This window comes from Manis pentadactyla, chromosome 5 (assembly GCF_030020395.1).
Source record: "Manis pentadactyla isolate mManPen7 chromosome 5, mManPen7.hap1, whole genome shotgun sequence".
In the NCBI taxonomy this organism is placed as follows: domain Eukaryota; kingdom Metazoa; phylum Chordata; class Mammalia; order Pholidota; family Manidae; genus Manis; species Manis pentadactyla.
In genome coordinates this window covers 30,220,169-30,364,347 of record NC_080023.1, presented here as the reverse complement: position 1 = coordinate 30,364,347, position 144,179 = coordinate 30,220,169, and the positions used below count along the sequence as shown (strand labels likewise).

The 144,179-nt window shown below is 37.0% G+C and overlaps 1 protein-coding gene across 1 annotated transcript; it reads right to left on the bottom strand.

Annotated features, from left to right (window-relative positions):
- Positions 1-75,074: 75,074 nt before the first annotated feature.
- On the bottom strand, positions 75,075-140,348 carry DTHD1 (death domain containing 1). The gene is made up of 10 exons (XM_036908441.2): positions 139,956-140,348; positions 137,502-138,114; positions 133,752-134,082; positions 131,060-131,239; positions 129,741-129,985; positions 115,913-116,077; positions 113,928-114,217; positions 107,592-107,836; positions 83,289-83,346; positions 75,075-79,280 (listed from the first exon to the last, which is right to left on the bottom strand). Exons 1-10 carry the CDS (start codon positions 140,224-140,226, stop codon positions 78,961-78,963), a joined length of 2,718 nt encoding a protein of 905 aa, XP_036764336.2. The 5' UTR covers positions 140,227-140,348; the 3' UTR covers positions 75,075-78,960.
- Positions 140,349-144,179: the final 3,831 nt, after the last annotated feature.

The window sequence follows — 144,179 nt, the reverse complement described above, 5'->3', positions numbered from 1 at the left end:
CATCAATGGACACTTAGGTTGTTTCCATACCTTGGCTATTTTATATAGTGCTGCAATGAACATTGGGTACATATATCATTTCAAGTTAGTGTTTTCATTTTCATCAGATAAATATCCAGAAGTGGAATTGCTGGTTCATATTACAGTTCTATTTTTAGTTTTCTGAGGAACCTCCATACTGTCTTCCATAGTGGCTGCATCAATTTATATTCCCACCAAAAGTGCCCAAGGGTTCCCTTTTCTCCATGTCCTTACCAACACGTATTATTTATCTTTATGATAATAGCTATTCTAACAGGTATGAGGTGATATCTCATTGTGGTTTGATTTGCATTTTCCTGATGATCAGTGATGTTGAGCATCTTCCATGTACCTATTGGCCATCTGTATGTCTTCTTTAAAAAAATGTTTATGCAGATCCTCTGCCCATTTCCTGGTTGGACTGTTAGTTTTTTGCTCTTGAGTTGTAAAAGTTCTTTGTACATTTTTGATAATCCTTTACCAGATTATATGATTTGTGAATATTTTCTCCCATTCAGCCTTTAATTGTGTTGGTGGATTCCTTTGCCGTGCAGAAGCTTTTTAGTTTGATATAGTCCCACTTAATTTTGTTTTTGTTAGCTTGCTTTTGTTTATCAAATCCAAATAACTCATCACCAAGATGGATGTCCAAGATTTTGCTACCTATGTTTTCTTCTAGGAGTTTTATGGTTTCATGTATGTTCAAGTCTTTAATCCATTTTGAGTTAATTTTTGTGTATATTCTAAGAGAGTGTGTCAATTTTATTCTTTTGCATGTTTCTGTCCAGTTTTCCCATTACCATTTGTTGAAGAGACTGTCATTTTCCCATTATATTTTTGTTGTAAATTAATTGACCGTGTATGAATGGGTTTATTTCTGTACTGTTCCATTGATCTATATCTATTTTTATGCCAATATCATACTGTTTTAATTACTATAGCTTCATAATAGAGTTTGAAATCAAGGAGCATGACACCTCTAGCTTTGTTTTTTCTCAAAACTGCTTTGGCTATTCAGGGTCTTTATGGTTCTGTACATATTTAAAGATTGTTCTATTTCTGTGAAAAATGTCATTGGAATTTTGATAGGGGTTGCATTGAATCTGTAGATTGCTTTGGGTAGTATGAACCTTTTAACAATATTCTTTCAACCCATGAGCATGGAATTTCCCTTTATTTGTGTATTCACTTTCCTTCCTTAACATCTTGTAGTTTTCAGTATAAGGGTATTTTACCTCCATAGTTATATTGATTCCTAGGTATTTTGTTCTTATGGATGCAATTGTAAATGGGATAGCTTTCTTAATTTCTCTTTTTAAAAGTTTGTCTTTAGTATGTAGAAACAACTGGTTTTTATGTATTGATATTGTTTTCTGCAACTTTACTGAACTTATATTAGTCCTAACAATATTTTGAAGGAGTCTTTAAGGTTTTCGATATATAATATCATGTCATCTGTAAATAGTGATATATTTACATCTTCTTTCCCAATTTTGATGACGTTTATTTCTTTTTCTTGACTAATTGCTCTGGCTAAGACTTTCCAATACTATATTGAATAAAAGTTTGAGTGTGGGCATTCTTGTTCCTGATCTTAGGGGAAAAGTTCTCAGCTCTTCACCGTTGAGTATATAATATTAAGTGTGGACTGTCATATATGGCTTTTATTAGGTTGAGGTGCATTACCTTTCTGTCTGCTTTGTTGAGAGTTTTATCATAATGGATGTTGAATTTTGTCAAATGCTTTTTCTGCAACTATGGACATGATCATATGATTTTTACTCTTCATTTTGCTAGTGTGGTGTATCACTTTGATATGAAACCATCCTTACATCCCTGGAATAAATCCCACTTAATCATAATATATGATCCTTTTAATGTAGTATTGAATTTGGTTTGCCAATATTTTGTTAAGGACCTAATTTTAAACATCAAGAATTAGAAAAAGATCAAAGGAAGCCCAAAGTTAGTAGAAAGAAAGAAGTAACAAAGATTCAAGCAAAGATAAAAAAAAAATAGAGACTGAAGAGACAATAGAAAAGTGATGAAAGTGAGCTGGTTCTTTGAAAAGATAAACAAAATTGACAAGCCTTTAGCCAAACTCACCAAGAAAAAAAGAGAGAGGACTCAAAATCAGAAATGAAAGAGGAGGTATTACAACTGATACCACAAAATACAAAGAGTTATGAGGATAATATGAACAATTATATGCCTAAAAATTGGACAACCTAGTAGAAATGAATAACTTCCTAGAAACATACAAGTTAGCCAGACTATATCACAAAGAAATTGAACATCAGAACAGACTGATTGCTAGTGAGGAGATTGAATCAGTAACCAAAAATCTCCCAATAAACAAAACCCAGAACTAGATGGCTTCCTGGTGAATTCTACCAAACATTCAAAGAAAAATTAATTCCAATCCTTCTCAAACTCTTCCAAAAAAAGTCAGAGAGAAGGGAACTCTTACAAACTAATTTTACAAAGCCAGCATTACCCTGATATTAAGACAAGAACAGCACCAGAAAGAAAAATATAAGCCGATATCTCTGATGAACATAGATGTGAAAATCCTCACTGTGTTTTTAAAAATGATAATGATTTGAAGTTTATTGGTTTGACTCTTTAAATATGCTTGTTTATCTAAACCTTGATTTTTAGGATAAACTTCATTTTAGGAGACTTAAAAACAGAACATGACCAAATAAAGCCATAAAAGCAACATTTAAATTCCCTAAAATCCCATCATACAATCTATTCACAATCAACATTTTAGTGACTGGTTTTGCAGAAAAACATACACATATAGAAAAATAGAAATATATCCATTATTTTACCAATAAAAGATTCTACTATATCTGTTCTTGCAATTTTTTCTTTATTCAAAAATATAGGTATCTTATGTAAACATACATTATTCTTTTTAATTATATGTATACATAATTCTTTTAAATTAATTTTTAATTTATTATGTAGATGCAGTTTTTCTTATATTCCAAATGCTTTAGAAAATATATTTTTCTGGTCACAAGTAGCATTTTCATCAATTCCAGGTAACTACATACAGAGGAATGAAACAAATGAAAACTCGGTTTCAAACTGTTAAAATTGTTAAGTCACTGTATATTTTTATTCTTTAACATTATTTTATTACTAGCATATGTTTATGAGAACTCAAGAGAACTTAATTTTACTTATAGGCTGGTAACACTTATGTTTATTATTAAAGTCACTTTACTGACTTGAAAATGTTAATAAAAATTTTTTCTTAAGTGCCAAACTTCTGGGAATAAATACTTACTAAATCGCATCAAACTGTAAAATTAGGAAACCACTTAGGCTGAAACAAATTGAGTAATTTTCTGCTGCACTAACATTGGTACTTTATGTTTATAATGAAAAAGAAAACAAGTTTTTATAATCAAAGGTTTTACAAGCTATTGCCCTGTCATTACTGTAGAGTCAAGAAAGTAACTCATTATTTAAATCCCTTTTTGGAAAAAAGGAAGATAGTGTTTGCTTCAATTTTGTAGACATCCAAAATTTATAGCAACCTACTTGAGTTTTAAGTTACTTGTGACTTACCTTTTCTGCAACCCATTTTTCCTCATTATAAATTAGTAAATAACTCTACTTAAATAAACTGGAGTCTTAGCATGAGGCTGCTTTCATCAAAAGTTTTAAGATACACCTGTACAGTTTTACAGCTTTTAACTGACACTTGTAAGTCAACCCCAGATTCTCTATTACTGATTGGCTTACCTGCATCTTCTGTGAGAGAAACAACTTATTAGCTTGCTAGCCAAGCAGAAGGAACCAAGAATTTGAATTCATGACACATTCACCTTTTAATTCTAGCCCAGGGTATCCATTGAGTACACTTTGAGAAACGTTCGGTAGCTTTTGCAATTAGTGTTGTAGTTAATTCCCCTACCATGCCAGGAATGCTCTTTGGATAGCATGGAGTCTTCAAATTGTCACATTTCCTGTCATCTCCCTTTGCCTTCCTATCCCTGCCTGATAGAATTTCTCACTGACACTTGATATCTGACTTGGACACCTGTCCTGCTTTGCATCTGTGGACATGAAGCCCTGACACACAGCCTAACTGTTAATGATTTTTTGAAACCCACAACTGCTGCACCCCATTCCCTGGCTGTGAAATAAAGACCTGAAGCTATGGTGATGACATCGGCCTGACCTGGTATGTCACCACCTGCCGTCTGTGACTGCCCGCATCCATGCCTTTTAGATGAGTTGTGTGCCCACACTGTGCTGAACACTGTCACCAGTCTTACCACACCAAATACTAACCTGAGCTCTGCTTGAGTTTGCCTCATTCCCTGTCCATTATCACACTTTTCATTCAGCTCAAGTGAGAGTAGAGTGTTCTTCCTACAGTTTTTTCTTCTGCTGAGTCTTTATTGGCAAATGTTGCTGAATTTCTGTATCCTTATACCTAATTTTCTCATGTTATGAACAAGAATTAAGCAATGATAAGCATAATGCATAAAATGAAGTAGCTTATTAAATTCAGTAATTAGCTAAGAATGGGACCCTGGAATAAAAGGAACCATGTGTTTCTTTGCTTGTTTTTGTTGTTGTCACTGTTGTTTTGAGGAAGAACAGTTTCCTGGGACTCTTCCCAGAATGAGAAATATGGGTAACTCAGTAAAATTGGTTGCTTGGGTGATCTCACTGAGGCATGAGGGTCAGAGTGTGAAAAAGAACAGGTACAGATGTCCTGATGGGAAAAGAGTGATAAAATATCCAATACTGGGTATCTATCCTTGAACCCTTCCCCACTGTTTCCTGGGACTCTGGTCAAAGTCCTGAATAAATCTGTTTAAAAATCAACTGTATCCCTGTAAGAAGTCTTCCACTCTCTGAAACTGGGTGACTGTTGATCCACTTTTAGAAGGCTGGAATTTTATTCCATAGAGAAGGCAAAGCAAAGATACTATGAACTGAAAGGCAGCAGTTACAGGTACAGACAGGATTCCCATATTGAAAGGGAAGAGGAAGAACTAAGTTCATATTGAATACTGATATCCTTAGTTGTCTTGTACAACTAGGTACTAGCACCCTGCCAGCCCATCTCTCCCAAGACCTGGAAGGTTCTTCTCTGAATTCTTTGACCAACCGAAGGCAAAAGTAATTATTCACGAGTGTAGATTACTGATGCATGGTAATCTTTGGATTGGATAGTGCTTCTCTCCTTTATACTTTTCTGTATCCCTCCCATTTTATAAAATCATATATTTATTCATCTGGAATCATAAAAGTTAACATCGAGATTCAAGATGGTGGCATGAGAGGTGAGACAGAGAATTTCTCCCAAAACCACATATAGTGTGAAAATATAGTTAATACAACAAGCCCTAAAACAACAACAGGAAAGAAGGCTGCATCAGACTGCATACAGGCCTCATGAACAGAGCAGACCTCAAAACAGGGAAACGTGTGAAAACCTTGATCTGGCAGGATACGGGCCCTTCCCCCACCCCAGCTCGCCAGTGGGAGGAAGAGAAACAGAGCAGGGAGGGGGTGGAAGCCTAGAACTACTGAACACCCAGCCCTGGAGGTCTGCTTTGGACCACAGACCTACATTGTGTGGTGGTCTGGAGGTTGCTAGGGTTGGGGAGCTGGGACAGGTGGAGTGCTTGAAAGACTGAGATTCCAGCTCATTGTGGAGGACAGGGATCCACATCTGGCCACTCTGGGACAAAGGAAAGGCAGTTGCTCTGAAAGGCTTCCTAGCAGCAAGAGGGCTGCTGAAGGGGCAGGGTTTGCACAGAGCTTGCTATGGGGGAGAAGGGATAGGTGGACAGGGTTCTCTGGGCACAGACTTTCCAGCAGTTTGGGAACTTTGAGGAGCTTCAGGTGCCCCATCCCCCTGGCTGCCTACTCAGCTCCAAGGCTCCCCCCCTGTGACACGCAGCCTGCTGTACCTTCCTCCTGGCCTGGCCGGCTGGCACCTACTCACAAACTGGCAATCACTGCGCTGGCATCAGGCCAGCCAGAGGTCCCGCCTACAACAGCTAGAGATGCCAAGCACAGAGGCTTACACTTGTGTGCTCAGCCCACTGGCTCTGACACTGGAGACAGGGACTGAATCTGGGAATCAGGAAATGTCTCTTTCCTCCCCAAGGCACCAGCGCCACTCCCCTATGACCCCCAACCTCACCCTGGGGGCTGAAACAGCTTCCGAGACTGGAACTTCTGGACACTAGAGGATACCACATAAAATTATGAAACATCAAAGGAACCTGGTTCAGACCAAAATATCACAAACCCCAGAAAAAGGGCCAAATAAAACTGAACTCACCAATCTTCCTGAAAGAGAGTTTAAAATAAAAATAATAAACATGCTCATGGAGGCACAAGAAAATATTCAAGAACTCAGGGATGAATTTAAGATGGAGATTCAATAATTAAGAAATTCCATACTGAAATGAAACATACAATGGAGGGATTTAAAAGCACATAAGATGTAGTAGAAGAGATGATAAATGAGATAGAAATTAGAGAAGAGGAATCCAAAGAAACAGGCACAGAGAGAAAAAAGGATCTCTAGAATGAAAGAATATTGAGAGAACTCTGTGACCAATCCAAACAGAACAATATCTGCATTATAGGGGTGCCAGAAGAAGAGAGAGAGAGAAAAAGGGATAGAAAGTGTTATTATGGAGGTAATTGCTGAAAACTTCCCTAATCTGGGGAAGGAGATAGTCTCTCAAGCCATGGAGGTGGACAGATCTACCAACACAACGGACCCAAGGAAGACAACAGCAAGACACATAGTAATTAAAAATGGGAAAGATCAAGGATAAGGACAGACTGTTAAAAGCAGCCAGAGACAGAAATAAGATCACATACAAAGGAAAGCCCATCAGGCTAACATCAGACTTCTCAGCAGAAACCATACAGACCATAAGGGAGTGGCATGATGTATTTAATGCCATGAAGCAGAAGGGCCTGGAACCAAGATTATTTTATCCAGCAAGATTATCATTTAAATTTGAAGGAGGGATTAAACACTTTCCAGATAAGCAAAAGCTGAGAGAATTTACCTCCCACAAACCACCTCTACAGTGCATTTTGGAGGGACTGCTATAGATGGAAATATTCCTAAGGCTAAATAGATGTCACCAGGGGAAATAAAACCACAGCAAAGTAGAAAAATTAATTACTAAGCAGATGCAAAATCAAATCAACTACCCCCAAAGTCAATCAAGGGATAGACAAAGAGTACAGAATATGATACCTAAAATATAAAGAATTGAGGAGGAAGAAAAAGGAGGAAAAAAAAAGAACCTTTAGGTTGTGTTTGTAATAGCATATGAAGTGAGTTAAATTAGACTGTTAGACAGTAAGGGAATTACCCTTGAACCTTTGGTAAGCACGAATCTAAACCCTGCAATGGCAATAAGTACATATGTATCAATAATCACCCTAAATGTAAATGGTCTGAATGCACCAAACCAAAAACATAGAGTCATTAAATGGATTAAAAAAACAAGACCCATCTATATGCTGCCTACAGGAGACTTACTTCAAACACAAAGACATACACAGACTGAAAGTGAAGGGATGGAAAAAGATATTTCATGCAGCTAACAGGGAGAAAAAAGCAGGAGTTGCTGTACTTGTATCAGACAAAATAGACTTCAAAACAAAGAACATAACAAGAGGCAAAGGAGGACATTACATAATGATAAAAGGGTCAGTCCAACAAGAGGATATAGCTATTATAAATATCCATGCACCCAACACAGAAGCACCTACATATGTGAAGCAAATACTAACAGAATTAAAGGGGGAAATAGAATGCAATGCATTCATTTTAGGAGACTTCAACACACCACTCACTCCGAAGGACAGATAAACAAGACAGAAAATAAGTAAGGAGACAGAGGCACTGAACAACGTATTAGAACAAATGGTCCTAATGTACATCTACAGGACACTTCATCCAAAAGCAACAGGATACACTTTCTTCCCAAGTGCACATGGAACATTTTCAAGAACAGATCATATACTAGACCACAAAAAGAGCCTCAATAAATTAAAAAAGATTGCAATTGTATCAATCAGCTTCTCAGATCACAAAGGTATGAAACTAGAAATCAATTACACAAAGAAAATGAAAAAGCCCACATACACATGGAGGCTTAATAACATGCTCCTAAATAATCAATGGATCAATAACCAAATAAAAACAGAGATCAAGCAATATATGGAGACAAATGACAACAATAATTCAATACTGCAAAGGCCGTTCTAAGGGAAGTATATTGCAATATGGGGCTACCTCAGGAAAGAAGAACAATCCCAAATAAACAGTCTAAACTCACAATTAATGAAACTAGAAAAGGAAGAACAAATGAGGCCCAAAGTAAGTAGGAGGAACATAATAAAGATTAAAGCAGAAATAAATACATCAAGGAAAAAAAAACAGTAGAAAGAATCAATGAAAGCAAGAGTTGGTTCTTTGAGAAAATAAACAAAAACTGATAAACCCCTAGCCAGACTTATCAAGAAAAAAAGAGAGTGTACACACATAAACAGAACCAGAAATGAGAAAGGAAAAATCACTATGGACATCACAGAAATACAAAGAATTATGAGAAATACTATGAAAAATTACATGGTAACAAACTGGATAACCTAGAAGAAATGGACAACTTTCTAGAAAAATACTACCTTCCAAGGCTGACCCAGGAAGAAACAGAAAATATGAACAGACCAATTACTGGTAATGAAATTGAACCAGTAATCAAAAAACTACCTAAGAACAAAACACCCATACCAGATGGTTTCACTACTGAATTTTATCAAACATTTAGTGAAGACCTAATACCATACTCATTAAAGTTTTCCAAAAAGTAGAAGAGGAGGGAATACTCCCAAACTTATTCTACTAGGCCAACATCAGTCTAATACCAAAACCATGCAAAGACACCACAAAAAAAGAAAATTACAGACCAATATCCCTGATGAATATAGATGCAAAAATACTCAACAAAATATTAGCAAACCAAATTCAAAAATACATCAAAAAGATCACCCATCATGATCAAGTGGGATTCATCCCAGGAATGCAAGGATAGTACAACATTTGAAAATCCATCAACATCATCTACCACATCAACAAAAAGAAGGACAAATCCACATGATCATCTCCATAGATGCTGAAAAAGCATTTGACAAAATTCAACATCCATTCATGATAAAAACTCTCAGCAAAATGGGTATAGAGGGCAAGTACCTCATCATAATAAAGGCCATATATGACAAACCCACAGCCAACATTATACTTAACAGCGAGAAGCTGAAAGCTTTTCCTTTAACATCAGGAACAAGACAAGGATGCCCACTCTCCTCACGTCTATTCAACATAGTACTGGAGGTTCTAGTCATGGCAATTAGACAACACAAAGAAATAAAAGGCATCCAGATTGGTAAGGAAGAAGTCAAACTGTCCCTCTTTGTAGATGACATGATATTGTATATAAAAAACCCTAAAGAATCCACTCCAAAACTACTAGATCTAGTATCTAAATTCACAAAGTTGCAGGATACAAAATTAGTACACAGAAATCTGTTGCCTTCTTATACACTAATGATAAACTAGCAGAAAGAGAAATCAGGAAAACAATGGCATCATAAAGAATAAAATACCTATGAATAAACCTAACCAAGGAACCTAACCAGATATTAACCCAAGCATATATGGTCAATTTATATACAATAAAGGGGCCATGGATATACAATGGGGAAATGACAGCCTCTTTAACAGCTGGTGTTGGCAAAACTGGACAGCTACATGTAAGAGAATGAAACTGGATTACTGTCTAACCCCATACACAAAAGTAAACTCAAAATGGATCAAAGACCTGAATATAAGTCATGAAACCATAAAATTCTTAGAAAAAAACATAGGAAAAATCTCTTGGACATAAAATGAATAACTTCTTCATGAACATATCTCCCCAGGCAAGGGAAACAAAACCAAAAATGAACACGTGGGACTATATCAAACTAAAAAGCTTCTGTACAACAAAGGACACCATCAGTAGAACAAAAAGACATTCTGCAGTATGGGAGAATATATTCATAAATGACATATCCAATAAGGGGTTGTCATCCAAATTATATAAAGAGCTCATGCACCTCAACAAACAAAAAGCAAATAAGTCAATCAAAAAATGGCAGAGGAGTTGAACAGACACTTCTCCAAAGAAGAAATTCACATGACCAACAGGCACATGAAAAGATGCTCCACATCCCTAATCATCAGTGAAATGCAAATTAAAACCACAAAGAGATATCACCTTACACCAGTTAGGATGGCCAACATCCAAAAGACAAACAACAACAAATCTTGGCGAGGTTGTGGAGAAAGGGGAACCCTCCTACACTGTTGGTGGGAATGTAAAATAGTTCAACCATTGTGGAAAGCAGTATGGAGGTTCCTCAAAAAACTCAAAATAGAAGTACCATTTGACCCAGGAATTCCACTCCTAGGAAGTTACCCTAAGAATACAACTTCTCAGATTTAAAAAGGCATATGCACCCCTATGTTTATCACAGCACTATTTACAGTAGCCAAGAAATGGAAACAACTTAAGTGTCCATCAGTAGATGAATGGATAAAGAAGAAGTGGTACATATACACAACGGAATACTATTCAGCCATAAGAAGAAAACAAATCCTACCATTTGCAACAACATGGATGGAGCTAGAGGGTATTATGCTCAGTGAAATAAGCCAGGCAGAGAAAGAAAAGTACCAAATGATTTCACTCATCTGTGGAGTATAAGAACAAAGCAAAAACTGAAGGAACAAAACAGCAGCAGACTCACAGAACCCAAGAATGGACTAACACTTACCAAGGGGAAAGGGACTGGGGAGGATGGGTGGGAAGGGAGGGATAAGGGGAAAAGGGAAAGGGGGCATCACATTCAACACGTATAATGTAGCGGGGAGGGGGACACAGGGAAGGCAGCATAACAGAGCGAAGACAAGTAGTGACTCTATAGCATTTTGCTACACTGATGGACAGTGACTGTAATGGAGTATGTGGTGGGGACTTGATAATAGGGGGAGTCTAGTAACCATAATGTTGTTTATGTAACTGTACATTACTGATAGCAAAATTAAAAAATAAAATATATTATTTAAAAAAAATTAACATTGAGTAAATGTGTTGGACACTTTGCTAAGCAGCTTAAATTCATTATCTCTTTTAATTTTCACAATAATCTTTTAAATTAAGTATGATTTAATTTTCACTTAGTAACAGAAAACAGAGTTTTAGAGGTTAAGTAAATTCTTCAACATCATGCAACTCATAAGTTGCAGAGTCAGATTTGAACGCAGTCTGTCTGGCTCCAAGCCTTTCTTACTCCAAACCCTAAAATACCTTAAATAATTTTAAAACTTATTTTTTAAAAATAGGTTTTCTAAACCCCTCAAATTATTTATTTTCATTCCTCACCCTAATAGGCTTCAAATTATATTTCATAATTGTTTATCCAATTTCTGGTCTCATAATTTATTTTTGGTGTTTGTTTATGCCCTGGTACACTTTGGTGCTTGATACCTGATTTGATTTGGTCAAGTCATACAGGTAGCAGGGCTGTGGGATGTTGGTGACATCACTCAAGCAATGTCTGGAGAAAATATTGTTAGAACATAGACAAAATATAGTCAGAGAAGTGAGAGCTCAAAGGATGCTACAGGTGGTTGTCCCTCTCTGTACCTGATCCACCTATTAAAATACATATATTCAGTTCATATTGTAAAATACTGTGGAGGTAGTAACATATTTCCAAACAGTACATGAATAATGTTACAAACTTCTCATAAAATAATGTTACTGTAATACAAGATCCAAAAGCATATATTCTGATTTTTAAATAATAGCATATATGTCATGAATGAATATGCATGTATGTGTTTTACAACTTTGTCAAATTAACATTTGTTAAGTGAAGAACAGGGTGCCAGATGGTGAGCCATGGTTCAACAACAGACCACAAAAGAAACTGAAATACAGAAATTTACTACTTACAGGTCCGGAGGACAGTACCTCCTATGCCTCAAGGGGCCTCAGGTGGAGGGAAAGGCAGAGCACAGAGACCAAGACAGGACCTGGGGCACATGCTTTTTTAGGGTCTGTGGGTGGAGTGCTTTAGGCTTTCCAGGCTAGAGTTGAATTGGTCAGTAGTTCAAACCAAAAGAGTGGGGCTTTGGAAAGTCCCACAGAGATCTATCTAAGGGGAAGGCATTGGGAGGCAGGGGAGAGTGTTGATCACAAGGGTTGTTGGGAAAGTCACATCAGGAACTTGTATTCACTGTGAGTCTGAGGGCTTATGCTTTCTAGGGCATGGGTTAGCATGAGGGGCTAGTGTCAGTTTAAGATTCTTGCAGGCTGCTTGCTCAGACACACTGGATGGTAAGCTAGCAGTACCTAGGAGTAGCTTAGCTAAGCTCTCGACAGGGTGTAAAACTATTGACAATATTGTTTGTATAATAACCGCCCAGGCAGATTGCTTTCAAGTAAATGCAAAAAGCAATAAACTCCCTACATGCTCAAAATTTACAACCAGATTTTAGATGCCCTTCCCTTAAAGATAAATAGGCCAGCAAGAATCATTGAATATACAAGGAAATTTTTTAATATGATAGATACAACAAACAGCAAAAAGCTATTTGAAGGGAAAAAGCAGATAGATACTAACCTTGAAAAAAAGAATTTCAAAAATGGGAAAAGAAACAACAGAACTACCATTAATATCCTGGGAGAAATAAGAGAAGGTATTATATCCATAAAAAAAGAACAGAATGCCATGAAAGTGGTAGATTAAAAGTAAAAAGGAAACCCTAAATATTAAAAATATAATGGCAGAAAAGGAATACTCAATCTGAAGCTGAAGAGATAAAGTTGGAGAAAATAGCCAGAAAGTAGAGAAAAAGATGAAAAGGGATTTTTAAGAGTATCACAGAAAAGAAAAGGTAATTAGAGAACAAATCTAGAGGATCCCTTATAGGGTATCAGAAATAAGAATAGAAAAAAAAATAGCAGAAGATCATCACAAGTTTTAGTAATATTTCTAAGAACTGAAGAATATGAGCTTAAAGAGCCCATAAACTGTCCATAAGCATGGAAGGAAAACAAATCTAACTGAAAGCACTCTAACACTGTAAAATAAAATGAGTGTCAAGAGAAGATTCTATAAGCTTTGATAGAAGAAAAGAGTTAGATTCAAATCAAGACAAACAGAAGCTAAAAACAAAAACAGAAAGCAAGAAACCTTAAACATCCTCTGGACAAAGTAAAAACATTTTTAAGACATGCAAGTTCTAGAAAGGTTACCTCCCAGGTACCCTTTTTGGTAAGCTCCTTGAGAAAGCCCTACAAAAATGAAAGAGAAAATTGAGTACAAGTGGAGATGAAAGGAAGAGGGGATGCACCAGAGAAGCAAAGGGTATTTTCAGGATGATGGTAATGGACAGGAGGTCACATGTTAACAGCTGTACTTCATGTAAGGAGAGCGATCTGTCCAGATAAATGCAAGTCAATAAACAATCTCCAAGAGTATTTTCTAAATTACATAAAATCTAAAGAGTAGCTGATACATCTGAATGTACTAGCCATGTTGAGGCAATCCCCTCACTCTGGTCAGAATGATTATCAAAAAGACAAAAAGTACCCAGTGCTGGTGAGGATGTGGAGCAAAGAGACCCCCTCAGGCACTGTTGGTGGGAATGTAAACTGGCCCAGCCACTATGGGAAAAGTATGGATTTTTCTCAAAATATTAAAAATAGAACTATCACACAATCTAGCAATTCCACTGCTGGGTATTTATTTGAAGAAAGAGAAACACTAATTTGAAGAGATGTATGCATCCCTATGTTCATTGCAGCATTATTTACAACAGCCAAGATATGGAAACCACCTAAGTGCCCATCAATAGGCAAGTGGATTGAAGACTTGGTGTGTGTGTGGCTCCACATTATGGCTAGAAATTAGTATATAAATACATTTAATGAAAAGCTATTTAATGACCATTTGTTTTTAAAGAGACTGCCTGTGGTTTGCAAAAGCCCAAAGATAGTTTTCCTTTTATCCAACTTAGAATTCAAGGCTAGAGAGTTCCTTTTATCTGCTGAGAAAGCACTCAAATGTTGCACATTTTCCTCAAAGTTGTCTGCTACAACTATTCAGGTCTATAAACTGCAAACCACATTTTAGATCATGGGAAAATCAGGCTCTTACACGAATTCCAGCTCTCAGTTATCTTGTAGATTCTGTAAATAATTGAAGAACAAATAGAAAAGGGAAAAGTGAACACAGGACAAATTTCTTATTTGTGTAAGGCTTCTAAAGTCATATGAAGAAAAATAGAGGGAGAGGCTATGTATTTTGAAAAGATAGCATTTCTGTCAATGAATTTAAGGAAAAGGTGTTTATTCTGTTTTATTTTTCAAGAAGACATTTAAGAATACTGTAGATTAATGCAAACATCCACAATCATTTTGTTCTCAAATAACATCAAGTTTTGGACAAGTGCATAGAACTAACAGTTTCTGAGTTTAAAAGTGCCCCCGTGTGGAAATAAGCAATCATTACTATCTCTTAGAATTTTGTTCCATTTGCTTATTTATACCTAGTACATTGAAAATTATAAAGATTTCTGTTGAAAAGCTGAGCAATGGATTATGTCAACAGAATAATTGTGTTTATCAGCCTCTCCATTTTAACTGATGTTAGCACTGATAGGTAGTAGCTGAAGATACAGACAGCATCATTTTGTTAACCACTGTACTCCTAATGATTAGCATGGTGCCTGGCATAAAGCAGAAAACAGATAAATATTTTGTTATAAACAAAATGATAATTTTGTAGCCACATAAGCCAGCAATTGGAAGGCAACCTTCATTCTTCTCTTCTTCACATCCAATATCCAGTAACACAGTACCACTGATGGTACTTCCAAAACTCACGGAATCCAGACCTATTGCATTTTGCTGCTTGAGGTTAGACCCAATAAGCTCTCCATTGGTCATTAGCTATAGCCCTACGTGGTCCAGTCTGACCCAGCATTCACTGCTAGCAGAGGCATCCTAAACAGAAAACTGATAAACTGTCTTCTAAGCTTTAACAAAAAAATTTTTGGAGAGATGCAGCTTTAAACATGGTAGAATGAGGAGGCTGGCAATTATTCTCCCCAGAAAACAACTATAACACTGGATAAAATGTTTAAAAGCAAATATTTCAGTAATCTAGAAAGCGATGAATAGTAATGAAATTAAATAATATCATTTCAGTAGCTGTCATTACTTAATATTCTAGGTATTAATTTTGGTGGGCATTATTTGAAAAACTGAGAGAATTACACATGATTGAATTAAAATTTCAGATTCCTAGTTACAGTATTAAAAAGCTTGCTATTAATATATTTGCCCATGTTTTCATCAGATACTACTTTGGTTTTTCTTAAAGATGTACTTTTAAAAAAGTATTTCTCAGAAACCAGGCTAGCAAGAATGCATGAAAAAATTAAGTTCTTTGTTGGTAAACTAATATTATTTCCAATAATAAAAATTAAAGGTATATATTTTTTAGAAAATTACTACTATTATGTCCCTTTTCATAGTTCATTGTCATTGAAATAAGTAGAAGGAAAATTTTGAGCTAGAATGTTATGAGTATTAATTAAATTTATTCAGATTATATTATTAAAAGGAGGTTGTCTAGGTTTTTTTAACTGAGAATTTGGAGTATATGTAGTTTGAAAGATACTGTTTTAAAACTTCACATGTTATCAAAATCTTGAAACTTAGTTTTAAATATATATGGTGAGGCTTGAGAAGCAACAAAGATGAAAGAGATGTTTTCTGTTACAATTATATAAAAATTAAATTCATATCATTATTTATTTCTTTTCTGCTCTCTGTTTCTGGTGCATTTATAATTATCAGACAAAGGTTGAAACAAAATGATATTCAGCAAACTGGAGCCAGCTATGCATTTACTAAGTATGAGTTTCAGCAAAAATGAGTTTCAAGAGTTCTTATATTAATTTGCCAACAGGGCATTAGAGACACGCCTGCCGTACGGTGGCAGCCAGCTGCTAACTGGTAATAGCCCCCCGCCCCATTTCAGTAGATATTCAAAAGCTAGGTTGACTCTGAATGTGCTTTCTACCTTCTAAATATAGGAATAATTATCATCCAGTAAACTGAGTTGTTCTTTGTTTTTATGTGAATAAAAAAGTTAAGAACTTTTTGCTCTAAGCAAAAAGTTTAATAAGTATGTTCAAAATGTACATTCAGTAAGTCTCAAGGTATTTTTTTATTTCTCTTTTGATTTGTTTGTTGACCCCTTGACTGTTCAGCAGCATGTCGTTCAGTCTTCACATATGTTTGACGGCAATTAATTGTAGCCATCAATACAGAAATCTAATTCCCTGTTCTGTAATGTATCCCCCCAAATACTGATGTGAACAAGAATCACATATGTTGAAGTCTTAAAGAACTGTTTATTGTTGCAACTCTGATCAAAGATATGACTTCAGTGAAAATAAGTCTTATAATTTGATGCCATCCTTTGTTGTGCAATGATTCCACTGCAGAGGCCCAAATCATCTTTTCTTGTTTCATCAGCATGACCTTGGATAAGTACAAATATGATGATGTCACTTCTCTGCCTAAAATCCATTAGGGATTGTCTGTTGACTATGGAGAAGAGTCAGAGATCTTTGTATTCCTTCGTGACCTCACTCCTGCTTGTCTCTCTAACCAGATTATCTTGCTATTCTCTCTGCTCAATTATTATATCAGTGATAATTGACTCTTTCCAGTTTCCCAGCCAAACCCTGATGCTTCATGCCTCTTTGCATTTACTCAAGGTTTTTTCTCTCTCAGGAATTCCTTCTCTCTCATTTTAGACCCTCTCTACCTTCCTTCTGCCATAACTGGCAAATTCTTGTTTATTTATTCATATCCGGATTCCCCAAGAAACTTTTCATAACTTCCCACCCCAAGAGAAAGTTAATCACTCCAATACTGTGCTATTGCTGTTTCTTGTCCATGATTATATTGTTGTACCTTTTGACCCTAGTGCAATTTGCTCATTTTTCTCTCTTTAGGCAGGCTGTGAGGACCCTGAGTTCAGGTACCACATCATCAGGATTATATAACATCCTGAGACACCTAGTAGACTCTAAGTAAATGTTTGTTGAAAGAGTAAAAGCAAAACTGGAACTGCACCTGGACTTAGGCACAGGAACTAAGCAGTAACTCAGTTTTTATGGAAATTGAGTATATGAACAGAGATTCTACCAAGGAGGATGACTTAAGGTTAAGGGAGGTAGTCATCTCTGGATACCAGAAATTTGGAAGGCACTGTACTATTCATTTAATACATAGTATTTCATTTTTGTCTTTACCAGACTTCAATCACCGGCATATTTTTTAATGCCTTTGTGATATTTGCCTGACATCTATGCATACTATTTACTTGATATTTTTATTTAAAGTGACTCACATTTTACTCACTAACTTTATTTTTATGGAAACTTTATATCATTACTATAAATAGAAATTTTAGCATTGTGTTCCAAATACACAAATTGCACTTAAAAATAAACTAATGGGTGTTTGGCTTTAGCTAAAGTCCCAGTAGGTAATTAGGACAAAACCTCCCCCTGAGAATGACAGGAAAAGCTAAACAAGATATTTTTAAGTGTGTTCAATGCTTTGGAGATCTACCAACGACAGTTTCAAAGAGAAGATATGTGAAGATATAGAAACCAGAGAGCTGATTCTCACATTTACAGCCACTTCTTTTTTTTTTTTAGAATAATTGTTCCAAAATAATTAGGAGCCAAGCAGGGTTTTCAAATAGTTCCTTATCTAAAGAAGGGGGGGAATGAATTTTAAGACTTGACGAAGAAGGAGGCTCGTAAAAATTCAGGCTTTTATTTGGGACCCAAAGAGCTACACTACAATGCAAAAGTGAACTAGAAGAGAAACCTGCTAGACCTCACAAGGACAAAAGTCCAGTTCTCAGTCTCAACTCTGATTGGATTAAGGTAGTTTCTCTAACCTGGCTGATTTCCAGAAACAAACCTAAATCCTTTCCAGAACAAGATAGTATCATCCAGGTCTCCCTAATTCTCTCTAACTTTTCCATACAAGATATAGGTCGTGGATTGATAATGAAAAGAAAAAAAATTAGCAAAAGAACCGTAGTTATTGTGGGTAAAATTGTAATATTTCCCGAATCTCTCTCCTGGCCTTAGTGCATCTCCATATCAATAGGTGTTTCCAAGGAGTGGAGAGAAGTAGTCCGTCTCCATATCAACAGGTGATTACAAGGGTGGAGGGAGTGAGGGCATATCTGGACCAGAGAGATTTGGCCGACTCTCTTTTTATAGCTGGGTTGCCAGAGACACAGGCAAGCAGAAGTGGACGACTGCTGTAAGCAATAAATGGGTTTATCCCCATTTATTGTCTCTCTTGGAAAGAACACCTTTTCCAGTGTTCTTTATACCTTTCTGCATTATCTGAGCTTCAGGCTATGATACTTTCTGTCTCTCTTTAACTGATTTCAGCTTCGAAGATAATTTGCCCCACGTTGGGAATTTATTTTCTCCCCAGAATTACAGTTACCAAGTATAAACTTTAAAATAATTATAGTTATTTTAAAAAATATTTGAAATTATGCTTAAACAACTGTGAAACACAACTGAGATTTTGGCTGAGAATTGGGACATACATATAAGGAAATAACTATACTGAAGCAAGATGACAAAAAAGGATGAAAAATAGATATTTTGAATAGAAGCCTTATCAGATTAATGGAGTTCGTTTTTGTTCCCAATTTCCCCAATTCTTTGCTATGAGTACTTATTGCCTTGAATCAAATGCTTCTTATTCTGTGATTTTCCATTTTAAATTATTGGGATTTTCATATTTGCACTCCATCAGTTTTAGGAAGTTTTTTTTCTAGGAGTTTGTCCTAAATTTTCAAATTTTATGGCATTTAAATGTCTGTAGGTATCTCATTTGTAAATTCTGATTTTAGTTATTTGTACCCTCACATTTTTTCTTTAAAATTTCCTTGGGTTTAACTACTATTCTTTTTTTTCTTGTTTTTAATACAAATTTGTTCTTTTATCACTTTCTGGAAAATGCAAGAAACTTTACATATTTAACTACCTTTTAACTTCTTCCAACTGGTATTACATAGATGTTAAGTATTTTAATTTTCTATAAATTTTAAACCTCAAAAGACAATTTTCCTGTTGTTTTGTATTTATATTTGTGGCTCAAAGTATGATATTTCCAGAATATCTCACCTGGCTTTAGTGCATCCTCACAGGTGGAGAGAAGTATGGCTTCAGTGCACCTGCATATCAGTAGGCGTTCCTCAAGGGTGGAGAGCATTCGTCTCCATATCAGTGGATAATTACCTGGGCAACCAAAGGCTTATCTGAACCTGAGCAGTTAAGGGGAGTGCTGGCTTGCTTCTGCCTGAGCAGGAAAGAGAGGTGGACCTGGACTGCGGTTTGTAAGCAATAAATGAATTTTAAACTTTATTTCTCCCTTTGCTTTCGGTTTTAGAGGTATTTTGCCTCGGGATTTCCTCTCCCAGGACTTACAATATTCTACTTTCTAAATTGGTATTTATTTAGATTCCCACGCATAGTCACCTTTTCCAGTGTTTTTTATACCTTTCTGCATTATCTGAGCCTCAGGCTATGATCCTTTTCCTTCTAAAGTTCTCATTTAGTTATTTTCTGCTGGTGATGAATAAGGGTTTTGTTTTTCTAAAAAGGCCATTATGTCATATCTTTTTTGGAGTGAAATAATTTGTGCTGAGTATATAATTTGATTTAGGTATCTTTATTTTTGTATGAGCCTTCTGAGAATTGGGGGAAGGGGAAAAGAAGGCAGGGGGCATATGCCACGATCTGCATGCAGGACCGTGCTTGGAGAACCCAAGATCAGCAAGGAGTTCTATGTGAGTGGAGAGGGCAAGCATGGCAGAGAACAGCAGGAAATCTAGGACTAAATCATGTAAGGTTTTAAGGATTTTTTTGCTTTAAGGATTTTATTCTAAACAAAGTAGAAAGTCGCTAGTTTTGAACAAAAGACTAGCATGAATTTCCTTATATTTTTAGCCAAATTATATTCCCTCTTCTGTGCTCAGAATTGATAGTTAGGTGGGTTGAACACAGAGATTCAATTTAGGAGTCCATTGTAATAATCCTTGCATAATATGAAGAAGGCTTGGATGAAGGTGATAGCCCCACAAGTGGAGAAAATTAGTTAATGAATATATTGTAAAGACATACTTAAGAGGTTTCACTGATGGATTGAAATGTTTGGCATGAGTGAAAGAGAAAAGTGAAAAATACTCTAAGTTTTTTACCTGAAAAATAGGAAGAAGAGGATTTTTTGATTACTTGGATGGTAAAGGATTGGTCATTAGAGGGAAAAATTCGAAGTTCAGTTTACTTATAGAGAAGATAGAATAAGGCTCTACTCTCAACCTAACAGGTACTAAAACAGTGTTCATTCACACTATAACCAAAAGATTGAGGCTGAAAATGAAAGCCTATTTAACCAAATTCATTTATAATAACGAATATTTTTTTATTAAGGTATCATCGATATATACTCTTATGAAAGTTTCACATGAAAAACATTGTGGTCACTACATTTACCCATATTATCAAGTCCCCCCATATCCCACTGAAGTCACTATCCATCAGTGTAGTAAGATGCCACAGAGTCAATACTTGTCTTCTCTGTGCTACACTGTCTTCCCTGTGACCCACCACCAGACCATGTGTACCAATCATAACACCCCTCAATCCCCTTCTCCCTTCCTCCCCATGTACCATCCCCCACACTCCCCTTTGGTAACCGCTAGTCCCTTCTTGGAGTTTGTGAGTCTGCTTCTGTTTTGTTCCTTCAGTTTTGCTTTGCTGTTACACTCCACAAATGAGTTAAATCATTTGGTACTTGTCTTTTTCTGCCTGGCTTATTTTACTGAGCATAATACCCTCTAGCTCCATCCATACTGTTGCAAATGGTAGGATTTATTTTCTTCTTATGGCTGAATAAATATTCCATTGTGTATATACACCACATCTTCTTTATCCATTCATCTACTGATGGACACTTAGGTTGCTTCCATATCTTGGCTATTGTAAATAGTGCTGCAATAAACATAGGGGTGCATATGTCTTTTTCAAGTTAGGCTGCTGTATTTTTAGGGTAAATTCCTAGAAGTGGGATTCCTGGGTGAAATGGTATTTCTATTTTGAGTTTTTTGAGGAACCTCCATATTGCTTTCCACAATGGTTGAATTAGCTTACATTCCCACCAGCAGTGTAGGAGGGTTCCCCTTTCTACCCATCCTCACCAGCATTTGTTGTTCCTAGTCTTTTCAATGTTGACCATCCTAACTGGTGTGAGATGATATCATATTGTGGTTTTAATTTGCATTTCCCTGATAATTAGCAATGTGGAGCATCTTTCCATGGGCCTGTTGACCATCTGAATTTCTTCTTTGGGGAAGTGTCCATTCATATCCTCCACCCATTTTTTAATAGGTTATTTACTTTTTGGGTGTTGAGGCATGGGAGTTCTTTATATATTTTGGATGTTAACTCCTTGTCAGATACGTCACTTATAAATATATTCTCCCATACTGTAGGATGCCTTATTGTTCTGCTGATGGTGTCCTTTGCTGTACAGAAGCTTTTTAGCTTGATGTCATCCCATTTGTACATTTTTGCTTTTGTTTCCCTTGCGTGAGGAGAGGCATTCAGGAAAAAGTTGCTCATGTTTATATTCAAGATATTTTTGCCTATGTTTTCTTCTAAGAGTTTTATGGTTTCATGAGTTACATTCCGGTCTTTGATCCATTTATAGTTTACTTTTGTGTATGGAGTTAGAAAGTAATCTAGTTTAATTCTCTTACATGTAGCTGTCCAGTTTTGCCAACACCAGTTGTTGAAGAGGCTGTAATTTCCCCACTGTATATCCATGGCTCCTTTAATGTATATTAATTGGCCATATATGTGTGGGTTTATATCTGGGCTCTCTACTCTGTTCCATTGGTGTATGGGTCTGTTCTTATGCCAGTACCAAATTGTCTTGATTACTGTGACTTTGCAGTAGAGCTTGAAGTTGAGAGCATAATCCCCCCAACTTTATTCTTCATTCTCAGGATTACTTTAGAGTTTTTGTAGTTCCTCAAGAATTTTAGAACTATTTGTTCTAGTTCATTGAAGAATGCTCTCAGTATTTTGATAGGAATTGCATTGCATCTGTAGATTGCTTTAGGCAGGATGGCCATTTTGACAATATTGATTCTTCCTATCCATGAGCACAGGATGTATTTCCATTTATTGGAATCTTCTTTAATTTCTCCCAAGAGTGTCTTGTAGTTTTTAGGGTATAGGTCTTTCACTTCTTTGGTTAGGTTTATTACTAGGTATTTTATTCTTTTTGATGCAATTGTGAATGGAATTATTTTCCTGAATTCTCTTTCTGCTAGTTTATCATTAGTATATAGGAATGCAATAGATTTCTGTGTATTGATTTTGTATCCTGCAACTTTGCTGAATTCAGTTATTAGTTCTAGTAATTTGTGGGTGGATTCTTTAGGGTTTTTTTTATGTACAATATCATGTCATCTTCAAACAGAGACAGTTTAACTACTTCCTTGCCAATCTGGATTCTTTTTATTTCTTTGTGTTGTCTGATTGCCCTGGCTAGGATCTCCAGTACTATGTTGAATAAAATTGGTAAGAGTGGGCATCCTTGTCTCGTTCCTGATCTTAGAGGAAAAGCTTTCAGTTTTTCACTGTGAAGTATAATGTTGGGTGTGGGTTTGTCATATATGGCCTTTATATGTTGAGGTACTTGCCCTGTATACCCATTTTGTTGAGAGTTTTTATCATGAATGGGTGTTGTTGAATTTTGTCAAATGCTTTTTCAGCATTTATTGAGATGACCAATGAATTTTGTCCTTTTTTTGATGTGGTATATGATATCCATTGATTTACAAATATTGTACCAACCTTGCATCCCTGGAATAAATCCTGCTTGATCATGACGGATGATCTTTTTGATGTATTTTTAAATTCAGTTTGATAATATTTTGTTGAGTATTTTTGCATCTATGCTCATCAGGGATATTGTTCTGTAATTTTCTTTTTCGGTGGCATCTTTGCCTGGTTTTGTTATTTAAGTGTTGCTGGCCTCATAGAATGAGTTTAGAGGTATTCCCTCCTCTTCTGCTTTTTGGAAAACTTCAAGTAGGATGGGTATTAGATCTTCATTACATGTTTGATAAAATTCAGCGGTGAATAATAACGAACATTTTTATAAAACATTGATTCTTACAACTTCAGATAGAGCTACAAATTATATGAATCTAGAGAGCTATGTGACTCAAATCACTAACATGAATTCTAAAAGATGTCTTATTTTTATGGCACCTTTTAATATCATCAATGACTTTATTCTTTAAAGAATTGTCTACTCTCTAAAGCCTCTGGCTGACTTTGAACGTTTGTTTCATTAGTGGTAATTTTTTATTATAAAAATAATTATTCATATGCAAATCAGGTTTCCTACAACTTAGAAGTTATACACAGTTGTCATATAGTAGTTTTTACTTATATTCACTATATATAATATTCTTGTATATATATATATATATATGCATTTTTCTTATAAAGATTAAATCAGAATGCTAAAATCAATCTTCTAATACATTGTTCTTAATTTAAATAAGTTTATTGTATTTTAAGGCAAAAAATTAAAACTTTAACTAATATTGTCATCTAACATTAGTCACTGTAACTATGTCCTGTGTTTAAATATACTGTATCAAAAAGAAAAAAATGTCTTAAATACAATAGAAAGGAGAGAACTGATAGGTAAATGAAAACTGTGACCTTAGATTCTACAATTAATTTTCCATATGAGAGGAAAAAAAGAATTATTGTTTGGCATCTATATATTTTACTCAGAAAATCAAAGCTTATTTTTTCCTTATTTGTGTAGACTTTCAGTTCTCATGAGTTTATTTTTGTGCTTTCATGCTGTCCTTTTCCATCCTCCTAGTTTGTTTTAAATAGAGTAAGAATCCTTCACACCAAGAAAAACTAGAATTTTCAGTGGGTATTATGTTAGACTCTTCATATTTATTTTAAATTTTGTATTCTGACTAGTGAAGGAGCTAACTCACCAAACATTTTTTTTGTGTTTTGACCTATGTGTTCTGACAATACTTTTTAATAATGCTTTTCCTAACTCTGACCCCAGATTCAAAAATATGGAATTGTTATGATGTCTTTTAAAACTAAAGTGTTATTGGTGTTATTGGTGTTTCTCAGGTGGCCACTGAGTAACCGTAAAGATTAGTTCGTAAAAGGAAGGAAAGAGGAGTTCATAAGTAAGACATTCTTCAGATTTTATTGGTTATTGTTTTGTTAACTCAAAACAATTTGAAATCTCTTTAGGTTACCAAATAAAGGATATTAAAAATTTTTAAATATAAAGCAATATCACCCTTTCAGAGTTAACGATATCATTGGTTCAAAAGCTGGCCCCCATACACAGAGGGCAAAGAGAAATCGAAGAAAGAGGCAGACAACTCCAGATTGGGAGGTGGCAGGTTTAATAAACAAAGGAACTTACATATGAGGCTTGTCTTGGACAGCCACAAGAAAGTAGATCTCTGTTCCACCTTCCAGAATCTCAAAAGTTTATATAGAGGCCTTAACTGGGTTCAGTGATACACAGTCCAGAAGGTCTTAACAACACATTGTTCTCTCCAGGTTGCATCCTTGTAAAAACTCTCAGTGTGGGAACAGTGAGCAAAATGTACATTCCAAGGACAGGGGTTGGGGTGAGGAGCCTCTGGTTGCCTGGGTGGAGATTGTAGGTCAACCGGCAGTCACGTCATCTTGATGACCTCCTCCAATAGTTGTATAAGAAATGTGTTACTAATATATAAGGGTTTAGTGGCTATATACTTTTCACACTGAAAAGAGGCATTCTCATGGTCACATACAAAGACTGATACTATGTCTATAATTTGATTTTTTTATTGTGTTTCTCATATTTAATTAACTTACAATAATAACATGATGTATATTAGGAAAGAAAAGCAAGTTGTTACACTTAGAGCACTAAGTGGTGCCAAAACCAGGGACTTACATGATTAAAACATTCCAGTCTGCCTAAGCCTTCAGATACCTTCCTCATATATATCAAGACAGTTCTGGAATTTCAATTTCCTTTAGTATAAGCCATTCCCCAGTCCATGTGTGAGTCAAACAACCAAACTGTTAGAGCTTTTTCCAGGCCCGAAAACTTTGAATTTAGACTCTCTCATAATTGGCTCCATGTCAATAAATTATCCTGATGTAATTATATGTTCTTCCACCATGATCCCAAGCCCTTAATATCCATTCTCCTACACACTCCCAAGATTTCTGTCTGTATGAATTGGTAAAATCAGACTATTCTTCCAGTGTATAGTGAACCTCCTTTTAGGTTAAAACCTCTACCCCAATCATTGGGACCTTTTGTGAAATGAGTCTAATGACACATTTAGATTCAACAAGGGGATAGTAGGTGGTGTGTCCTGAGGAGAATCAGCAGTGCCCTGTCAGGTAACTGCCTCAGGAAGGCCATTTTGGTTTATTTGGGTAAAGATGGAAGGACTGCTTTTCCTGGCAAAGAAGACTTGGCAGAATGTAGGGGTTTGATATCCCTGGCTTTGTTAGGAGCTACATATATGTCCCCATTCCAATTTTTAGGATTTCATTGCTTCCCAACCAGTGCCCCCACTTTAACAGAAAATACCTCTGGTGGTTGGGAATTCAATTTGCACTGTAATTCAGTCAGTTAAAAGATGAGACCCTGGGTTTGGTTTTCAGAAATAGCTCTGTAACTGCAATAGACAAGAGTTTTTTCAGGGAAGATGTAGAAGGAAGCTTCAAGGTAATTTATGCAGAGTTTGTGCTGGTCATTTGAAGCCCTGAGGTCATCCTTTTCTCTCTCTGCTTTTTCCAGCATATTAGGGGCAATTCAATCAATCCCATTACACTACATAGTTTCACTAAAATGTTATAAGATAGCAAATATATGATCACTCAGAACCTCACCTTTTATAGGTACTTGATTAAGAATATCCACTGACACTATTTTGCATATCTCTGTTGCTACATCAAGCCATGGTCTGTCAAACCCAGAACCAATTCGGAAAACTCATCTCAGATTCTGTTCCTCTAACCTTACCAAAATTTATATTGGTCAGTGTTCAACCAAAGAAGCAGAATCAGAAGGAGGTATGTAATACTAAATTTATTGTAAGGAAATGGTTTATGTGATTGGGCTGATAAAACAAATCTAAAATCTGCTGGACATGATGTCAAGAAGGGCACCCTGGAACTCATAGGCACGTGCTGAATTTGCAGTCCAGAGGTGGGATTTCTTCTTCAAGGGCAGCCTGAGTTCTGTTTTTAAGGCCTTTCAACAGATTGAATTAAACCCACTCATGTTACCTGTAATAATCTCCTTTTCTTAAAGTTGACTGATTATGGACTTTAATCACATCTATAAAATTCCTTTGAAGCAACACCTAGATTAGTGTTTGGATAACTGGGGACTGTGGCCTAGCCAAATTGAGATATCAAAAGACCATCATATGCTTCTTAATATAGAGTATATACTACTTTTATAACTAAAAATAGTAAGTATGTGACTGAAAGCTTCTATTTAAATGACAGAAGATATATCTAGACTAAAAGTGTCTACTTCCTGTACTTTATTTAGGCAATAACATTTTCCTTCTCTTATTGACCTTATTTCACATTTGTCCAGATCTCCCTATATTCAAGGACTGGTGGGGTAGCACACAGAATAGTGGTTGAATGGTGATTCTTAATTAATACAGCCTTCAGATATCATTTTATTTCCCTAAAATGATAGGTTACACCTTGAGAGAATTTTATTTTCAAGCCCCAGTAGCTCCATCATCTTCTATTACATCAAAACCACTAGTCATTATCATATTCTGATTTCTGAACTCTAAGTGAATAAAAAGTAGACAATGTCTATTGATTAATGGAATAAATGACACATTCATTTAAAAAGTAAAGGGAAACACTTTGCCCTAGGTTTTGTAACAGCACAGAGATAACCCAATTCTACAGTCTACTCATTGGCATAGGCTATTTCTGTGTCAAATACGATTGTGTTTAAGGCATAATGTGAGGACTTTTAACACATTCTATATCAATTCATTTAGTTCTGTAATCTTGTTTGGTCTCTGTCATGTTCTGAATAGTTCAACAGAAAGATTTTAAACCACTATTCCCATTCCCACTGATTCATTTTCCAGGAAATTTTTATACTGTCCCTTTTTGCTAGAAAAGAAATGACTAACCAGTCAACTGGCAATTTTATTGTCCTTGGCAACAAAACAGGGTGACTTCTTTTCAGTAAAGACCCTAAGAGAAAGTCATCTGTGCTCTGAAAATACATTTATCTCAATTAATTTTTTAAAAGGGAAAAAAAGCCAGTTTCCTAACTGAATCACTCTGAACAGAAATCTGTTAAAAGAATAATGAAAACCAAATCACATTTAAAATAACACACAATTTTAAAATAGGAGGGAGATGTTGCATAGGAATTAACACAAAGGACTCACATATTTATTATTCTTAAACTAACTTTTTAGGTGATTCCTGTGTCTTTCCCTTTACCATTGTCATCAAAAACTGAAAATAAGTTCTAAGGCTCCAATAAACAGTATGGTAACTATAGCTATTAATATGGTATTGTATACCTGAAAGTTGTTGAGAGTGGATTTTAAGAATTCTCACCACACAAACATACACACACTCAAGTTAATTATATGAGGTGACAGATATATTAAATATCTTGCTCTTGGTAATCATCCCACAGTGTGTGTGTCTGTGTGTGTATAAAATTATCATATTATAGACTTTAAATATATGCAATTATATTTGTTAATTATTCCTCAAAATGTTGAGGAAAAATAAAGAATGGGAAAGTTGTCCTATACAGAATTTATTCTTTAGAATTATTGGTTTTAAAGGAAAGTCTCTCGTATACTTGACTTCGGAGCAGTTGTGGGAAAAAATGTATTGGAGTATTTTTCTCAGTCTGAAAGACTTGGGTGGAGCTTCCTGCCCAAGAATGTGCTGATGAGATCTGAGCCAGTCTCTGTAAGGAGATAGTATTTTTGTCTCTCTAAAACAGACAATTCCCAGGCTGGGTGGGGTGAACCAGGGTATTTATGTAATTCTTTACAGTTTACAAAGAATTTTCTTAAACCATCTTATTTAATCATTTAATCCTTATAATAATCCAATAAATTAGGTACTATTGCCTCTGTTTTTAAAACAAATATTTTGACCTACAAAAAAATTGAGTTCCATGCCCAATTTCACACAGCATTTAGTTACATTTCTGATTCTGAATCTCGTAGATTTTTCTGTTAGAATGACCTTATCTCCCAGAAGATATATTTGTACAATTCTCTGTGTTAAGTCAGCTAGGGCTGCCTTAACAAAGTAACACAGACTGGATGGCTTAACAAGAAAAATTTATTTTTACACGGTTCTGGAAACTAGAAGTCCAATCAAGATTGGCCCTCTCTTCCTGGTTTTTAGAGGGCCAACTTCTCACTGCGTCCTCAATGGAATTTCTTCTCTGTGCACTTGTGGAGAGAGAGCTCTCTTGTCTCTTCTTATAAAGACACTAGTCCTTTAGGATTAAGGCCCTAGATTACCTCATTCATTTAACCTTTATTACCTCCTTATAGACCCTATCTCCGAAACAGTCACAAGGTTAGGATTTCAGTATATGAATTCTGGGGAAAACACAATTCAATCTGTAAAAACTACCTTCCAGAGAGAGAAGAATCTATGTGTTTCATATAGACTCAAAGATTTTCACAGTCTGAAGGAAATTCATTTTACAGAAAAGTAAAGAGAGGCCCAGAGAGATAAATTAACCTATTAATATAAGTAATCAGGTAATGATAGAATTGGGACTAGAATTCGGTCATCTGATTTTCATAGCAGTGCTCTTCCTATTAAACAATCCATGTCTTATGATGTTATTGTTCATACACAGTTCCACTATGGTACTCAAAAAGCAAAGGATAGATTTAAAATCATCAATTTGGAAGGGACTTTTTCCAAAGAAGCCAGGGAAATTGGTCTAAGTTGTAAATTGATCTAAGACAATATGGGTCTTCATAATTGTTGGCTTCGTTTTGCTATAGTATCCAATCTTGGCAGGTAGGTGAGTCCTAAGAGCTTTCTTCAGACAAGTGCCAGATATCAAAAGAATCACTAGAATAAATTCAGTACACAGAAAAAGGTTCATTAGCAAACAGGAACTAAGACATTCATGTAACCTGTTCTCTCATGCTAAATGAAATGTCCTTTTTAAATGCTTTGACCATATTTAGCATGAAAGCTTCTCTAGAAGAGCATGTGCTAGAGACTGGAGTCTTCTTATCTAGTTGTAAACAATGGACGAGATTCTTTCAAATTAGTGACTGAATACCAGATTCATTGGGAATAAAATCCAAGAGCCCTCAGAACCACACAAACTGCTGGGTTTACTATTTGTGTGAGGGCCAGTGTCTCTGTAGTGTTCCTAACTAATTCACAAGTTTTGACCACTACTCACTTCATTAATGAAGTCATTTTTGCAACATCTGTAATACTAGGTACATATCCTCTAGTGTGGATTAGAGAAAAATGAATCTCAAGTCTCCTGATAATATCTCTAGCCTCAACTATCTTTCTTCATTATTCATTCTGTTCCTAGCCTCAGTAGCTTTCTTACTCTTCCTTGAATATACTAATGACATCCTAATATATATATATACACATATACATACATATATATGTGCATATACATTTAGTTCTGTTTCTCTGGAGAACCCTAATACACCTACATGTGCCCTAAGATTTTAGGAAGCTGTAATGGGATATACATATAACATTTTTTTATACTGCTAGGATTGTTAGGATTTCTTAAATTACTAGGTTTTTTGAAGGCTATTTCTTTGGGACAACCCAGAGTTACAGAAGTGCTAAGCATGGAAGAGGAGTCCAAAGACCAGCTGCAGTGATAACTTTGGTCACTAGAGGGCAAAACTGGCTCAGCAACTCGTTCTTTAACGCTAAGATACTTTATTACTTGATGCATATTTAAGATTCTTCACTTATTTTTTTTTAAAACATTTACTGAGCACATAGTGTGACCTGTGGGTTATAGCAGTGAACACCATAAATAAGCTCTTTATCACTAAGCTTGCTTAGGTTTCACTCAAAATGCTGTTTTGAAACAGCCTAAATCTTGTTAGTATTAAGACACAAATGGAAAGAAATCCCATGTTCATGGATAAGAAGATTTAAAATTGTTAAAATGTCCATACTACCGGAAGCAATGTGCAGATTTAATGCAATCCCTAATTTTTACAGAAATAGAAAAAAAAGCAATTCTAAATTTCATATGTAATCACAAAAGACTAAGCATAGCCAAATCAATCTGGAGAAAGTTGAACAAATCCACAACTGATCTTCAATCATGGTGTCAAGAATACACAATAGGAAAGGGATAGTCTTTTCAAGAAATGGTGCTGGGAAAACAATATCCACAATCAAAAGACTAAAACTGAATCTCTTATTGTACACCATTCACAAAAATCAACTCAAAATAGATTTAAAACTTAAATGTAAGATCTCAAACTTTAAAACTAGAAGAAAACATAAGGGAAAACTTCATGAATGTTGGCAATGACATCTTCAAAATATATAAAGAACTCCTACAAGAAATAATGATAAATTATTATAGTAATAAATAATAGTGAAAAATAATAATAGTAGTAGTAAAAAATAATAATAATACAAGCCAATTTAAAAATGGGCTAAGAGCTTGAACAGACATTTCTCCAAAGAAGACACACAAATGCCAACAGGTATATGAAAAAGGGGCTCAACATCACTAATCATCAGGGAAATGCAAACCAAAACCAGTTTTATTTCACACCTGTCAGGAATGCTGCCATCAAGAAATAAAAGACAACAAATGTTGTCAAGGATGCAGAGAAATTGCAACATGTTCACACTGTGGTGATGCAAAGTGGTACAGCTCTTATGGAAAACAGTATGGAGGTTCCTCAGAACTTAAAAATATGATCTAGCAATTCACTTTTGGGTATTTATCCAAAACAATTATTATCAGAATCTAATATAGATATTAACACTCCAATGTCACTGCAACACTCTTCACAATATCCAAGAAGTGGTAATAACCTAAATGTCCATCAATAGATGAATGGATAAAGAAAATGTGGTATATACATACAATAGACTACTATGCAGCCTTAAAAAAGAAGGGAATTCTACAATATGTAACAACATAGATGACCTTGAGGACATTATGATGAGTGAAATAAGCTAGGTGACAGAAATTCAAATACTGTATGATTCCACTTGCATAAAGAATTTAAATAGTCAAATTCATAGAATCAAAGAGTGCAATGTTGGTTACCAGGGGTCTGAGGGAGGGAGAAATGGGGAGGTACTAATCAATAAGGATAAAGTGTTAGTTAAGCAAGAGGAATAGGCTCTAGACATCTACTGCACAACCTTGAACCTATAGTCAACAATAATATATTCAACATTTTTCATTAAAATGGTAAATCTCATATTAAGTATTCTTACCACAGTGAAATAAAATAAACAAATATAATAAAATACTGGGGGGGAAACCCTATAGTATGCCATGTATGGGCTGAGTATTCAGTAAATAGGACAAAGTGGTCTTAGCTTTCATTTAATTTATATTATAGTAAGGAACACAAAAATTAATTTTTAAAATGTCCAATTTGACCAGTGGTAAAATGGTAAATAAATTACAAGGTGATATCATAGTACAAAATAGGGTGACCCAATTATTTTTTAGCATTATGGGAAGTTTTCTGAAGAAGGTGAATGTAAGAATAAGTAGATATATTGCCTGGGAAAAAATTTCCAGAAAGACATTTTGAAGAGAAGTAATGAAAAAACTCAGTTAAATATGACTTGATGCAGGAATGAAGGAAGAACTGTCTAATCATGAAGAGGATTTGGTGTAGAAAAGTGGCTGCACATTAAGTTACTCATTTTCCTTTCTTCATGGTGTTCTGGTATATATATGCTAATCTGACACCTGATTCAGGATAATCTCAGCCTTATAACAACCCCAGGATCAATCAAGAGTCATAAGACATTGGGACAAGACTTAGAATGTTGCTTTCCAGAACAAAGTATATCTTACTGGGTTTAATTAGAATGAGATTAGCTTTGGGTCTGTTATAAATTAAATAATGGTACATGTGACTCATAAACAGCCAATAAAATAGAAAATATGCCAAAATTCCAGAACAAAGAATGCCTCACAACACTACACCATCAAAATTAGTTCTATTTTACATAAGAATAATTAGTGATCTCAAAGGTACTGAAGATAAGGGGTAAGGCAAGAAGGAACAGTCATTCACATGAACCTGAGGGAATGAGGGATCAGACTTTAGTTAGCTTCATTAATGAAACAATTAAATTTGTTATATTTTTGCATCTTTTTTTAATAGACCCATGAGAATCCCTTCCCTCAAATGTGAACGTCTTTGCTATAAATAAAACATATTATGAAGCGTATATATATTTTCTCATTTGGTTTCCCAGGAGAGTGATTTGAGAACTGGATGAATGAAAAGAACAATTAAACAGAAATATAAGAAGAAAGGAGTTTTAAGGGCTGAATAAAAAGATAAAAGAATGCTAACACAGAGGGGGAATAGTAGTACATGTAATTACTTAGTATAATTAGTAATCATCTATTGAAGAGCTACTAAGTGTCAAATACTGTATTAGAGTCAAAATGAAAAAATGGCAATAATTTTTGAAGTAATAATATTGATATCTTTAAGATGTTCTGGGTTTGATGAGACCAAGAAATATAAAAATAATTACAATGCAACATGACCAATTCTCTAATTCAGGACAATACAATCTAAGTTCAGGTGTGAGGAAAGGCTGAAACAGAGAACAGTAAACAGAGTAAATAGTAAATAATAAATAGAATAGTAACTACCATTATTTTTGTCTTTTCAATGTTTCTTCCCCCACCCCTAGTCTCTGATAATGAAATTTCTCTTTCCTAGGAAAAACTATTACATGTGATTCTGCAGAGTCCTAGGTATATTGCTGTGATCCGGGACTAGTCCCAGAGCTCTGTGGAACCCTGATCCGTGATTAGTTCAGTAATGATCATGTGATCCCAGCCAAACAAATATGCATTTTGTGGACTTTTTAAACGAACTATTTGTAAAGATTATCCATCCACTAAGGTCAGTAATCTTGATGAGTGTGTTGCACTCCTCTGATAGAGATTTTATTTGTAAATCACTGGAACAGAAGAGATGACAAGAAATAAAGAATGTGAAGGAGCCCCCCGGATTAACCAAGCCTAAAACTAGCTATTGTTCACCATACCCAGAAAATTTAGTATGAGGTTTTTTTCCCTCCCACTTGCCAGTAAAAATAATTCTGACTTACACACAGCATATCATTGTATTACAGTCAATTGGTGTATATGTTTTTTTTTAAAAGTTACTTAGAGAGTGCAGGCAACCTCAGAGAGAGGAGCGCCCTGAAAAGTTGGAGAGAGTTTAAGATCAAAATGTTACACACTTGCAAAGTGTGGGCGACCTCAGAGAGAGAGCGCAGGGAAAGGTTGGTAGTTTCTCCTTTTAAGGATTTTTCAGGAATGTGACAAAGGACTAGGGTGTGGACTTGTTAAGTGGTCCCAAATATCTTTAATGAGACAATAAGTTTCTTATCAGTCCTCTTGGTAATTCCGCAAAATCAGCTTAGCAAGAAATTTACTGCTCTGGTCCCCTCCCAGGATAGCAGCTTCCTGGTTTGGGAGCATATCAATCAAGACTGTCTGCCCTTCCTCCAATGTGGGCAGAGTTGTTTGTTTGCTAAAGAGTATGTTAAGAATCTTTCTTAAACTTCCTGGGTTTTTTTTTCAAGATGCAATTTTGGCTTTAAGGTGGAATCTCCCTGTCTTTATTAAGCTGTTTATAGGTGGGCCTTTTAGCAGGCTAGAACAAATCTTACAATGATCTAGTTGACACAATGAAGACATGGGCTGTGCTCAGATACTTTTCTTTATCTGGGGAATATTTAAACCTTCAAGGCCAAGTTGCTTTTGACCTTTTGAGGTTTAACTGATTAACTTTAACTCTTGAGTCTTTTCTGGCTTTCTAGTTTTAACTGGATAACCGAGTCTTTTCTAGGGGGATTTACTGACCTTGTTCTCTTTCCAACCCGCTCATACCTATTTTCCTGCCTAACAATACTAGACTACAGGACTTCTAAGATGGTTCAAACAACACAATGACTTGTATTGGATTCTGAGATCATGAATCTGGCATGAAGATAAAAATACACATAGGAGATTAGGGGGATTAGTGAGTGAATGGTGAGAGACTCCTTTAAAACTCACTATAAAATTTACCTATTAACAATTTAAGGCACTGCACATTCACTTGTAAGTGTATCTTAATAGACAACAAAATGAAAGAGAATTTATGAAGTGTTTAGCTTCCAGCATAAAGCTGCTGGAGTTGACAAGTTCATTTTTAATATTTGATTTGAAAATCTTGGGCACAGCAGTAGCAAGTTAAGATGCAAATTAAAATTTTCAGAGATGCACATTTTAATTGAATTTTACATGAATAAAAGGTTATAAAGTCCCCACTGGAGGAAAGCATCAGTTTCACAGCCTGAATTCTACTTTGGATGGTTTGGAAAGAAGTGTTAATGTTCTCTTCGTTTTTCTTGTTTTCTTCTTCATTTTGCATTAAGAATCTCCCCTGCCATCTCAGGGTATTGTCAGAAAGATTAGCAGGATATAAACTTTTTTTTTTTTTTTAAAGCAGTAAATTAGTTTAAAAGGAGACCAAGGGAATGAGTTCCATGTGACTTGGAATCAGAAGTGAATGCCTAGCTAAAGGCAGGTCCCTCAAGTACAACTACCGAAATAGTATCAGGCTTGTGTTTACATTTAAATGCACTCTGGAAATATTTCCCTTTGAGAGATCTCAGTGAACTTACACTAAAAATTAAATCCCTTGACCCTTGACCCACCAGGGGTAACCAGCCTTTTCTCCTGATGCACATATATCTCTTCACAGCTTCATTTTCAGCTCTTAAGACAAAAAAAAAAGGAAGTGAAAAATAAAATGCTGCTAACCAGCTCTATTAATGTTGTAATAAATCACCATATTCTCTCCCTAAGAGATCCAGACTCACACGTGTTAGGCTTCCACTGGTGTCTGATGCTTTCTCCACAACACAATAAACCTATTGCGCATAAGAGTTTGCTAAGAATAGAGCAGTAGAAGGAAAAATGGCATCAGAGATTAAATTTGGAAGGGAAAAGATGATCATGTTCCTTTATTGAAGACAGTGATGAGATTTCAGGATGAGGTTCCAAAGCAGTCTCAGAAGAGTTACCACGGGTTGGGAGGTGAGTGTGGTTTGGGCCCAGGGCACAGGCTGTCAGGTGAAGCTAAGTCCATGCTAAGCTGGTCACCACACTGGCAGTTGTGACAAGAGAAAAGTGAGGCTAAGAGACTCAAGCAATGCAAAAGAGGTGTCCGGCACATGGTGACTGAAGGAATACTTAGATCCAAATTTGCAGACAAGCAGTGCTGAAAATTTATGCCATGAATTAACTCCATTTGTTTTCAATTTAATTTTTTGGACCTTTCCCCATATTCACTCACTTTTTTTCTTTCTCTTGAAGCACATAGGAATATGGACTTATAGCCAAATTTATAACCCCCCAAAAAAGAAAAACACTATTGGTAAATACTATACTATATACAGTTTATAAAGGACAGGCAAAATTCAGTGTTTCATATGATGAACAAAGAAAACTTTTTGTATTTTGATATGTTTGAGATAGTTGGAATTCTACCAATACAAACCTCTGGCATCAGGAGTTTCCTTCCAAAAATGCCTTTTGGCTTTTACCCTTCTATCTCATTTCTACTTTACAAACTCAATAATTCTCATTATTTCTGAAATGTTCATAGTGGAGTTTTTATTATATGTGTGTAAGGATATGTAGAATATATCTACATAAAATTTATGAATATAAATGTAAAAAGAGGGGGCTGAGATTACATAAAGTTTATTATTGACTACTCTGTTGAAATGTGAAGTTAATATTTGCATCAATTATTCTAATTGGTCTAATGCATATTTTAGCATATTACATTAAACAGAATGTCAGTTACACTTCAGTAATGGCACTATCCTCATTAACAATAATCCAGAAAAGAAATTACATTTCATCAATTTAGTCTGCAGCTATTCCTAGGAAATGTAAGCTTATTACTGTATGGAATTTTTGCATACTTAAATATTTATAATTGGTTTATACATATTTATACTTTAATAATTATGTAGATTAAAAGTAAATGAAAACCTGTTATAAATGTATAGGCACACCTCATTTTATTGCATTTTATTTCATTGTACTTCTTAGATGTTGCATTTTTTACAAATTGAAGGTTTGTGGCAACTTTGAATGAAGCATGTCTATTGGCACTACTTTTTCAACAGCATTTGCTCGTTTCATGTAGTACCACATTTTGGTAATTCTTGCTACATTTCAAACTTTTTCATTATTATTATGTTTGCTATGGTGATCTGTCATCAGTGCTATTTGATATTACTATTATTATTGTTTGGGGGCACCATGAACTCTACTCATATAAGATGGTGAATTTAGTTGATAAATGTGTGTGTGTTCTGACTGCTCCACTGACCAGCTGTTTCCCAATCTCTCTCCCTCTCCTTGGCCTCCCTAGGCCACGAGATACAACATGAGGTACAATAATACTGAAGTTAGGCCAATAAATTCCCCTACAGTGGCCTCTGAATACTCACGTAAAAGAATGAGTCATACATCTCTCACTTTATATCAAAAGCCAGAAATGATTAAGCTTGGAGAGGAGAGCATGGGGAAGGCTGAGACAGACCAAAAGCTAAGCCTCTTGCTCCAAAGAGTTAGCCAGGTTGTGAATCAAAGGGAAAATTCTTGAAGGAAATGGAAAGTATTCCTCCAGTGAACACATGAATGAAAAGAAAGGAAAACAGCCCTATTGCTTATTCTGAGAAAGTCTTAGAGGTCTGGATATAAGATGAAGTCAGCCACAACATTCCCTTACACCAAAGCCTAATCCAAAGCAAGGGCCAACTCTCTCCTATTGCATGGAGGCTGAGAGAGGTGAAGAAGTTGCGGAAGAAAAGTTTGAAGTTAGCAGAGGTTGGTTCATGAGGTTTAAGGAAAGAAGCTGTTTCCATAACATAAAAGTGCAGGTGAAGCAGCAAGTGCTGATGTGGAAGCTGCAGGTTACCCAGAAGATCCAGCTGATATAACTAATGAAGACGGCGACACTAAACAGACTTTCAGTGTAGATGAAATGAACTTATGTTGCAAGAAGATGCCCTCTAAGACCTTCATATCTAGGGCAGAGGAGTCAATGCCTAGCTTCAAAGCTCCAAAGGACAGGTGGACTGTCTTCTTATGGATTAATGCAGCTGGTGACTTAAGTTGAAACCAATTCTTATTTACCATTCCAAAAATTGTAGGTCTCTTAAGAATTATGCTAAATCTAGTCTGCTTGTGCTCTGTAAATGGAAGAGCAAAGCCTGGATGACAGCAACGGGACTTACTGAATATTTTACTGAATATTTTAAGCCCACTGTTGGGGCAGAAAAGAAGATTCCTTTCAAAATATTACTGTTCTTTGCAATGTACCTGGTCACCCAAGATGTCTGGTGGAGATGCACAGCATGATTAATGTTGTTTCCATGCCTACTAACACAACACCCCTCTGCAGCCCATGGATCAAAGTGTAATTTTGACCTTTAAGTTTTTTGTTTTTTTTTTAAGGGCATATCTTATATTTATTGATCAAATGGTTGTTAACAACAATAAAATTCTGTATAGGGGACTCAATGCACAATCATTAATCAACCCCATGCCTACTTCTCAACAGTCTCCAATCTTCTAAAGTATAATGAACAAGTTCTTACATGGTGAACAAATTCTTACATAGTGAATAAGTTCTTACATGGTGAAGAGTGCAAGGGCAGTCATCACAGAAACTTTCGGTTTTGATCATGCATTATGAACTATAAACAATCAGGTCAAATATGAATATTCATTTGATTTTTATACTTGATTTATATGTGGATTCCACATTTCTCCCTTTATTATTATTATTATTATTTTTTTTTTAATAAAATGCTGAAGCGGTAGGTAGATGTAAGATAAAGGTAGAAAACTTAGTTTAGTGTTGTAAGAGAGCAAATGTAGATGATCAGGTGTGTGCCTGTACACTATGTGTTAATCCAAGCTATAAAGGGCAATAAAACATCCATGGATGCAGAAGATTTCTCTCAAAACGGGGGGGGAGGTTCTAAGCCTCACCTCTGTTGATCCCCAATTTCTCACCTGATGGCCCCCCTGTGACTGTGCCTGTCTTAGGTTGTTCCTCCCTTGAGGAATCTTACCCGTCTCTGGCTAACCAGTCATCTTCCGGGGCCATACAGGGAGATGTAAAGTTGGTAAGTGAGAGAGAAGCCATATTGTTTGAAAAGGTTAGCTTTTCACTTCTTTGCAGATTTATGCCCTGTGGCTTCTATGCCCAGCATTTGTCTTGAGGTATCTTTAGCACTTGGAGGAATTATGATACTTGGTAAATTTGATATGAGGCACGAATTCTATTTAAGGGTTGTAATTAGGAAGGAAGAAGAAAAACTATAGAGGTAGAAGACAGAAGAAAACATGGGAAGATTGATTATTTCTTTGATATATCTTCTTGTAGAGTAATTTAAGCATGTATAGTTTTTAAACTACTAATTAAATTGCACACACACATTAACATAATAGGAATACAGTTACATAACCAAAGCAGATCTATAATTACCAGCCATCTCCAGTGAGGCCAAGAAAACCAGTTAGGCACCCTAGGCATTTGTGAAAATTTGTCTATGATATGATGGATATTGTCCAACTGTACTTGAACAATCTGAGAGAAATCAGACAAATTAAAACAACACAATCCTGGGAACTGTTCACATCCCATATGTTCTTTTAACAGTAGATAGTCTGTAGTTGTAAGATTTTGTAGAGCTACAATTTGCACTTCTCCTAATTCTTGGTTGAGTTCCAACAGTATAGATCCAGTCAAATTTGTTGTTTTACTGTATTCACAGGCCAGCTTAGATATCTCCTTCTTCATTCCAATGGCAAGTCCAGGAACTGGTGGGGTGAATGCAGCTACAACTGCAGCATCGCCTGGATCTTTGTTGAGGTTTTTTGATGATCATCTTCTGGTATGACTCTTCCAGAGAGTGCTTATGTTGGAAGTTCTTCTTCATATCACATCTTAGTTCATTTTCGGGGTAGCCAAATTAGGCTTTGATCCTCTGTATAAACACAAACAGACCCTTTGCCTACACTTTGATCTGCCCTTTATACCATTGTGTAGAACTCATTGGAGGTCACCACACAGGAACTGCTTTTTTTTTTTTTTTTTTTGAGAGAAAGGAATATTATCAGAAAAGTGTACCTTCATAGCCGATCATCTGACACCCTTTAGGTGATCAAAGTTAAGGATATTTATTTAAAGCATGCATTAATTGTTGATCTACAGTTAGTTTTATCCTATCGTGGAGTAATCCCCCTTTTCTTTCTTTCTTTATTTTTTTTTTGTTATCTTTAATCTACACTTACATGAAGAATATTATGTTTACTAGGCTCTCCCCTATACCAGGTCTCCGCTATAAACCCCTTTAGAGTCACTGTCCATCAGCATAGCTAAATGTTGTAGAATCACTACTTGTCTTCTCTGTGTTGTACAGCCCTCCCCTTTCTCCCACCCCCTCATGCATGCTGATCTTAATACCCCCCTTATTCCTCCCCCCCTTATCCCTCCCTACCCATCCATTTCCCCAGTCCCTTTCCCTTTGGTACCTCTTAGTCCATCCATTCTTGGGTTCTGTGATTCCGCTGCTGTTTTGTTCCTTCAGTTTTTCCTATGTTCTTATACTCCACAGATGAGTGAAATCATTTGGTATTTCTCTTTCTCCGCTTGGCTTATTTCACTGAGCATAATACCCTCCAGCTCCATCCATGTTGCTGCAAATGGTTGGATTTTCCCTCTTCTTATGGCTGAGTAGTATTCCATTGTGTATATGTACCACTTCTTCTTTATCCATTCATCTACAGATGGACATTTAGGTTGTTTCCAATTCTTGGCTATTGTAGATAGTGCTGCGATAAACATAGGGGTGCATTGGTCTTTCTCAAACTTGATTGCTGCATTCTTAGGGTAAATTCCTAGGAGTGCAATTCCTGGGTCAAATGGTAAGTCTGTTTTGAGCATTTTGATGAACTTCCATACTGCTTTCCACAATGGTTGAACTAGTTTACGTTCCCACCAGCAGTGTAGGAGGGATCCCCTTTCTCCACAGCCTCGCCAACATTTGCTGTTGTTTGTCCTTTGGATGGCAGCCATCCTTACTGGTGTGAGGTGATACCTCATTGTAGTTTTGATTTGCATTTCTCTGATAATTAGCGATGTGGAGCATCTTTTCATGTGTCTGTTGGCCATCTGTATTTCTTTTTTGGAGAACTGTCTGTTCAGTTCCTCTGCCCATTTTTTAATTGGATTATTTGACTTTTGTTTGTTGAGGTGTGTGAGCTCTTTATATATTTTGGATGTCAAGCCTTTATCGGATGTGTCATTTTCAAATATATTCTCCCATACTGTAGGGTTCCTTTTTGTTCTATTGATGGTGTCTTTTGCTGTACAGAAGCTTTTCAGCTTAATATAGGCCCACTTGTTCATTCTTGCCTGGGGAGATATGTTCAAGAAGAGGTCACTCATGTTTATGTCTAGGAGGTTTTTGCCTATGTTTTCTTCCATGAGTTTAATGGTTTCATGGCTTACATTCAGGTCGTTTATCCATTTTGAATTTACTTTTGTATATGGGGTTAGACAATGGTCCAGTTTCATTCTCCTACATGTAGATGTCCAGTTTTGCCAGCACCATCTGTTGAAGAGACTGTCATTTCGCCATTGTATGTCCATGGTTCCTTTATCAAATATTAATTGACCATATATGTTTGGGTTAATGTCTGGAGTCTCTAGTCTGTTCCACTGGTCTGTGGCTCTGCTCGTGTGCCAGTACCAGACTATCTTGATTACTATGGCTTTATAGTAGAGCTTGAAGTTGGGGAGTGAGATCCCCCCTACTTTATTCTTCTTTCTCAGGATTGCTTTGGCTATTCGGGGTCTTTTGTGTTTCCATATGAATTTTTGAATTATTTGGTCCAGTTCATTGAAGAATGTTGCTGGTAGTTTCATAGGGATTGCATCAAATCTGTATATTGCTTTGGGCAGGATGGCCATTTTCACTATATTAATTCTTCCTAGCCACGAGCATGGGATGAGTTTCCATTTGTTAGTGTCCCCTTTAATTTCTCTTAAGAGTGACTTGTAGTTTTCAGAGTATAGGTCTTTCACTTCTTTGGTTAGATTTATTCATCGGTATTTTATTCTTTTTGATGCAATTGTGAATGGAATTGTTTTCCTGATTTCTCTTTCTGTTGGTTCATTGTTAGTGTATAGGAAAGCTACAGATTTCTGTGTGTTAATTTTGTATCCTGCAACCTTGCTGTATTCCGATATCAGTTCTAGTAGTTTTGGGGTGGAGTCTTTAGGGTTTTTTATGTACAATATCATGTCATCTGCAAATAGTGACAGTTTAACTTCTTCTTTACCAATCAGGATTCCTTGTATTTCTTTGTTTTGTCTGATTGCCATGGCTAGGACCTCCAGTACTATGTTAAATAGCGGTGGGGAGAGTGGGCATCCCTGTCTAGTTCCCGATCTCAGAGGAAAAGCTTTCAGCTTCTCGCTGTTCAGTATAATGTTGGCTGTGGGTTTATCATATATGGCCTTTATTATGTTGAGGTACTTGCCCTCTATTCCCATTTTGCTAAGAGTTTTTATCATGAATGGATGTTGAATTTTGTTAAATGGTTTTTCAGCATCTATCTAGATGATCATTTGGTTTTTGTCTTTCTTTTTGTTGATGTGGTGGATGATGTTGATGGATTTTCGAATGTTGTACCATCCTTGCATCCCTGGGATGAATCCCACTTGGTCATGGTGTATGATAATTTTGATATACTTTTGAATTCGGTTTGCTAATATTTTATTAAGTATTTTTGCATCTACATTCATCAGGGATATTGGTCTGTAATTTTCTTTTTTGGCAGGGTCTTTGCCTGGTTTTGGTATTAGGGTGATGTTGGCTTCATAGAATGAGTTTAGGAGTATTCCCTCCTCTTCTATTTTTTGGAAAACTTTAAGGAGAATGGGTATTATGTCTTCTCTGTGTGTCTGATAAAATTCTGAGGAAAATCCGTCCGGCCCGGGGGTTTTGTTCTTGGGTAGTTTTTTGATTACCGTTTCAATTTCTTTGCTCATAATTGGTTTGTTTAACTTTTGTGTTTCTTCCTTGGTCAGTCTTGGAAGGTTGTATTTTTCTAGGAAGTTGTCCATTTCTTCTAGGTTTTCCAGCTTGTTGGCATATAGGTTTTCATAGTAGTCTTTAATAATTCTTTGTATTTCTGTGGAGTCTGTCGTGATTTTTCCGTTCTCATTTGTGATTCTGTTGATTTGTGTTGATTCTCTTTTTCTCTTAATAAGTTTGGCTAGAGGCTTATCTGTTTTTTTTTTCTCAAAGAACCAGCTCTTGGTTTCATTGATTTTTGCTATTGTTTTATTCTTTTCAATTTTGTTTATTTCTTCTCTGATCTTTATTATGTCCCTCCCTCTGCTTACTTTAGGCCTCATTTGTTCTTCTTTTTCCAATTTCTATAATTGAGATGTTAGACTATTCATTTGGGATTGTTCTTGCTTCTTCAAGTGTGCCTCGATCGCTATATACTTTCCTCTTAAGACTGCTTTAGCTGCATCCCGCAGAAGTTGGGGCTTTGTGTTATTGTTGTCATTTGTTTCTATATATTCCCTGATCTCTATTTTAATTTGTTCATTGAGCCATTGATTATTTAGGAGCATGTTATTAAGCCTCCATGTTTTTGTGAGCCTTTTTGTTTTCTTTGTAGAATTTACTTCTAGTTTTGTATTTGTGGTCTGAAAAGTTGGTTGGTAGAATTTCAGTATTTTGGATTTTGCTGAGGCTCTTTTTGTGGGCTAGTATGTGGTCTATTCTGGAGAATGTTCCATGTGCACTTGAGAAGAATGTATATCCTGTTGCTTTTGGATGTAGAGTTCTATAGATGTCTATTAGGTCCATCTGCTCTACTGCGTTGTTCAGTGCTTCCGTGTTCTTACTTATTTTCTGCCTGGTGGATCTATCCTTTGGGATGAGTGGTGTGTTGAAGTCTCCCAGAATGAATGCATTGCAGTCTATTTCACCCTTTAGTTCTGTTAGTATTTGTTTCACATATGCTGGTGCTCCTGTGTTGGGTGCATATATATTTAGAATGGTTATATCCTCTTGTTGGACTAAGCCCTTTATCATTATGTAGTGTCCTTCTTTATCTCTTGTTACTTTCTTTGTTTTGAAGTCTATTTTGTCTGATATTAGTACTGCAACCCCTGCTTTCTTCTCACTGTTCTTTGCCTGAAATATCTTTTTCCATTCCTTGACTTTTAGTCTGTACATGTCTTCGGGTTTGAGGTGAGTTTCTTGTAAGCAGCATATAGTTGGGTCTTGCTTTTTTATCCATTCTATTACTCTGTGTCTTTTGATTGGTGCATTCATTCCATTTACATTTAGGGTGACTATTGAAAGATATGTACTTATTGCCATTGCAGGGTTTAGCTTTGTGGTTACCAAAGGTTCAAGGTTAGCCTCTTTAGTAACTTACTGCCTAACTTAGCTTGCTTATTGAGCTGCTATATACACTGTCTGGAGATTCTTTTCTTCTCTCCCTTCTTATTTCTCCTCCTCCATTCTTCGTATGTTGGGTGTTTTGTTCTGTGCTCTTTCTAGGAGTGCTCCCATCTAGAGCAATCCCTGTAAGATGTCCTGTAGAGGTGGTTTGTGGGAAGCAAATTCCCTCAGCTTTTGCTTGTCTGGGAATTGTTTAATCCGGCCATCATATTTAAATGATAGTTGTGCTGGATACAGTATCCTTGGTTCAAGGCCCTTCTGTTTCATTGCATTAAATATATCATGCCATTCTCTTCTGGCCTGTAGGGTTTCTGTCAAGAAGTCTGATGATAGCCTGATGGGTTTTCCTCTATAGGTGACCTTTTTCTCTCTAGCTGCCTTTAAAACTCTTTCCTTGTCCTTGATCTTTTCCATTTTAATTACTATGTGTCTTGGTGTTGTCCTCCTTGGATCCTTTCTGTTGGGGGTTCTGTGTATTTCCGTGGTCTGTTCAATTATTTCCTCCCCCAGTTTGGGGAAGTTTTCAGCAATTATTTCTTCCAAGATACTTTCCATCCCTTTTCCTCTCTCTTCTTCTTCTGGTACCCCTAAATATGGATATTGTTCCTTTTGGATTGGTCACACAGTTCTCTTAATATTGTTTCATTCCTGGAGATCCTTTTATCTCTCTCTATGTCAGCTTCTATGCGTTCCTGTTCTCTGGTTTCAATTTCATCAAAGGCCTCTTGAATCTTATCCATTCTGCTTATAAACCCTTCCAGAGTTTGTTTCATTTCTGTAATCTCCTTTCTGGCATCTGTGATCTCCCTCCGGACTTCATCCCATTTCTCTTGCATATTTCTCTGCATCTCTGTCAGCATGTTTATAATTTTTATTTTGAATTCCTTGTCAGGAAGACTGGTTAGGTCTGTCTCCTTCTCTGGAGTCTCTGTTATCTTGGTTTGCCTGTAATTTTGTCTTTTCATGGTGAGAGGAATAGTTTGCAGAGCTGGGACAAGTGACAGCTGGAAGAACTTCCCCTCTTTTTGGTTTGTGGCCCTCCTCTCCTGGGGGAAGAGCGACCTCTAGTGCCCTGTGCTGGGTATCTGCACACAGACAGGGCTTCTGCTTCCTGCCCTGCTGCTATGGAGTTTGTCTCTGCTGTTGCTGTGGGCATGGCCTGGCTCAGGCAGCTGCTACAATGTGGTGGAGTCATGTTGGAGGGGGAGTGGCCGGGCGGCTATTTATCTCCGTGAGGGGCCTCCCTGCTCCCTGCAGCCCAGGGGATTAGGGTGCCCAGAGATCCCTGGATTCCCTACCTCTGGATTAAGTGTCCTGCCCTGCCCCTTTAAGACTTCCAAAAAGCACCTGCCAAAACACAACAACAACCGGAAAAAAAAAAATTTTTTTTTAATAAAAAAAATTAATAAATAAAAAATGGCCGCTCGTTTTTCTTTATTCTCCGGTGCCAGCCTCAGGCATCTGCTCACCAGTCTAGCTGCCCTGTTTCCCTAGTATTGGGGTCCCTATCCCTTTAAGACTTCCAAAAAGTGCTCGCCAAAAAAAAAAAAAAAAATTGACCGCTCACTTTTCTTCTGTTCTCCGGCACCAGCCTCTGATACCCGCTCACCAGTCTAGCTGCCCTGTTTCCCTAGTATTGGGTTCCCTGTCCCTTTAAGACTTCCAAAAAGCACTCGCCAAAACAAAACCACAAAACAAAACAAAAAATGGCCCGTCGCTTTTCTTATGTCCTCCGGCACCAAGCCTCCGTTACCTGCTCACCGTTCTTGCTGCCCTGTTCCCCCAGTATCCAGGGCCCCCTGGGCACGTACTGTGTCTGCGCTCTGGCCCGGATGGCGGGGGCTGGATGTTCGGCAGCCCTGGGCTCCGTCTCCCTCCCGCTCTGCCTGCTCTTCTCCCGCCGGGAGCTGGGGGGAGGGGCGCTCGGGTCCCGCCGGGCCGGAGCTTGTGTCTTACCCCCTTCGAGAGGCGCTGGGTTCTCTCAGGTGTGGATGTGGTCTGGCTGTTATCCTGTGTCCTCTGGTCTCTATTCTAGGAAGAGTTGTCTTTGTTATATTTTCATAGATAGATGTGGTTTTCGGAGGAGATTTCTGCTGCTCTACTCACGCCGCCATCTTGGCTCCACCTCCGACCTTTAAGTTTTATTATTTAAGAAATTTATTTCATAAGGCTGTGGCTGCCAGAGAGAGTGATTCCTCTGATGGATAGGAGCAAAGTAAATTGAAAACCTTCTGGAAAGGATTCACCATTCTAGATGCCATTAAGAACATTCGTGATTCATGGGAAGAGGTTAAATATCAGTACAAACAGGAGATTGGAGGGAGCTGATTGAAAATTTCATGGATGACTTTGAGGGGTTAAGACTTCACTAGAGGAAGCCATTGTTGATGTGGTGGAAATATCAAAAGAATAGAACTAGAAGTGAGTCTGAAGATGTGACTGAATACTGCAATCTCATGGTAAAACTTGAACACTTGAGGAATTGCTCCTTATGGATGAGCAAAGAAAGTGGTTTCTTGAGATGGAGACTAACTCCTAGTAAGATGCTCTGAAGATTGTTGAAATGACATCGGATTTAGAATATGACATAAACTTAGTTGATAAAGTAGCAGCTGGGTTTAAGAGGACTGACTCCAATTTTAAAAGAAGTTCTACTATGGGTAAAATGCTATCAAATGGCATCACACACTATAGAGAAATTTTTCATGAAAGGAAGAGTCAGTCAATGTGGCAAACTTCATTATTTTCTTATTTTAAGAAATTTTCATAGTCATCTCAACATTCAGCAACCACACCCTGGTCAGGCAGTGGCCATCAGCATCAAGGCAAGACGCTGCACCAGCAAAAGGGTCATGACTCGCTGAAAGCTTGGATGATGGTTGGCATTGTTAGCAACAGAGTCTTTAATTAATGTCTGTATGTTGTTTTAGACATTATGCTCTTACACACTTCATAGAGTAAAATACAGTGTAAACAACTTTTATATACATGGGGGAAAATGTTTCAGTTGACTTATTTTATTGTGATATTCATTTTTATTAAAGTTTTATGGAACCAAACCTGCAAAATCTCCAGGGTGCACCTGTATACTAGAATTCAACAAGTAAATCGAATGTGGGTGGTAGGTGCCAGCATTCTCACTGTTTGGGTGAGAGATTACATTTAAGCAAGGCAAAAAGTCTAGAAAGTTTCACATGGTAATAGATAAAAGAGTTGGAGACATTAGTATGAACTCATTTGGCATAATGATTCAAATGCTTAGATACAAAATATATATATAGATATGTGAATATATATAGGATAGTATATACACATATATCCCATAGCTTTGTCAGCTGGGAGGACCTAGGAACAGCTCAGTAGCAATGAGCACATCTAGTGCCCTGATCTTGGTGGCTAATACCATTCTCCAATAAAAAACCAGGGCTCCTTGGGTCCTTGGAGAAAAATTTGACACTAATACTGGGGCAGGAAATATAGAAGAGGAGGCTGGAATATTCTGTGGTGCTCATAAGCAAGAAAGTGCTAAAATAATTTAAAAAATAAATAAAACCTATCGATGGGAGTATGTTAAAGGGACACAGGAATAAATGAAAGAGCTCCAAATGGCCAAAGCTGATCAGTAAAATAAAGTAGCATTGAATTATAACCCCAAATATGAAGTAATCATCAATGAGCCCATATTAATATATATAAATGAAGTAGACTCTAACTCCAAACCCTTTAAGTGTGTATTGCACATGGCAATTGGCATGGATGAATAGTGTCCCCCCAGACTTCATGTTGAAGTCCTAGATCTCAGTACTCCAAAATTTGACTTTACATGGGATTAGGATCACTGCAGGTATCATTAGGTAATATGAGGCCATAATGGAGTAGGGTGAGCCCCTAACCCAATAAGGTTAGTGTCCTTATAACATGGGGGAATTTGGATGGAGCTATGTGTACAGAGGAATGCCAAGCAAACATGAAGGTAAAGATCCAGGTGATGTGTATACCAACCAGAGAACTCCAAAGATATCAGCAAACCCCAGAAGCGAAGAGAAAACCATGAAGCAGATTCTCCCTCGTTGCCCTCCAAAGGAGCAAACGCTGCTGACACCTTGATCTCAGACTTCCGTGCCTCCAGAACTGTGAGACAGTACATTTCTGACATTTACACCAGCCAGTTACTGGTGCTTTATTTTGGCAGCCCCAGCAAAGTATTACAACCTTTCAAAGAGTAGAATATGGAAAGAGAAAAAAAAAATGACTTTACAGTGGAGATTTCTACCTGGCACATGCTGTCTCAACCAGGTGAGTAGGGGTAAGATTAATAGTGTTGAGTCACATGGATAGTATTTATTCTTAATATGATGCGAGGAAAAGGGCACTGTACCTCTATAGTGTTCCTAACAAAAACCCATAACGTCCGTTGAGTCATAAGAAAAATATCAGACCAATTTCATTTGAGGGACATTCTACAAAATACCTGACCAGTACTCCCCAAAACTGTCAAGGTCATCAAAACAGGGGATGTCCGAGGAACTCCCAACCAAGAGGGACCTAAGGAGACATAGCCGCCAAATGTAAGGTGGCATTCTGAATGACACCAGGAACAGAAAAAACACATTAGGTTAAAAGTAAGGAAATATGAATAAATTATAGACTTTAGTTAACAATATGTCAATATTGGTTAATTGATTTTAACATATATCATAATAGAACACAAGGTGTTAATAATAGGAGAAAATGGGGTTATGTAGGAAAGCTTTGTATTCTCAATTTTTATGTAAATCCAAAACTGTTCAAAAATGAAAAGTTTATTTAAAAAATTAAATGAAAAAATTGGATCAGCTACATATCTGGAACTGTACTGAAAATGCATAAAGCAAAGTACTGTGAATTGCAGGTATATTTTAATTGAAATTCAGTTTGCAATAATTCCCAAGATGCTCATAAAAGCTAATGTACACATTAAATTAAAAATTCTATAATCATAAATTATTGATATAAATTATGCAGTTCAGTGAGGCAGAATAAATATTTCAAACATGATCACCAACTGCTTTTTTCTATCCATTCACAACTGTAATTAATAAGTCATTTTTTCCTGTCAGTTTACTAGGAATCATAATATATCTTTGACATATTATCCTGAGACAGTTATATAAACAACTTGTAGTTCATTTAATTTCAGTTGAACAATTTTTTATGTTCTACAGTAATGACCTGAAATAAAGGAGCAAAGAAAATGATTTATCAGTAAGTTTTTATCCTGTATATTATGTACAAAACCAAACTTGTCAGGGGGTTTGGGGCAGATTTGTTCTTTCATTCTTTGTCTTGTTAGTTTCAGGATATTGCTTCTTAAAGTCATCAGAAGACAAGGTAGACCATTTAAAGAGCATTTGCAGCATTAAAATGCCAAGTTATGTGTGGTACTTTAACTTTCCCAATAAGGCAACACTTCTTTTTTTTCATAATTACCTTTTTTGGGGTGTAATGACAATATTCAAAGTGTACTCTCTTAGCTACTTTCAAGTATTTCATACAGTGTTGTTAACTATAGCCGCTATGCTGTATGTTAGAGTCCTAGAACTTACTCATCTTATAACTAGAAGTGCATACCCTTTGACCAACATCTCTCTATTTTCTCCACCTGCTGGACCCTGGCAACCACCATTCAACGTTCTGTTTCTATGAATTCTACCTTTTTAGATTCGAAATACAGGTATTCCCCCACCTTTCCAAAAGTTTACTTTATGTCTCTTTGATTTTACCAAAGACCTACATTAGCACCTGTTTTTGCTAACTGAAAGAAATCCGAAGAGGATTTTCACTTTTATGAAAAAAGTGAAAAGCGAAAGCAGCAGCAGTGTTTGTTTAGCAGCAAGCCGTTCTAGTGGCAGCTCACACCCTGAGCACCGAGGGTGGCCTCACCAAGCTCCTTCCCCAGGAACTACACTCAGTATCTCAGCCTCAGGCCACCTCCTCGGCTTTGACCTGTGTCTGTGAGCATCTGCGCTTTACCTTGATTTATCTTGTGCATCCATTAGCAAGCAGTTTCCCAGGTATCAGAAAGGCCCAGTAGAGGTTATTTTTGGGGCTTAGGAACACTTAAAAATGTTTCCATATAAATTAATGGTAATTGCTTCTTTACACCATTTCAGCTTGTGAAAACCTTCATGAGAATGCTATATTTCAACACAGCAGGGGAAACCTGTGTTAGTGAGATCATATGACTTTGGCCCATTTCATTTACCATAATGCCTCAAGGTCTATCTGAGTTCTCACAAATGGCAGGATTTTCTTTTTTTTTTTTTTTTTAACTGGTGAATATTATTGCATTGTATATATACCACATTTTCTTTATCCATTCATCCATTGATATACGTAGGTTGTTTCCATGCCTTGTCTGTTATGAATAACAGTGTGCTAAGCATTGGTTCAGATATTTGTTCAAGATAAGGACAACACTCCTTAAGAAGAGATTAGAAATATTTTTACCAAGAGTTATATATCTGGAAATAAACAGTTGCCATCTTGCTCTCCATTTCACTAAAAATAAGTATTCATCTTTTGTCAGTAAATCAACCCAGGTTCAATAAGTGGAGAAAGACTGCTAATTGGTATCTATGTTTTTGTTTGTGTCCCCCTAAGTATATTCTGAATATAACAGCCACAGTGAGACATTTCAAACAAAATTCTTATCAAATCACTCTTTTCCTTAAAGGAGAGGGGCTTTACTGGTTGCCATGGCTTCCCTCAGCCCTCAAAATAATGGCCAAAAAAAATTTCTTTTCCTATAACTTACAAGGCCATACATAATCTGGCCTGTTTTGACGTCTCTAAATACTTGGTTTTCATTCAGTTTGCTCCAACAGCAGTGAGTTCCTTGATGTTCTCAAATATTCCAGGCATGTTTCTGCTTTAAGGGCTTTGCATCTGCTCTTTATATAGCCCAGACAATTCTTCACATAGACATTCACACGGATAGTTCACTCTCTTGCTGCAGATAGTTCTCAGGAAGCACAAACTGAATTAAGTCTTTCATCAGAGAAGATTTGATGTGGAATTTGAAGCAGGGTTGAAGGTCAGGAAGAGCCACATTAAGGTTAACACTCGCTATTAAAGGCACCTGTACAACCAGGAGAAAAAAAAGCAAGGGTTTGGAGTTATCAGAACCTAGCATCTCAGGGGAGTGGCCATGAGCTGGGGCTCAGACATCTGAGGAAAGTGCTCTTATGATCCGATGTTGGAACCTTAGGAGCTCAGAGAAGGTGTCCCAAAAGGTTTGGTCTCTCATTTCAGAGGAAGGACCATTGCCCACCCTCACCGACGCATCCAAAGATCCACTGAGGGGCCTGGAGAACTGGGACCTGAAAGTCTGAGGCTCTCAGGAGTCAGAATGAGACTGGTTCTGAAAGTGCCAACAGAAACTGAAAACTAAAGTCACCTATTTCTTCCTGATGAAAGGGTCATTTCTGAAGTGATGCTAAGGGAACAGAAAGCAAAGAAGAATGAAGAAATCCCATCTCTACTCCTCCTGCATTCCAGTCTTCTAATGAACTTTACTAGAAGAAATGGTGGGAAACCAACTGATGATGGGGAAATACAGTCTGCAGAGTCCCAACCATCAGTGTGCAGAATATAGAATCAGAATGACTTCACTCCTGGGCTTGCTTAATAGAAAGGAAGTCTGATCAGTAGATCTTAAATAAGCACCAAAATTGTGAATTTTTAAGATACCCAGTTGATTCTGAGTTCAGGGAGATTTGGAAACCACTGATCTAGAACAAACCCTGAATTCTGTAGAGAGGAAACTGAGCAAAGGGAAATGAAGTGTCTTACGGTTTGTCATGGTTCATTTGTCGTGTCAACTTGACTGGGCCATGGGCTGCCCATGTATCGGGTGAAACGTGCTCTGAGATGAGTGTAATATTGAAATTGGTCGAATGAGTGAAGCAGGTTGCCTTCAGTAATGTGGAAGTGCCTCATCGAATCAGTTTTTCAGGCCTGAATAGAATAACAAGGTTGACTGCATCCTTGCATGAGAGGAAATTCCTCCTGCCTGTCTGCCTTCAAACACGGTCATCAGCTTTCTCCTGCTTTCAAACTGGACCTGAAACAGCTTTTCCTGAATCTCAAGCTGGAAGACCCTGGGACTAAGTCCACATCATTGGCTCTCCTGGGTCCCCAGCTTGCTGAATGCAGATACTGGGATTTGGCAGCCCCCATAAATGCATGATCCAATTCTTACAAAAGTCTTTCAGTATATATGTCTTTCTGGAGAATCCTAAGAAATGGTGTGCAACTCTGAAGTTCTGACTGAATGTAAGGAAGAATTAAAACTTAACATCCTAAACATTTGCCATCAACAGTCGCTGCTTACTTTGCATGGATTTTCCAAATTCGGTTTATTGACCCCTGGATATAAACAGTGTGCTTCGTATTAGCTTGAATGGAAACATAATCCCCTGTGTTACAGTGATGCACTGTATTTTCCCCAGATAATTAGGAGATGACCTGTAGGGCACCACAAAACTCAGTATTCAGCCCAATAGTGTCTAACAAACTGTTAGGGATTGAAAAGAGAAAGATAAGAGTAAATCGATAAAGCAGGCGGGCAGTGCAAAGCCTGTAAGTGATGCAGCTGACAGCAAAGGGAAAAACTGACTGAACATATCTATGGGGGCATTTATTTATTCAGAATGAAGAAAATAGGATTCAGTGTGGAAAAGTTCCCATATCAGTGCAGTATGAAATGGAAAAAAAAAAAGTCTAGTAAGATACGATGAATTTTAGGCCAGGGTGTAGATGTCCTTTAGTGGGGATAATAGCATTTCTTCAGTCTAGAGCATTGTGTCATAAATCTATCTAATTTAGTTTTTTAAAAAACCCCCAGATCATTGATCAAAGGAATAAAATCCATGCCCGTGGAAGGCTCCCTAAATTTCCCCTGTCCTTCCTCCATTTTGCACAATCACTAAACTGTGAGGCCTAGAATGCCAATGGGGAAAAATTAGAATAATTGTATTTTAAGGTCCAGATACAAATCTAGGAAGATGTGATCTTTCTCTTCCGGATCCCTTCTCTTTTCCCTAAATGTATTAAATATCTGATTGCTTCTCTTCCTCTCAAATATGTTAAAGTCTAAAATATTTTCATTAAACTTGCTATTTTTTTCTCAAAGAAAACAGAGTAGTTCTTGGTGTTACAAGCCTGTGAGAGTTTTCCCTTTAATTTCACACTGTTGTTCAGCCGCCAATGACAATAAACAGCGAGCCCTAAGCATAGGGCTTTGCATGACATCTGCTGGTTGACGGCGTGCATGCGCCTAAAGTTCTTTTTTCTTGTCTTGGATGTATCAGGAGAGAGCTTCCCCAAGGCTACCCATGTAAGGACAATGCCCCCAGGACTGTAAGGCTGCCTTTCACGCAGAATTCCATAGATCCATCCATTAAACCCCAGGGTTTCATTTTATAACAATAAACACTAGTAAATCAGAGGATAAGAGACAGTCTGGTTGTGCCATCCTAACTTGCTCATCTCCTCTACGTGAGTATTTTCTTGAGTGCTGTGGCATTTCCTCTGAAACGTGTTAACTTACTGAACGAGCAAATGGAGCTGACTTGAAAGTTAGTGAATTACTGAAAACAGCAGTGAAGTAATACAAAAGGCCTGTGGTAGGGTTGGCAACGTTTAAGAGACGGATAATGATCTGAGGGTCAAGATACCTTCTCAGCCCAAGATGTTTCTTAACATTACCTTAAATTTTACTATTAGAAGATTATATCTTTAGTTTAAGCTATATTTGCTTATGAATATGTAAATGATGTAGTTTATCCATTTGCAACAAAATTTAAATTATTCTTTTGTTCTGATCACTCTATCTGCCTCCCAACCAGAATGAACAAAATAGGATTCAGTGTGGAAAAGTTCCCATATCAGTGCAGTATGAAATTCTAATCTCTGACCTCTGCAGCCCCAGCTATTCACTGCAGCACTCCACCGGCTCTCTTGCTGGCTGGCTTCTGGTGGAGCAACTGGCTGGCTTCTAGCTGGTGACCAGCTGGCTCCTGGTTTGACGAGCTGGTAGGAGGCCTCGGCACAAGAGCAGGTGGCAGGATGTGTGAGAGATGGTGTGTTTTTCCTTAGCCCCTGCCTGGTTCTGTGTCTTTAGCAGGAGCTGTGTCTCTCCAGGAGCAGAGCTCCCATCTGGGGGCTCTCCCTGGAAGGTTCAGGAACTGGCTGCTGTTAACTTCTGTGTGCCCCCACCATCTTTTGTCATTCTCAGCTTTAATCATTCCTCTTTAAGTAGTGGCTTCAGTAATGGCTCTTTACTTGAACCCTTTCTTTATGTGCCAAGACCTTTGATGATACCTTTCAAAGAAGACCCACTTTATGCAAAGGGGAAGAAAAAAAAGAAGGGGAGGCTTAGCATAAAAAGGGAGAAGGGCAGTGGAAGGCCAGGAGGCTACAAGGGTGGAAACCATCGTATTTGGCCATGGACTTTCCCAAAATTGCAACACCTAGCTATGTGAAGGTCCCTTCCCTCCAAATTAATATTCTGTATCTGGGGTAGTTTTTGTGTATTTTTCCACTAGAACCTAAGCTCTATAAAAGCACGGTAGTTTTTGCTTCCTTGTTATTAGTTTTTGACTGTTCTGTCTACTAGTAACCAAATATTTAAAACTGAACTTATAGTAGCTCATCAATAAGCATTTGTTAAGTTGAAAAAGAATTATTGACTCGATTATTTTTTGAGTACATAAATTAATAGACAGATGGATCATTATTGACTGATTCTCTGTTTTCTTTAAGTGGCCTACACATCCTAGGATTCTATTCTGATTATTTCTCAGAGACACAGTGGCATGCACTACGGTGCACTCGGAAAATAGGGGAACTGAAAGACATGCTATGATAGAGAAGGAGTGAACTTGAATCTAAGCTAACATTGTACAGTAAGAAAGAAAGAAATTAAACTTCCTGGTTATTGCAAAGAATAAACATGCTTATATAGTACAACAAAGTTTCTTATGTGCTCAAATCTCTATTCTGTCTTTTAGATTAGTTACTTAACCTCTCTGTTTCTATTTCTTCATCTGTTTAATAGGATACAGCATAATATGATGGTTAAGGCAATGATGTGCCGGTAAGCATGTAAAACTGCCTCTCCAGAAATAAAACATAAAAACTAATGTATACCCTTTGTGGATTTTGGTGGCATAAATACTCCCACTAAACTCCTTAGTTCTGTATTGCTGCCAGAGCAACTTCTCACGCTGCATCTCTCAGATCCTGCTTCAGTTTTTACATCACTCTCTGACTACAGCTGGGGAAGATTATTCACTTTCAAGGATTCATTTGATTAGATTGTCCTACCTGGATAATCCAGAAAACTCTCTCCAGGGTCCTTAACCTTAATCACATCTTCAAAGTCCCTTTTGCCATGTAAAGTAACATGTTTATAGGTTCCAGGTGTTAGAACGTGGACACCTTCGAAAGGCCACTGTTCGGCCTATTATACTCACTGTAGCCAATTTCAAGCCACCAATATGATATCAACTGGCTCACAAAATTCTTGAAAATTTAGCAATTGGCTCTCATAAACCAGATGGAACCTGATCCTCCTACCGGAACTTAAAGCATGAGTTTCAGAGTCAGAATGCCTGGATTTGAATCTTACTCTGCAATACGCAAACTATGTAACTGAGCAAGTTAACTTCTTACATCTTAACTTCTTTATCACTCACTCCTTATCTATATAATAGCAATGAAAAAGGAGTTTTTCATTGGGTATTTGTGAGAATTTGCAATAGAGTTAATACATATAAATAGAAAACACAAGTACTTGATATATGTTAACAATTTTTGATTTGTATCATCTTTTCAATTTATAATAGAAGAATAAATGTATATAATCCCAGTGAACTCAAGTATTAAATCCCTATGCATACAGTAGTCAAGTAAATAGAAAGCTCAAAACAGTTGTTTTCTTCCCAAGATACATGTAATTTATGTTCATAATAATTATTCTAAAATGTGTCAGTGGGATCATGGGCATTCTGAAATTTTAAAGAAATATGCAATCAATTTGGCAGTGTTTGTGTTATTTCTACTATTTCTAGAATTTTTATTAGAATTTTATAGTAACTAATAGTAAGACTTAAGAAAAGGACCCTAAAGTAGACAGTAAATTTGGAGTAAAAATGCTCATGCAGTATAGCCTTGTAGGAGAGAAAAACCTAATTTATTCAGAGTATACTCCTCACAGTAAAGGCATGGGTGAAACATGTGGTGGGGTCTAAAGGAACCAGAAAAGATACTCTTCTAGAGGCTACAAAATTCTGATAAGGGATTACCTTGAGGGAAGGCTAAGTCACAACATTTTGCAAATTTGACAAGAGGTTGGAGAGATTGCCCTATGTCTGTCTCAAGGCATCTGAGCAAATAAAGGTTCCCCAAAGGTTTTCTCTCATCTGACAAAATATTCCATATCTTTGGAGCTATAACACAACTGCCAGATGGGACACAGTTCGCTCACTCATATATTTAATTGTTTAACAAATATTTATTATGAAGATTCAGAACTTACTCAGAAAAGAAGCCAAAACAGGACAAAGGATGCATGAGGCCCAGAGGGTATCTGCAAGTTTGGTTGCTGCTCCAGCTGGTTCCTGTATCCACCTGATCCAAATGCGGAGAGTAGCTCTGAGTTCCCTGAGGTCATGGGGTACTTTGGCTATTGATTCTCTGCCTAATCCAGGCGACAGATATCAAAGTATGTGGAAGTGGCCTAAAAGTTCCTGACTGAGATAAGAAAATACATGAGATATGTACACCTGACAGAGCTAAGTAATGTTAAAGGAAAAGACCAAACATCATAAAATTTGAAAAGATCTGGTTGGCTTTATTCAACAATTCATAAATTGGAAAGCATCCAGTCTAGAAAACAGAAAAGAGCTCAAAGAGTTATACCAAGCAAGAGAATTTTATAGACCAAAATGAGCAGGAACAAGCAAGTTATGCTGGGCATTTGCTGTTTGGTGAAAGCAGGGTCACCCTCCCTGTACGAAGCGGGAGGTCTCGGAGCCGCTCGGTGACCCGTGCTGAGCAGGCATGTGCTGACTGCTTAGCCTGAGCCTTACTTTTCTGGGAGAGCCACACTTAGATATTTAGTTAAGTTCTGTTCTGCTAATGTGAGGCATTAGTCTAAGACTCTAATAGGCCTAGTCTGGACACTTTTAACAGTGATAACAAACGAGTGATCTAAAAACAAAAAAAAACAAAAACATGCAAGGCAGCATATGGTTACACAGAGAAATGGGTGATAGAATTAAGAGCACTGGGTTCAGAGGAAATCAGTTCATTTCCTTCTTGCAAAAGCCAGGAAGAGGGAAGATTTGAGAAGTATTTCATTTGGCTAGAGGTCTGAAGGAGGAAGTTTACTCCAGGTAGAGATACTTAGCGTGTGCAACATAAAGCACTTAGTGTTGTATGTGATGAGTTTGTGGGGGCAGTGAGGAGAGCAAGTGGATGGGCCACTCCTCTTACTTAGAATTTTCCCCTTTCAACCCCACATAATAGATTTTCATTTTGGTAATTTCACATCACACTTTCCAGCTTTTCTTATGAAAAAAAATATCAGAAGTAGCCATAAAAATCCATCATCGTTTTTATTTTCCTTCTCTCTTTCTTGGTGTGGCCTCTACTTAAAACCTTATTAAGGCTTATTTGTTCATTACATTTCAAAAATCTCTAATAAAGGAAATAAAGGAAACCTAAAATCTAACCTCTTGCCCATATTTTTAGAGATACCAAATGTCAGAGCATAAAATAGTCTGCTGGAAGGAGGTCTCTGTATCAAAAAACCCAGCTGTATCACTGTTCTGTTTCTTTTAGATTGTTTTGTTACTCTTCCATGTCATTTCCATGTGAATAACAGTGTCTTGAAAACAATATACTGGGTAAAAAAAATTTACCTTCTCTAAGTTTGTTCATTTTATGTCTGTAATTGTATTTTCCAAAATTCATTCCACACTGAACCTAATATATGTTTCAGCATAATATATTGATATGGTAAATATAGACCAGGTTAATCAATTTATTTAACAACCTTCATTTTCAAGGTAAAGATCAACTGTGACTCCCCTCCCTTGTAGTAAAGAAGCTTCTTTCTCGCCCTGATTCTTCAGTGCAAAAAGGATAGGTTGCCAGCTGGGAGCAGTAAGCCTGCTCCTCCACCCAATGCAGGCAGAAAACCCAATGGATTTTATTAGTATTGTCAGTGACGTATTAAGTGGAACACTCCAAGATAATAAAGACAGAGACCTTGCTATGTCTGGGTCTGGTTTTGTTTACCATTGCATCCTCAGAACTTAACACAAAGCAGACATTCAAATAATATATGTTGAATGAAAGAGTAATGAATGAAAGTATCTCAAGAAACTTCAAAAGAAAGGCACGTTGTCAAGTTGAGGTCTCAGTTTCAAGTACTCTATCTGACTCTGAGCTGGTTGGGATTCAATAACTGATTAAATGAAAAATCATCACTAATGACTGACTGAAATGCTCTCCATTGACAAAATACATAGCTGTTCAAAAGGGATGGCTACTGCCTCATAATTTCTACTGAGCTTTTCTCTAATACAAAAATATCCCAAAATGTTAATCTATCCACTGACTCTATCATCCTAATATACCCAAATGAATATCATCCCAGTTTGCCTGGTGAGCAGAGTACAATGGATGTCCTAGGCTGCAAGCTGATGAATAAAGAAGTAGTTTCCCATTGACACTTGCAAACTGTGCATGGCAGGCTTGGCTCTGCATCTGTTACTGTTGCTCATGGTGCCAGTGTCACCACAGGTACACTTGCTGACTTTTCAGCTGCCAAATAATCTTTGCAGAGTCCAGGGAGAGATGGATATGTTTTCAAGCATGTCTCTGGTGTTCAATTTCAGATTAATGAACGGTGCAGATATTTTTACTAAGCCAAAAGAAAAGATAGAGTGAGTGTCCATCTCCAAAGCAGGGGTCACATCCATCAATCCTATGCTCTGCCAGAGCTCAGGGCAAAGTGCAAATCTGTCCTTATCTACCTGGTCTCAGCTTTGATCCAGGTGCTTCCTACTGAATAGGAATCATTCAATTCTGGTGCTCTTTATAGTCAGCAGTAAGTTCCCTGTATTTTGACTCCCAATTTAGAGGAAATGTCTGCCCAGAAATCACGTTTCTTATAAAACCACTGACGTTTAGATTTTTTACTATTCAAAAAAAATTTTTCCCTGAACTCTGAGCAGACACTGTGCTTTTCTGATCTATCTACAGAAAACTGAAGTAGAGGTATTGTATTATAATTTTCCCACAATAGAGTGTGATCTTGAAAACAAAAACTGTGGTAGGGGGCCCTCCCCTCTTCATACCTGGACCATGAAGGAAGCTTTGTCTCTTTATTCCCACAAGCCCCTGACCTTTCTGTGAGCACCTGGTGGAAAGCGATAGAGAAGAACCTCTGGGTGGATGCAAATTCCCCTTTCTTCTTAAGTTCCTCGTAGTTCTACAGTCTCACACTTGCCCACACTCCATTTTTAGCAACATTTCATTCAAATTTTTTGCTGAGTTTTTCTGACTAACTTGCATGGAAGCCCCATCTTCCACCTGTGATATTTCACTTGGGTCAGTGCATGTGACCAGTATTTCCTTGAAGGTACTTGTCATTCCATTGGTTTCAGGTTACTTGGTGGACCTGCAACCTTATCTCTCTGATGGAGTCAAGAAAACTTGTGATTTTGTAGATTATCTTGCATTTTCTAGTTGTTGAGGTATAAGCAGTGCTTCTCCCAGGTTTTTATATCTTAAGCAGAAGCCAGGAGTCCCTAGTACATTTTAAAGTGAATGCATAGTAATTTTTTAATGTTCATCCTATCCATGTGGAATCATATAGTTTCCCATCAGCATTATAAATAGCAGACTTTGAAAGATGCTACTATACTGGAAGATAAATGGATGGATATCAAGAAACCTGGGTTCTATTCCTGCCGTGGCAATATAGGTGGCCAGGCTATGGAAAGTTGTTTAAACCCTCTTAACAGTCTTTTGTTATATGCAAAATAAAGGTGTCATGTCACATTCATCTCTAAGATCCTTTCCAGTTCCAGTTTTTGTTATATTTCATATACTTGGTAAGGAAACATATATTTTTACTTGCTTTTAATTGTGTGTATATTGTTTATTAAAAAGAGAGTTGAATTTAGAACTCAGAAAGACAAATTTTCCCTCTAAGCAAACTACTGCTGGCAGCAAGTTAGGTACTTGATAAATTGCACTGAATGATAAGTGTTACTTTAGAAAGTGAAGATATTAAGCAGACCACAAAGAATGCCTGGGCTTTAGCAGCTGAGGAGCCCATTAGTTTCAACAATTGATCAGATTTTTGGCAAAATGTATACGATGGTAACTGCACAAATAGAAAAAAATTTTTGAGTTTTCCAGAAATAATACCCATAGAATTCACCTTAAATTCCAAGAAGAAGGTGAATTTATTGTTCATACAGAAAGATTAGATTATCCAGAATATCAATTTTTCATAAGGTTTATGCATGTATGTCTTCACTTTATTATTTATTTCTTATATTAAAGGGAGTATTCAGATAAATACATTTATTTAAGTGTTAATGTTAATCTTTTCAAGATTTCAACTCAAATATTTATTTAAGACATTAAAAATTACTTGAATTTTTTTACTATGATAACAAAACACAAGATTTAATGTAATTATAATCATGGAAAATATGTGCTAGCATATTTATTTGTTGGCTTGTCATCTCATTGGCAGTCTCTAGAAACAATACTGAATTTTAAATTTATATTGAATCTCTTCTTATTCACTAAGTTTACTTGATAAATGTTGACATTGAATTTGTGAGTGTCAAATATTACGTGTTAGAAATATTTTCATTTATGTAGGTAAAGTACAGGCTTTGTACTGACCATACAGCTAACCTATCATACTGACTGTTCCCTAGTTATTTGAAAGAGCAGTGCTACTGATTGAGCCACAGGGCAGTTTCTAGGTGAAAGGTGAGGCCCAGATTCCTCAGTTTCCAAAAGCAGATTTTAACCCCAGGTGCACCTTCCAGATGTGCTGGTTCTAAATCCCTACCCCTTTCCTTTGTGGTGATGTGTCAAATCCAATCAAATTTGTTGAATGCACACTATTTATGATCAAGTATGATGATACAGTATGATGATCAAGTATGATATATACAAATATAAATAAGACAGTTTTTGCTTTCAATGTGTTAATAATCACAGAGAAAACAATGACAAGTACATACCCAACATTACAAGGATGACTGTCAAACCCAATGCAAACAAGTTCTGCATTTTCAAATATTGTACAGTACATTTTTGCAATCCTTTATAGCAATGATTCTGAAATCTGACTGTCAGAATTACCTGAGGGACCTGCTGAATCATCATCACCAGCTTTGGTCCAGGAACCTGAATTTTCAAAAAAACACAACCATGACTGATGATCAGCAAGATTTGGTAGCCACTGTTTTAGGGTTTAACAAGGCAGAGAATGTTTTGTTTCATCTACTCTTATCTTCTAGTAAAATAACCATAATGGTATGGAGAAAAATGCCTTAAATAATGCTTAAGTGTAGAGAAAAGTGAGTCTCTCACTCAAGGATGGAGGCCTGATGGTACCAGAACTTTGCGGAAGAAACGGTGGTGATCAGCATTAGCATGGATTGGGGTATTGATTGCTTTTCCCTTGTTACCATGAGTGTTCTAGATCCTGGCACTCCCTGATTATGAGGATATGTTCAGGATGGCTCTAGTACTGTGGTTTTGGATGATATTCTTTCCCTTTAAATGTATGTGAAAGAAGCTAGTATCCTACAGCCATGGGCAAAGCCAACCTGTGGACAAAGACAACTCATTGACAAAAGTGGGTTTGAAAACTCACTGCGAATCAGCTTTCAAAAGCCCTCCGTGTATAGGGGAGGATCTCTAAATCTCTCTACCTATCTGCTTATCAGAATGTGAAATAATACCAATTCACTCTATTATCTAATATAGTTTGAGTTAAATTTTGTCTTCCTTGCAACTTAAGCCACATTTATCAATGTAGTCATTAAATATTTATTGAGCACAAACTATCAGTTACACCGTGTTCTCAGCACTTGGGAAATACAAATGAAAAAAAGTAAAGAACCTCTCTGTATTTTGATGACCAGTTGACCACAGCTGTACCACAGGTTACTAACCATTGGAGAAACTGCATAGTTGCTCTTAGGGGGATGGGGCTGCTATAGTGTTTGCAACTGGCTGATAAGTCTAGGCATTTGTTTAACATGCTTATTCATTAATAATAATTTATGAACTAGTCATGTTGATTAATCCATATTAGTATACTTTTGGGAAAATGTGGTCCTTTTTCCAGATAACAGATTATTGTAACACAGTTCAAATGCCTTTGCTTCTAGCAGGAACTTAGATGAGGATGAAGAGTTTTACATGTTTCAACTTCCTATAGAAAATTGCCTGCTGCGAGTATAAAAGGAGAGACATCATTTTTACCCTTAGTCATGATTGAGATTTACCAGGGTTTAGAGAGAACGTTACTCTGAAGTGGATAAAGGTTGTACTGGACTCTACTCTTTTCTCTTTGGCAGGTTTTTCCTTCGGGCCATTAGGTCATCCTCAACACTACTATCAAAACTTCCTCTAAGTGGGGGATTATAAACATGGTTTGCCCTGTGGCAAGACGGTAGCAAGGGTCTCTTTCACTTAGTTATCTGAATGAAAGCCAGTCTAGCTCACAATCCCATACTTCCAACACACTGGGGCTTTGTACTTCTCTATTCCTGCCTGGCTCCTCAAATGTGTGAATTTCCCCTGCCCCAAGAAAGGGATCAAATAGCTGTTACTTATATGTTACTTATATGTTACTTATATGTTAGTGAGAATTTTACTCATTGCATTTCTACTCTGAAGTATGTGTACTTTGTCTTATTTCTTCTTGTAGTAAAAATGGCAAGCAGGTAAATAAGGAGAGCATCCTGGCATGCTGTCACATGCTGTGGGTGTGGCCACCAACTCAACCTGTATATTGCAACATGCTTCCATTTAAGCCTGTCATGCTATAAAGATATTGGACTCTTTTTTTTTTCACCTTCTTTAAATCACTCATCTCCCTGTTTGATCTATTCTCTTTGGTTTTGATGTTAGTCCCTGTCAATGTAGAAGGTCTTAGTAAATTCCCCAAAAAAGCCAGTGTTTATGTATTTGGCTCAAGACCTGGCAAGAGCACACAGTCACAAACAGACTTTCTGATATTTTAATAATTATATTCTTTGGACTATAAATTATCTAAGGAAAAACCTTTTGGTTCAAAACCCCTTTCCACTCATAAAAGTGGAAGTCCTCAAAATGCTTTTTTTATATTGGTTATATTTAGTTATATTTACTGTATTGTAAATTTAAAAAGTTCTTTGAAATATTTATTAATTCATTTAAAAGTAACAACTATAAACACATTATATGTTAATATAAACAATATTTTAATTAAAGATGATATTTTCCAAAACAAAATAAAATAGAGAATATTTAGCTTGATTAAAAAAAGAATAGCTGGAGTCTCATATCTACTTGTACATTCAGTCATCAGCCATCAGGTAGTCTCTGGAGAATTCCACTGCATACTAATGAGAGAATAAGAATGTAAAGGGCATGACATGTTTATTATATTACAAAGAGTTTTTACCTCATCTTCTCAGATTCCCTCAAAGAGTTTCAGGGACCCCACCACTATCACCACATTTTGAGAACTGTTGCCCGAAATAATAGTTATATTAAAAGAAATATCAGCAGCATTTCACTACAGCAAAAATGACATGGGAAAGGTAAAATTAAATGTAGATTTTAATTTATCCAATATAAATTCTATTCAGAACAATGTTTTCTGTGTTTTAAATAGAACATTTAAAATTAATTTAAATTGGTTTAAAATGACAAAGGAGAAATTATATTTAAATGTAAGCATCAATGTATTTAAATATACAATATTTTAATGGAAATGTAATAGTATCTAGTCTTTTAACAACTCATAAAGTAATCTTAGAGGGAAATAACCAATATCATGTCAAAGTAGTGAAGTACATAAACTGTACTTCAAAAGATCTGAAACATCGTGCCTCAGATCGAATTTACTGAGTATCATAATTCTTCCAAGTGGTAAAGATACCTCAAGACAAATGCTGGGCATAAAAGCCACAGGGCATAAATCTGCAAAGAAGTAAAAAGCTAACCTTTTCAAACAATATGGCTTCTCTCTCACTTACCAACTTTACATTTCCCTGTATGGCTCTGGAAGATGACCAGTTAGCCAGAGACAGGTAAGATTCCTCAAGGGAGGAACAACCTAAGACAGGCACAGTCGCAGGGGGGCCATCAGGTGAGAAATTGGGGATCAACAGAGGTGAGGCTTAGAACCTCACCCCCCGTTTTGAGAGAAAACTTCTGCATCCGTGGATGTTTTGTTGCCCTTGTCTAGCTTGGATTAACACATAGTCTACAGGCACACACCTGATCATCTACATTTGCTCTCTTACAACACTAAACTATGTTTTCTACCTTTATCTTGCATCTACCTACCACTTCAGCATTTTATTAAAAAAATAATAATAATAATAATAAGGGAGAAATGTGGGATTCACATATAAATCAAGTATAAAATCAAATGAATATTCATATTTGAACTGATTGTTTATAGTTCATGGTGCGTGATCAAAACCGAAAGTTTCTGTGATGACTGCCCTTGTACTGTTCACCATGTAAGAAGTTATTCACTATGTAAGAATTTGTTCACCATGTAAGAACTTGTTCGTTATGCTTCAGAAGATCGGAGACTGATGAGAATTAGGCTTGGGGTAGATTAATGATTGTGCATTGAGTCCCCTATACAGAATTTTATTGTTGTTAACCATTTGATCAATAAATATGAGAGATGCCCTCTCAAAAAAAAAAAAAAAGATCTGAAACAATGGTAAAATGATATGAAAATATCTCTGATTTCTATTGTAACAAAGTCAGGCACTACAACTATTTCTGTGATTTGTTGCCTACATTCAGAGTTGGTTAGTAAAAAAAAAAATGTATACAAAGGGCAAGGAGAGACCCAGGAAACAGGCAGGCCTCCAGTTTGGTGGGTGGCAGATGTAGTAAGCCAGGGAACTTATATATGACAGTTGTCTTGATGCAAGACTTGAGTAGATCTCCACACCTGCCCCCCAGAATCTTAAACTTTATGTAAGGCCTTAATGGGGTCCAGTCCCATATACTGTCCAGATGGTCTCAACACCACCACCATCTCACAGCTGTGTCCTTGGGTTGGCTTCTAGCTTGCAGACAGCAAGCCCAGAGCACATTCCAAGGATGATGGAAGGGGTGAGGAACCTCCAGCTGCCTGGGTCCAGCTCGTGGGTCGACTGGAGGTCACATCCTCTCAATGACCTCCTTCAAGCAAGGTTTTATAGACTAGGTAAGTAACTCCTTTAGAGTTGACTCCATTATTCTATTCATGAACAGTAATGGCTTACAGGAATGTAATTTCTTTACATGCTATTCAAAATAGTACAAGCTACAAACAAAATGTGAACAATTCTTATCTAGAAAGACAACTTGAGACATTAGTTGAAACAATATTACTGAATCCAAAGATAGTTACAGTCCCATTCCCCAAAACAAAAGAAGAACAAAGAAAAAGACAGTTTTCTTGAATGGAGATGTGTAATGTAACAAGTTAGAATGAAAGAAAAGGAAATTAAATCTGATGGAGGGCATCCTGACAGTACATACTAATGGATAATGGAGCACACCTCAAGAGAGACACTAGAAACAGATCCACTACTTAGGAAGCTTATTTAGTATTACTTAGAATAATTTCTCATGGCAAGATTTCATTATATAAAGCTGTAGGTTTCATGACCAGTTTGCTGCTTTTGCGTTTTATTTTTGTGGACTTCCAAGATCATGTTGCCCTTTCATATAGCATGTTGTCCAAAATCCTCTAATAATAGCATGTAACATTTCATACATATCTTGAGAGAGGGAAAGACCTGTCTTGAAATAAAGATTATTTATTTTACATGTATTTTTTCAAATGACATTTTGTTATAGATATTGTAAGCAGGATAATTAACCATATTCAATCCTTTGCCACACAAGAATAGTAAGGTTAAATAAAAAAAGATCTTGTACAAAACTATTGGGACTTATCAAAAATATTTCAGATGATTAAAGAATATTTAACCTATGCTATATAAATAAGAACAAAGGAAAAGTATAAGTGTGGAGAGGTCAAGGTTATTGCAGGAAATGAGTGCACTGAAATAAAAGACTATAATAATGGAAGTGCCCTTATATTTGTTCATACTACTCTCAGGGGGAAAGCTTTGAATAGACTACTCAGTCTCACATAAAGGAAAGAATTAAGAAGTCTAGTCCAATTGCTGCAGACTTGTGTGGTCATAACAATTCTTATTTAATGGAAATACCTAAATTAAATGACTCATGACCCTGAAAAATATCTCATGTTCCAAGTCATTGATGACTGAGAAAAGAGGCAGAACTAAAATAAAACAAAAGCATTTCTTTGGGGTCTCCGAATTGCAATTCAGGGAGCACAGATTTCACTAGAAACCCAAATTGTGTCCATCGTGCTAGGGAACAAAAGGCAGAAATTTTTAAAGATGAACGGGGATGTTTGTATACCTTGTTTCCAAAGAATTTTGATTGGTGTTGGGGGAAGACAGCTTATCTTTACTAAATATAATTGGTTGCTAAGGCTGTTACTAAGCAAATTCCTGTACCTTAGCAGGTTGCAGGTCTCCGGGAATATTTGCGGTTGGGACCAGTTCAAACGTTCATGGTTCCACCAGAGAGGATGTGCATAAGACTCATCTCCTTAATGGCCTCCTGGCTCTCTTTTAAAACCCCTTGACTCCATTTTATTTCACCTTTCACACTTTATATATGGGTGGACCACTACTGCCACAAACCTTCACTCAGAGTCAACAAATATCTGGCAAAATTAGTAAATTCCATAGAATAACTTTGAGAAGAAGGGTCTTGAAAATCATGAAATCATAGAAAATATGATGATAAGCTCTGTACTGAGAAGGAAACTTAGAGATCCTGTATTGCATTCTCATTGCTTTTTATTCCCTTTTTTTTGCCTTAGTTTTTATTGACTGAACGTATTTCTAAACTCTACCATCTTACTTCCCTACCTTCTCAAGTGAACAATTCTGAACATAAATTATACTCTTGTTAATGACTCAAAGGTGACAGCCTAAAGGAGAGTGCATTAATTTTCTATTGCTGTGTAACAGATTGTTACATACATAAGAGACGGGAAATACACCTGTTTATAGGCTCATAGTTTCTATGAGTCAGGAGTCTGTCACATTTTAGTGAGTCCTTTGCTCAAGCTCAGTCTCAGAAAGCTGAATTCAAGGTGTTGGCCAGCTGTGTCCTCATCAGGAAGGATGATGAGGGATATTCTCCCAAGCCCCGTCAGGCTGTTGGCCGAATTAATTTCTTTGTGGTTGTAGGACTGATACACCCAGTGGTCACCACAGACTGCTTTTTTCTGGAGACTACACTTACATCCTTGCCCTGTGGTCCTGGCTGTCTGTCTCAGGATCTGATCACATTTCTCATGTCAAATGTCTTTTATGCTTCATTTCTCTCTAATTTATTCTTCTGAGACCAGATTATGAGGTTAGATCAGGTCCAATTGAATTATCTCCTTATTTTTACTTATTAAAGTATAGATAATCTCCTTAAAGTCAACTGTGACATGAAGCATAACTTAGTCCTGGAAGTTAAATCTATTATATTCATAGTGCTGGGGATTATTCAGAGTGTGTATGATAGGACAGTGGGAAATCTTGGGAGGCATTTTAGGATTCCGTCTACCATATTCCAACCTTCGCAGATTTGCTATGCTTCTAATCGCTGTTTCCTCTTTTTGCCTTGATTATAGAGCCCATACTTCTACTCTTTTATTAAAATCTGGAAGCCTTGATAGCCACAGTGTTTTCTTCTTTATGCTTGAAAATTAATTGTATCAATCAGGAAAATAGAGTTAAACCAAAAAAATATATTTTTCACATTTATCTTTCGTGCTCTGTCTTCACAAGTAGGCTGTGGATCTCATCCATGCTCCAGAATGTGGGCTGATGGAACAGCCTTCACAAGGCAGAGAGACAAGAAACATGGTGGGTCCTCTCAGTGGCTCTGAAAGCTTCTGCTCAAACATGCATTCATATTGCCTCGGGCACTCCTTAGTCCTTATTATTGTGCTTTCAGAGTGCTGGCTAGTTTTTGCTTTGTGTTCAGGGGCTGGTCTAGTGTCATCACAACACAACGTTGTTGATTTGTTTGCTTGCCATGCTTTGTGGAAGGGGTGATATTCAGTGTGTTTTTTTAGAATTTATTTCAGGAAATATGTTATTTTAATAAAATCACAACTAAAAATAACATTCTGAAAAATATCACTTGATAATTTTTACCTGTTAATTCAGAGATCCATTTTCAGTGTGTTCACCATTTTTATTTACTGACAACCCACAGCAACACTCCATTTAGAACCTTTCAACAATTAGAAGGTAATTCCATCCATTTACTGGAAAGTGAACTGAGCCAAAAGTACATTAATTCCATAGGACTTTCAATAGTTTATACTATCGATTTCTATTTCCAGCTAATGTCAAATAAATTATGTACATCAGTTCCAATAATCAATAACAGATTGCCTTATTATTTTATGGCTTCAACTGAAGAAACAGAAGGTACAGTGTAACATAAAGACCTAGAGAAATGCAAGTTTCTATATTTTGTTTCTTCATATCAAATGGGGATCAGACATTTCACAATATTAGAGCAGAAAGCCCCTAAAGGATGCACTATAACATTAACAGTGTATTGACAATAGGTCAAATTATGCTCTCAGGCCTAAAAGAACTGCATGATTTTTTTAAAACGAATCACGCAAAATAGCTCTTTGACAACATACAGGAATTCTGTGTAGTCTTCAGGTTTTCCTTAGTTTTATCTAAGACGCAGAGGCCCTCTTGTGGTGGCATCTACACATTTGCAGTAACTTTTGTAAAGTTTCAATTTGTCACAGGCAAGGCCTTTCAGGTGGATGGAGCAGAGCCTGTCACTTTCAATTTCTGAGGTTCTCAGCATATGTAAAACTGACCAAAAAGAACTGTAGGAAGAATAGAATATAGTGCATTTTAAATGTTTTTAGCACAGAAAATACAATGGAATATACTTTTGCTCTTTAAAATGATAGAAAAGATTAAAAAATATTACTTCATAGTGTATGACCAGGTATGCAGTCTATTAATGGGACCAGATTTAAAAATGTATAATAATCAGCTCCAGGGAGGTCAGCTCATCTTTGTGACTGTTGCATGGCTGTGCTCTCACTAAGAGAGATTAGTAAAACTCTCTGAGTTCCTCTGTTACTAGGAGGCCTGAGTTATGTTCCTCATTCCCAACGATCCCAATTTCCTGCCTCGGCTCTTGATCCCACCCTGATTATTCTTGGGAACAGATAAATTGTCTCAAAAGATGACAATACACTAATAGAAAAAGTCATTTATATTCAGCACAGCACAGAGCCTGCTCTGTTTTCTTCACTTTCCCTCCTGTTACTGTTGGTTCTGAGCAAACCATGAAAAAGAAAAAGAAAAACTGAAAGAGTACTTTGGACAGGCAGCAAGTACAGTAGGCAATGTCGTTAAGCTTCCATGGGCATAAACATCTCTGAAGGTATTTGCTAAGAAACCAGATTCCTCAGGTCTATGGCCAAAGATACTGATGTAAAGTGCTGAGCTGTGGTCCTACAAAACTGAACTTTAACACCCCTTCCAAGTTCTTCTGGATCCATTTGGCGAGAAAAATTATTCCTACTCTGGCTGCAGAATCAACTGGGAAGCTTTGAAATTCTGATTCCCAGGACTCCACCCCCATCCCCCACCCCAGAGGACTTCACTCAGAATTTCTCAGGATGGGCAGGCACCCCTACTGATCCTACTGTGCAGCCCATTTGAGGATTACTGGGCTAGGGCACAGAAGCATTAAGTGTCAGAGCCCAATCAGCCTGCAACCACCAGAGACACCCCCAAAATACAACAAAGTCAGACTTATCGATTCACTGCAGTGAAGGAGATTGTATGCCACAAGAACAGTCGTGTCCAACTAAACAAAAGCAAAGACAGAGTTATTTTAGGATGTAGAAGCAGAGTGGAGTCGAGTGTTTTGATGGGCTCAAAGCAAACCAGAGCTTATGTAAAGAGATGAACGTCACGTCTACACTGCAAAGTGGACCCCCGAGTCCTGCTTTCTTGGAAGCACTAATGTTGACATAGATGTGGCATGTAATAGCCAGAAACTCTTTATCTGAAGCTCTGCTCCTGGACTGTCAATCAAGACTGCTTTTCTGCTCCAAAATGACTTAGATCCTCCAAGAAACAGAGGGATATTTCTTTCTTACTGATACAATTTCAAAGAGCAAAGTTTGTGATAGTCTGTGATAGTGGAGAACAGTTTCTCAGTGTGTAAAAAGGCAGCAGTCACTCAAAGAAGCAGACACCTAACAGCTGTACTGTGTTCTTGGGAGAAATATTGAAGCCTGTTAACTTTGCAGCTGGTTTCGTTTGTGTCTGTTCTTACAACCTGATAAACAGCAGGGTAGATATTTATAGTCCGAGAACATTTTTACATGGCATCTGCCCCCACAGGGATGCTTCCAGAAGGAAGATGGAACAAGAAAACAGAGTCCTACAATGTCAGCATGTAGATGTTATTCACATATTAATTCAACAAAGACTTTGTAACTATGGAGAGAGGAAATCTCAGGGAAAAATACCTCTAAAACCAAAATCAGTCAAAGGGAGAAATAAACTTAAGAAAGACGTTTATTTCTTACAAGCAGTCGTCCTGTCACTCTGTAGATCCGGCTGCAGCAGAAGAGAGCTCCACCCAACCTCTCCAGTCCAGATAAGCCCCCACATGCCCCTGTATTTACCTATTGATATGGAGATGGACTGAACTCTCCACCCCTTGGAAACACCTATTGATATGCAGATGCACTAAAGACAGGTAAGAGATTCTGGAAATACTGCAATTTTACCCACAGACTTACTGAGTAATTACTATGTGTTGGGATGTGTGCAGGGCACTGGAAATCCAGTGATGAACAAAACTCAGTCTCTGCCCTCAAAAAATTTGCAAACTGGTTGGAGAACAATACAAATAAGCATTTACAACACAGTATATAAGTGCTATAACTAAACTTCAGATTAGGGTGCCATGGACAATGAACCCAGCCTCAGGTATTCAGGAAACTGGGGGAAAAAAATAAGGTTATGGAGGAGAGAGGACTAGGCTGAGGTAGGGGAAGGCAGGTGGAAGGTTGGCAGGGGAAGAAGGCTGAAAGCAGAGGGAAAATGACACTGCAAACAGAATCCAGACTCTGCCACTGCCTGTGTGTCACGTAACTCTGAGGTACAGTTTTCTCATATGTTAAGTAAGAAAAACAAAACAGAAATGTTTCTTGATTGCCACACAGTGTTCTAAGTAATAGGATTACAACAATGAACAAAAGAGACAAACTTTCCCACACTTGCGTGCATGCACTGAGGTGAGGTTTTCAAAAAATAATAACTATAATTGAAATAAAATTAGTTAGCAAGTTAGGTAATAAATGCAGAGTGGGGGAAACTGGAAGTGCCAGTGGAGGAAACCTGGGAGAAGGAACAAGTTGAGGGTTAAATGAAATGACATCTCTCAAAATGCCTAGACATAGCACTGGGGCATTCTGATGAGGTTAAATATCAGTAGCCAGACTTGGCTAAGCCACGGGGAAAACCCAGCACCTGGGTCAGCCACTATTTTGACTCACTCAGTATTTCCCTTGTATTCTGAACTGTTCTTCTAACTTCAGAGAGCCTGATTCGGTACTGCAGGCAAATGTCTTATTCTGTAGTACACCTGTGGATTATAGCTCAGAGGGAATTTCATTGAGAATATTTTGGGCAAGTCATCAGACAAGGTTTGCAAGAATCTTCTTGCAGTTGGAGAGTTTAAGTTTATGATCTCTTCCTTATAATGTTCTAAATTTCCCTCAGCTTATTCTTTCCACTTTGTTTTATATCCTACTTCAAGCCAAAAGTTGATTAAAACAGTGGTTTTAACCCCCTCCCTTAAGGTCAATGGCACCCTATTAAGTGCAGCTATGGGACCTCTCCATCACCTGCCCTTGGCTGAAACTATGTGGAAGGAACTTTGCTTCTTACATTTACTAGGATTTTTAGGCAAGAAAATAGATATGAGTGGGGTGGAGAGAGAATTAAGGCCAGTAAAGCCCACTAAAAGGGTCTCAAAATGTTAACCAGTTAAAACTAGAAACCCAGAAAAGACTCCGAGTTAATGAGTTAATCAGTTGAAGCTCAAAAAGGCCAGGAGCAACTTGGCTTGGAATGTTTGAATATTCCCCAAATAAAGAAAAGTATCAGAGCACAGCCCATGTCTTCATTGTGTCCATTAGATCATGCCATTGTAAGATTTACTTTTGCCTGAGAAAAGGCCTAGCTATAAACTGCATAAAAAAGACAGGAAGATTCCACCTTAAAGCTAAAATTACATTTTAAAACCCAAGAAATTAAGAAGTTAGATTCTTAATATACTCTTCAGCAAACAGACAATAACTCATCCCACCTTGGAGGCAGGGCAGGCAGTCTTGACTGGTATGCTCTTAAACCAGTAAACTGCTATTCTGGGAAGGAATCAGAGCAGTAATTTCTTGTGTTAAGCTAATTTTGCAGAATTACCTGGAGGACTGATAAGAAAAGAAACTTAATGTCTCATCAAAGATAAACATCTTAAGACCACTTAACAAGTCCACACCCCTAGCCCTTTGTCACTTTTCTGAAAAATCCTTAAAAGGGGGAACCTCCAACCTTTCAGTGAGCCTTTCTCTCTGAGGCAGCCCACATTCCCGTTTCTGAGTGTGTACTTTCTCTCTTCAGCCTTTCAGGGTGCTCCTCTCTCTGAGGTCACCCACACCTTGTAAGTGCATAGCCTTAAACTTTCTCTAACCTTCAGGGCACCTCTCCTGCTCCCTGAGGTTTCCTGCACTTTTTCTCTCTTTAAGTAACTTTAAATAAAACTTTTACTCTGCTTCCCTACTGTGTGTCTCCCTTTAATTCTTTATTGCCGTGAGGACAAGAACTGAGGAAAATAAACAATGCCATCCTAACAGGATGGGAGCATGTGCTCTGTTCATTTGGTGGGAGGAGGTCAGGAATGCTGAATGGCCTCTAGTGTATGAGCCAGCTCAGGTTACTTAAAAAATATATTCCATTCAAAATTCCAATAACACCCTCACTGGGAAACAATGGGGTAAGGGAACTAGAACTTTAACCACATGTAAGTCTGGGAAAGGATATCCCAGGGCAAAATACCTCCAAAACTGAAATCAGTCAAAGGAAGAAAATAAAGTTTAAAACCTGTTTATTGCTTACAAACTGCGTCCCAGGGCTGTTTCTCTTTTCTGCTCTGGCAGAAGCAAACCAGCACTCCCCCTAACCTCTCAGGTTCAGATAAGCCCTCGATTGCCCAGGTAATAACCCACTGATAAAGAGATGAAATCTATCCACCCCTGAGTAATGCCTGTTGATATGCAGATGCACTAAAGCCAGGCAAGATATTCTGGAAATATTACAATTTTACCCACATGACAAAATTTAGCTATTTTGGAAATTGGATTATGATACCCTCAAAGCCTTACTTATGAATATGTTTCAATTTTACCGTAAAATACTTCAGAATATAAAATGTGATATCATATATGTGTTTATTTAAGCTAAATGCTTCAGGAATAATCTATTGCTCTAAATATGAACTTATACTACAGATGGATAAAGTATTTGATCAAGAAAGCTATGGTTTAACAATTTGTTTTTTGTTAATTAAAATAATAACTGTTATAACTAATTCGTAAAATGAGGTGCTTAATAGTAAGCAAAATGATGGTTGTAATGGGTTTTTATTAGTGAAATTGATTTTACTAAGATATATAGATTGGCTCTACATGGTAGAAACATTTTACTCCTCTTTAGTTTAAAAGAGGCACCTTAGCAGTCATGCCCAAGGCTTAATTGCTAAATGGTCCTGTTTTGCAGGCACGATTTTGAAGTGTTCTTGATGAGCTGGAAACTGAGTAGTCAAGTTGTAGCAAAGTAGCTCTTAATATTGGTGGCTACTGATATCTGCTGCAAATAACCCAATACTTATGCATCACCAATGTGTGTTAGGTCAAAATGCAGTGTTATCCTAACCTGTCAGTTTCTTAAACAAGTCCAAGGGAGAATTTAAATAAGTGAGCTGAGACAAATATCAATGACCTCAACATCATATTCATTTCCTACCTCTTTCCCTCCTGCCATTCCCATCCTTAAAACTAATATCTATCTGAACCAATAGCATGAAGTAGAGATTCGTTTTGTAAAGTGAGAAATAGGAATAGAGAAAGTTTAAGATTTGGAAAAAATAGATATGTGCAGTAGCCTTCTTTCTTCTCAGCATGGTGACAATAAGATATAGTGGAATCCAAACCAACAAGCCACACTTGAATCCTGGCTATGTCACTCATTTGTGACCTTAGGCAAGGCACTTGATCTTTCTAGTCCCCAGTTTGCTCTCTTGTAAAATGGGAGAGTGTGCCTGTTACAGGTTGAGTTAGTTCTCCTTGGTTCTTGTCCCCACCTCAACAAAGAATTGAAAGGCAGAGACACAACAGTGAAGCAGAGGGAGTTTTATTTGAATACACTCCAAGAGAAGAGCAGGCCAGAGTCAAGGTACACAAAGTCCTAAATCCATTGGGCGGGATGCTATATATTACATTCTGGCTAGGAGGCGCCTCTTTGATTGACAAGGTGGGGTTATGTGATTGACATGTCCTCCTGTATAACCATCTTTCTCAGTGCGCATGTCCTTCCCTATGATGAGGCGTGGTTTGGGCAGTCCTTGTTTTGTTCGGTCGTGCCCACATTGGGATCAGGTTGGGAGCAGTTTGGTCTGGTCCCGATGGGCAAAGAAGTTATTTTCCTGCAAAGACTTTGTTGTCTTCACGTGGGACCCCCTACCTAGACAGACTTTGGCCAGTTTTTCCTTGAAACTTATCTTCCCCTTCCCCTGCTGCTCACATCTATCTTCCTACCTAACATACCTACCCCACAGGGCAGCCAGGAGGATTAAATAAGTGAATGCCTAATAAAGATCTAAGTTGAAAGAGCTCAGATCATTATAGGCAATAAACAATATGTTGATCTCATTCATTCACTCTTTCTTTAAACAGAAATCATAATACCAAAGGACTGTCACTGACTCATTTTTGTGCTCTTGGCATTGAACAGATTGCCTGATCCAGTTTGTATTCAGTATATATCCATTGAGTAAATGAATTTAGCATCCCTTTCTTTGGAATTTGGATATATTTTGATATCACAGGACCTCTGACATCCTGGAATCTGTTCACATGTCTGCTGCATTATTTCTCCTAATGGTTTTAAAATAGGAATGTCAATGGAATATATTCTTTATTAGAGAGAATGCTACAAAAATCTTTAACCAGTATCTTTTATTTTTACTCAACAGAGCAATTGAAGACAATCTAGGCTTACTGTAACTAGGATGTAGAATTTCATGTTATATGCCTCAAGTTAATTCATTTTCACATATACTTAAAAACATTGTTTTCCTAAGAATGTTCATTGCCTGATGATTAGAATATAAAGTGACAATTTTGGTAAAAATTTATAAAGATTTATCCTAATGAAATAATTATTCACATACTAGAAAAATCACCACCACAGTATTATTTTTATGGAAAGAAGGAGGTCACCTGAATATACAGTAAAAAGGGAAAGTTTAACTTAATTACAGTAACCAGTTATCATATTTTTATGTATGTACCCAGAAGAAATCAATTATATGTTCACTAAAAAGTATGTACAAAGTGTTCAGAAAATACTCTTCATGAGAGCTCTAAACTGGAATCTACTGAAGTGCCTATCTACAGTGAAATAGATAAGTAATGTGTAGTATATGTATATAATGGAATATTATACATTAATAAGAAGGAATGAACTATTGCCACACCAACAACATGGATGATTCCAACAACATAAATTGAATAGAAGAATATATACTGCATCATTCCATTTAAACATTTTTCAAAAATAGGTAGTACTAAAATTATGGTACAACCATTAAATGGGATATTATACAGCTATTCAAATATTTAAAGATGTTGGAAATGTTCTTAATTTAATAAAAGACAATAAAATATTTATAACTATATGCATAATATATGACCCCCATGCTGAGAAAATATATGTTTAAGTTGCCATAAGAAGCATCAGTCAGGGTCTCAATACAAAACATATGATACACTCACATTAGAATAATTAAAGGAGGTTTTATCTTAAAAGGATAGGCAGGGTATAGGGAAACCATGAGGTTAGGGCAACAATAGAGCTGGTACTTCCCCTGGACCTCAAAAGACATGAGGAGGTGCAGTTCCCCAAATCCAGGAGATAGTCACCTTGAAAGGAGAGGAGCAGTGGCCTTTGGGAGAGGGGCAGAGCCTGTCCAGGTGAATTCAAGGGTGGAAACGTCTAATCACTCTCCTCCCTACTCCCAGGCTCCTGCTGAGGCTCCCCATTCCCCAAACCCAACACAAAGCCAGAGGCATCAATGCGTGCTCCATACAGGTCAGCCCACCAGCATGCAGGGGGTGTGTGGCATGCTAAACACACCAGGCACACGTCACACATTGGACTGATTGCTTTGATTACCCAAGGGAGAGGCCGCATCCAAAAGGCAATCCACTTTTTTCTTCATATACCTCAATATTGTTTTACAGTTGCAATGATATATACAATTTATTTTTAATTGTGGGAAAAAGTGTGGCAGATGGTGTATGAAGAGATGTGTTCCTGTGAGGGTATGTATGAAAAGTACATGAATGAGTGTGTGTGTGTGTGAAAGACTGAGCAAGGTAGAGTGAGGTGGGAAGATGTGTATTTGTGACAGTATATGCATGCACATGAGGATGTACAAGTGGATGTAAGACTGTGTAAGGGACAGGTATTCAAGGTGTATTTGGAGAGGTGTGTGGGAGAGGATGTGTGTGTCTGCATGAGTGGGAAGCCATGGAGAGTGGGCGCAAGGAGATAAGTGAGTGAAGCAATGTATGTGCAGGGATTTATATATTTGTGTGTGCATATGGGCACATAGTATGTTTACATACATCTATACACAAAGAAATAGAAACATTTCCTCCCAGGAAAACTAGAAGAAAATATGCCAAAATGTTTGTAATAGTGATCTTCAGTGTTGGAATAATAGGTGAACTTTATTTTCTTTACGTGTTTGTTATTTGTAGTAAGAAAAACAATGACCATTTCAGTCTGTTTTCTATATTCAAGAACACATGAAAAATATTGGACCTTCTTGGAAAAATAATACAAATCTTGACTAACAAAATGTTTCTTAATAGGAAAATATTTGAACACTAGAGTTCTCTCTTTCAATATATAACCAAAGATACATAGGTTCTTGGTTAAACTCTAGAAGGAAATTGTGTCTTTAAATTTCAGAACCATATAAATGTTTAATTTTTCATGTGATTTCATTAATTTTCAGGTTCTCAGTTATCAAAACTAATCACTACTGATGTTTGCAATCAAAGGCCCTGATGGTTTTGCACCAATGAACTGGTAATATTAATGTAATGCCCCAATCATATCCCACTGTTTCAGGGTTGCTTTAAGATTTCCAAAGCCTCAAAGCTTATATATTGGACATTAATAGGGATGATCAATGATAGAGGGACTTTGGTAGTTATTATTTTTTCTTTTTGTTTTGTGTTTTTTTAAATGATGAGTACATAGGGCATATGTAATAAGGCTTCTGTCAAACCGATTTACAAGCAGGTTGTTCTCCAAAGTAGGTGAAAATGCCCTGAATTTTTTCACATGATACTTCATTTTCTCTGTACTGCTTTATTTTACTAATGATAAAATATGAGGTTTTACTTATTCCAAGACACACTTTTAATAAAAGTTTGTGGCACTCAATGGCTAAAGTGTTATTCTATTTTTAATTTATTTCAAGCTTGTCTGTTTTCTTGAAGTGAGTGCTGTTCTGAACTCAGGTCTCTGCAGCCCAATTTATTTTGTATTGCTACCTGTGGGGCCCATGGCATGTGTATAATGTGAAATTTTTGCTTGGAGTCCTGCATTGCACAACTAGGTTATTTTTACGTAGACAACAATAGAAAGGGGGATTCAGTGAATCATATCTTTCCTTTACACTTGGAAAGCAACCTCAGCAATTAAAAGGTAAACAGGGCAAACAATTATAAATGCTACTACGTTTCGCTGAACTCAGGAAGAGCATGCTTGCAGAACCTTCGCCTCTGAGCCATGAAGGAGCACTCAGACCAAACGGAGGAACGCTTCTTACTGTCTGGTTAGTGCTTCTCCACTTGTCTCAGTAGCACATCTATCAAAATATTCACTTCAAATAGCATTACTTGGAAACTGCTAGTAAAATGTTGACAAACAATCCTGCAACCAACAACGATCCTCTTCTAGGACAAAGGAAAGAAGAAACCAGCTTTACTCTGCTACTTCAAACTGCTGCTGGGGTGCGGTGAACACTTTTTTATCCCACTTGAACTTGAGCTCTTCTGAGAGATCACTCCTGCCGATCTTGCGGAGGTGACGAGCCAGAAGGCGAAGTTTATCGGTGGAATGTGGGAGCGATTTTTTCCAGAAGCAAAGCAGTTTGTGGATCTGTTCTGGGAGGTCATTGGGGTTCTGCAGTCTGATGAGCTGAATGGTGCCGCGGCGAACAGGGAGGGATGAGGAGAGGCGCACAGCGTTTTCTTCTGAGAGCTCCTCCGCCAGCCAGCAGAGCAGGTTGTCCCACCGGGCTTCTGGAAGTACATGGAAACGCATTAGGGCTCTCTCCTGGGGCCCGTGCTCATCTAGCCCTCCACGCCTGCTCACAGGAAGGCTAGATGTTCCCTGGTTGGGCCTCTGAGCAGTAGAAAGATTTGGGACCACCCAGGTGGGCAGTTGGCAGCCTTTGAATCTTGCCATTTCTGGGGTCTTGTGAGGGAATCACCTACTGCGGAGGGTTAGAAATGCCTCTAAAGTTTTAACTTCCCTGAGGCTTGTTGAAATGGTTTTTAGGCCCCACCCCAGGTTGTTTAACATTAAGTAGGACTAGGGTGGGAACAAAAGTCAGCATTCATAACAAACTCTCAGATGATGCTAATGCTAGGGTCCCCAACCGTATTTTGAGTCTCACTATGTTAAGGATATTTTAGGTTCAAAATGCTTCCCTTAATTAGTTCTCATCTGATGGGTATAAGCCATGCCAGGAGCTAGGCAGTCCTCACACACATCCTCAGCTACAAGCAGGCACAAGCTCACCAAGGTCCACCGCCTAAAGAGCAGTTCTGTGGAAGACACCAACACTTTCCCTGGCCTCCAGACAGTTAGAACCACAAACATCTCCTCTGAACATATCCTGTATGCTCAGCATACCCTTACCCTGTGACTCCTGTCACCACCTAAACTCATGATTTCAATTTTTTGTTTTTGTTTGGTTGTTTCTGTTTTCCTTGGGTAACTCAGATCCATCCCTCTGCCTGCCATCTCCCTCCAAACACCAGCCAGCCCTAGCCTGCATCACCGGACTTTGTCCCACTGTTCTGCCAACCCCTGCACCAGTTTTCTTTGTCTGGTATGAGGAAAGAATTCTATGTCTCCTATGTTTTACTCAGCTGCGCCTTCCATCTACCCACTCATGTAAATTGCATGTGATTTCATACTTTGAATCATGCCACTTTTCTGTGAAAGCTACTCAGGAAATAGAGTCAATGCAGCCTTACTCTCCATTTTCAGTTTGAGACCAACATTTGGCTTCCCCCATCAAACAGTACATTCATTTTAATGTCCAGGCCACATGGGTAGGCCCTCAGCCCCCATCCACATCATCTGTCTCCTGACACTGGCTGGCAGTGTCAGCAGAAACATTGTTGATAAGCGGTCACCCTTCTGACCACGTCAGCCTTTAATGTGGTCATGGTCATGAGTGGCACTGTGACTCCATATTGGAAACTGGCTTTCCTGGCCAGTCCTCATGCTTCTTCCACCTCCACGGCATCAGCTTCTCAGTATTTCTGGTGACCACCACCTACAAACTTGTACAGCTTCCATTCCTTTGCTCCTGCTAAATGTGCTTCTTGGCTCCAGCACTAACACAGCAATTCCTCTGATGCCCCGTCATTCAGTCATGTCTCCCGGGTCCACAGACCGTGTGCATTCTGCTTCTAATGATCAGATGCATATGTCAGTGATTGTCATGCATCTACCTTGAAATCTGTTGTCCTCTTCATCTTTATTATAGTTTTCAACTTGTCAATCATCAGTCCTGCTTTATTCAGCCTGCACTCAATTACTGGCAAGTCCTGAGTTAGGAAACTATGCTGAATGTGATCAATAAACCTATGCTTTGTACATCATTTAAGCTTTTAGCAGCTTACAAATCCAAAAAAAAATATTTTCCCTGTATTCCATTTAAAGTTTTCCAGAGCAAGGACCCAAAACTTTCCTACATAAGCCCCAATCTCACTCGCACTCTGTTTCACTTGGGTACTGTCTGTTTCTCCTCCCATCCCCAAAGCCATTTGACCTGAGTTCTCATCACTTTGTTGTCACTTCCAAATCACTTCCTTACAAAATCTGCCTCGTCAGGCTTTGCTGGAAACCATCCCCCACAGTGTTTTCCATCAAGTAATCCCCCTTCACACCTGTTGCTTTATGCCTTGTTACCACAAGCACTGCTCCCCTTCCCCTCTCTCTGGTTCTCCTACTGTTTTGAACTACTGGACTCTTTCCCCTTCCCTTTACCATACAATTTCTTCATGCCTAATGTAGCTTAATGCTTCAAGTTCACTGTCAACTCAGGGGTTATATCCCCTCTTTTAAAACTCTGGAAGCTCTTCTTTTCAATCATCCTAAAGCTCTTCTATTACCGCTTATAGCAACTGACGTCAGCTTGCATCTTCCCCGAGTTCCATGTCCTGCCCTGGTCCTCCTCCTCCACCCTCTCCCCATGGCTGACATATTGCTGAATTATTACTTCTAATCTCAGGCCTCTTCTGTTTCTGGTCTGTCCCCTCACTAAACTCATCAACTCTTACTGATTTAACCATCTCCACTTTGTGAAATATCCCAAATCTGTATCTCCAATTTTGTCTCTGTTTTTCTAAATCCCGGCAGACCATTTGCAGTATCCATCTCCTGATTATCTTTACCAGTATATACCACAGCCAATTCAAATGCCATATTTCTAAAGTCAAAATCAACTTTGGTTTTTCTCTCCCTGCACCTGATCCTTCACTATATTTACACCCTTAGTAAATGTGACCACTCCCTGAATAAGCTAAAAACATGCAATGTTATTCGTATTTCTTAAAGCCTATGTCTTCTTCCCTGCACCCAAGTCCTGTTGATCCTCACTCTAAACATATCTCAGATATTTTCCCTGCCTGCCAGCTACACTGACAATCTTAACCCTGTCCTACGTCTCTTCTCTGGAGTATGGCTGGAATGAGGATTCTAACTCATATCCCTGCTATCAGTTTTGACCCACTTTAGTCTTCCACCCAACTAACAAAGAGCAGTTTTCAAAATCCAATATGATTTTATCTGCCCCTCATTAAGAACTCTCTTGTAGGTTCCTCCCATTGTCTGAACTTCTTAATTCGGCATTTAAAATTTTTCCTAGTTTTATCTGCTCTGTTCTCACCCACCCTCATCCTTCCTGCAGTGTCTCGGATGGCAATGGTCCTGAGAGACCACGTTACGTGGCAGCCTAGGACGTCCTCGCATGCGTGGGGAAGATCACCACCCCTCTGTGCTCTCCAGTGGTTGTTGACAAGGGTGTAAGAATGCTTTTGTTTGAACATCAAATTTCTCAAAAGTTATTAAGATTAAACTTGCCAGGTTTTCACCTGCAGCTGTTCCTGTCATTGTTTTGGGGTTTGATTTTTGTTCTGATTTTTGTTTTGTTTTTTTGGGGGGTTGGGTTTGGTTTGCATCGACATCTGCTCTCTGTCTTTGAAAACCATTTTAGTGGCTCTGAGAGGATGTATAACACTATAAGGTTTGTTTCCATCCTCCTCACTTTTAATGTTATTCAGTAAAATCTGCACATTTTCTGTAAAAATCCATAAAGGCTACCCGTGAATGCTATGCTGTCGGTGGTGGGCCTGAGACAGTAGTCAAAACACACTCAGACCAGCAAATGTGGAGACAACAAATTATTGTTATAGTAAACATTAACATCACAAAATGAATTGTTTTAAAGGCTGAAATAGAACATAAATACCAAATCCTATGTTGACATCTTCATCATTGTTTTACGTAACTGAATTGTGCATAACCACAGTCAGATATTAAATGTTTCCATTTTGTGATTCCAATATACATCTCCACTTAAAATCAGTTGTCCTTAAGAACTGAAGTGACCACATTTTAAGATTCACAGTTTAATAGTTAACATTTTAGAAAAAACTGTAGTTGTCCACTTACCAAACTAAGTACTTACTAGTTATATTAGTAACATAATACTTACTAGGGTTCATATTTCTCATATATTTTAACAATTTTACCTAAATCTATACTCAAGAATGTTTTGGTTCATACATTGCATGTCTTCCAAAAGAAAACGCTTCTATTAGGCTGATAAATCTAATGATTGTTTAATTGCAAAGTCAATGTCTCTATTCTTTCTTATAAAAAGATTCATATATATATATATACACATATATATGTGTGTGTGTGTATATATATATATATATACATATATATATATAATGTAAGCGGAAAAGTAGCATCACTGTAATAAGGACAGAACAAATATTACTTACCTAGAGGATCTGTAGAGATTCTTTTGGTACTCTGTGGATGATTGATTAATTTTTCACGCTGTTGGTAGGAAGGGATGCAGAATAAGCAGAAGAAATAATTAATTTGTGAGCAAGCTACAAATAAAAATCCATCTGAACCTTACCCCTATTTGAAAGAAATACCGAACTGCATGCCTTGCAGAATTAGATTGTCTATTTGTTTATGCAATGCTCAGCAATTGCTTTCCTAAGATATGGCAAAATATATTAACCCAAAAGTTTCAGCAAACTTAAATTTATAATACCAATTTAATATCCATTTAGATATTATTACAGCAGCTACATTAACTCAGAATAAATATTTTCCAACTAAAATTTAAAACTGTTAAAACTAACAAACATGGTTTTACTCTATGCAACAAATACAGTATTTTGTAAAAGCCCTTGTGAGACAGGCCTTTCCTCAACACTCAGCACAGGGTCTGGCACCTCGTGGTCCTCAAGCAATAGGTTTGGTAGTCAATCCTCAAGCAATAGTTTGAATCAATGTTCATAAATGCTAAAAACCAATCATGTCTTTGAGCAGATATTATTCTAAAACCAATATTTTGTCAATAAGTAATCAAATAGATAATCACTGTCTGCAGAACAGTTTATTCCCAGTTAATATAGGATCATTGAAACAGCACAGGAGATAAAGTAAAAGCATCTGGGTTTGGAAACCTATTCAGTGCTCTGGACAATTTATTTACCTTTCCAGTCTCAGCTCTGAGATGTGATTTATTATTTTTTTTAAATCACAAAAGTTTGTATCCAAACATTCATAGCAGCTTTATTTGTAATATAATTATTTCCAAACTGGAAACAATTAAAAATTTCTGCAACAGATAAATGGTTAAACAAATTGGTGCATCCACACTGTGGGATACTATTCAAAATAAAAGGACAAATCATCAATACATGCAACAACTTGCAAGGACCTCAGGGAAGTATGCTGGGTGAAAAATTCCAATCCCAAAAGGTCACAAATTCTATGACTCCATTTATATCGCATTCTTAAAATTACAGATTATAAAGATATGAGACAGATTAAAGATCGCCAGAGGTTAGAGATGGTGAGGCATGATCACAAAAGTAGCACAGAGAAATCTGTTTGGTCGTAGAATAACTCTATCTTGAATGTGGTGATTACACAAATCAACACTAGTGAGATAATGACATAGAGCTATATACATACACATTGTATCAATGTCAACTTCCTGGTTTTGATACTGTACTAAAGTTATATAAGATGTAACCACTGAGGGATACTGGGTGAAGAATACACAGAACCTCTCTGTACTCTATTTTGCAATTTCTTGTGAATCTATCATTATTTCAAAGTAAAATATTTTCAGAAAAGCCTATTCCACAGCAACGATACACAGTTGTTAAGTGTTCAGTGCTAATGTGTAGCACACTGGTTGGTAAAGAGCATTCAGTACAAGTTGATTAAATCTGAACATATTTTGTAGTTATTCTTGCCATAGACATTACATAAACATGTACATAAAGTTTATGAAGTTTTAATGGAAGGAGATTAAAAAACAACATAAGATTACATATATTAATACTGTACATTGCAAAATACATATTAATAAATAAACATAAGTATAATAATACTGTATATTGCATAGAGTTTTTGAGACATCAGCTATGTGCTTAAACCTCTCAAGTATTGAGAGAGGAATACTCATTTAAATAGTGCAGCAGATTCTATCATTTCCATCAAAGGACATATGCCCTATATTGAGGCTGGGTCAAGAAATACACACTGATTTTATCTTTTCTTTGTATAAATAATTTCCTGCCTCAGTCATTCATTCTTCAGAGATATCTCAGAGCACCTCAGTGCACTGAATGATAACTAGTGATTAAATGTGTGTATTTTTATTTTATGTATTTATATATGTATTTTACACATACACAAAAATGCAAGCCAAGTCCTTTACCTGGCACACCGCCATACGTGGTGGATCACAGCAGCACAGGAAATCCCTGGCTCTTCCAGGCATCCAGGTACTGTGCTAGTCTCTCACGTGGACTCTTCATCAAGGATTTTCAGTGTCCTCTTTCCTCTTCTTTCCTTCCCTTTCCCTACTTTTTTTTCTATGATTTTTGTTTGTGTACTGTTTTTGCTTTGCACCTTACTTTTCAAATCTTACTGGTGCTTGGGTCAGCTCCAGGCCAACAGGGAAGCCTCTGCTCATCCTGTGTAGTGTCTCCTCCCACTGGCTCCCAGTATCCTTGTGGCTCCCTGGATTCCTTCCTTGGCGGGACTGGTTCTCACTGTGCACTGCTTTCCTCTCTTCTCTGCTGCATCTTCTCAGGTTCTACTATTTGCTAAAGGAAGGTTTGTTGTTATTGCAAGGCAACTTGCTTTTATATTAGTATTGGATATTTTATTTTGCCGAATATAATTTCTTAACTGCCACTATCAACATGTCATTGCTTAGGATTGTTGGAACTGTTGTTGGAACAATCTAAACCTGGCTCACAAGCTCTCTCTAATACATATCTACCTTGTAAAAGGATATAGTGGATCCTATGTTCCCTTTTGCTGTAAGCCTCTCAAGGGCATTAGTATAGAAATATAAATAATGGATATGTATATGTACAGATGTGTCTTCTTTACACTGCTAAGCACAATGCAGGCCTCACTGACTTAGAAGTGGTTCAAAATGCTAGAACCAAAGACAGCCAGTCACACTGGAAAGGCGCACTTTGTCTTGAGTTTTAGGGGCCACTTCTTCAACTGCCTTCTATTCTTTCAATGCTGCCTAAATACAATCTGGTTATTGAATTCTTACAACTAAACAAACCATTTTTCACTTGAGGTCTTTTGTGTGGCAGTTTGATCTTTATTTGTGCACTCCAAAAACTGGACTTGGACATTATTATTGGTCCATTATTTCACTCAATATTATTTCCCATAGCACCTCCAAAACTTCTCCTTTGTTGCATCTTTTCACCACTCCAAGAATTAGGCATCATCAGCCATGGCTCTACTTGTTAGACTGTAATCTCTTTGAGGGTTAATAAGGCATCTTGTTCCTATATTCTTCACAATGCTGGACACTGCATTGTCTACACATAGTGGTAAAAACTGTTTAACTATGTGATGATATCTTCTCTTGACTTGAATGATCTTCAAAGCCTACCATATTTTCAAGGCATTGATTAAATTACACCCCTTATCAACTGCTCTAGTCCCTGGTTTCTTTCTTGGAAACATGTTACTATCACTCAATTTATGTTTTAATATTGTCTTGAATTATTGTTAATACCAACCATTTATGCCTGTTTTCTCATCGCAGTTAGGCATTTAGTACTTTATTGCATCCTTTTTCTTCAAGGAAACAAATATTTTACCAAAAACATGGTAATTTTTTTTCCTCATGGCAGGGTTTTGACCTCAAATATTTGTCAGGTGTGCTACTCAAATGAATTTATAGCTGAACAACTCATGTGCTACTCAAAAGAATTTATAGCTGAACAACTCATGGAACCTTGAAGATACCTATCCTCTGTTCAGGTTAGGGGCCAAAGTAGACATCCTTGATTTTCTACCAAAAATCTCAAGGTCATTTATAGACATTTCTTTCATTTTATGCCCAGAATAATCTGAAATGCATCAGAGTATTATATCAACTTGTACATATCAAGATCCCATCTCCTCTTCTAGATTCCATGTCAAATAAAGCCAAGTTAGGTTGTCCAAATAAACTGACTAAACAGGTTGTATCAGATAGTGTGCCATATAAAATTTAAATTTCGAACAAAATACATCCCTCCTCCTTTAGCCTTACATAGATATTAAAGCCCCAAGGTACAGACAACACCATCTTCCACCCCTTTCTCTGCTTCATCAATCTGAGCCAGATTAGCCCCATTCATATTCCCAGTTGAAGTCTTGTTCCTTATTCATTTTTTTTAGCAGTAGATGCATAGAGTCACCTTCTAGAAGAAATGCAGCTTCTTCAGCATCTCTAGATGCCGAGAACTTCAACTCTGAGTCTCCAGTGTCACACGCAGACCCAAAGTTCCAGGGAGTTCTTTGGTCACATAAGAAAGAGTGAAGGACCTAAACATTTAGAAATAACCAAAGCCCAGGGACAAATGTGACTGTTGAAAAAGCTTAAAATTTAGGTCCTACCTTGTTCACCATGTAAGAACTTGTTTGTTATCCTTCAGAAGATTGGAGACTGTTGAGATATAGGCTTGGGGTGGATTAATGATTGTGCATTGAGCATTGACCCCCCTATACAGAATTTTATTGTTGTTAACAACCATTTGATCAATAAGTATGAGAGATGCCCTCTCAAAAAAAATAAATAAATAAAAAATAAATCTAGGTCCTAATTCTCATATGTGACAGTATTTTCCAAAATACTTATGTCACCAAAGAAAAGCATTTAAAGTCAAAATTTATATTGCGGTTATCAACCACAGACCATAGCAAATCTGGTGTAAGCAAGAGCAGCATGTAGACAAAGGAAAAAGAGAGAAAACAAAAAGCTCTCTCTCTGGTTTCAACTTCTCCAGGATGTCAGCCAATCTTCATCAGTTGGCCAGAATCCACTGGCTATAAACTTCTCCCACCTTCAAGATGATTTGCTTTTCTCTGTCCCCTGGACTAGGTTGACTAACATCTCTGCCATCTCGGCCTCCTTCTGGTCTTTCTCACACCATTTGGTCCATCCTCAACATTACTGTTTGGATTCTGAAGGTGATTTGAGAGTGTTTTCCTACAAGGCCTCCACCTGGGTTTTTATTTGATTGGGAATATTGTCCTTCTTCCCACAACTTGCTCCTATTCCATATATAAGCTCTCCTGTGAGATATGCAATGTCCTCCCTCTTCTGATGGCTGGAAGCAGAAGTCTTTTGAAATCTTCCCCATGCTACAGTACTTCCATTTCCTCTGGTCCTGCCAGCTCAGGGATGTCCAAGGCCTGCACTTTTCTTGGTGCTCCAGAGCCACAGTGTTGATGTAGGTAGAGAAGCAACAAATAATAGGGAGACCCAGCCATCAACCAGAGCTCTACATGTTGGTACACCTTTCAAGACAGGACCATGCTTCAGTTGAAAAAAATTTCTAGAACCATGATAGAGCTGCTCCTGCCTGGGGCCTCACAACAGCAAACTGAAACTTAGGTAACATCCCTGTCCCTGTAAACGCTCTGCTTGACAAAAAACACAATACAGTCAGTCAATTACAAAGGCCAAGCCAAATCTGGGCCTTCTTGCATGAAACAAGGTTAACTGTGGGCTCTAGCCAGTCATATACTTTTTGTCTCTTCCTTGTTCTTTACTCATCTTATAAAAAAGCATTTTGCCTTCTGCCCACTTTGTAGTTCTCTGAGAGGAGATTGTCCACTTCATGAAGTATTAAAGTCTGTATCACCTTCGTTGAATTCTTTAATCATTTTTAATATCTTTTTATGGGCATGATGCTTGTAGAATCTATTGTATCATCATTTGTTATCTCTTTTGTATAAGTACTTACATTTGTTACCATACCACGGCCTCACCGAGTAAATGCATGATGGTCATGGGGCTGCACCATGAACAATCATGAGGATTGTTACCGCCACAGATTTAAGGTCTGAAGTTTCAGTGGGCCACTGGGGCTTCTCAGCAATGTTTTTATGTATCCCTGAGAATTTCCTCCACCATTCTCTACAGAGGTATTTCAAATCTTTTACTATTCTTTGCAAGACCTCCACCTCACCCCTGACCACCACTGTCTCAGGAAGGAGTTTTATCCTCTACTCTCTGAGAAAAGGAAGCAGTGGTTCTCAAACCTTAGTTCATGAAATGCATCTTGAGGAAAAGGCAAAAAAGTAAGCTCACACTTTGATTCAGTTGATCTCAAATAAGGTTACATTTACAATAAGCAAACTGAGTGATTCTGATACTGAAGCAGGGTGGCTACACTTAGAAAAACACTCAAGTAGGGCCTATATCAACATTCAACTTGCCCTCCAAATGTGTCCCAATGAATGAATGGAAGAATGAAAGAATCTTTATGTGAAAAGTGATGAAAATTTCCAATAGCTTATCAGGACCAATGTGAAACTCTGATTGTTTCTTATACACCAAACACTGTAGAGGTACAGTGATAATTGTTTCTAATTCATAAATTATCTCCCAGGTGTCACTCAGGTGACCTAGCTCTGGTGCCCACTTCCTCATGTGGAGACTCCAGCTTCTAGTAAAGTCCTTTACAAGTATTTCTGACCATCCCACGGCCTGCTTTCTCTTGGTGGATGTGCTGTTTCACTAGATACCCCGCAATGCTCAGGCAGGCAATCCATCCTTCTGTGGGCACCACAGTTTCCCTTCCTGCATCCGTCATGTAGTCTGTCACGTGTACTACCACCCTGACGGTTTGTCCGCATACTGTGCTTTTGCTCCAGAGGCACCATATAAGCCCAGTTGTTTGGTATCAGTGGTTGCACAGGTTTGTTTTGTTGCTGCTGCACCAGTGCTCTGCTGGATCCTGACCTGCCCCATAGGGAGCTCATCGTCCCTTCTGCTTTATTCGTAAACAAAACAATTCTCCACTAGTGACTGCCCTCATGACACATAAGCTGTGTGGTAAATGTGATAGAATGAAGCCCTCTACCCCTTGTGTTGCATGACATTAGAGTAATAAGTTACTGTGCCCTGATGTGTCACAGAACTCAGTGAAATAGGTCTTCTGTTTTTAAATTAAAATATTTCCCCTTAGGACACAATCATACATCCAAGGGGCTGAATTGAGAAACAGATGTCACTAATAGCTGCAGTGCTCTATTCTAAATACTTGATGGTTTCTGATGCTTTAAGCATATATTGTATATTTAAAGTAGAATACTTAATATGTGCTAGTGTATTTTTAGGCAAGCCCACCCTGACCCCACTGCAAATAGAATTCTGTCAAGTCATATCTCATATACCCAGTTATTCAACCCAACAGTGAATATTAAATAGTGAGGCTAACTTCTTGCCCAGAAAGTACTGCACCTTCCACGCAAGTAGTGTTTCGGGCTGGTAGGCCCTCAGTACGCATTTATCAGGCAAGTTTGGAAATCTTAGGATTGAACCTACTTCAGTCTTATTTTCAAATCGTTTTCTTCTTGGATGTTATCTGTCCTTCCTGAAAATGCTGTGAGGAAGATGGCATAGCTCTTACTGTCTTCCTCTCTGATGAGTGAGGATATAAAGCTCAAGAACGGTTAGGTCTCATGGCTGAGGCCCCAGAGGAAGTAGGTGAGGGGTGGAGCCCCACTGTGATGAACTCCGCATCCTGTGCTCACCCTCATACAGGGCTGCTTGAGCATGTGCGCTCTTAGGTATGACTGTTCAAACCCCAATTTGTTGATCGTTGGCTCCTGAGTCAATTCATGACTTAGTTTTCTAAACTTTAAAAACACTATCATTATCTTATCTACACCCTAGTTTAGTCATGAATCTTACAAATGTTACTTTCAAAATCCATCACCTAGTATGTATGTTTTTGGTCAAATTATCTCACCTCTCTAAACTCCAGTTTTCTCATTTATAAAGTAGATGTAATAATAACTACCTCACAAGGTTATAGATACACTAGACTAGCACAAAGTTATATAATAAACTTCAAGTTGTTGTAGTCATAACAGAACAAGGTAAGTAATTAAAAGTAGTGTTAATAATCATTATTTGGAGGCAATATTATTTATTTTTTAAGTTAGGGCTTTAGACAGACTTGGATTTCAAGATTAGTTCCATTTACCTTGGAGAAGTTACATCTGCAACTGGGGGATAACAATTCTTCAAACTATTGTTATGGGTTTGAAATGAAACAATACAGTTACATTTAGCCCAATTCTTGGCATATATTCTGCTTGGTGTTCTCTGAGCTTCCTGGATCTGCAGTGTGGTGTCTGACGTTAATTTGGGGAAATTCTTACTCGTTATTGTTTCAAATACCTCTTCTGTTCCTTACTCTCTTCTTCTCCTTCTGGAATTCTTATTACCCACCATACGTTTTGTAGTTGTTCCACAGCTCCTGGATGTTCTCTTCTATTTTTCTCTTTTTCCTCTTTGCTTTTCAATTTTGGGATTTCTGTGAAGATATCCTCAAGCTCACAAATTCTTTCTTCAGCCATGTCCATCTAACTAATAAGCCCATCAAAGGCATTCTTCATTTCTGTGTTTTAAAAAGTTCCTGGTCTGATCATTCCAACATCTCTTCCATATCTAAGTCTGGTCCTTATCCTTGCTCCGTTCCTTAAAATTATGTTTTTTGCCTTTTTGTATGTCTTGTCATTTTTCCTTGATGGCCAAACATGATGTACTGCATAAAAGGAACTGTTGTAAATAGGTTTTTAGTTATGCTGCGGTGAGATGTGGAGGAGGGGAAGTGTTCTATGATTAGGTCTCAGTCTTCTGTGAGCTTGTAGTTCTGGACTGTGAACTTCACATGTGCTGCTTTTCAGTTCCCCAACATCCCATTCTGTGGGAAAGGATGGTTAGAGGGTACCACAGTTGGGTATTTCCCTTTCCCCAGATAAGTAAGGCTCTGATAATTCCCCTGCAAGTTAGGCTGTAATTAGTTTCTCTTGAAGACAGACTTTGTTAATAAGAACAAAACTCTCTGGCCTATTTCAAAATATTTCCTTTTTCCTCTCTCTGCTGGAAGTACAAGGGGATTTTTCTCAACTATTCACTGTGAGACCTGGTTGAGCTCCTGGAGATAAAATTCATAACAGTATGTGAGACCCCTTGACTGGGTCCCCTGGTGTTTGCGGCTCTCGGACTTGTCCACAGTGAGCCTCCCCCAGTTTGTCAATCACAGTTCTGGTTTCCTTACCCTGGCCTGTGCCCTGGAGGAGGTTTCTGCAGGTGGGTTCCTGCTCTGCTGAATTATGATTCTTTGTATTCACCAGTTAGTTTCTTCAATTTAGGAGGCAGAAGCAAACCTTTGTGACCTCACTTCTCTGACAGATCTAAAAAGAGATGATTTTTTGATTTCTTCAACTCTTTACTTAGTATTAGGACTGAATAGAAACTTCCAACTTCGTACAAGCCTGCCTGAAAACCTGGAAGTCCACCTCAGTTCTTCATACCTGTATGTCCTCACTCAGCACTGATATAAGCTCTGATTTGATTTGTAGTTTGCTAGACTCCTAACTGCACACAAAGCTTTTATGCTAACATAAATCTTTTGTACCAGATTACTTCTTGGATCAATATTCTGTCTAACGTGTTTACAATGTAAAACCATTCAGAATTTCATAGGAGTCATACATTATAAAGATTGAGAATATACAGTATACTATTATAATATAATAAATGAACTCCTATAGCAAACAACTTTTACTTAATTGAAGAGGTTTATATGAAAAACTAGTACTTAGTATTATATCTTTTTTTATTAAGGTATCATTGATATATAATCTTATGAAGGTTTCACATGAGCAACATTGTGGTTATTATATTCACCCATATTATCAAGTCCCCCACATACACATCCCATTGCAGTCACTGTCCATTAGCAGAGTAAGATGCTATGGAGTCACTACGTGTCTTTTCTGCACTATACTGTCTTCCCCATGACCCCCTACATTATGTGTGCTAATCATAATGCCCCTTAATTCCCTTCTTCCTCCTTCCACACCCACCCTCCCCAACCCCTTCCCTTTGTTAATCGCTAGTCCCTTCTTGGAGTTTGTGAGTCTGCTGCTGTTTTATTCCTTCAGTTTAGCTTTGCTGTTACACTCCACAAATGAGTGAAATCATTTGGTTACTGGTCTTTTTCCACCTGGCTTATTTCACTCAGCATAATACCCTCTAGCTCCATCCATATTGTTGCAAATAGTAGGATTTATTTTCTTCTTATGTCTGAATAAATATTCCATTGTGTATATGTACCACAACTTCTTTATTCATTCATCTTCTCATGGACACCTAGGTTGCTTCCATATCTTGGCTATTCTAAGTAGTGCTGCTATGAGCAGAGGTGCATATGTCTTTTTGAATCTGGGATCTTGTTTTCTTTGGGTAAAGTCCTAGGAGTGGAATTCCTGGGTTAAATGGTATTTCTATTTTTAGTTTCTTAAGGAACCTCCATATTGCTTTCCACAATGGTTGAACTAATTTATATTTCCCACCACAGTGTAGGAGGGTTCCTCTTTCTCCACACTTAGTGATTGTATCTTACAGGCTTCTGTTAAAATCCTTGCTAACAGCACACAGAAATATACTTAAAAATATATTTCCTTGAGCTTTTATTATTCTTACCACTTTCACTGCAAAATAAATGACCAATTTATCAGAAAAATCTACAATAGATGTGTGCCGTTGGTGATTGTGGAGGTTAAGACTGGATGAATTGTTGCCACAAGATACTATAATAATTACCTGTGAAAATCTCTTTAGGCAGAAGTGCCTCAGGGTAAATGATAAGCAATAATACCACTAACATCCCAGTTGTTTCGTTGGTTGTATTACCCTGACGCTTCCCTGTATTGCCATGATGTTTACCTGAGGCATCACATTAGATGAAGCTTCAAGTGTCAGAAAGTCCTTAGCATGTTACTTTACACAAAAACTGGTTCTGCAATTGGGACCCCAAGAACTAGTAGGTACATAGAAATTAGAGAGGAAAATTCTACCACTTACTATTTCTGCATCTGCCAAACAGCAATAGTGTTCTTGTGGGTGCCCTTGGAATGAGTGAGCACCTGCTACAATTTAAAATAGGATATTGCTGTGGAGTTTAAAGATACCATTGTCTGTCCTTGTTTCTACTTAGTACTTCAAAATATGTGTGAAATAGAAGGATTTATAACTTTTCTAACTTCCGTTTTTTGTTACTTTTCATGTTAGTTTTTATAGGTTATTGTGGTGACCCCTGCAGGAATTTCAACCCATCATCTTTGCTGAATTCCCTGACTTGACCTAAGTTTGCCCTTTCAGGCCTTCGGTGGGGAGTTCTGCACAAAGATGACCTTGTTGTGGTATCAAACAAATCAGCCCTAAAGCCAGCCCACAATGACAGTTGTTTCCACTGCACTGTGTTTTATTTTTGTTTTCATACGTACGTTTCAAGAATGAGGTCAACTTGAACCCACCACCATCCTACGCTCCGTGAAAGTGCATTATTATACAGAGGAGTCCAGGAAAAGACTGAAACATTTTGCTTCTTTCTAGGTCTTGTGAGAGACTAGATGGTCATCAGAGGCTGAGCCCTACTCAGCTTGAGACGATAGGGAAGGGCTATCATGTCCAAAAACATGCAGATCACATCTTTCTATACATAAGGCTATGCTTACAGGATTAGCATTAGTGACAGATGGATCTTTGGACAATCAGCTATGGATTGGAATATGAAAGGTGTAGAAGGCCTCTTTGCATGCAAAATGAGATGCTAGTTCTGTCAAGACATGTGTAACAAAAGAATTCAGTGGCTTTCACTGAGTACCCACTATGTGCAAGGAACCGAACTAAGCTATTCCATTTTATTTCAACTAAAGGGCATTATCCAAGTTATTTCATTTCAATAAAATGACCTTTTATTTAAACCTGTAAGTTAAAGTCTGTATGTAAAGTGAATGTTGTAAGGCAGGACTTTCACTCAGCCACCCCAGTCCGTCTTGCATTAAGCTCACCATTTATACATGTCAACTTTACTGCTCCGGACTTGTAGCCAGTATGAAATGGAGGGAAAGAGCTCAACTCCTAATCATACTACCTATTAAACTTGTGATCTGAAAGTGTTCTCTTTGTGCCTCAATTTCCTCATTTACAAAATGGTACCTGCTTCATAGAGGGAAGCACTGAATTAATATCACGTAAATCAGAACAAGGCATCTTACGCAATGGACGCTCAAAAAGATGTTATTACTTAGTATATATATTTTCTAAAGTTTTTAACCTACATAAGTATAATTTTAAAGGAACTCTTGTATTTTAATCATAAGTAGAAAAACAATTTCATTTGTATAAATACATGAAACCTTAAAAATACATACAACTAAAACAAAACAATATTAAATTCTTTTGCCAGCCAAGATCTCTGAACCTGAGAATTGTTCTCTGCTTGTTAACAGGGGTGCTTTTGTATACGAATACATGGTAACACAAACCTGAGATCTACTCAGAGAAACAGGGAAAAGATTAAAAGAGAACAATTTCCACACCACATGAACCCATATTTAAAACTGATAGGTTATTGTCCTAAAAAAAGCACTTGCAATTCTAAAATTTGGGAAAAAGCAATATAACTAAATGTCCCTTTTTATTTCCCAGGAATCATATGTTTTACTTTAAACATACATAGAAAGTATTCTTGTTCTTTTCAAACCATAGAGAGTATCTTGAGGGCATCAGAGTTACAAGAAAGTCATTAACAAAAAGCCAGGAATGTGAACTCCTAACCTAAGCCAGAGAAAGCTAGAGCCCTCATCATGTTAAATGGATGGCAGTCATCTCTTCCCTGAGAGTAAGGAGCTCCGAGCTGATGTCACCACATGAATAGAGCAAAGGACCTTATTTTGGCTATTCATAGTGACTGTGCATTTTAAACCAAGATGGTAGAGGAAGACTGCTTCTGCATCAGAAGCTGAAAAATTCCAGATAACCATCGAAACTACCATCCTAGGCAATGGCGTCTCTATTCTAAAGCTTAATCTCAGCCAAAAGCATAACCAGTCTGGCTTTTTGAAAGTTCTATATTTGGCAAGCACCCTGAAGGGGCAAAGGATATGAGAGGCAACACGACATAATATCAAAAGTGGCAGACATAAAGAAAGCAAGGGTCTGGCTTGCGTAAGGAGTATGGTGAGGTGGGATAGGGGTGGGGGCACAGTAGAAAAGAGGAGTGAGGTTGAAGTCTGTGCCCCAGCACAGCCTCTGGACCTGTGAAATTATGCAAATTGAGGCAAGCCATCTAAATTCTCTTACTATGCTAATGGGTGAAACAGAGATGATGGTTCAGACCCCTGAAGGACAGATGGAGATCATATCTGTAAAGGGCATGATCTACACTCAAAATTTAATAAATGGTGGTAGAGACACACAAACAAAATACAATGTGTGGACATTTTCTGGACCTTGTTTTTGAAGAAATTAACTGTAAAAAGAGAAAATTGAGTAGGTAGGTGAAGAGAGAACATAGACTGGGTGGTAGATGTTATTAAGTAATAATTGTTAATTTACTGAGTGTAGCAATGATATTGTGCTTTTTTAAGTCCTTTTTAGGAAAATATACAGAATTATTTACAAGTAAAGAGATAAAATAGCTGTGACTTGCTTTAAAATACTCAAACAAAACTCCCATTGATACTGGGTGAAACAAGAATGACAGAGAATCATAGGTAACGGGTACGTGTAGTTTCATTGTGTATTTTCTCTGTATTTGTGTGCCTTTGTAAACTTTCACACATGCAAAAAAAAAAATTATAAAAATAAATAAATTAAAAGACATCAGTATCAGTCAATAAATATCCTATTGTTGTTATTTTCATCATGGATGTTATTATAATTGCATAATCGGTGTAGAACTTCCTGAAGGCTTGAGGAGAAATGCTTGGCACACACAGTAAAAGGAAATGCTTCTACATAGAGAGATCTGACGACCAGCCTAAACCCACAGAGAAGTAAGATCACTGCGGGAAAAAAACAAGTACTGAGTTTAAGTCAAGAGTGATCTCAATGGAGATAAATCTAGAAATTAAGTCTTTTGGAAATGAAATCAGGCTGATCCATATCTTTGTATAGTTCAAATTCTTCTTAGTTTTAAACCTACGCACATTTTACTGATACCAACGTTATGTTTTATTTTTTCATTATTTTTTCAATTCCTTCTTAGAAAATGTCTTTAAGGCTTCAGTTTGATCATGCCTTGGTCAAGAGGTAGGGATTAAATATCTCTCAGTCTTGAAGAAGTCCCAAAAGGAGACAGCTCTGGGACCCTGGTAGCCATAGACCAATTCAGGAAACCCCAACTGATCTAAGGAGGTGGGACCAAATGAAGTGCTTTCAGGAAAGGCTGCGGATATAAAGTTAGCAAGGTTCTGGATAACGCAGGCGATTACATGGAATATACATGACGTCATAAAGTAAAGTTGTCAAGGGCATTCTAGAATAGATAAATCTAATTTTAAATTATTATCTCCAGTTTCATTTTTTATCTACCAAAGGACAAAGCAGTAGACACACCACATGGAGTTTCAGTGAGGATTAAATGATATAATATATAGAGAGCACTTCAAACGTATCTGGCACTTGGCAAGCACTCCATAAATGCTAACTATTGTTAATATGCCTAAAGCTTTGCTCAGTATTCCAAGCAATTCAGGCGAAAGCAGATGTCTTTGATCCATATCTACGGCTATGTGGGAGACACTATTGATTTTAAAAGCAGCTCAACAAACCAAAGATACATAACATTGTTAGAACTTGCATTAACTTCCATCTCCTCTCTTTGTTAGTCCACTTTTAAATTATAATTCTGACAAGTTTTCATCAGTTCTGAAGACCTGTCAAGGTACCTTTTTCAATTCTGAGCATTATTCTTTCTAGAACATTCAAACAGTTTATTTTCCTGATTTGTCTTGTACTTTGGCTTACAGAAGCTAACAGCTTTTCCAACAGAAAGAGAGATATGAATGTTGCTGGGAAAGGCCCAGATAGTCACAATCATCTTCCCGTGTCTGGCCACAGTGTGTGAAGTCCCCTCATTAGTCATTCTTTTTGAAGGCATGAAAGGCCTCTGCTAAATGTAACTGGTAGCTTGGAAAGGAAACAGGTCAAGCTCTTGCCAGCTATTCAAACTCCATCTTCAATTGTTGTATCAATTTTCTCAGCATACATTCATTTATTCATTAAATAGTTCAACAAAACATTATTGAATACATACTAGGAGATGAGATTACAAAATTGAATGAGCTATGCCTCCAGCCCTGAGGACATCAGTGACAAAAGGAAATACTAGGTATAATGGCTAGGGGTGCCACCATTGGAATCAGACAAACTTGCATCCAAACAGTGGCTCTGCCGTTCTCTAGTTATTTCCCTTTAAGCAAACCTTTCTGTGTGTCAGTTTCTTCAACCACTTACCTCTTTAGTAAATGTGTTTATATGCTTTATCAAATTACTAGCAGGGAATAACTTAATAAATATTAGTATTTATTATCATTACCATTGTTATCACATGAATAAAGATTATAACAGATGTACATTAGTATATGCCCAAACTTCTCTGATTATAGATACATACAGCATAGTACCTAATTCTGCCTGAAAAATTTAGACTTCTGCTAAAGAGATGATAATAGAGCTAAGTATGGAATCAGTACTATCCTAAGGGCAGCTGTGGGAGGAGCTTCTGTAGCAGTTAAGGTCATAATATGTAATGGAAATGAGACCTTCAGTGGAACCTGAGCAAAAGATATTAGTTCGGTAAATGCAACAGGAAGAGGTTGTGTAGGCTTGTGAAGGGCCTTATATGCCAGGATAGGTGGCTTGGGCTTTGATCAATAAAGTGCCAGTTGAGAAGTTTTAGAAGAGTGGCAAGATCATATTTGTCTTTGAGATAAACCACCATTAGTTGTGTGGCCTTGTGTAGATGAGGGGACTGGTGATAGGCCTCTAGGAGGCAGTTGCAATCATCTATTGGATCAGACCATATTAGGGGGAATAGAGATGAAACATAAGTTTAAACATAATTCCAAACTAATGTCAGTGAAACCTTGTATCATATCATAGGACAACAGCTCAAACCAGTGTCCTGGCAGCCATCCAAGAAGCCCCCTCTCCACAGCTCCTCAATATCCCACCGTCCTCCGACCTCCTGACCCCACACATACTCATTCTATCACCAAGTCCAGTTGATCCCAGCCCTCTCCAGCTCTATTCTTTAATTGCTGGCCTTCCTGATATGGTCTTAACATCGGACCATCACCATCTTTTCCATGGACTACTTCATTAGCCTTTTATTTTACTGTTGTTAAGCTCATCTCTTTCTAATTTATCCTTATAGGCTGTCACAATTATATGCTAAAAAAATTTGATCATTTTACCCTGTTGGTTAAAATTGTTAATGGCTTGCCATTACTTATAAGAAAAAAATAAACATAATTGCAAATGAACTAGAGACCTACTTCTCCATCCTCAGTTATAGCCACATTCATTCCAAGAATACCAGTGGCTGGGAGATTTTGTTTGTTTACTTATACATTCTGGATCTCTGGTTTGAATCTTTGCAGATCATCTCTAGATCATGAAATCAATCACATTCCTCTAACAAATTGTGACTAAAGGCTCCACCTATAACAATTTCAGAGACATTTTGCTGACCTAAACAGGGCATTCAAAGCCTTCCATAATCTTCCCCCAACTTATTTCCAATATGATTTTTCTTTTCAAATCTTCCCCTCAAGCCACACAGATCTATTCACTGTCCTTTCTTGAAACACTCCTTGTGCTTTACTTTTTCAGTTCCAGCTCATACTCATCCTCTTGTGTGGAACCCACTACCTCTTTCTCCTGTCCTCTCCAGAACCTAAATATTCTCTACATCTCCCTTGCTATGTGAAGTGTCCCGTGTCCTCTCAGCCCACGGGAATCACTCTCTTCTCTGAAATGTCCTAGAACTTATCATCTGGGTCATTCATTTGCAGTTAATCATCAGTTCCTGTCTTAAGATATTACTATATTATTGTATTAAATTTTTATTTATCTCTTGCATTGTTTTACAACTCAAAGTATTTATGCTTTATTTCTTGAACTGAACTGTAATTTCATTGGAAGCTATAACTTGGACCTGTATTACTATTTTTCTAGGCCCTACATATGTAGTAGGCACTTAATCAGTATTTGTTCATTGACATGTTGACTACTGAAAAAAGTAATAGTTGGAGGCCATGAATTAGAAAAATGTTTGAATTAATGAAAATCATTTTTTACTAAATGTTATGATTTTAAGAGAATATAATACAAACATACCAATTACTCTTTTTGTGAAATTTTCCCAGACAGACAAGAATATATGTGCTTCCTGTATAAAAGAATACTGGAAAGCCATTATGACCACAGAGTGTACAGTTCCTGACTTCGTTATACTGCCTGCTGAGCAGAGAAAGGTGTCCCTTTCGTGGACAGAGAGTGAAGGAAGAAGGAAGAAAATGGGTGAGAAGGGACAGAGAAGGAGGAAGGGGAAGAGGCAGAGAAAGGAGAGGAAAAAGAAAAGGGAACAGGTAGATGAAGAGGAAGGAGAGTGCTGGAGAAGGGAAAGATTCTCTTCTGAAAAGAATATGGGATCCTACTTCTGACTAAACCAGGTTTGCTCAATTTCTCCCGTTTGCATCTCATGTACAATATAAAGTAGGTTTTGCAGTGACATGATCAAAACCATCTTTGAAGGTCATTCTAATGACTTAGGGAAAGGGGAGACAGCAGGCCTGGAGGGCATGGCAAGGAAGAGCCCGAGAGAGGAGAATGGAAACACTGGGAAGAGGGAGAAGGCTTAAAAAAAAAACATTTAGAGAGATTTCAGATTTGGGGTCAACTGGACTTGGTGATAGAGTGAATATGTATGGGGTGGGGAGGTAGGAGGACAAGGGGATATGTGTAGGTGAAAAGACAATTGTCGTGATACTTCCATTTACCAAGATTCTAGTGACTTTCTTTTATAGTTGGTAGGGGGTGGACCATGGGGCAACATACATGTTACTGGAATTCACTCTGATGTAGGAAGCATGAAACTACATTACAGAAAATTTTTAAATCACCATTAGGTTCACAATTCACACACACACACACACACACACACAAACACACTCACACAAAAATACCACCTGATTTCTCTTACAGAGATTTAATTTTAAAAAAGCACACAACTTTTCTAACCTGCTTTCTTAACAGCTAGCATTAAGATCATAATTCCATGTCATTCTTGAACCTTAATATAATTTTGTAAATTATTGAAACTGAAAAACCTAAGTAGAATGGTAGTGCCTGTGAATGTAAACATTTTCAATAGCTCGGGATCTTCTCATTTACTTAGTCAAGATTTTGCTTTAGAATTTAATGTGGTTAGAGGGGAGAAAAAAAACATATAGAAAAACATCATCCCTGGCAGGGCAGAGAGGAGGCAACGAAAGTACATGGTGGTGAAAAGTGGTAATTCTGATGAACTGACGGTTACACCAGCGTCTTCAGGCTTCCTCCCTTTGATACAAGTCATTTAATGTGGTGAGAAAGTTAAGTGTTGAAGCAGTATCATTATTTACTAGAAATCACATGTCATGAGTTCAATATAAAAAAAAAGGAAGTTCAGGCTAAGCAAAACTTAGATCAGCCGATGACTTACGTAAATATGTAGGTTAGGTATGACTGGTAACTGCAGCCTGGAACAGACTCCTGCAGACACAGCCACCAGGCCTGGTCCTTCCCTCCTTCAGGGCAAAGCCTCTGAGCAGACAGGAAGAACACCAGGCAGCCACAAGCCAAGCTGGTGTAAATACCCAAACGGCCCAGATAGTCACCTACGTGACGTGATTTCAGAGGCGCACACGCATACCACTTCCTTCCACTTAAAACATCTGAGAGTTTTTGAAACTTGCTTTGTTTCTGCCAAAGCACAAGAAGACGCAGTGTGAACTGAATTTAGTTGATTGTTGGTAGGGAGTTTGAAGCATGGCTTAGGAAAGATTTAGAGACAAATCATTGTTCTTTTCAGCAATATGTTTCACAGTTGTTGGTTCTGTGCCCATTTCAGAAGATCATATTGAAATGGAAGCTCTCACCAGGACCCTCTTTCTCTTTCATACCTCATCATATTTCTCTGCCCCTCACATATACATTCACCATGATGGTCTTGTTTTGAGTCCTGATTAGAAGCTCACGGCCACTGCACTCTTGGTATTTTCTGTTTCCCACACAGAGGTACTCTCCTGGCAGGTGGGTTTCCTGTCACTGTTGCCCCACAGCCCAGAAGGACCCTCCACAGGGAAGCCATTACTGGCCATCCCATTTGCCAATTCTGTCGACCCTCTGAGGTTAATTTATTTTACTTCCTGACACTTCTCACTTCCCTCTTCACACATTTGGTGCTTTAAATTCAAGCTCTATTTATGAATTCATTCAACAATAATTATTGAGCACTAACATATGCAGGTACTAGTCTAGGTCCTTGTGATTCAGCAATGAACAAACGGATGAAAATCCCTGCCCTTAAGGAGTTTATGTTCCAGTTGTGGAGTGGAGGTGTTCCAATGACAAACACAGTAGGTCAGGGAATCAGTGCTAGAAGGTAACCATGCTTTAGAAGAAAGTTAAGGAGAGCAAGTTACGGAGGATCAGCAGTGTCAGGAGTGGATTGTGATAAGAATTAGAATCAGATTAGGCCTCAATATAAAGAAGGTAAAATTTGATCAAAGAATTGAAGGTGGTGAAGGTGTTAGCCATGCAAGCATCTGATGGATGGAAGAGCATTCTAGGCAGGTGGAACCACTACTACAAAGACCTAAAGCAGAAGCATGTGTGAAAAGTTCCAAGAACAGTAAGGGGCATTGTGGCTGCGGTTGAATAAGTGAAGATAAGCATATAGGAGAAAAGTCCTAGAGTCGATGGGTGCCAAGGTCATACAGAGTCTTTTACTTTAAGTGAAACCAGGCACCACTGCAGGGTTTGGAGCAGAGGCAAGAGATGATCTGACTGATGGTTTAAAGGCTCACTCTGCCTCTGAATAGTCTGTGGAGAGGTAAGAGAAAAACAAATCAACATACAGGAACATCATTATATGCCTGGTCCAAGGGTTATGAGAAGTGCTTGTTGAATGAATTAATATATGAATGAATGGAATATAGAGACTGAAGAAAAAGATACACAGAAATCCTCACAAGCATAAAGTAATAGGTGATGTGTTTTCACATCTTTGGGAATCAGACGTGGTATATTAAGAACACACCTTCAGTGGTATGTGTTTGAATATGTGTATGTTTGTATCTCCACACATACATATAAATATTTACTGTTTGTATTCTGTGTGGAAAGCACTTTTAATTCTGATAAATGCCTTCACCTAATTTATGCTACACATATAAACACATGCATAATGTAGTGTTCACTGATGTCATGCTCCATATAAGGCCACTTCCACTTCCTGAAAATAGCTCATTCTAAAACTGTCTAGCTGAGGGGGATTTTTTTCAAAAAAATTCTGAACTTTATGGAAGAAGCCTGTTCTCACAAAAATAAAGGTCATGGTTTTTTTCTATTTTGGTATAATTAATCTACAGTTATATGAGGAACATTATGTTTACTAGACTCCCCCCACCACCAAGTCCCCCCCACAAACCAAGGTCATGGTTTTAATTGCCATTTAGGTATGTTAGTTTGAAAAAGGGAAGAAGTTTCTACAGACACAGACTTTTTTTCTCAACCCAACAAACTTAGCAGTAAAGACTTTGTCGAAGCATGAGAAAAGGCCAAAAGAGCAAAATCTGGAAAGCCCTGTACAAACCTACCTGGATGAAAAAGAAAGGACAGATGGATATTGACAGTAGGTTCATATATGAAAGGGAACAGATGTTTAAAATGTGCCAATATAGTTTTAAGATTATCAGTGTCAAGGCTGGACAATTTTAAGGTTTGAAGAAATTGACTGATTTCATTTAATTATTCACAAAAAAATTTCAAGCATAGATACATTCACAAAAAAATTTCAAGCATAGATACATACATACATAGAATTACATTGTATGGCACAGGCAATGTAAATTGAGCAGGACAATATATAGGCTCACACAGTTGTTGACTGCATGCATTCCCAACTGGGGTAAGAAATTTGCTCTTGGGCAAGATAAAAATAGTATATACTTTTAATGTTTAAGATACAAATATACATACAGGACAGACATACAATATATTTGTAATATTAAAATTTGATGGGAGGAATGATAAGGGGAAAAGATGTCTAAAGAGACTCCTTAGGAGAGCAAAAACAAAAAGATTGAGAAAAATTTGTTGAGAAGCAAATGATAATAATAAAATATAACAAATGATTAAGTATGTTGTGGAAACACACCAGGAACACGTATCTTGGTACAGAGTGGAAGGTCAGGGAAGGCCTCCTGGAAGGAGTCACAGCTCTTGCAGGGATGACCCTCAGGAATTGCTCTGGCAAGCGGGAGGGGAACGGTGTGTTAGAATCGAGGCAGAAGAGTTCATTTAGAAGACAGGGAGAATCACTAGCACAGACTTTTATTGAGCAAAATCTATATAAACCCCTAAATTATCTAGCTTGACTAATTTGGCTAATTAATTCATAAAGTCAGATAGGTCACAGAGAAAACTGGAAGTTGAAGTTGGTCACATTTTGGACCTAAAATCTGTCCTTTCTTATGTAAGGGCCTTTCTTTCCATTGTCTGCCATCGTCGCTGAGAATATCATCACCTCCTGCCAGAGACTTCCAGGAGCCCCTTACTGTCTCCCTCTAATCACCCCAGAGCAGCAGAAGAACATAGTGATCTTAGGAAGTCAAGTGCTAAATTGACTACCTGGACAGCGCCCCTGCTATATTCCTCCTCTGCTCTCAAACCTTCCTGTTGAACCAAATCAACTCCTTAGCTTGCCAACTATGTGTTTGTGTAGGGAGGCTCTAAATCACTGCTCTGAGAGTATTCAAGCATTCCTTCAAGTCAATAGCTCTTAAACTTTTAGAATCCAAGGAACGCTTACAAACCTCTCTGCATTCATCAGTCACACATATTGTAGAGTTCCTACAATATGCCGGGCACCGTTCTAACCCCTGACGATAGAACTGAGCAAGGCAGGCAGGGTACCTCACTCATGGAGCCTGCTTTCTCAGGGACCTATGACAAATAGGAAATACATGAACAAAGAATTAAATCTGATCATTTCTTTTAATGCTAAGTGTTATGAAGTAAGTTTTTTTAAATTAATGAATTAACAAGTAATTTTAGAAAAGGACAGGAATAAGGAGAGGAGGTGATGTCTGAGCTGTGACTGAATAATAAAGACCCAGCTGTGTGACTGAGGGAAGAGAGCCTCAGCGTAGGGAGCAAAATGCACAGAGGCCCTGAGATGGAAATGAAAATGTGCAGAGGAAAAGCTGAGAGCGGGCATGCACCTATATGCTCTTGTTCTTAAAATGCAAATTTCAGTATCTGTGGTTTAATAGACTGCTACCCTATACGTGTCTCCCTGGAACTCCAGGATCCAGCAGGAAGAGTTAATATCCTTACACCCTGGTCTTCTGCTCTAATTTCAGTTTTATGAACCAGAACACATGTCATATCATGTGTTAGATATCTTTAATAGCACCTGTACACTAAAGCATAGTAGATATCAAATTGTCATACAACTCATAGGTGAACCTGGAAGTCCTAAAATCTTCCCATATACATGACTAAGAATCCTAGCTATCTGCTAAAAAGGCAGGGGCATATGGTGGTTAAACATGTGGGAAGCAGATTTTCTGGGTTTGAATCCTAGCTCTGACACTTATTTAGCTATGGGAACATGGGCAATTTAAATAAAATTTCTCTGCCTCAGTTTCCTTTAAAATAAGAACAGTGATAATAATGTCTCATAGTATTTTTGTGAGGATTTAATGATACAATGCACATGAAGCCCTTGAAAGACTTTAGGTACATTAGAATTTATAATGGTTATGATATGAGTCATGAATTCCTGCTTAGCTATGCCCACCATTCCCACTCAAAATCATTACATTTCCTCATCGTAACCTACTTTTTTCTTTGTTACCAATGGTCAAATTCCAGCCAATTTACAATGCTCAGATAAAATGCCACAACAACCATGAAATGTCTATTGATTTCCATTTCCAGAAAAGCCATTTAAAAAATGACTAGTGTACTGTTTATACCATTAGTCTAGTCATTTACTACCTTACAAGGTGATTTGTAAACAGGTTTTGCATGTTCTGCTAGATTGTAAATCATTTAGAGTAGCACTCCCCCCAGAAATATAGTTTGAGACACATAAATAATTTAAAATGTTTTAGTTAGCCACATTAAAAAATTTAAAAGCAAGTGAATTAATTTTACTACTATACTTTAACCCCACAACCAAAATATTATAACTATTAAATCAATATAAACAAATGATTAATGACTTTCTTTTGCACTGAGTCTTTGAAATTTGGTGTGTATTTTATACTTAGAGCACATCTCAATTTGCCAAGTCATATTTCAAGTGTTCCATAGACACATGTAGATACTGTTATTTAGGACAACACAGCTTTAGGGCATGTATTTTCCCATATTTATCATAATGCCTAGCATAGCATATTCCCTATTTAAGAAGTTTGATTATTGGTCAAATTAATTGCTTTACTAATTTATTATTGGTTCAAAATCTAATAGCGCAGATTTCCTCCTCATAACCTACTTTTTTCTTTGTTTCCAATGGTCAATTACAGCCAACTTACAAAGCTCAGATAAAATGCCACAACAACCATGAAATGTCTTCTGATTTCCATTTCCAGAAAAGCCACTTAAAAAACGACTAGTGCACTGTTTATACCATTAATCTACTCATTTACTACCTTACAACGTGATTTTGTAAACAGGTTTTGCATATTCTGCTAGATTGTAAATCATATTTCTGCTATTCATAGCACAAAAAGTAAAAACATGGGAAAGCAATTTTGGCGTCTTTAAAGAATAAGAAGTTCTTTCTCTGAAGTGATAAAATTTTCAGTTATATTTCTCTTAAAAATATAGCTAAGAAATATTAGGCCCTGGGTTACTGAAAGAAATAGTACATACAGCAATAAAATTATTTATTTGTTTGACATATTTGAAAAAACAATTCAATCCTACTTTCCTGATAAGAATTTTAGATAAGAGTAACTAAGTCTTAAACATAGAAGATTTGGTAAATTTTGGTGAAAATGTTTTGATGTCATTTTCATGCTCACCATAGGACTCCTTAAAGTGTGCTCTGAAATGTATTGAATGCTTTCATAAATTATTTCCTATTACTCAGAGTTACAAAATATGAATGATATTATTGGCATAATCATTAGCAACATGCTGTCACATCAGATCAACTTGAATGGTTCCTATTAGAAAGTTGATATGAAAGAAAAGTGAAAATCTTGATTTTCTACCACTCCAAAATTGTAGCTTCCCACTTCCTTAGCAACTTAATTCCTACCTTTCCTTTAAACCTTAATTATCCATATGTCTGAACTATTGACTGTGGTAGATAATTATTAAAAAACTAACAAAATATGGTAATTAGGGAAATAAAATGACTCACCTTTGGCAATTTCAATGGTAATTTGCAAATTGGCAACTGGTTATGGTTTCCATCAAGTGTAAATGGTTGATCCAAGTTGTGGACTATCTTTTCTTTAGGTATTTTATAAACAGCAATGGTCCCCTTATAATGAGGGCAGCTATAGTTTCCAAATTCATCCACCTCTTTGATTTGCAGTTCCAGCCTTGGTTTTCTTTGTAAATGAAAAATAAGCTTGTGGTCTTTTCCGTAATCCTTCTCATTGCCTAAGTAGTAGTAGAATGCATTTGTTACTATTCAGATATACTGCTTTGTCCTACTTAATTAAAAAAATTCCAAATAATCATTTCCTTTTTAAAATACAGGTAAAAAAGCTTTTTGGAGGTCATTGCCTCTTGTCAAACTCTATAACCTGACAGAGGAGCAATAGGCTGAGACTGTGTAGATTACTGAAAAGATTCCTTACCTGTAATTGGACCAGGTGCTCTCTGGCTAGTTCTAGATCCAATAATATTTGATTTTCTTTTTTTATTCCATTTTGCTACAGAAACTTGAAAATATTCAGCTCTTTCTGTATTGAGATTCAATAATTTGATATTCATCATTTTCCTTTTCCCTAATTATTCATATCATATTGTACATTATCATGAACTTACAATAGACATTCTAGAACTGCACTCTCCTGTATAGTAGCTACTAGCAACATGTAGCTTTTAAAATTGAACTTAAAATTAATGAAAATTAAAAATTCATTTGTCTTTAGTCACTCCAGACACATTTCAAGCAATGGCCACATATGTTCAGTGCCTATCTCACATGAAAGTTGTAGATATTAAACATCTCCACCATTACAGAAACAGTGCAGTTATAGAACTTCCAAATGGAATAGTTGTGGATTCATGTTACTGAAATTTCTATGAAATACTAATGAGTTTCCCCAAAATAATGATATGTCTTCTCCACTGCTCACTGAAAATACTGGAGTTTTAGTGAACACAACTTTTCACTCACAGGGCTTTACTGTGACAATCAGGATATTTTGCCTTGTTATTGCAGTAGTAAAACAGACACTGCCATGTTTTCTAAGGCATGTTTGCATTTCCCTTAGCAAAACTGAAGAGTGAGCTATAGCATAGTGGTTAATATGTGCTGTATGTAAAGATCTAGATCCAAGTCCAGTCCCTAGTATTTATTTACCTAGACTGTAATATTTATCCACTTCTTTCATATCTCTGAACTTCTTGGAGCCTTGATTTCCTTATTTTTAAAACCAGAGAAATAAAACTTACTCCCTAGGATTGTTCTGGGAATGAAATGAAATAATATGGATAAAATGACTGGCACAGGACCTGACACATAATAAATGCTCAGTAAATGAGCAATGGGAGCAAATGATTAAAAAGAAGCAGGATTCGTTGTTTTGAACTTACATGACAAAAAGCAACCCACATAAACTTTTCAAAGACCTGTCAATAGGATGCTTTTATATCTTAGTTGCAACTTCCTGCTGCTCCTAGAAGCCTGAGAGTTAACTGCCCAGAGCCATTGCTCATGAAAAATCTTCTTATGTTGCCTATATTCAGTGAGAGATATAGATGACACCAATAGTTTTCTCCCTGTTGTGAATTTCTAAAGCACAATTTAATCTAGAAATAGAATAACTCCAGATTACGGATGGTGCAGGAGTATGTCCCTTTGCATAAATCTATATATAGGGACAACCTGGCTATTTGAACAAAACAGATGCATATGACATCCTAGGACAGGATTGATAAACTGGGATTTGCCTTATTAAAAGAGCTTCACTCCTGAAAAAAAAAACATGGTTAATTATTTGGAGCCACTGAAATGTCATTTAGTTAACAGTAAATTAGGTAGAGTTTCTTGATCACTGGAGTACATCCTGGCGAATTTCTACTTCCACTAGAGCACTATCAAGAAACATGTTGCTACCTTGGTCCCAGGAGAATACAATTCAGTAAATTTCAGAATCCCTGAAAGATACTCCCTGCCAGGTACATAATTACTCCTAAGGAGTAATTTATATACAGGATATAAGGATTGAGGGTGAAGCATAGTTACATTGGCTCCATTTAGATCTGAAACTTATCTATCTCTTATTGCCAGTTCATTTGTATAAATAAAGATTGTCATTCAAATCTATATAAGTCACATTTCTATATGGAAAGGGATGAAATTATTGAGGATTTACTAGTAATAAATAGCATGATCTTAGTGTTATAAATAGAAAGCATTATGAAGATTTTTTAGCATTGGAATTTCATTGTTGCCAAGATCTAACACTGTATTTTGACGGTCCCTTGTCACAGAAAAAAATAAAACCATAAAAAGAACAAACAGCACAAAGAAATGATACTATTTTTTTTTTTCCCACACTGGTATACTTAGCGAAGTAAAAGCAAAAGGCATTCATTGAATACCCAAATTATGAAATCAACCATTGGTTGACCTTTTGAGAACCTTTTTCTCCTCAATATACTATGTATATAATTCTTAGTAGGGCTTTGGAATAGTAACTTTTTGATAAATATTTTTCATACAAAGAAATACAGAATTTATATTTTGTGAGTTGTTAAATGTTCCTTATAGCAATACATTTTATTCTCAACAGTAGATATTGGGATATTTTTCACTGACAACATGGAAAATATAAATGTAGACATATAGGCTCTTACTTAGAAAAGTTATGCAAAAAGGTAAAAAGCTATCGCTATGGGGAACCAAAAGAATCCTATGAGAACCACTTGTCCGGGGGATTTCTGTATTCTAACACATCTCTACTACCTCTAACTCTAAACCATCATCATCCCTTGGTTTATGGCAATGGCTCATTAACTGGTCTCCCTGATTCTTCCTTTGCATATGAATTATATTATAACTGTGATGAGACTAGATGATATTCTATTCTATTCTATAGGTAGATAGATATAGATTAGTTATACTCTGAATCAGATCATGTGACTCCTCTGTTTACACCCTTCAACACATTTCACTTAGAGGCAAAGTCCTTACAAGGCCTTCAAGGAATGATCAGTACTCCCCTCATTTCCTACAGCCCTCCTCTCACTTCCTCTCATCCAAGCATCTGAGCCTCCTTGCTGTTCCTCAAACTGATCAGACATGTGTCTGCCTCAATTCATTTTCATTTTTTATCCCTCTGCCTGGGAAAAACTCACCTGAGATAGGCATATGGCTTGCTCTTTCACCTTCTTAAAGTATCTGTTTGAACGCCACCTTCTCAAGAAGGTTTTTCCTGGTAAGTCTATTTAAAATTGCAAATCTGCCACTCCCTCTGAGACTCTCTATATCCTTTCCCTGCTTCATTATTTTTTAAGGCCCTTTTCACTGCCATCAAGCTGTACATTTTATTTACTTATTTGCCTCTTCTCTGTCTCTCCCCAGTAGGATATAACATACATAGGGACAGGGTAATTTTGTTGGATAAATAAAAGGATGGTCATTCTAACATTCTACACATATATCTTGGAAAATCCCTTCCCTGGGTCAAAGGGTGCTCAGGGCAACTTTGGCACACACAGACCTCTTCAGGGAATTATTGGATGTTATGGGTGATGATAAGGTGTCATTTTATAAAATTTTGTCTAACCATTTCCCAGGACTTTCTGAATTTTGTGAGTATTAGGGGCTTAGATGTTGTGCAATAGAGATAGCTTAAGTACTGAATTAATAGCTCTAATTTAGAAAATAAAAGCATACTCTAGCTTATATCCAGTAGAATGCCAAAGGCCAATATAAAAATGAAGAGCACCTATATGTCTTATTTCCTCTTAGAAGTTGAAATATAGTCCATGTCCTATGACCTTACTCAAAAGATTCATCTCTATACTACATAAATGAATATTAAGACTTTGACATTTCCCAAAAGGCAATCACCAAAATGTATTAATTAAAGTTTTAAGCACTTTAAATTACATAATACTATAATGTTCTTCCCCAAGCTTTTGTCTTCATTCTTCTAACAAAGACTCCGAGCTGTCAGGCACCATCCTAGGGGCCAGGGACTGAATGTTGCCTACCAGTGGGGCGGGCCCTTTCCTCATGAGACTGTAGTCAGAGAAACTGACATTGATCAAACAATGAAATGAATAAATAGAAGATTGTATCCATGGTCATGTCTACAAAGGAGAAATTCATAAGGATCTGAAAAAGCAAAATAAGGACTGACATAATCATGAAAGACAGGGAAGGCTTCTCTCAGCATGATCATCAAGGTGAGATATGAAAATGCAGACAGAGGTACCTGGAGGTAGAGGTGCAGATGGGTGGAGAGGAGAACCCTCCCTGCAGACCAGCTCTGACTGCACGTGTTGAGATTCACAGAGATGGCCCTGACGGGAGGATGAGGTATCAATTCTTTACTGAGCGTCTTAGAGAAAAATCCACTGAGGCTCCAGATCTGAGCACAGGCCTCCAGGAAAGGCAAAGCAGAAGTGGCACCTGGCCTGAGCCCTTTCCTGAGTGAAGGTGAGTTCTCCATTCCTTACATGAAGGAATTGCATGCACACTGGCATCCTCAGGCACTCTTATTTTAGCATCTGCTCACCACTCCCCATTACAGGCACTAGCACACTCAGTACCATTGCCTGTGAGAAGTGCAGTCAGTCGCTCCTGCTTAGGTACGCACAGCTGCTGTCCCAGGCGTGACAAGAAAATCATTTGCATCATTTGTTTGGGTGGACACTTCCAGTTTTTACTGTATCTTCTTGGAGGAATTGTCCTGGGCGGATCCGGTGGTTTCTGCTCCGGAAGCCAAGTAGGAAGGGATCTCTTCCACCTTCCTTCCTGCCTTTCCTCTCCCTTCCCTTCCCCTCTCTCCAACATCCTTGTCACCCACTCACAAATCCTGTCAGCTGACTGAGACGACTGAGACCCTGCATATGAAAGTGGAAGAGACACCTCAAATTGGAATACTTTGGGTCTCATTTTTTTCTGAGAAACCAGAGAAAGCACAGCTTCAGCTTTAAGCTGCATCATTTTTGACACAACAGAGAGTCAGTGGAGTTTGGAGTAATTTCCAGAATCAAAAAGAAAATAGGCATCATTAAAAATTAGTGGGATCTGTATCAATTCGTAAGAGAACAGAGAATACTATTTCAAGTCAAGTCTATGGCAGGACACCTGGGCTAGAAATCCCCATAAAACCCATCTCTCCACTCTCCCCCATACCTCATATTTATACACATACTTGTTAGATTCTACTCCACCTCAAGGAAAGAAGTTGGAGAGGGGGAGGGGTTGAACTACTAAAAAAGAAAGCATTGCAATGGCAACTCCCCTGAAGATCTCTTTATCTCCTTTCTCACACAGCTGTTTACTCTGTGCTCCCCTTTCTCTTCTTTCCTCTTTCTCTCATCTCCTTTGATCTCTTCTCATTCATTCCCTCACTTCTCCCACCTCTCCTGCCACATAGCATATTCATTCGCCTTGTTTGTTTTTCTCAGCATTTTCATGTACACATATGTATTGAAAGCCTTTGATGTGCCAGGCACTATTCTAGGCGTAGGAGTATGTACCAAAAATTGCCCTCATGAAATTCGTATTCCAGTGAAGAACAAAACATATGAGTGAAAAGGAAGTAAACCAATAAATAAGTAAAATAGTTTCAAACTGTGGTAGGATTTACAATGGAAACAAAAAAGCTCTAGATAGATAAGAGAATGAGAAATAAGAGGGGTACATAATCTAGATCAGAGGTTCTTAAATACTTTTATGCCATGGACCCTTTTGGAGTTGGGTGAAACCTATTAATTCCTTCCCAGGAGTCTTTTAAATGTTCAAAATAAAATAAATGGAATTATAAATAAGACAAACATATGAGAATATAGTTCTATCCATGTATCTCTTTGGAGTCCACTGACCCCAGGTTGGACTCTTTGTAGGACATTGTAACGAGCTGGGAATAGAAGGTAATTAGAAGGTTCTAATCAGGGGAGTAATAAAGTATGATTTAATTAAACATCATTGTCATGACTGTGTGGAAATAGGTTTCATGTGGCTAATGGTGGAGGCAGAAGAGCATTTAGGAAGCAAGTGTGTTGGTGTAGGAAAGAGATGGTCTTAGCTTGGATTCATTTGGAAATCATGGAGAAGACTATTTCTAAAAGAATTTCCCTTAAAGTCTGCCTATAAGGGGCATGTGCATCCCCTAATAAGAGAAGAGCCTGGAAAGGAAGAAGTAAATAAGTCTTTTTTTCTTCCTACTTTTCAAAAGCCTTCCAAAGTCCTCTGTTTCCCTTAATAATACAAGTTTAGTGACCTCCTTCTGAAATGTGTGGCTTATAGCCCATAGAATATACAAAATATCCTTATACTTACTTGAAGCAAATATGTTTCCAGCAAATCTTAAAAGAAGTTGTTCTCCTTCTTTTACTTGGAAATGGCGTGATGGCTCTGGAGGACCACTGAATGCTTCCAGACGCAAGTTCCTAAGCACATGGTTTAAGTCTTTCGAAGGCACCACCAAAAGAACTATTCTGTGTGGATTGTCTTTGTGGTGATACAGCACAATGCAGGCAGTGGTGCTGAGCATGGCTTCCTCTAGAGACTTCACAAAAGACACCAAGTGGCTGTTGTCCACAGCAGAGGAGAGCCGAAGCACGATGAGCCTGCATGGAAGACAGGAGGTGTGACCTAGGGGAAACGCAACCTCAAACGCATCACCGATAACTAGTAACACCCAAGAAGAGAGCTGTTATCATCCAAACATCCTTTAAAAACAAGCATTCTGGTGACCAACTGGTGAGGCTCACAGATGACTTTAATGAAACTGTTGGCACTCAGGAAACCAGCTCAAAGCAGACCAAATTCTAAAACAGTTGTTCATAGACAAAGAAATCATCTAGTCCCAGATCATTTGTAAATATGACAGCATATTTTAAATCATATTTCAAGTACTACTACTGAAGAATATTACTGCAAAATATAGGAGATAAAGATTATCAAGAAAATCCATTTACTACCAAAAGAACACAGAATATATGTCATAATGAAGTAGGGATTGAAACATTCATCTCTGTCATTAGGTGGTAATAATTGATATGAGAGACCCTGTTTATGGGTTGAATTATGTCCCTTCAACCCAAATTTGTATGTTGGAAGCCTAACCCTAGTACTGTAGAAAGTGACCTTATATGGATGTAGGATCTTTACCCAGGTAATCAAGTTAATGTAGGTCATTGACATCCACCCTAATGCAATGTGGCTAATGTCATAAAAAGACGAAGTTTGGTCACAGATATACACATACTGAGAGAATGCCATGTGAGGCCAAGAACAGGCACCTACAAGCCAAGGAGAGAGGCCTGGGACAGATCTTTCTCTCACAGTGCTCAGAAGAAATGAACTTTGCTAACACCTCAATTTTAGACTTCCAGCCTCCGGAACTGTGAGACTAATTTCTGTTGTATAAGCCACGCTGTTTGTGGTACTTTGTTCTGGTAGTGTGACAAACTAACACAGACACCTGCTCCTATCTGGACCACCCATTGCCCAACTTTTCTCCAGAGAACTGCCCCAGGGGCCTTTCACCAAGTATCCCAGCACCCACGGATAAAGACTGACTAATGTTTGGCTGCAAAGCCAGCCTCCCTAGTACTCACAGTCCAGAGCACCCCTGAGATAGCAGGCTGAGGTAAAACTTCAGTTGAAATTGGAAGTTTTCCCATTTTCTTCCCTTGCCCTACTTGCGTCTTTCACTCCCTTACAGAATTCACCTGAGAGCCCTCTCTAATAAACCATTTGCATGCCTATCTTAGCTTCTGTTTCTGGCCCAAGATAACTGCAGACGTAAGATCTTCCATTTTGAAATAAAGGCTATTTTTAGACATATGTTTGCCCTCACTTTGAATGTCTGCTCATGAAGCTTAAAACTGTCTAAAACTTTTCTCATAACGAGCTGTCTAGAAAACATGGAAATGAGAAAGCAAAATGAGGACACTGAAATAATCAATTCAGTTTATATATACACAGTTACAAGATCAGCATAATATGAACACTTAATTACTAACTCCATGGAATTTCATAAACGAAGGTGCTATTTTAACACTATTTTGGAATTGGAAGAAACCTGTAGAAATAAATCTGTTATGGGTGGTTTCCAAAAGCACTTATTAAACTATCGAGTGAAATTATAGATAGCATACTTATGTCAATTCTGGTTTGCATCTTAAGCACACCCTAAAGAACTATTCATGTTCCTATTTGAGGAATAAAAGTTTAATCCTATGATTCCATTTCAGTGAACCTGTTATAAATCATCCAGATATAATGACACTAACTTTTGTAGTTTACTATTGTATTACCTCTCTAAATGTTCACACAATTCAAATGATATCAAGCCACTCTGCACGGTTCTCACCACAACATCATCAAGCCCGAACCAATCACTGTCTCGGCTTCTGAATCCCAGTAACTTCAAAGAGTCACAGGCATTGTTCCCAGGTTTTCGTATTGAAGCACTTTTGGTCCTATGTAGTGGTAGCATAAGAGAAATTGGGAAAATTTATATAACATAAATCATATTTAATGCCTTCATTCTGTCATTAAGTGAATAATCCAATAACAATTAATTAACTGTATACTATATGTCAGCAATTATGCTATGCACCAGGAATACAAAGATAAGAAATATATGGTGCTTACTCTACAGAAGCTCACAGTACTACAGTATTATGCAATTACAGGACAAGGTGATATGTATAGTGATTAAGGGAATGTACAGGGTAGTTTAGCAGTGAAAGGAGGGTGCTCAGGGAAGCTTGCAAAGTGAAAATGCTGATATTTGAGATGAGCTTTGGAGAAAGAGAAGCATTTTATTACTGGCAAAAGAGTTACGGAAACACCCAAAGCCTTAATAAACTCACTGGTGTAAACCCAAATGCTTTAGGATAGCTAAGAGTTCATGCAGAGCATAATAAGTGAGACCACTGACTCTGGAGCAATGCTGGCTACTTTCAGATCTTTCAGGTCTCTGCCTCTTACTAACTGTATGACCATGAACAACTTATTTGTTCTCTCTGAATCTCAGTTTTCTTATCTATATTATGAGAGTACTAATAGTATCTACATGTGGGATTAAATGAGTTAGTATGTGTAAAGCACTTAAATTGTAGTAAACATAAATGGTACTAATATTCTCATCCTGATAATTCCTAAAGCAGGCATAACCAGTCAGCTTTCATGTATATTTCTCCTTCTCAGTTAACCTGCCCCACCCAAAGGTCCTGAAAGAAACAGCTGTATGTACCATGTGACATAGGGCTGATTTGATTCACAGAAGACCAATTTCCAACATTCAGCCAATTTGATCTTTTTTTTTGGAATTTAACTAAGTAAAAGGCCTAGAGCTCAGAACTTGTCATTATCCTGTGGATGCAGTGCCCTGGGATATACAAATGAATAAACAGAGAAATTATTAAGAAAGGAAAAATAGAACAGAGGCTAAGAAAGGAAAGAGAAAATCAAGATAAAAGAATGCATGTAGTCCTAGAGATGGAGTAGCCTTATAATAAACTCCTCTTTTCTTGACTTCATTTAAATGGATATCTGTTCCTCACAATGAGTGGAAGAAAAGCCCTTGCTATTGAACATCTTGGAGGGGCAAAAACAAAAAATAAGAACTTGGTCTAATGACGCTACAACCCACAAGGGGACAAAGCCACTCTGACTGGTAATAAGAATACAGACCCAAGTATGAATCACACGTCTTTATGTGTGAAGAGAATTAGTCATGGGTTTAAAACCACCTTACTTCACAGGCTAATCTATGAACCATAAATTAGGAATTGAACAATTTAAACTGTATATCTGAAAATGTTAGACTTGATTGATTCCTTCAGGGGATCAACCAGATTAAAATAAGGAGCAGAGATGGAAAAATAAGATTTTGATTTTGGCTTTTCATTTATAACCACAAATTCAGTAAATTTTGTTACCCTGAGTAGTTAATAATTTATTAACATAGGAAGATACATTCATACTGAATCCAAAACTTCAGTCATTCCCTAGAACCTGACTTAATGAATGATAATATGAATTTTTTTTTCCGATGACAACTTTTACTTTTTTCTACCAATAGACTAAATTTTCTAACACTGTAGTGGGGTTCTCAACTATAGTGGGCCTGACCCTTCTTCCAGATCCCAGATGGGTGTATAAGCTGAACCAAATAGTGTATTTGACATTCACTGGTCCTATTTGTCAAAAATCCAACTTCCCCCCATTCTGACCACCTGATAGGATTGTACTTCCTGTCTCCTAGAGGTTGAATGGGGCAATGTGACTAGTTCTGGTTAATGAATAATGAACAAAGGAAAGATGTGTCCCTTGAAGACCAAGTATTTAATTGCTAATGTGGATCTATCCAAAGCTCTTTCTTCTGCCACCATGACAGCAACCGGATAGTGGTTTCCGTTCAGCCTGAGTCCTCACGTGAGGACGGCCAAGTGGCAGCCTGCCTTTGATGGCAACATGGCATATGTAAGATATAAAGACTGTTGGCATCAGTCCTTGAGATTTTAGGGTTTTGCTTTTAGCATGCCCATAAATTAATTTAGCCTATTATATATAATATATCTGTGTTCTGGTCCCAGTGTTCTGTTCAGTGATGGGTTTGTGACAGATTTAGAGTGAAAGTAAGACTCAAGGCCTGTAAGTATATTCATGGGGAAAAGAAGTTTCCATTTTTCCACTGAACTTGGAATTATGCAGATGTAACCATGTTGCCAGCATGAGGCACAAGCATGTCAGTGAGTGGATTTGGCACAGAGGAAGGCAGGAAGGGAAGAAGAGAGAGACTGGGTATTTCTGGCTCCAGAAAAAATGAAAAGATAAATGTATCTTCAGTTTTCTATTTATAAGGACCAAAGAATTCCTTTTTTTCTTAAAAATTTTAGGTTTGCTTTTTGGTCACTTAAAGTCAAAATAGCCCTTAATGGTACAAAGATAAAATTTAGATTTCATTTTTTCCAGCATTATTGAGATATAATTGACATATAATATTGTGTAAGTTTAAGGTGTACAACATGATGATTTAACATATGTATATATTGTGAAATGATTACCACAATAAGGTTACTTAATGCATCCATTACCTCAAATTTAGACTTTGCCATGTTAATAGATACACATTATATTGAAATCGAATGATTTAGTGCATTCTTATTTATCCCAGTTATTTGTAAACAACTCTGGAAATAAACTCTTCCTTTTATATATACTATTAACAAATGTTGACAACCAGCATTGCCTTGCATTGAATGGTAATCAGTCATACTCCACAAAAGATAATAACATTTTGATGTATTAGAAGTTCCATAAAACATAATCAACCTTTATTAAGTCAACTTCTTTATTCAAGAATAATTGACCTTGCTATTTTTTGAGTCCAAGACTATTCCCATATCCAAAATTCTAGGCATTAAAGGAATTATAATTGGCTCATTTTAGGTCAAGTGCTTAATTAAAATGAGAAAGGACATTGAAGAACGTGAAAATTCCCATTTAGTCCATGTAGATAGAAAGGACAGTTTCCAGAATTTGTGGTACAATTCCCCAAAAATAAAGTGCCTGGGTAGACAAAGCAATAGGTGTCCACTCCAGGCTGCCTTTCTCAGGTTTAACAGTGCCCTGATACATCTTTTCCAGATAAATGCCTTAATGCCACACAATTAAAAAACACTCAAGATTTTTCACAAGTTAAAAAAGATCTATTTCAAGATACGTCAGTGTTTTGTCCCTGCAAGTAGAAATAGATATTACTGGGAACGTCTCAAGGATAGGTTTTTTTCTTAACTTTACATTTTAGGGCAGTTGTAGAGAGGATGGTACAGATGTTTGCCATGTATCTCCTGCCTGCACATGTGCACAGCCTCCTCCATTATTAGCAACCCCCAGCAGAATGGGACACTGACTACATGGTGAACCTGCATTGACACATCATAATCCATAATCTATCCACAGTCCATAGTTTACATTAGGGTACATCCTTTGTATTGTTCATTCTGTGGGTTTGGACAAATATATAAAGACATGTAACCCTCATTATAGTATCATACAGAGTGTTTTCATCACTAGAAAAATCCTCTGGATGCTGCCTCCCCCACCCCAATCCCTGACAGCCACTGATCTTTTTACTGTCTCCATAGTTTTGCCTTTTCCAGGAAGTCATTCAGTATGTATCACACAGTATGTGGCCTTTTTGCGTTGGCTTCTTTCACTCAGCAACATGCATTTAAGATTCCTCCATGTCTTTTTGTGACTTAATAGCTCCTTTCTTTTGTGTGTTGGATAATATTCTATTGTATGGCTGTTATTTATCCATTCACCTACTGAAGGACATCTTGGTTGCCTCCAAGTTTTGACAGTTATGAATAAATCATCTATAACATCCATGTGTAGGATTTTGTGTGGACATGCTTTCACCATCTTTGGGTAAATACCAAGGAGTGCTCATGCTGGATCATATGGGAAGAATATGTTTAGTTTTGTAAGAAACCAACAAACTGTTTTCTGAAGTGGCTGTACTATCTGGCATTTCCAGCAGCAATGAATGAGAATTACTGCTGCTCCACATCCTCACAAGCATTTTAAATTGTAAGTTCTGGATTTTGGCCATTCTAGTAGGTATGTACTGGTATCTTGTTGGTTTAAGTTGCATCTCACTGATGACGTAGGATGTGGAGCATCCTTATTTGCCAACTGTTCATCTTCTTTGGTGAGGTCTTTGTTAAGGTCTTCAGGTCATTTTTTAGTCAGGTTTTTTGTTTTCTTACTGTTTGAGTTTTAAGAATTCTTTCTATATTTTGGATAACAGTCCTTTATCAGATATGTCTTTTACAAATAATTTTTCCCAGTCTGTGGCTCATCTTCTCATTCTCTGAACATTGTATTTCCCAGAGTAGAAAAGCCTTTTAATTTTATGAAGCCCAGCATAGCAATCATTTCTTACATGGATTGTGCCTTTGGTGTTGTATCGAAAAAGTCACCACCATACCCAGGATCACTTATATTTTCATCTATGTTATTTTCTAAGCATTTTGTAGTTATACAGTTTACATTTATGTCTATAATATATTTTGAGTCAATTTTTGTGAAGGGTATAAGGTCTGTGTCTAGATTCACTTTTTGCAGGTGGACGTTAATTATTCCAGCAGCATTGGTTGAAGAGACTCTCTTTGCTCCATTGTATTGCCTTTGCTCCTTTGTCAAAGATCAGTTTACTGTATTTATGTGGCTCTATTTCTGGGCTCTCTATTCTGTTTTATTGATCTGTCTGTTATTCCTCCACTACCATACTGTCTTGATTACTGTAGCTTTATTGTATGTCTTGAAGTCAGGTAGTGTCAGTCTTCCTACTTTGTTCTTCTCCTTCAATATTATGTTGGCTATTTTGGGTTACAGTTTCTTTTTGATTTGAAAAATAAAAATTAGTCTTCCTTACCTCACTTTCCAATCCACAGGTAGCAATACATGATCATAAGTACAATGGTACGTAATAAATTTAAAATATTTCCAGTACCTCCAAGTTTAGTAAATGTGAAAATCACATTTGCTCAGTAAGCATTTGTTTCAAAATTTTGCTGAAACCATTTCACTATAGTAAATGAGATTAACCTGTGTTGACAATAGAATGATCAGGACAAAGGAAAATCAGGCATGTGTGATTTTACTATTGATAAAATTACCATTTCTTTATGTAAAACATGGTGACTATAGTTGATAACAGCCTATTATATAATTGAAATTTGCTGAGTAGAATATATAAAAGAATTTCCTAAGAGAGTAAGAAGTTTTCAAAAGATAAATTTGTGCAGTGACTAATGTGTTAACTAGGTGAGAGGAATCCTTTCACAATCTATACATTTATCACCAAGTTGTATGCTTTAAATATCTTATAATTTCCTTTGTCAATTATACATTAAAAAGCTGACAGATGAATAAAATGACCATTTATTTTAGGTTGAATCTCTAAAATATTAAAAACTTAATATACAAAATACAGGATTATAAATAACAAATCTGAGAATAAGAACTCTAAGGCATTAGAACCCTCCCTAACGCCAAACAAAAAAATTCAGATAAGCATGCTTTTTAATACATGTTTTGGCTTGTATGAGCAGGAAGAATCTTAAAAGAAAGTCCCAAATTTCCCTCCACAACATGTGTGAAGCCAAGATTGAAGATGAGGACACAACCAGACAGGAATGATGGACTTCTTTTGAGAAGAAATTCCTTTCCAATAATCTAGATGCAGGAGAATAAACTGTAAGTGATTATCAAGTGAGCAGAACAAGAAACTGTGACCCTGGGATCCTATCCGTAAAAGGTTAAACTTGAGACCATGAGCAAGACACTCGAGGAAGCTAAAAATAGTTCCAGGTAAGTAGCAGGTGATTCTCAACAGAGACAGAAGCAAATGCTATCTGAGGAAAGCCGCTCCATTTATGCTGGCAAAATTCTCACATATAGCTGCTCACAAACAAAAGTCCCTGAACAAATTAGGGGATAAATACCATGGATGGCAGTCAGCAGAGGCAACAGGCAATATCCTAAAAGGCTGCAGGAGTCAGAGTTAGTAGATAAAGAATGAAAACACCTATATATGAAAAGTTTAACTGGATAAAAGGCAGATTCATGAAAATAAGCCGGCACCAAGAGACTATCAAGAATGATTAAGGAGATTTGAAGAAAAGCTAAATAGAACCTTAAGATATAAAACATGTAATTGTTGAAAACAAGAACTCAATGATAGATTTTAAAAGTAGATTTTAAAAGTGTATGATGTTTGTGGTGTTTGAACTGGAATGTGAAGAAATTACACAGAACATAGCACCAGAAGAAGAGAGATGGAAACCATAAAAGAGAAGAAAAGAATTATGACTTATAGAGAGAGATGACCTAATATCCATCTAATGGGAAATCCAGAAGGGCGTAGTGGATAAAATAGAGGAGAGGCAATATTTTATTAGAAAACACAAGAGTTTTTCAGAACTGTGAAAACATATACATCCACTTATTCAGGAAGCGCAATATATTGCATTCAGAGAAAGTTTTTTAAATTCACATCTACAGACATAGAAAAATGCAGAATGAGAAGTACAAAGGAAAGATCTTAAATGCAGCCAACAAGATAAAGCAGATCATCCATAAAATTATGAAAATCAAATTCACTGTGGTCTTCACAACATCAGTAATAAAATTAATAAGCAGAGGCATAATATCCCCAAAGAAATAAGAAAAAAAATATTTTTGTAAATTTAGAATCTTAGCCAGTGTGGTAGCTGGTCTCCAAAGACACCAACTTTCTGTCTCAATATTCATGCCTTTATGTAATGCTCTCCCACATTAAACCAGAGCCGGCTCTGTGACCGGTTAGCCAAAAGAATGTTACAGAAGTGGTAATCTGATAATTCCAGGCTTAAGAATTTTGAAAGCCTGGCAGCAACTGTTGTATACTTTTAGAAGTCCTGATTCTCCATGTAAGTTGTCCAGCTAGTCTCTGGAAAATCCACCTGAGAGAAAGCTCAGGTGGAAAGAAAGAAGCCTCGGGACCACATAGGGAATGAGGCCCAACCATTTCTGCAGACCAACTGTACCCAGCTTCCAGCTGTCACTGCTAAGACTCCAGACATGTAAATAAGGCCATCCTCAGACACCATCTTACTGCAATGCCTAACAGACCCCAAGAAAGATCAACAAAAGAATCATCCAGCTGAGACCCCAAACAATCCACAGCATCAGGACAAATAATAAAATGGCCGTAGTTTGCAATCATCTGATATGCAGGAATAGATAACCAAAACACCCAGAAAAATTCTATTTCAGGGAGCAGACACAGACCGATGGAAAGACATCCCCTGCTCACGGATTGGAAGAGTTGAAATTATTGAAACATCCATACTATCCAAAGTGATCTATAGATTCCTTCCAATTCCTGTCAAAATCCCAGTGACATTCTTCACAAAAATAGGAGAAGCAATTCTAAAATACATATAGAACCAAAAAAAAGCCCATGTAGCCAAAGCAATCTTGAACAAGGACAAAGCTGTAAGCCTCACATGTCCTGATTTTTAAAAAAATATTACAAAGCTACAATAATCAAAACAGTTGGGACCAGCATCTAAAACAAAGCAAAACAAAACAGAAGAACATGTAGACCAACGTAACAGCATAGAGAAACTAGAAAAAAATTCACATTATCTGTCATCAGCTGAACTTTGACCCAGATGATGAAAACACACAATGGGAAAAGGATACTCTATTTACTAAATGGTTTTGGGAAATCTGGATAGCTGCATACAGAAAAATGTAGTTGGTCTCATCTCAAAAACCATACACCAAAGTTAAGTCAAAATGGATTAAGGACTTAAAAGTAGTGACTGGGAGGAAAAACAAAACTGGCATTCCTTGAAGATGATGTAAGAGTTTACATAGAAAACATGAAGGGATTCTCAAAAACATACTAGAAATAATGAAAGGGTTTAGAAAGGTGCCTGGCTTCTGTTGTAGAAAATCCCACTCACCCTCTCTCATTCTCTTTCTCCCCATATAGATACGTATCTACCAACAAATAGAAAACAAAAAATTGAAGCACTGTTTATAATAGCAGCCTAAATTATAAAGTATCTAGGAATAAATCTAATAAAGCAAGTGTAGTACATGTATAGAGACTCTTATGACACTTAAGACATTAGAGAACCACACAAATAGAAGCATATATTATAATAATAGATTAAAAGATCCAATATGGTAAAGATGTCATTTTCCCCCAAATTCACCTATAGAACAAAGGAAATTACAATCAAAATCCTAACACAGTTTGTTCTATGGACCTTGACAGACTGATTCTATTGTTTACACGAATGAGAAAATTTCAAGGGAAAAAAAAAGTTCTCTTGAAGAAGAATATGTGATTTACCTCCCAGATACTGATTTATTACAGAGCTGTGATTACTAAAACAGATTAGATTGGTTCAAAACTTGATAAAAAGATTAACAATGCAAAGGCCAGAAGAAAGTCATTTGTTGTATGAAAGAGGAGATAGTGCAGATTGTTACATAAAGAAAACCACTCACTAAATGATCCTGGGAAAATATGTTCTCCACATGGGAAAAAAATTAAACTGTTACCTCACACTGTTGCAAAAGATAATTTAGATAGATTGAAGATATATCTGAAATTCAAACCTTTAAAATTTATAAGACAATAAAGAACTTTCTTTTTTTTTTAATTTCAGGAGAGAGAAGTATTTTAGAACCAGGACAAAGAGCACTATGTGGTAACTTTACCAGTTTGCCCATTTTATCATTGTGTGATATGACACATATGTTATTAATATTTTAAATCTCTTGAGTGTGGCTCACAGATTACATTTGAGCAAGATGATCTTAAAACAAATGCCATTAAGTAGAAATGGCATTTTTTTAATTAGCAAAAATATTTTCCCATCTAACTCTCTAAAATATTTCTTGTATTTCTAGGGAATAAGTTTCTATTTCAGAAATTTTCCTCTTCTTTACTGTCAAGAAATCTCTGGCTCAGAATTAAAAAACTGTTATTTTTTCCCCCCAGTAATCATTGGGATATGAAGAAACAATTCAATAAAGACTTTTAATTCTTCATACTCAGACTGTGCTTTGGCCTCAACTAGTTTTTAATCTTTTTTATTTTTATGAGGCATGAATTGCTCATTGTGTATCTATTCCCACAGAAAACGTTCAACGTTCACCTTTGAAGTAAGAATATTAAATAAACACTTGCTATAGGTTCTCATTTGATTCTTTTATGCTTTACTGGATAGAGAAACTGCATCTACTATATTTAGCACTAACAACAGCAGAACACATTATAACAATTTAGCAGTGTCAGAAAGTGTAGAGGAATTTGTAATTTACATTTCCACAAATTTACTAGGTTAATTCACCTAACATTTATTAAGCACCTACTATGCAGTAATTGTGCTGAGTGATGATAAATGGAAAAGTGAATTTAATAACATATGACAGTGTAATAAATCATGTACACAAAGAATGAGGCTGACACAAAAAGAAGAGCAACTAATACTTCCTGGAGTTCTTAGAATGTCTTCACAGATACGGAAAGAGTTGAGTTACCATTCAGAGCATGAATGAGAGTTCTTCACCTAAACATGATAGAAGAGAGATTTCCCAGCAGACAGATCATGTACCAAGCCAAAAAGTGGAGAAGAAAAAAAGAAATTGGCACATTGGCAAATTGAGTTTATGATAAATGGCTATTTTCCCACTACATGGAATGCTGGACAAAATGTCTCTCACCCAAACACCCAATAGGTTATAGGAGCACAGAAGCTGGAAAGAAAACCCCCTAAATCTGTAAACAACCAAAAAATAATGAAAAGCTAGAATTCTCTTCCATCCCTCTGGAACATGAGGAACTGATACCATGGATACTCCTAGCTTAATCAGCCACCCCCCTACCCCCACCCTCACTGCCTGCCCCTGAGCCAGGCACACATGCCAGGTGTGTGGGGGCTGGAGCTTACTGTGTACTCAGAACACATTAGATACAGCCTCCAGCTGTTAGCTGGAAGAACTCAGTCATAAAACTGGAATCCCAAACGGGCAGCATTGGCCATGAAACCAGAAACAACAAAACCAAACAAAATCTCTTTGCACATCAGCTCAAGAAAGCAACAAAGAAACACACAAAAGCTGCTCTGGGGGGAAGGAAGGGAGAATAGGTGGTTTGATTTTTAAAAATTACAATTAATACTTGCAAATGAATTCATGTAACAGAATTAGAATAATAGACAGTGAACTAGACCACACCAATGTAACAGATACTGTAATAAGCATCATGCTGATAGACAGATGTTAGAATAACCCGTAGGAGACCATACATGAGTATGTTTACAATGATTAAAGGAACAAAGGAAGAAGTAGAAAGCATAGTGAAAAAACAGAGCAGCTTGGAAAAAGAAAGAACTTTAAAATACAGCAAGAGCCTTTTGAAAATGACAATTATAATGATTAAAATGAAGAGTTTATTTAAACAACTGATAGGAAAATTGGTAAAATATGTGATAAATCTAAGAAAATCACTGCAAATACATCATATAAACTATTAAAAATATTAAAGAGTAACAGTAAAATGGACAGTATAAATTATGTTTAACCCATTTATATTTATTTACCTGATGATTTTATTTTTTTCCTTTACTATCACCATGCTCTTTTCTTGTTTTCTGTTATCTCTTCGCCATATAGAACTTTCTCTTTTTCCTTTTTCTTTTTGATTTGTATTATATTCAATACCAGATTTTAAAAGTAATGAGTTCCCTTAATCTGTTAAACTTCACTTTTTCAAATCAGCTTATTAATATTATTTGTTTATTTTGTTAATAACATGTGAGTGTTACATTTTTGAGAGCTATTGTATTAAAAAAAAACTCCTTTGTTTGGTGAAAACCCTAATTCCACATCTTTCCTTCAAAACTTTGAAGGTTTTAGCTCATTTTTCCCCCTTGATAGTGCTGCAAGAAGTGAGACTGAGGCTAGACTCACTGTATTCCTTTTTACTTAATTTGTTTCTGCTGAATGGATGCTTATAGAAGTATGTTTCATTGAAAAAGTGCATTTCAGTTTTCCATGTTTTGTCTAAGTATGGGGTTTTTTCCACCATAAATTTTGTCTGGTGGTCAATCAGCACTTTCTAATTCAAGGTTTTAATCAATATAAGAAAATTCAATTCAATTGTGTCTTTGATTATTGCTCCTTTTATGGGTTTTTTGCTCTCTATTTTGATGGTACCTGTAATTATTAGGTCACATCACTTCAAATAATTTCTTATCCTACCTTGGTCCCTTTTCATCTGTTTGTTATTTTTATATTTCTTCCTGTTGTCCTTTTGTCTTTTTCTGGTCTATCCCGATAGCTTTTTGTTTCTTGGAAGTCTTGCTTACTGGATACTATGAAACTCACAAGTTTCTAAATTTGAATTATTTTCATTTTTAAAATTTCTGTGAATCACCAGGATGTTGCTTTCATTCCTTATTTCTATAGTTTGTTGTTTGTTGTTTTTGTGCTTCTTTTGAAATCTTAGTATTGATTTGTGTTGACTTGTTTTTATCCTTATGATACCATGTAAGATTTTATCTTCTTATCCTTAAAGGAACATTCATCCACCCCTTTCGGTTTGGTGGCTGTTTGAATCTCTTTCCCAGATCTCGAAGGCAGATCCATATGCATAATTTCTAAACCAATTTTCAGTGTCCAGTTACTTTTAATGAGTAGAATTCATCTGTACTGTGGTGTAACTTCCTCCTACCTGTACTAACTGGATTTCCAATGTTTTGAATGGATTAAGTGTATGAAAATGTACCACACTTAGTATGTATTTCTATTAGGGCTCTTATTGCCTCTACCTTTATCCCTATACTTGTAGGAATTTCATTTTTGACAATGCAATAGGCTGCCTCCAATTTCTGTCTACATTCTGCTCTGTTCTTTCTGAGGGGTGCAGAAATATAGCAAAGGGGTAGGGGGCAAAGGAACACTGACTATCACTTCCAAAACAATATCTGTGTATTCCAGGGATTAATTTGTATTCTCATTGGTATATGTAGACTATGGGATTAGGCAATCAGAGACAGGGAAATTTTTTTTTCCCACCATCTTTAGGAAAAATGAAGGGAACATAAAGTACATGTTAATCATAAATTATTTGTATTAATCTTTGGCCATCCTCCCTGTAGACACTAAGAAATATTAGATTCTAGCATCAGGTTACCAGTCAGAATCAATCGTTAGGGTTCTTATCTTTATATATATCTATCTATTTATGTGTGTGTGTGCATGTGTATTTATGTGTGTGTACATATATATAGTTATTTTAGGGGGTATTTAAAAGTGAATATCTTAATCTATTAGGCTAATACTTTTTAAATTGGAAGCTCCAAGATATTTCTCCAATTTAAATTGGAAGCTCCATGATATACAGGATCATGGATTAATTAAATTGCCATTCAGGCTCTCTCTCTCTTTCTCTCTATATGTATATATGTATATCCCAAGTAATAAAAGTATGTATAATTGGATCATCATGTCTATATTTCTATGTTGTCTCTCACTTATCTAACAGTAGGGAAAGTTTGACTTCTCCCAGCCACAACCCAACACTCTGCTATTGCCAGCTTCCTAAATTACAAATGTAGTGGGAAAGAACAAATAATCCACTTCTCTATTTCTTGCCTTGCAGCCTCAAACTAAATAAATGATAGCTGTATACAGTTATGATTAGAAATAGAGGTATGTGAGTCCACACCAAGGTTGCATCACTGGGTAGGTGTATGTACCTACACACGTTCTCAATCTTACTGAGTTCCACTCTTTTCACTAAGAAAACAAAGAGAAGGTAGCTGGGAGATTGAATGAGATGAGACACAGAAGGGATCTGGCACAGAGTAGTTTCTCAGCTGATCGTGGTTATTATATCAATTAAATGTCTAAAGTTGTTTCTCCCCTTCTGGTTTTTTGAAAAAAAAATAAATTTACCTTCAGAACCAAAGAATAGATGGTTCCCTTCTATGTTTTTCATTAGGAAAAGAAAACAAGTATTAAATGAAAGGACAGGTATTAAGGTAGGATTACTATTATTCAGTGTACCCTATTTGTTGTTAGCATTTCATTTCTAATTTCATTTCTGGCTGATAACTCAATATGTATATTTGTCTTATTGGTGGGGATTTTATTTAATTTTAAAAATTATTAGAAGAAGGAACCCACCTGTGGCAAATAGAGATGAAAATTTGTTTGGAGGAGGTCAGTTTAATCTTTTTTTACATTAACAGAATACTCTTAAATATAAAAGTTAAAATCACCATAACACATCTTTGTAAATTAACCATATAATTTCTGTGAAAGCAAGGATTATTTTTATCTTGTTTGTATCAGTCTTATCGCATAGCATGCTTTTGGACCCATTATAGCTAAAAACATTAATTTTACAGACCTGTAGAATTTTACTTTTATGGTAAACATATTTCATATTATTTTAACATTGACATTTAAAGGAAAAATGCCTGATTACATTTATAATCATTTAAGTTTATTTGTTTACTATCAAGTTAGAGATATTAGGGTCTAACTCACCTGTTGAGGTTAAAAGGTATGATCCTGTTTGTTGGGGCACTATCTGCTCTTTTATGATCTATTTCAGACCCAAGATTCTTTTTATCAGGGTGTGGAGAACAAGGTAGGAATATAGTGACTGGCTTCTGGAAAGTATGAGTTGATGGGTGCAGAACATGAATCAGAGGGCTTGTAGATAGTACCAAGTAGGAAGTATCTTGCTGTGTTTTTAAATATGCCACCAGAGATGGGTCAACTGGTTGAACCTAGACAAAGAAAAAAAAAAATATATATATATACACCCATGCCTAAGATGCAAACTATCAGCACATTTCTAAGCCAATTTTCTGAAAATTTGTTAGAACACGGTTTTCTACCTTTGTCTAATCATTGTTGGCTGAAATTAACACTGCATTAATTTATAAAAGGTACAGCATTTGGTCCTCTTCTTAAAAAGTCTTTCTAAAATCTAGGTTCCCTGTCTAATGTTATAAATAACTGAGACACACTCTTAATTGTAGGCAACAAAATGACCTGGAAAACAAAATAGACATTTTATGTAATTTCTAGTTAGAACTATTGTTAGATCAAGTGATCTTCAGAAACTTTAAAAAAGCAAGAGTATATTTATTTGTTTCCTCTCACTTAAGAATGGCTAATAAAAATAGCTAGCATGAGTCCAACATTTCAAAATTTATGGAAAATATTTATGACTGAATTATTCATGATGTGTTTACTTCTAACTTTTCTTCTTTGCTTCTCACCTGTGGTAACCACTGGGGGAAACAGAAGAGCACAGGGGAGAGTGATGGTTGAAGGACAGGGAGTATTGGCAAAGTATGTCTCTAAAATGTACATTGGTACATCATTATGCGCCTTGCAAATAGTGTTTGTATATATTAAATCCTCTTCCCAAGAAAGGGCTGTTTTATAATAAAATATAACCAAATATTTATGATTATAAATATTTTAATTGATTAGTCTCTTTGTTGTCATCCCCTCAGGTGGAAATTTTGAATCACGAATGTCCCAATGTCTGACATCAATTCTACCACAGATGTTCAACATAGGTTTTTGTCAGTAAATGCCATAAACAAAACAACTCAAAAATTGGCTAGGAAAGCCTTTCAAATAAAGCAGGGATCTGTTTTGGAATGAGATTCAACATGGTCCAAATCATTACTTTATTGCTGATAACACTCTATGTCAGTCATTAACAGTATACGAGAAGAATTTATCCATTATTATATCAAACATTTGATTCTTCTTCATCCTTTTAGGACCATGTTTGATGACCCACAAAAGCTATGAGAAAGAACTCACCAGGTTTTTATATTTACCTTTAATTGTACAAGCACTGGCGAGCTGAAAACTCCTGGAGGGTAATTTAAGGACAGTCGGGAATCCATGCTTGGCTTAAGAGAAAGGCCTTTCTTTGTTACTATGAAGGACTCTTTCTTTAAACAAGAAACAACAGATAAGATGCCCAACTTGTAAACTTTCACTTCAGCACAGGTACCCTGTATGTTTTAAAGGATATTAAGACAAGGACATTAATACAGCACTGTTCTGCGAGTACAGGCTATACATGCATACTCTGTGGCTGTGAAAAAAAATCGGTATGTTGTCCCTGTAATCTCCTACAATTGAGAATGATTGAATTAACCCCAAATGCATTATCCTTTCATGAGATGAAGTAGAAGTAAGTATTAGTTTCTCGGATTTGGACTATATGATAGAAAGGAGAAAAATGTATTTTTAAATTTAAATTAAAAAATTAAAATTTTCCAAAATGCATATGTATAGTGAGCAACAACATTTAGTGTTTCCAGAAGTAATAACTGTTTTTGGAGTCCTATCCTCCTTTACCAGAATGACCTTTATCCAGAAGATTCAACACTGTTTTAGGGAATTCCCAGGACTGAAATATTATCATTTCAGTAGTTTATGTAAACACTACAGCACCTGTACTGTCAGCAAATTCTTCCTTCAGACAGCTCCCACTCTTTTATACATTTTCCTTATTTCTCTCCTCCACAGAATGGGAACAAATTACTGTTAAAAGACATTAGTGTTTCTTTTTTATACAGTGACATTTAAATTTGTAGTGCATTTATACAGGCACATATTTAAGCTTTTTTATTGCACAAAAGGGAACTGAGTACATAAATGAAAACAAAATTATCTACTTATATAATCACCAAAGCTTAAAATGAGGAGGAAGACTTAAAAGTAATTTGGTCTATTCATGCTTCCCCAAATACCAGCTGGCCTCCACCCTGGCATGAGTGGATAATCATGCAGGCACACACACAAACTTTCAGGGACAATCACAATGGAGAATAATCTACCATTTGAAGACTGACTAAAGAAGAGATTTCACAATGTCACTGCATGAATCCATCACTGGGAAAATTCAGGACATGATGAATGTTCGTAATTGGCTGGAGGGAAAATGGTGGGAGGTAAGAAATGAAGGTCTTCTGGGAAGGATGGTGGCTGCCAGGCATTTATAGCATGTTTGGCAGATACTAGGGAACAGGGAGGGTTTGTAAGCAGGGGAGTGTCATGAACAGAACTCAGATGACGATTTATCTGACTCCAGAATTAGAATTCTTAAATGTTGTATGAACCACATAAAAACTTGGAAGGAATCCAGAATTTAAATTTTCTTGAGCTAAAAATAGAGATAACTGCCATTATAAAATTATATTTTTTCCAGTAGACAGTGGTTTTATTTTCCTTTTTCCTTCTGCCTTGATTATCCACTTACTAAACATCTTGCACGCCCATTTTGTGAAAAACACATGTGTTATGAGCAGTTTTTGCTTTTATGATAGTCACACAGATTGGACAAGATTAAAAAGCTACAATCAAGGGCAATGCTGACCAGACTATTATACTTGCAGGCTTCCTGGACTAAAATACAAAATGTATTAGTTTCATGAATTGGAGAAGATAATTAGAACAGCCTTAGCTTTCATATTCAACAGTATAACTTTGTAATTCAGAAAAGACCCAAATCAGAAAAGGGAAAGATGTATTATAAAAAATTTTTTGTATGCATAGAATTTTTTAACATGAATTCCTTGCTCTCCTCTTCAAATAATGACAACTTAAGTAAAGCTAAAAAGACAAGTATTTTGTTTAAAAATAAGTTGAGTGACTCACAGAACTTTAAACCTTAGTTCCAATCAACTCTAGGCTAAATTTAATAATTGTGTATATTCTCTTTAAACATGTAAATTTGTGATCTCAGAGGACCTCAGATTTATTGTAATAAAGTCTACCATGAAAAATGATAATTTACTACTAACATGTATTTATCAGCTTCTTTTGATCATCTGTAGTGTATTTTCTCATTTAATCCTTATGATCCAGCCAGTAGACACTATTATTATGTGCATTTTTCAGATGATGAAAGTGAATCACAGCAAGGTTACATAATTTACTCAAATTCACATAGCAAGAAAGTGTAGGAACGAGATTTCAAACCCAACCAATCTTCCTCCACATCCCACAACCTCCTACCTCATATACTGTCTTCTGTGTACAAACAAAACAATTTATAGACTTACCTGCTAGTGCAACACACTCACATGCATACACACCTAATTGCTTGTGTTTTTTTAATGGATTTTTCCCAACCCATGAATGATAGAAGTAAAGCTACTGTCATCTGGGGATTCTGACATTCCTAAATTTAGTCAGTTTCATTACATTAAAAGTTAGTCTGAAGTCTACAGTCAGTCTAAAGCTAATTAAGCTATGATGTTGGTTTTATTTACCAGGTGAAAATAAAACATTTGCTGGGTCCTGGTCCCAAATTCTCCCTTCCTAAACTTAACCAATAATTTCAAATACTAGATCTTTATGGATGACAAAAGAAAGCGAATTTCCTGGCATTAATCTTATCAACACTCTGTTTGTTGCTGATGGAGCAGTTATATCTACACTACAATCTGGTAGTCGGAGTAATATTTAGAAGAGGAGCTAAATAGAAAATGTAGATGTAGCCAAAGATTTATCCACCTTGTAACTTCCTCTCATTCCTTCCAGTGAATTTGGGATTAGGTAACTTGATTGAAGGTTTACATCAGACACTTTCACCAGAATGTCCCTGTAATTTCCCCTGTAATGTGCAGTAAATGGAATGGCAATGCATATTGGAAATGGAATTCTCTTTTCCATAGCTGAGCACTCAACGATGATGACATTACTGACCAACTCTTCATTACCGCTCACTACTAAAGAACTCATGCTATTAACTATTCGGCATTCTAGATGTTGTAGAATCCATGATGGTGCTGTAATGTAGCAAGACACTTGGGGGCTACTATCATCATTCTGCACATCAAGATACCTGCAGGAAAAAAAAAGGGACATCATTTTTCCAACTACTTGATTTATAAACTATGTAACTAAATGCACAACAGCACAAGCTCTAGAGACACATTGTATTGGTATGAATCCCAGTTCTTCCACTTACTGACTCTCTGACCTCCGGCAAGATACTCAGCCTCTCTGTGTCTCAGTTTCCTCAACTATAAAATGGTGATAAAATTATCTTGCAGGAAGGCTATGAGAAATGAATGAACTATAAAATATATGTCTTATATTTCACAAATGGAATGTATACGTAACTAAAAAGCTGTGCCTGGAACACAATGTGTATTATATACATTAGTATCATTGTTATTGTTGTTCAAACTATTATTAGTTAAGTGATTGATTCATTCTTCAGTTTTGTTCACTTCACAATATGAATCTGAAGATTGTTGAAGTTTCTTGAGAAACCAAGTATGAATTAATACTTGAATAGTTTACTAAATTTTGAGTAAAGGAAGTGAATATATATCTGGGACTGGAATTGTCTGAACACATTACATCAAATGATTATGTTTACTACATTTTTTAGAAAAACTGAAATAGGTACACATTAACCTTGAACTTGTGATTAATCAAGGTAATTAGAAACATAATATTTATAATACTCGAAGAATCAATCCAAAAGCTTATTTTAACCATTAATTTTAGTCTTGCTTTTTATACGAACTTGAAAAAGATTTTAGTCTTACAGATTTGAATTCCAGTTTGAAATCAGTCACTATTTGTTTGGCTTAAACATAAACAATTATTATTTAAAAAGCCAATATTTAATTTCTTCCTATGGACCAGGTTTTAGGCTATACATTATTTCATTTAATCATCATACCATGAGGTCAGGCAGGTATTACTGTCATCACCACTTTGCAGATAAGGAAATAGGCTTAGAAAATTTAATTTGCTATAGATCACACCAATGCTAAGTCTATTATATAGAATTATAATAATTGAGTCATTCTTTAGCACAAAAGCCCCAGACTTTCTTATATAATACCATACTTCCTCAAATCATTCCTAAGCACTGACTTCTTTATCTATTACAAACTGGAACTAACAGCTACTCCAGAATAATGTGAAGATTGATTGAGATAAAACATTCAAACTTCGTATAATAGTGGGTTAGCATAAAATGGGTGGCCAGTAAATGTTAGATCCTTACATTAAAATTATCAGCCCGAGTTTCTCCTCTTCTTTCTACTTCTCATTTCATACCACCAAAGTGATTGAAATACAGGCAATGTCAGAAAAGAAATAAGAGGATCTATATAAAATCCAGCATTAATACCCAGTTCTAGAATAATTAGGTCTGAAATATTTTTCAATTACTAGCAAATGGAATTTTATAGTGCCCTTTAATACAGAAATCTAAAAAAAAATGTTGAAATTGAAGAGTGGGTTATTTATTTATAATTCTGAACCCATAAAGTTAGAAAGAATAGAAAATTCCCCAGCACATTGGCCTGTTTGTGTATTCTCTGATCATGATAACGGTACTTTAGAAAAAAGGAGAAACATTGTTTAAGAGAAAAAACACTGACCCTACATTGTATAACATCAAGAACGATTGTCTTCTATGCCCTGGAACCCATCTGAATACACTTTTTTTCCAAAACACTGACAGATGAAGTAGCACAAGAGGACCTGTAAATGCTTCCATTTCCCCCAGCCCTAATCAAATTGACCTAGTCCAGCAGCTGAAATAATCATACTGGCTCACTTTAGTCTTGTTTCCCTCTGAATCTATACACACTAGGGCAACTGCACAAGAAGACATAGACTTCCCTCAGAAAGCTATCCAGGGAGGAATCACAACAGATTCTGAGGAGGTTTTGTTTTTGACACATGTCTTTTATGTGGCATGATGGCTTCCTAGCCTGAGAGGCTGAAATGAATAGTCAACTTCTTAAATATGCAAGCCAAGCAAAATTTGTTTGGGTGCCACAGAGAGGAAATCACTAACTAGGGAACACCTAAGGGAGGTGTTAGAGGGAGTGGTTCAGCAATGACTAACTGGTTGATGCTTTGAGTCATTTCTGAATGGGAAGATGTGAAGTATGAATGTTTTCTCAAGTGCAGTGGGCAACCACATATTGACTACTTTAAAGTTGTTTTACAGGGGCAGTATTGTTTCAAACCATGAAGGTTTTTCATGCATTGAACGTACTCTATGACATCTATAGAATCCACTAGATTCTCAGACCGATAGGGACTTCAAAGCTAAACTAGCTCAACCTCTTCACTGTACAGATGCACTAAGTAAGGTTAATGTGAAAAAAATGACTTGCTTGAGATCACAGATGCAGTTGTGTTGTCCTGGGAATGGCGTTGTACATCTGAAAGCATCACACTTCATGGCAGAGAGGGGTAAGTGAAAGTTGGAAGGGTGTGGGAAGTGAAGGAAGTGAGGGGTTTGGGGCTACAAATTAACATACTACTAACATTTAGCTGAGCTTAAACATCTGCAAAATGGCATGGTGTTGAAGCCATTCACATGATTTTCTCATTTGACTTTACCAATAATCCCAGAAAGTATATGCCATTTCTACAAAAAAAAAAAAGAAACTGGGGCTAAGAAATGGAGCAAGTTGCCCAGGGTCACAGAACTATTTTGTAACAAAACAGGAGATAAAATTTAAGTCTCACTCCCAAACCAATTTTTTTTTTCATAATTCCCCATTGCCTTCTAAAGGTGTTATGCTTGCTGGGAAAATATGGCTTGTGAATATTTTATTTTGTTTGGACAAATAAGGTTATTATCCCTGTATATAGGAGAAATAACTCATATAATAGATCAATTTCAATATATTGTTTTTAAGTCATGTGGTCTTTGACAATCTGATGAAATCTCTGGACCATCTCTAATAAGATAAAATAAATAGAAAAATATACATCAATTATAAGAACTTTCAAAAGTTTATCCATGAGCCCCCTGTGTTCTACAGACACAGGTTAAGTATTCATGATGATTTATAAATAAAATAAATCTGAGAATTTATTTGAGGATATAAATAAGATAAATCTGAGGCAAGAAAATTCTCTCCTGATATTTGAATGTGCAGCCTCCTAGTTTTTTATTGTCGTTGAAACAGGAGCATTTTAGAAAAGTGTCCACATTCTGGACAATTGTTCATTTTAACTATCTTGTATGATCAATTCCTTTTTTCTTTAAAGAAATATTTAGTGATTGTTTCCTAAAGTTATAAGAAACAAATAATATTGGCAATAGCAGCCATATGCATTTTTATGGGAGTAATTTAAGCTGAAATATTAATTTGCAATATCTTTTGGAGACCTGAAATGGAAATATATTACTCATGCATAAATACTATGTATACTAACTACAAACGCCCATATAAGTAGGCATATACAAGTGCCTCTCACATTGCATTTACTTACTCCTTTTCCATTATGTTATTGTTTTGCTTTAAGCTCTCTGAGTCACTGGGAAGACTATTCGTATGTTTATTGGAGATATCACATGTTATTGAGGATGTAGTAATCTCTTCTCTTTGGCTTTCTGAGGTCTCTTGAATTTCTCTTTCTGTTGTCTGGATTATGTCATGCATCTCTTCCCTGTTTCCATTTATGTTCTCAATAGTCATGTGTTCTTTTTGTTTATCATCTTCGTTTTCTGCATTATCTAGGAACATTTCGTTCTGTGACTCCTCTCGCCCTGTTATATCTCCATTCAATGATGTATTGTTTGCTTTTGCCACTAATTCTGAACTTGTATGTGGTTTATTTTTTTTTAACTGGACCTGGTTTATGTAATGACTTTCCTCTCCATTTGTAGGAGAAACAGTTGCTGTTTCTATGACATTTTGTTCCCGTCTTGCAGCAATGTCTGTTGCTTTGATATTTTGAATGGTGGACATTGTTTGCAGTGGAGTACATTCATCATGCTTGCTGCATAAGTTACTCATCTCTTTTTCTTCTTTCTTTAGAAGTGTAGCAGTGCTCCCCAAATATTCATTTATTTTCATGAGACAGTCTATGAAAATAATGATTTCTACACACACACACAACAGAGACACATAAAAAGAATAAATACAAAACTAAACCAAATTACATTTCTCCATTGACATGTAATGAGGCATGACAAGGGCCTATAAAGACCCTTACCTTATAAAGTTTTTTTTAAAGAAAGCTTACCAGGTATTTAAACCTATCTCCCTCTTAAAGGAAATAATGTGTACAATTGTCACTTTTTTAACACACCTAGGAGTTGGTGACATATTTTTTAATGTAGTAGCAAAGAGTAAATCTAATCCCTCTTGCTCAAGAAAATGCTTTGAATATCTAAAGATAGATGTCATGACCCCTCCTTCCCATTAGACCTGGTTCAATTGGAGTCAATATCTTTCTCAGTCATTCTTTGCACCATATGATTTTGAGAATTGTTCCTTCTCCTTTGAATGTACTATGCACTTTATCAATGATCCACTTACAATCATTTGCCTAAAATTTAACTACACATTCCAGATGAGACATGGGTAGCAGGCATATCAAAGCTACGATATGTTATTTGTGCTGATGTGGACACTGCACTGTATTTCATTGGGTACTTTAACGCTATGAGAATTGGATTAGATTTACGCTATTCCTCCTGCTAAGCCTATGATGACTGGCAATTTTCAAATTGTCTTTTTAAAGAACAGCTCTAATTGTATCCATTCTCTGATTAGAACTCACACTGGCTACTCAAGGACTAGTAAACTAAGTCAAGCCTATTTACTTTGTTGTACACCCTCACCAGGATCTGATTTGATATAATCCTCACTCCATCTCCATTTCTTATCATTCTTCTATTTGTTTATCTCTCCTCTCCTTATAGCTGGGGTCACTTGGTAGCGTTCTGCAGCCTTAGCAACTCTCCAATCTTTAGAATTTAATTCTAAGCTAAGGAATACATAATTTAAAGACCCACAGCTCAGTGTTTTTAGAGTTATTATTAAATCATCATTTCACTAGTCTGGGCTTATCTCTGGGTTCCAACTCTGACAACCTGATTTTGTCTTGTATCTGAGACCATGTCTTTATGTTGAACTTCTGTTCAGGTAGCTGTGCCCTTATCATCTTATATGAGTATTTGTCTTGATGTGCCTCGGGCCACATTCATTATTTCTGGAGATGAGTCCTGGCTATAAGGTCTAGCATATGGTCACCGGGCCATGTTGCCTTTGGAGAGATTTCCCTGATATCCACTATCTGCCCTCTAGACTGAATTTCTTAACATTACCTACCCTGGATTCTGATTGATGAGACCTGTCCACTTGCCTTGACATTATATTCTTTGGAGTGGGATTTAATGATGCCATCCCTCTTCTTATCTAGAGTGACTATTGTCAAAGATCATATTCAGCAAATGCCATGTTCTTCCTGCCATACTTCTCAGCATCCATAACTGGGCCTATTCCCAAGAACTGGCATCCCTCTTAGTGTGTGAAGGCAGTCCAGCTCTAAATCTCAGCCCACCCCAGTCTCTACAGGATTTTTTGCAATTAATAGGTTCAAGCTCAAATAAGTCTAAAAATAGAATGTCATATTCCAATATAGAAAATCTTCTTGCTCTGCCTCAAACTAGGACTTTATTTTCTTACCTCTAAGTCTTGGATCCTGTTAGTAATACCTTTGTTTGGAATGCTCTTTTAAGATTCGCAATTTCCAGCTCCACAAATATAACTAACACATTATTATTGTGCATGTGTCTTATTTTACTTTCCATATTATATTGTTAGTCCCTTGTGGACAAAGACTATCTTAGCCTTCTTTTTATGGTCCTTAGTCCCTCTCAAAGTAATGACCCAGTCAATATATCTTAGAGAAAGAATAAATAAAAGAAATACTTGCCTTGTCTCCAGATGCACTGATTCTCCTTCTCAAGCAGGACGTACAGCTGCTGGCAGGTAGAGTGCAGAGTCTCAGCTGTGTGCTCCATGAGTTGGTGAAGGGCCCTACTAAGCTCTTGACCCAGAAAGACTACTGTGGCTATACGAGTGGCCTCACCAGCCCCTTCACAGTGGTCATTGCCCAGGAGCGCCTGCTTCAGCATCAGACTTTGTCTCCAAATCTGCTTCAGTATCTGGCCCAGTTTACCTGAGCCCATGACTTCTGTATCCATTTTATGCTCCAAGAGTAGAATGCTGTCTTCTTGCCAGCAATGCCTAAAGGTCTAGCAAATTCAAACTTGGCGATGGTACTTCTCCTAAAATCTAGGAGCTGATCCAAGTTGGCTAGCCAAGCACTTTCTCGCCACATAATAGTTTATTCAGCTTCTTGTTGACCAGTGAAAAGTTACTAGGTGACCAAAGGAGGGGCGTTCCTGCACCCTGGGTGCACTGTGTACAGAATGGATCAATCACAGGATAGAGTCAGCTCGCACAATCCTACTTTCCATGTAAGTTTTACACATCAAGAGGCTATGGAAGCAACATATATTTTTCAAGTTTCGAAGGCAACAAAATATGGATTCTTACCAGGTGTTAGGATGAGAATTTTATTAATCAAAGGTAAACTGTTTTAACAAGATTACTAAGAAGATTCCTTTGTGACACTTAAAAATACTTTTGAATGAAATATGTCTGCTGCAGAACAATCTGGGAGTGTCAGAGTGGTGAACAGTTGGAACAAGATTGGCTACTAGTAATTGTTGAAGCAGCATATCATTACATGTGGGGTCATTACAATTCTAATTAGCATATGTTTATCATTTTTTAATAAAGAGTTTATTAAAGAGAATTTATTTTATATCTGGTACAGATTTTACTACCATTGGTTGGGTAAATTTAATTGGTACCTTTTTATTTAGCAAGTCTGCAGCAAGATTGAGACAGACTTTTGGCCTCTTCACTGTTAATTTCTCTTTAATTGGGTCAGATGTGCATTCACTAAAAGAAAGCAAACCTGAGGAGTAGCTTTCTCTGAACTAGCAAGGAGTCTCTACCGTGTAAAATTAAAATTAGGTACAGCAAGTTGTCACCACCGGCTGGCCCCTCAATTGACACAGGATGTAAGAGTCCATTGCAATATGGGACTTGGCCGGGGAGCCTGGGGGTGTGCAGAGGAACCCAGAACAGGCTGCCTCCTCCTCTCCAGCCCCCCTCCTCTAACAAGGGAGAGCACAGCATCAGAGGGAGAGCAAAGTGCATTCCAGAGAGGCTCCTGTGCTCTCAGAGCTTCTGGAATGAAATGGAAGCCTTCCAAAGTGGGGCTGGACTGCTTCCCTTCCACAGGCACTGCGTTATCTCATCTTAAGCACTGGAGTTCTTAGAGCTACACTCCTGACGCCTGGAAGGCGAGATAGAGAAACACAAACCCTGTAAATAAAGTAAAGAATGAATTCTACCCAAGCTGCTAGCGGCTGAAGGAGCTGAAGGAAAAGGAAAGGAGCTGCCTGAGGAGTGGTGGCTGGGGTGGGGTGAGGCGGGGTCTCCTTCTCGGGGGAAACTTCTGTTTACTGAAAAGGCGACAGTTTCTAAGGTCTGAGTCTGTATCACATCATGGATCACACTCTGTCAAATGTTTTTCAGCCTCTTCTCAATACTAAACACTTTCTGGTTCAATTTTAATTCATTTTTTCCCTTTAACTCCTGAAATAGATGTGTAATACTCAATAATAATGGATATTTGGCTTTAATTCAATGCCAATTCTGAAAACTTTCTCTAGTATTTACCATAGGCCAGGCACTATCGAATTGCTGGGAAAAGGGCCTTTTAGAACTTTGGAGAGAGGCAGATATAAGAACAGATGATTAAAATACAGATTAGACTTATGTTGAGAGCTAGAGCAGAAGTATGAACAAAAGATATCATGCAAGTCTGAGGGTTAAAAAATTAATTCTTATTAGAGAGACCTGGGAGATGTACAAATTTTGAGCTAAAAGGCAACCAGGATTTGAGCAGGCTAGACAATAGAGGGAAAGAACAGTTCAGCAGAGGAAATAATGTTATCATGGAGGCATGAAATGATAGAGTGATAAAAGATAGGAAAGTATTGCTCTCTCTAGGAAGGTTCAGTAATGAGTCAAGGGAAGTGACAAAGAAAGAATCCAATAATTGTGGAGAGTCTGGAGGAGAAGCTGGAATTTTGTTTTTGCAACTGAGAGAAATTAAATACTTAGATGGTAGAGACACCGAAGTCTTGAGGGCCTATGGTAAAGCAGCAACAGTGCAGGCAAGGCAAGGGGATGCCTTCAGAGGAGATTTCAAGTGGAGTGAATAGAATTTACTGATTCATCAGGGGGAGGAAGAGGAACAGAGAGTATTGAAAATCCATCCATTGACTTAATTGAGAAATATTTGCCCTTGGTAAAACTGTGCTTGGTAATGGAATGTGACCAAAAGTTGTAGTTTAGGTGATTGACCAGATGGTAAACAATTAATTGAGTTAATTAGCTGAGTTAAGGTACTTAGGAAAAGCATTAGTTTTGATGGGTAGATGATTTGATTACTTTTGGATGTGTTGAGTCTGAGATAGCTCAGGATAATTCTTTAGAATGTATTAGAAACTTAGAAGGAAATTCAGAACAACACTGGCATATTTGAATGTCATCAGTACATAGGTGGTGAATGAATCCTGAAAGTAGAAGAGGTCAGTGGAGAATTTACACTATGCTCATTTAAGTATCAAATAAAATTGATAATGAAATACTGAATCAGTGGATAAATATACATTTTTTTTTCATTCTAGATATGCGGGAAAATTCTTTCTCGGGGCAGGGAAAAGCCCCCAAAATATTTCTTCTTAACCTCATTGACATTTGCTATCCTCAAGTCTAAACTTGTTCTCCATCTGGCTTCCCAAGAACATGCAATATTTGCAAAGTCAGATCTACCAGAGGCCATGCTACCTTTACATGTTAAAGCAAGCATCTGCCTGTTCCTGAGTCTGGTTTTCAATTCTTTGATGTCACTAACCATGGTAAGAACTGATATTTGCCATTAAGATTTGTGACACCCACAGAATTACAAAAATTCATGTTGATGGGTTTAACAGTTAATTAACATCCTCATTGTGGCTTCTTGTTATTATCACTACTAATACTTGCTTTTACTTTCCTTCCTGAAAATTCTGTATTCCCACTGACATGAAAAGGATGAGTATGAGGTCTTGAATTCATATAAAACATTGAGTTGAAAAGACAGCAGTTCTTAATATTAAAAGTATCAATGTAAATAGAGATAAAATTCCAGTAAGTAGGATAGTCACCTGTTAATTTCCCAAATAAATAAAACTGCCATAGACTGGACAACCCACTGATGCTACACAGGAGGAAAGGATGATGAAATTTCAAAGTGTAACCAAGTGTGCTACTTTCCATAGAGTTTATGATGAGTAGTGTTGGAAAAGTCAGATGTAAGTAAATGAGCTATAAATGTTTGAGGTACTATTTGTTAGTATTAGTTCTGTTACCTGATTTTGTTATTTTCTTGAAGTTCCTGTAGTTGCCTACATCAGATATTTTGGTGCAGTCAACCCAGACTATTTTGCCCCATATGAACCTCTTATTGAGTATCTGATCACTTTGACCTGTTTAGGATAAGTTCATGCAACTAGACAGTGAGTAAAAGGAGTAAGAAAAATAGTTTTGGTTTTGTTTTCCCCAGTAGCTTATTGCACTGAAAAAATACAAATTGAATATCAGAATTCTCAATGTGTTTATCAACTTAACACTATTTTGAAAGATCAAGTGGTAAAAATCAAAGCTAGGACTTCTGGTTTAACAATATAGATTAGATACATCGTCTATCTCTGCTTCCTCCTGAAATGCAAAGGATGAAACAATATGTAAACTCCAAACGAAAAATAGAATGGGTGTTAAGATGGCAGATAAAAGATGTCAACAACTTATGAAAGATCAAAAGCAGATGGACAAGGTATAGATAACTTAATCAATCCAATAGAGTAACTGTATGGTAGAAAATTGGCCAGTTCTTGCCATAGTATCTCAGAAGGTACCAGCAATTAGAGAAATCTAGTACCTGTGAAAGGGAGAGTAAAGTTGGGGCTGTAAACAAGATTTTGTTGAAACTTAGTTTTGGGAGCAAGTAGATTCCCCAGTTCTCTCTCTCTCC

Bases quoted from the DNA above. Each gene is read 5' to 3' on its own strand.
- DTHD1 (XM_036908441.2), bottom strand. From the start codon at position 140,226: ATGGATACAGAAGTCATGGGCTCAGGTAAACTGGGCCAGATACTGAAG. The intron at 138,115-139,955 runs GCAAGTATTTCT...GTGTGTGTGTAG, and splicing joins TCAGTGCATCTGGAGACAAG to AAATCATTATTTTCATAGAC. The intron at 79,281-83,288 runs GTAAGTAATATT...ATGTACTTCCAG, and splicing joins AATCTCTACAGATCCTCTAG to AAGCCCGGTGGGACAACCTG.